General features: G+C 41.7%; 2 protein-coding genes and 1 long non-coding RNA gene across 6 annotated transcripts; 1 reads left to right on the top strand and 2 right to left on the bottom strand.

Annotated features, from left to right (window-relative positions):
* Positions 1–2,024: 2,024 nt before the first annotated feature.
* On the bottom strand, positions 2,025–5,073 carry LOC118501163. The gene is made up of 3 exons (XR_004903768.1): positions 4,793–5,073; positions 4,021–4,082; positions 2,025–2,451 (listed from the first exon to the last, which is right to left on the bottom strand). It is a non-coding gene; the product is annotated as an uncharacterized LOC118501163 (long non-coding RNA).
* A 101-nt stretch (positions 5,074–5,174) lies between these two features.
* Positions 5,175–22,151, top strand: C6H2orf49 (chromosome 6 C2orf49 homolog). Of its 3 annotated transcripts, XM_028515196.2 has the most exons (5): positions 5,175–5,327; positions 7,281–7,447; positions 11,720–12,095; positions 13,555–13,629; positions 21,707–22,151. In XM_028515196.2, the coding sequence occupies exons 1-4, from the start codon at positions 5,229–5,231 to the stop codon at positions 13,609–13,611; spliced, it is 699 nt and encodes a 232-aa protein (XP_028370997.1). In that variant the 5' UTR covers positions 5,175–5,228; the 3' UTR covers positions 13,612–13,629; positions 21,707–22,151. The 3 variants fall into 3 exon arrangements, with proteins under 3 accessions (XP_028370997.1, XP_028370996.1, XP_035884234.1); XM_028515195.2 differs by lacking the exon at positions 21,707–22,151 and having other exon boundaries at positions 13,555–16,837; XM_036028341.1 differs by lacking the exons at positions 5,175–5,327; positions 21,707–22,151 and adding an exon at positions 5,402–5,762 and having other exon boundaries at positions 13,555–13,618.
* FHL2 (four and a half LIM domains 2) lies at positions 18,302–90,557 on the bottom strand. Of its 2 annotated transcripts, none has more exons than XM_036028340.1 (6): positions 90,493–90,557; positions 51,181–51,360; positions 40,079–40,253; positions 30,273–30,442; positions 27,246–27,432; positions 18,302–22,780 (listed from the first exon to the last, which is right to left on the bottom strand). In XM_036028340.1, the coding sequence occupies exons 2-6, from the start codon at positions 51,334–51,336 to the stop codon at positions 22,629–22,631; spliced, it is 840 nt and encodes a 279-aa protein (XP_035884233.1). In that variant the 5' UTR covers positions 51,337–51,360; positions 90,493–90,557; the 3' UTR covers positions 18,302–22,628. The 2 variants fall into 2 exon arrangements, with proteins under 2 accessions (XP_035884233.1, XP_028370995.1); XM_028515194.2 differs by lacking the exon at positions 90,493–90,557 and adding an exon at positions 60,971–61,170.
* Positions 90,558–109,107: the final 18,550 nt, after the last annotated feature.

Genomic DNA, 109,107 nt, shown 5'->3' with positions numbered 1-109,107 from the left:
ATTGATTGAATAGTTTATGGAACATTTGTGTTCTGTCTTAAAAGTGTGTATTAACAAAAAAAGAGGAAAAAAGATAATTCAGAAATAATTATTTCCTTTATGAAAGGCTTTACCATAGAATTCTTAAAATGGCAAGCTCCACATGTGTACACTGTCCCTTCTGGAAACATCTCTTCTTCCTGGAACTATCTGAGAAGTCTATTTAACGTACGACAGGAACCTATATATAAACAATTATTCCATACTTGGAAAATATCTGCATCAGGGCTAATTCTAAATTCCTCATGTTGTTTCAAGTGATTACACTTGAGAAGAAATATCAGTCATGTTTTTTCAAAGGAATGTTTAATTAACTTCTTTCATTGATATTTATTAAATATCCCTTGGGTCCATACTAAACACATTGAGTATTTTATAGAATGTGAAAAAGATGTGTTCTAGTAGGTTATTTAAGATTAAGAGTTGAACAGAGACAACTGAATGCTTTTAATAGTTGCCATCTACTCTCAAAACATAATCTCCTCACACATACATTTAAGGTTCCTCACTGGCTGTAAGCTCTTAAGGATGAGTGTGTCTATCAAGTTTTGTTGTGTCTATCTGCACAAAGGAAACACTTAACCAATATTTAAAATTCCTGATACTCAAAATTAATAAATTAGGCTATCTTTAAAAGAGTCTTTTATGCTAAGATTTGGTTACTCTATAAACTCTCTTGTTAAAAATACACATCTAGCTTGGATGTCAGTTTAGAATATGAGATTAAGCAAATAAGGTTACATTTATGATTTTTTTAGCAAACATGGCTTACTAGAAGCCATGTTTTAAGAGTTTTTATATGCTTTAGCTCATTTAATAATATATACACATATTCATATACTTGTAATCTAGATTCAGTAGAATAAACTTTTCAACTGTTCTTCAATCAACTATTTCTTGAGCAGCTCCTATGTGCCAGGTGCTATGGCTGAGGTTGCTGGGTATACTGAAATGAGCACACTGCCCCTGTCCTTGAGCCACTTAATTTAGTTCAAAGATTTGTAAAGTATGATCAGTAATGGGCAGTACCAAAATCACCTTGGAAGTTGTTACAAATGCAAATTCCTGTGCTCCTATCCAAACCTACTGAGTCAGGAACTTGGGGGTGAGGAGGGGTGGAACCCAGCACAATGTTTTTTACAAGCTGTCCAGATGACTCTAATACTCACTGAGTTTTGAGAATCACTGATTTAGTGGGATATGTTAGAAGAAATACCCTCCTAACCATATCCTAAGGTAAAATATAATATGCTCCTGAGGTCTAATGACAGGAGAGGTCAGTTAGGAAGTGCCTGAGGACCTGGAAAGGTTTAGTGATATTCATTCATCACACACTTACTGTTCTTACACTGTGTACAGGCACTATGCTAGGTGCTGAGAACACAGAGGTGTAAGACACTGAAGCAGCTCATTAAACAAGTGTCCTGATATAGGCTTTACAAGAAAGCCAGTAGGTAGTTTAAGCATGTAAATGCATCTTTATGGACAGATTGTAAAAGGAATGAGAAATTACAATAACAAACATAATCATTAATCATTATTATAGTACTGAAGGTAGTTATTTAAAACTCAAAGTAGAATTGTTGTCTTAAATAGCTAAAAACACAGATCCAAAACATGAAGTGTGAAGTGTTTTTTAAATTGTTACATTCATGTTGAAACTCTTTGATTTATGCTCAGGTATATTTTTGACAATAATAAAATATTTGTGACAAACATCTTAAATATTACACTATGGACAAGAAATCAACATCCAAAGTTCTCAGTATATATTTCACTTATGATTCATTCAATAAATGTTTATTGAGTACCTACTAAGTGCAAGCCCTTACTGTGTACGCCAGTGATGAGATGTGAGATAAGAAGCAAATGTATGGCCCCTGATACCAGGCAAGGCAGTTGGTTGGTTTCCCTCAGCTTTGTTCTCGTCAACAATAAGCACCAAATAAAAATGTTAATGATTAAAACCCCATGATCTTTGAGGGGAAAACTCTCATTATCCTGAACTTAAAAATTTATGATCACTATATAATACAGATAATACTGCAGCAGAAGTAAACTTCAGCCTATGAACTCAAAAGTGTAACAAATAGATTTTTTTTCCTGTAACTGAGCTGTATTTCTACTTTAAGGCCCCCCTTGGCAGCAATAAGAATAATCTTATCAATGGAGGCCTGCCTCCTTCCTTTGGGCTGTGTCTAGAATAGGGAGTTTCTGAAGTGTGAAGGTGAGGATAAGTAGAAGATGACAGATCTTTGCATCACTGGTCCCCATAAGGATTCTAAGATGCTCTTCGTCCACCCTGGTGTTGGTTTTCAGTCTTGTTCCTCCAATCACGGTAACTGGCATGGCTTGAGGGTCTGTGGCTTCCTTGCTCTGCAATCTGGCAGTAAACTTGGTAAGTTGGCCCTGCTGCCTAGACATATTTGAAACATCATCTCAGAATTTGTTAGAAATGCCAGTTCTCCCCCACCCCAAGTTCCTACCTCAGAAACACTGATTAAAACAGTCAGCAGACTATAATACTCTGAGGCTGCACTCTCCAAGGCTCTACCCAGAATGGAGTGGGGGCAGGCATTCCCAGTCTCCCCTTCCTTTGGAGAGGGGGTGGGGGTTTTGGTATTACAATCTCATTCTACTTCTTCCTGTCTGAAATCTAATTTTTTCTGCCTCAGATGCCATTCCCTCTACCCTGATATTTTAGCATCAGAGATGCCCAGAATTATCTGAATGGATTTAGTTTTAAGCACGGAAGTACTTTTAGTTTTAACCTGGGAAGTTCTAAGAGAAAACCAAAGCACGGGTCTTATCTGCCACGAAACATTTTTGCTGGTAAAGAGCTTGGGGTTTCAAGCTAGGTGACTGGTCCAGAAAACCACAGCAAGAAACTCTAACTATTTTCAGACTCTTAACCTCAAGTTCGTTTTTTCCCCCCACCTCCACCACCATCCTGCCACTTCTGTCCTTTAATAAGTCAATAGGCTACAACAAATCTCCAGGTAAAGGCAACAGTGGAGGCACTGTTCATACTTTAGCTCCCATCTCACAATATTATGAGGTGGTGTTGTTTTCCATTCACAGGTGAGGAAGCTAAAGCAGGTTTGTAACAGTGGGGAACAGTAACTCACTCCACCATTCTTTTGACACTGTTTCTGTAGATGCCGACACTAATATACAGCTTGTAAATAGATAGCATATTTGTATAAGAGTCCTAGGACCTAACTTCAAAAGATACAGATTCCAAACTTCAAGCATCCTAGCTCTGGGAGATTTGCTGACTTTCATCCATGGAGCCAGGATGACTAAACCAAGAAGATGCACATGGGACCATCACTTACCCTATCGGAATGGACCGTGCTGGTCTGCAGAGAATTTTTCAATTCCCTCCCTTGATCTTTGTTCTGCTTCCCCTCTCCCTTGTTATAAAAATTTGTCTGCAGAGACGTGATGATGGGCTTTGAGACAATAGTCCCCATCTTCCAGGTTGCTGGCACCTAAAAATAAACCACTTTCCTCTACATAAGCACCCATCTCTCTCTGTCAAGTACTGGCTTTCAAAGCAGCAGACAGCAGGAGCTGCATTTGGTTACAGGTTGACATGAAGTATTTCTCAGTACCAGCTGCCAGTTATTAAGCACCCACTCTGTGTCGAGTGTGTTATATAATCTTCACTCCTTTGAAAATTCTTCACAGGTGTTAGCAGAGCCTTCCTTTGATAAGGCTGAGGCTGAGACTTGAGTAACTCACCCAAAGTCTCAGTGCAGCAGTATAGACCTCTGAACTGAGGTCTGACTTCCAAGGCTCCTTGCAGCTGCTTTTGTCACTAAAACAATGTATGTGCCTTTTGGTGAAGGAAATAGGGATAATACCAGCCACGTTAATTTAATTATTGTCATGAAAATCAGATTTTAGATACGGAATACCATGATGCCAATGCCACAAAGTTAATACACTTAACGCCAAATTAGGACATCCAAATACCTGCCTCAGCTCAGTTCTGAAAGTCCAGCAAGTCATTAATCTTCAGATGTGCTTCCTCAGCACTAAAATGAAAGAACAGGACTGAGTAACCTTTAAGTTTCTGCCCTGCTCTCAAATTCAACTTCTGGATAAAGCATCATATACATATATAATTAAGAAAAATTGTAAAACACCTTTCAACTTTATCTTGTCTTTTTGATTTAGTATCTCATCAAGGTTTACCTTTTGTCATCCTCCTATGTTCACATTTTTGAAGACACTACAATAATTTCCAATGAAATGATACATGATAGAAGATGCAAATCACAAGCCTTTAGGACTGCAAGTTTCAGTTATAAACAGACAAAATATTTTGGGATGTATATCTTCTCCAAAAAGATGAAAGAATAGAAAAAGATTTTCAGTAATTAGATCAAATCTACTAGATTTTTTTAAATAAAATTACTTCATTGTAGTTACAAATGCGAAGAAAATATACTTGAAAGTCAGTCTTGCTACGTCCTCAAAATTGCTACATGCCTCAGTAGCCTCATCTGAAAAGATAAGCATTCTAGAACTCTGTATTTCATTGGGCTGTTCTGAGGAATGAAATAATCTATATAAAATGCAGGTTCTGGCACACAGTAAATGTCTAACAAACATATGGACGTTGTCACCGCCATTCCGTCATTTATTTTCACACGTGAGCAGGTTCAGAGTATTAGTTTCAGGTAACTAATGCCTGAGTGCCTACAACGTGCTAGGGACCGGGAATTAAAGTCCGGGGCCTTACAGAAAATTAAAGGAGGATTAGGAAGCAAACGATGAACAGGTTAAACAAAGAAAACGTAGCCAGTTTCAGAGGTGACAAACCCGCGTAACTATGTCGGTATTCCCTGCGTCTTGCTCCCGAGACTGTTCTCAGAAGCCCTTTTGGACGTCACAGGAAGCGCGACCAGTCGTCGCCAGTCCCGTGAACTATGCTTTCTCCGCTATTCCTGCCAGGCGTGAAATGCCACCAGTTTACTCGACTTAAACCCTTTCCTTTCTTCCAGCCGAGGAAGTGTGCCAGGAGAGCCAGCCCAGCCAACCCCTAGGCGTGCGTGGAGGAGCGCACACGCGGCTCACCTAGTGTGACGACACAATTGAGTCCTCGCCCAAAAGTCACTTCCGGAACGCTTCCTTCGCAGAGCTTTGTGGGTAGCCGCCGGGGTTTCCTGGCGACGACGATGGCGGGGGAGGTGGGCGGCCGCAGCTGCACGAATTCGGAGTTGCTGCTGCACCCGGAGCTGCTGTCCCAGGAGTTCCTTCTCCTCACGCTGGAGCAGGTCGGGCCGCCTGGGCGGGTGGGTCTGGTTGGAAGAGGTGCTTGGGTCGGAGTCACTCCACGTCTCTCCTAGAGGCAGACACACCCGCCGCCGACGCTCCTCCCGCCGGGTTTGTGTGACGGGTCCTCCCGACTGACCTAGTCCCCCCACGCCCCCATCCGGAAAAGAGACGTCCGTAGCTTATCAGGAATTCCTGGGAATTAGGGTCATCTTTTTGGGTTGTGGATGGCTCGCAAAGAGGAGTCTAGGAGATCCCAGTCTAGCGGCCTGCATGTAAGCAAGGGCCTGAGGAAGAGAGGGACTGGGGAAGAATCCAAGAAGAACGGAAATGAAGGGTAGTCAGCGGGAACTGTTAGGGCTGCAAAGCATCGGAGAAATCCTCCATTTTGTACACTCTCACCTTGATTAAAGATGAGGAAACTGAGTCCCAGAGAGGTGAAGTGCCTTAGTTAAGGCCACACCATCGGTAAATGCGGTAACTGATGTGGCCCGGAGGAGAATTCTGGGTTCCGGGCTCTCAGTGTAGCGTTTGCACTTTTTCAGCTAATGTGGTCTCTGATAGTAGATGAAATAGAAGACAAAAACTGATAAATTTTGTTTAAAGTGGTAGAGAATTACTGAACGTTTCCTTGGGGTTTTATGTAGCACGTTTTGGTTTTCTTGTGTTTTCCTTTAACTACTGTACTCTAATTTTATCAAGCTCCACTGCTAAGTCGTTTATTTTAGTATGTCAGTTACCTTTCACTTGTGTTTCTCAAACTTTTTAGGTACATCAGAGTCACCCAGGGCTTCTTAAAACACATATTGCTGGGCTCCATCCCCAGACTGTACCATTCATTAGGTCTGGGGTGTGTCCTGAAAATCTGCATTTTTAACAAGTTCTTACTGCTAGTTCAGGTACCACAGTTTGAGCACCTCTGCCCTTGAGCAGTGCTTCCCAAACTAACCTGCCAATGAATTCTTTGGGAACGTTGTCTAAGAGAACCTCCAGGGTTTCCATATATCTCTGAGTGAGTACAGGGTGAAAATTGATAATACAGGATCATCTAGTATAAGAGAGAAACGTCGTAAAATTTGTGCTTTTCAGTTTTGAAAGGGGAAAAAAGGAGTGGGGGGAGTTTAGCAGACAACATAGGTTGTTTTCTCAGTTCAGGTAAACACAAAGGTTTCCAAGCCTCTGAGAACTGCAGTTGTGGACCCATGATCTTATTTCCATCCTCATTTTCCTTAATAAATAAATCCAAACTCTGTATCCATAGCCAGTCCTCTGCCTCATACTGTAGTTTTCCATAATGTTGAGAACAGAGTGGAAAATGAGGGAGAATGAGTTGATTTAGATGGGGAGAGCCAGGCAATGACTGGAAGCTACTGAAGCCAAGAAGGGCAGGTTTTAATGAAATACTGTTATCAGTACCATCAAGTGTGAGGCGACTGCAGTTTCCGTGTGCAGGGCCATTTGAAATCTTGGTATTTGTCTTCAATTTAAGAAGTGGTATTAAAGATACATGGGAAATAGTATACAAGGTGAGGCCTCCCATCCCTAGTCTGATTGTGGTAGTAGCACTGATAACATTTTTTGACAGACTGTAGTCATCATTGTTCGTTTTCTTTGTCCAGTTTTCCCAGGCAGTCACCCAATTTTCAGTTCCATTCATAGACTAGGATGATGCCAGTGCTCTTATTGCCTGGTATGTTGGCTGAACGCTTGTGGAGGCAGTCCTTGTCACACTGACCATTGTCTTTATGATGAGGCCGAACCTAATATTTACAGAGCTTAATCCATTTATAATAATACTACCTTTTCAGTGTTATATAGGACCTTAAGCATGTGCTAATTGTGACAATGGTTTTATAATTTGTTATTTAGGCAGCAGTGTTTTGCCCTGTTAGGTAGGTATTTGATTAGTTGTTAAGGATGTTGTTTTGAAATTACTTTTGTTTCCTTTTCCACAGAAGAACATAGCTGTTGAAAATGACATAAGAATAAACAAAGATAATCTTACTGACCTTTATGTTCAGCATGCAATACCATTGCCTCAGAGAGATTTGCCAAAGAATAGATGGGGGAAAATGATGGAAAAGAAAAGAGAACAACATGAGCTAAAAAATGAGACTAAAAGGTACTTATCAGTGTTTCTTGTTTTTATCTTCTATAATGAAATAATTTTGTTTTTATTTTTCTCCCCCAGGTAAATTTAGGTTAAAAAAATTTCATTTATTCAACAACTATTTATTGGGCACCAGGTACTGTATGTATACCATGAATAAAACTGACAAAAATCCCTGCTCGTATTTTAATTGGAAAAAAACATAATATAAAAGTTAACTAAAGTGTATGGTATGTTACATGGTGACAGATGCTAAGGAGAAAAGAAAGCAGTGAGAGTGATTATTATTTTAGGTAAAGTGGCCAGGAACAACCTCACTGAGAAATGTCACTTCAGTAGAGAGACCTAGAAAGTAGAGAGCAAGCCACTGTAGCATTCCATGCAGAATATAAGAATTGGGGTCAGGAGTATGCTCATCATACCACCAACAACAAAGAGCCCACCAGGGCTACAGTGGGGAGACCCAAAGGGAGAGTAGGAGGAAGAGGTTAATTAAGGGTAAAAGGAGATTGTCAGATCATGTAGAGCTTTGTAAGTCATTGTGAGAACTTTGGTTTTACTGTTGAAATGAGTAGACACTGGAGGATTTTGAGCAGAATGATGACACCATCTGATGTACATTTTAACAACATCATGCTGGCTGCTGTGCTGAGAAGTGATTTAAGGTGAGGGAGGGGAACAGGGAAACCAATTACAGTAATCCAAACAGTAGTTGGTGGTGACTTTGACTGAGGTAGTAGTGGACTTGGTAAGAAGTGGTTGGGGTTTGGGTGTATTTTAGAGGTAGAGCTAACAACATATGCTGAATTGTGAGGAAAATAATGGAGTTAAGTAAAACTCTAAGGCCTTTGAATAATATAAAAATGAAGACACTCATTTATAGCTTCAGGGATACTTTAAAATTTTTTAATTCAGAAAATTGCTCATAAAACAATAAGCAAATGAATTTCCCCTTTAAAGTTACACTTGACTGATCAGTGTGGTTGGTTGGTTAATGAGGAAAAAGTATGCAGAGACCTTTATGTTGGTTAGTGATTTCTTTTCCTGGGTCTCTTTTATTGCAAGTGGTGCTGTAGATTAATTACTGAATTTCCTTTTAGAGCCTTCTGTTTGTAAGGTACTGCCCTCTGCAGTGTGCTAGAGACAGTGGAAGAAGATGGAGTGAAGGAGAAAGCTAATTCTGAGATGGTTCCTGGTTTTAATCTCTAGTTACAAAGAAGGAAGGGAAACTCTTGATTGGTAGGGAGATTATTCCCCAAGGAGTAGAGTAGTTGAAGAATGCAACATGTATGCTCAGAGTCTTTTGGAAAGTAAATAAATGTACAGTCTCACTTTTGAACACTGATGCGGACCCCACAGTCCAAGTCATTATGGATGAAATATGAGATAGATTCACACGGACTGCCGAGTCCTGTGGAGAAAAAGGGACAGCATAGCTTTTCCCTCTCAAGGGGAGCAAAAGCCTTGGCCCTTGCTCCAATGAGCTTTTAGTTATTGTCTTACTAGGCATGTTACAAGAAGATCCTACTAACTATGCACAGGCTTGCTTTAGGTGGTTACCTTATGCAGAAAACAAAGGAGAGGATGCTGGTAATCACATCATGGGAGAGAGATATTTGCAAATGAAAAGGCAAAACCAGTTAAACTCATCTTTGGAAGGTTTAGCATGGTTTTTAGGAAGTTGCTTTGCTGTAAATGTCCTCAATTCAGGGTGAGGGAGTTTTAGCAAAAAGCAAGACTCATGGCAGCCTAGGTAACATTGCAGGCCTGATTCCCCACGGGAAAACCTATCTGTGGCCGTGGGTTCTGTGCATCTGTGAGTGCGAGCTGGGCCCACACCATGTAGAGCGGCCTCCCACAGAACACATTCAGTTCAGATTGAGCATTATTTTAGCTTGATGGTTGCATGATGGTACAGTGTTCATTTCATAAATCTATGGATTATGCTGTGCGTATCATTAATTTACTTACGAAAGTATTTTCCTTTTTTATCTACACATTCAGGTACATTGTCCTAAGCAGAGCTTTTAATTCTGTTATACTTGACTTAATATAACAATCCCTTTTATTAGGTCTCTCAGTGTCATTTTGGAAAGGATCTTTGGCTCTATTCTTAAAAATCACAACTCAATTCTTATATCAGCATTGAAGCTGGAAGGATCTAAGAGATCATCAGGTGTTGTTGAATTGCTCATTATTTTATCTCTGAAGGAACTGAGCTCTGGAGAAATGCTGTGACATAGCACACAGAGCTAGGACCAGATCTTTATTCAAACTCGAATGTACCTCTTGAATCTTAAGATTGAACTCGCACACACCGATGCGTCCTACTCACAGTCTTTCTGTTTCCCTTTTGCAATGGCAGTGCGTGTATAGTGAGCTTACTTTTCTTCTACCAAATGATTGTAAGTGGTGACCCAAGAATTGGTGAGTTTAGCCAGTCACCTGGCATCTGGTTAAAAGGCAGATTCTGAATTTTTTACAAGGTCCCAAGGTGCTGCTAGTGCTGCTGGTCTCTGGACCACACTTGGAGTAGAAAGGCTGGAGAACTCCTTTTGAGTTCTTCTGACATATTTGATTAAAAGGTTTTTATCATAAATCTTTTGTTCGACTTGAGGTATAATGAGTAATGAACAAATGAATGCTTTTATTATGTTTACGATTAAGAGTAGAAATTAGATTTTCTGAAGCTAGATCTGAAGACTTGCTAAATTTTAAAATTAAAATTTTACAAATGTTAGTTTAAAAAATGCCAGTCTAATTAAAAAATGGGCAGAGGACCTAAACAGACACCTCTCCCTAGAAGACATACAAACGGCTCTCAAATAAATGAAAAGAGGCTCGACTTCACTTAATTTGTGTTAAGGAAATGCAAATCAAAACCATGAGATACCACCTCACACCTGTTAGAATGGCTATTATCAACAAGACAGGTAATAACAAGTGTTGAAGAGGTTGTGAAGAAAAAGGATCCCTCATTCACTGCTGGTGGGAATGTAAACTGGTGCAGCCACTATGGAAAACAGTATGGCAGTTTTTCAAAAATACTAAAAATAGAGTTACCATATGACCCAGCAATCCCTCTTCTAGGTATCTACCTAAAAAACTTGACAGCATTTATTCACAAAGATATATACACACCTGTGTTAATTGCAGCATTATTCATGGTAGCCAAGACATGGAGACAACCAAAGTGCCCTTTGATAAGGGATTGGATAAAGATGATGTACATATATGCTAAGGAATACTACTCAGCCATAAGAAAAGATGAAATACTGCCATTTGTGACAACTTGGATGGATCTTGAGAATATCATTCTAACGAAATAAGTCAGGCAGAAAAAGCTAAGAATTATATGATATCACTCATATGGGATATAAAGCTGAAACTCAGAGACACAAGCAGACAAACAGTATGGTGACTACCTGAGAGAAGTGGGTAGGGGGTCAAATACATGGTGATGAGGGATGGTTTGACTTAGGGTGGTAGGAGTATACAGACCAGGTGTCATTGTGATGTACGCTTCAAACCTATATGACCTTGTTAAACGGTGTCACCTCAATTAATTTGGGGTGTTTTTTTTTTAAGGAAAACGTTTTGGTTTCAGAGACCTTACTGAATAGAGTAGAATGCTCTGTATCATTGTATATAGACTGCCACTATGGTAGTCTTGTTATAGTTTTATTTTTTAATAAGCATCTGTCAGTGCTGCAGGCCTTATACTAAATTCTGGGGGTTACGTATTAAACAGAAGTTGTCATGATCTGTATCTTCCCGTGGCCTTTGTGGACCGCAGCAGGTGTCATTAAGTCTTTATGTACGTGGGAAGGACAGCAGACTTGGGAGGAACAGTGAATACACTGTGGAGGTCAGAGAGCAGCTTGAGGGGAATGGGTGGCTTCCAGAGCCTGATTCTGGAATCACAGGCTAGCAAGGTCTCAGTCAGTCTTGGAATAATTTTGTAATTTATTATGCTTTCTAAGTAATAATATGTGATCAAAATAGCCTCATCAGTAAGATGGTGATTTTTAAAAAATATTTTTTTTTTAGTTTCTAGGAAATTCTGTTTTAAATTCTAGGGTTAGTTGGTAGATTGGTGTTTTAAAAATAATGTTCTTGTGCATACAGTAAAGCTATCTTTAAATTTCACCTCAATAAGTAAAGCACTAGAAAATTATTAGATTCCTTTATCAATAAGTTTTTTGGTCATTGTTTTAACTTTATATTTTAGTAACTGCTTTGGCATTCCAGATGGTATTTTTCACTGTGTCTCTTTGATTTCAGGAGTAGTGCTATAGATGTGTTAAAGAAAAGACCCCTCATTGTGTTTGATGGAAGTTCAACAAGTACAAGCATAAAAGTGAAAAAGACAGACAATGGAGATAATGATCGACTCAAGGCACCCCCTCAGGCAAACTTTACCAGTAATGCCTTTCGAAAATTATCAAATTCCTCTTCAAGTGTTTCACCCCTAATCTTGTCTTCCAATTTGCCTATGAACAATAAAACGGAACACAATAATAATGACACTAAACAGAACCATGACTTAACCCACAGGAAAAGTCCTTTGGGCCCTGTGAGGTTGCCGCCTTTTTCCCCAGTGGGGACTACTCCTGTGAAGTTAAAGAGAGCTGCACCTAGAGAAGAAGCCGAGGCCATGGTGAGTGTGGGGTGGTTTTCATGCTACTCCTAGAGATGGGAGTGATATCTCTGGGCAGTTAGCTGTGCTACAAACTGTTCTTTAATCCTTACATGGTATGTCTTATTTTTACATCTCATTTTTTCTGTGTTTGAATCCTGAAATATTGAAATCCATGATGATAAACTAATGCTCTTTTAAAAGTACAGGGTTTTTTTTCCTGCTTAAAATGTATAGAGAGAGAAAAAGTCTCTTAGGCACTCAAACTAGATTTTTCTCATTTGTATTTTTTCAGTATCTTAGAACTAAAATACATATTCTTTCTTTAGCAAGACTCAGCGTGTTTAGTAAAATTTGTGCAGGATCACACATTTAAGTGGCATTGTAAAGCTTGGTATTTGTTTTGCGCTTTCTTAGAACCACACTGGGGTCTTTAGGATTTACCACTTACCTCCCCTGCCTCTGAAATATTTCTACCTTAGAGGTATAGAGGATGTTTAGGGGAATCTACTGTGTTGTGTTCTACTATGTTAAGCATTTGGATGCTTGGATTTTACGTGCTGGCAAATTTGATATAGTTAAATGTTTAGAATTTAATTGAGACTATATAAACATCTAGCAGTTTTATAAACTATTCCTTGTCTAAGTCCTTTCAGACTGCTACAACAAAAAGTACCACTGTCTGGATGGCTCAAACAACAAACATTTATTTTCTATACTCCTGGAGCCTGGGAAGTCCAAAGTCAAAGCAGTGGCAGATTCAGTGTATGGTGAGGACTTGCTTCCTAGTTCTTAGCTGTCTCTCACTGTGTCCTCACCTGGCAGAAGGAGCCAGGGAACCCTCTGGGGGCTGTTTTATTAGAGCACTAATCCCATTCATGAGGGCTTCACCCACAGGATCTAATCACCCCAAAGGCAGATTGCTTATTAACCCAGAAACCCTGGACAAGTTTTAAAAAATTATCTAAGCTTCTGTTTTTCTCATCTGTGAAATAGGATAAACTATAGTGTCTACATCCTAGGATTGCTGAAAGGATTTAAAGGATATAAGAACTTAGGGTTGGTCTGATACACAGTAGCTTTCTTTTTCCAGGATCTAATATTTTAGAATGTTTGAACTACCCTGAGGTTTGATCCCTTTGACATACAATAGGAAGATAACAAAGCCAAAGTATATACTACAGGAATGTGGTATATATTTATATAATCTCATTTTTAGATGTTTATATAATCTCAATTGAATGTTTGATCCCCTCAAAAGTAGAATGTTGAAACCTAACCCCCAATGTGATATTTGGAGGTGGTGATTAGACCACAGCTAGAAAAATGTTAGCTAATCTCCTAAAATCTCCCTACCTGATGGCAGCAGAGATCTACCATTTGTATATTATTATTCAACCTTGGTGATTTAAAATGTTCACTTCAGTTATTCTCTGACCTTTTTGTAAATATAAGCTGATTTCTGTTCATGTCTTTTCAGAATAACCTGAAGCCCCCAGAAGCAAAAAGGAAGATACAACACGTTACATGGCCATGAAGAAAAATTTCCAAAAATGTAAATATAACTGTAACTGTAATTTTCAAACAAATTCTCATATATTGACAGTATTTGAAGAGATCTTTGTTGTTTTTTTTTGAAGTTTTCTTAAGAGTTTTAAAATTAGGTTCAGAAAAATAGTCTTTCCTTTCCCTCTCTCCTTGCCTGCCTTCCTTCTTTAAAAAAAAAAAAAAAAAAGAAAGAAATTTGCCTTTTATTCCCTGATTAGGAAATAATTTTTTTAAAGATTTTATTTATGTATTTTTAGAGAAATGGAGGGACAAAGAGAGGGAGAGAAACATCAGCATGTGGTTGTTTCTCCCACGCTCCCACCTGGGGACCTGGCCCACAACCCAGGCATGTGCCATGACTGGGCATCAAACCAGTAACCCTTTGGTTTGCAGGCCAGCACTCAATCCACTGAGCCACACCAGCCAGGGCAGGAAAGAATTTCTTTGTAAATGAGTGACTTAATATAAATCATTCATATTGAGTCAAATTAGTAAGCTTACAAGTCTGGTATAAAGCATCTGATGAATTTTAGGAATTATTCTCATTAGTCTGTTTCAATGTTTGGAAAACTTTGAGATTTTTTAAAAGCTCAAATATTTCAGAAGTTAACAACTTTTGTTTCCTTTCCCAAGCAAAGGAATATAACAGTTCATCACAGCATTTTAGTAAGTACTGCCAAATTCATCCTCGAGATTCACCAACAAAGGCATATTTGTAGTGTTTCCAATAAACTACTCAGAATATACAAATAAAACTGCTGTTCTTTAAGTGCTTGCTATTGCTCCTTTCCTTAAAGCCAGGACAGAATTGATTTCTTATGGGCTGACTAATCACAGTCACCCTAGATCCATGCTTAGAACATTCTTGTCATGTAGCAGCCCTGCCTCCTCCTCTTCATAAGCAGTGAGCTCACACTGAATTCACGCATCTCTCCCTCCTAGGATCTCAATGAGGCTGACTTTAAAAATCTTCAGGTGTAGCAATCATGTTAGAGGTCGTACCTGTTGGCAGAAAGTTTAGTGAACAGGAGGAAGGGAGTAGAATTGTAGAATTTAAGAGAGCCCAGGAAGTATGGCATTGAAGGGGGAAAATTCAATGTGATCCAGAATAGGCAAGGAGAGGGGGAGGAGAAGGTACTGCAGTCAGAAGTCAGTGCAGTGACAGTAGAGAAGTGTGGGCCACCGGTTGGTGGGGGTCCTTGCTGGTGTAACATGGACAACTTTCCAGGGCTGTCAGACATACCTAGTAAGGTTTTGTGATGTGTTAAAGTGGTATTCCAACTGTGTACTTGAAGTCATTGGGAAAATAGGGTTAAACCTTCTATTTGTGAATTGTAGTGTCCACTTTTCTGCTGTGTGTTTCTAACCAAGTGCAAGAATACTTAATACTTTTTCCTTTGGGGTTTATCTTTTTAATACTTTTTGAGCAGTCTCATTTCTATTTATATTTGTTAAAACAAGCATTTTAGTTCAGCTATTGAATAGCCTTACAAAAAATTAATTCAGCCTGGCAGGTAGTATAAAATTTTAACTGCAGTTTTCCGTCATTCTGCCTTTATCTAGACTCTAAGTCTGTACACATAAAAACAAAATGGATACATACTAAGTGTTACATAGATTGCTAAAGTTACGGTAAATTGTTAAACACAGTTATCTGCAGGGCTGATTTACGTAATGTTGTTGAAGGACAAGTGTATTCCTGTATATAACTATGTGAAGGGAAATTTTGAAAAGTGTAGATTTTAGGATAGAGTGACAAATTATATTTTATATTCAGTTGTCCCTTTTGCTTTCATCTGCTTTTCTCTTAGTTAAGAGAGAATTGACTCTTTGACAGTTTTAAGTCAGTAGAAACTTATTTTTAGTTACTCAAAATTAATTTTTAATTTGTATATTTAACTTACAAAGTAGGTTGGTGATAACAGCTGAACTGTATAACATTGTTGCTTCAAATTGAAGTTTATATTATGAACATTCAGAATCAATGCTCATACAGCAGCATATTCTTGAGCTATTTTGAGTTTGAAATGTAAAGAACTAAACAATATACTATATATTACATATACCAACATCCTAGAGCACTGTGCCTCTCAAGGTGCAGAGAAACAGCTTGTCTTCAGTGTCTTTCTCCACATACTGAATGAAGCCTGCTGAATGATGGGGATCTGAAGCAGAAGTGTTGGGAGCTCATATATGGAAGTGTTGCTTTGGTGAGCTTTGAAGTTGAGGAGGACTTGATTTGAATGGCTAACAACTTCAAAATCCTTTTTACTTACTAACATGGGTTACTACTGTTGCTCTTGATTCATTATTCCAATAAACCCTGTTTTCCTTATTACTGGGGTAGGAATGTGAATGGCACTCATCCGTGAGTGGCTTCTGAGGTGCAATTACAAGCACTTTATCACTTCCTGCCGTTGGCAGGCGGTTTTTTTTCTTCCCTTCCCTCTTTGTCCCTTGTTTTCCTTTTTCTTGTCCTCCTTTCCCATATTTTCACATGCTTTGCTTTCATCTCCTTCCTCCTACAGATCCTAAGCTTCAAGCTTAGGTTTGTGCAAGTCATAGTTTGGTTCTGCTCATTCACTGGGGGTAAAGATAGGCTGACCCCCAGTCCTCTTACATTTGAGGGATCATAGACTGCTTGCTGCATGAGTTCTGGAGAGTCTCAAAGCTGTGCAGCACCAAGGCACGAAATTGCTTCCCAATGGCTACAAAGGCTGTGCAGTTTTACAAAATAGCTTTGTTAATGTAGACAAGTACCCAGGCACTTTGGAAAGTTGCTCCAACTACTACTATGAGCCCGTAATATTTTTGCTAGTATTAGAGTTCTTTAGAATTGTAATTATTATTTGAAATAACATTTTGGTTGACTTAAGTTTCAGAGATGATACTAAACCTAATGGAAAGACTCATTAAATAGCAATGACCTTTTAAAACTTACATTAAGTGAAACTGCCAGTAGATTAAATAACATGTATGTAAGAGCTTCCTCTATTCACTACTGTGCAACTTCAGTGATTTTTAGAGGCTACAAAATGGTCGAAATGTTTTTAAGTGTGCTCTTTTATTAAATGCTTGTGCAGGTTTTGTAATTCAGTACAGAAAGTTTAACCTTGTAATGTACACTTTTTTTGTATGTGAAAAGTCTTTTAAGTAGCCGTATCCTTATTTAAATAAACTGAATAAAATTATTGAGTTGGTCTGGCATTCGTAAAGAAAAAATAAAATGGAAAAATACTCTGTAATGACTTGATCTCTTTTTATGTGAGTAAACTATATTGAAAGATGTCATTTTTTTACAGTAAAACCTTCTGTGCCTGGATTGATTGTGCTCAGGTGTGGTTCCAATAGTCCATCCAGTCTTGGGGCCTCTGCTTTAGAGGGGAGCTTGGCCAGAGTAACCTGGTGTTCAGGACCCCCTGGGGGGGGCACATTGACACATTGACTGCCACTACGCTTGAAGGGGTGGAAACATGTCCCTGAACCTCAACCCTTGTAAGCTTTCCTAACTGGTGAGAAACCAGAGATTCAGTTGAGGGCTTATTTGTGTTTGGGTGATCTTGAGAGTTCATTTCTAGGCTGGTATCTTAATGTTGGATAGTGAAGCTCTAAATTAACTAACTTGGAAAAGCCTCAGGTAAGCTCTACCTTGAACTTAAAAAATAGATCCTTGATTTTTTTGTCTAGACAGAAGAGACGGAAAAAAATCTTATTTCCATTTAGGTATTTACTAAAGTGTTTTTGTACTAACTGAAGTGCTCTGCTCTGTCAGTTGTTATAATACTTGGTTGTCTTCTATATTGTGGTAGGAGAAAATGAAGGTGTGAATTAAGATCCTGCTCCTAAAGAGAAGACAGGCAAGTGAACAATGAATAATGGATGATTGTAATGAGAGAAAGAAAATCAAGCCTAATCATGGAATAGGGATGGGGAAGGTAGGATGAGAAACTACTTTAAATGTAATGGTTGGGAAAGACTTCTTTGAAAATTTTAAGGAGCAACAGCTATAGAAAGCTTTTAGGAAACGCATCCTACATGTGGTAGATGGTGATCAAACAAGTGCTTCTGCTGTCACTCTTGGACACCTGCTGCAGACATGAGAAGAAAAAGCTTGCTAGAAAAATACGTCCCAGCTGACAACATCCACCCCAGTCTAGCTGTAGGTGACCAACTGCATGCAAGTCCAGGGCAGACCAGCCCAGATGGCTGACTCACAGAATCATCATGACAGAATAGGGGTTGTATTAAGCTACTAAGTGTTGGGGATGATTTGCTACTCAGCACTAGATAACAGACATCAGACTAGACAGTGAAGTGAAAACCCTCTTTTAATAGGTTTTTAGAACAGAAAGACTTGGTGGGACTCAAAACATGAAACTAAATGGGGAAAGTAGTATAAAATAAAGCCAAAGGTAGGCAGAAGCCAGATTATGGAGAATCTTAGGTAAGCCATGTTAGGGACTTTGTATTTGGTTCCAAGAGAAATGGGAAGCTGTCAGCAGTATTCAGACTTAATAAAGCATTCAGTTGAATCAAAAGAGAGAAATGACTAGTTAATTAAGTGTGTAATAGCACTAAACATTTTTTACCTCTAGTAAAATTAAGTAGGTGTCTTGTTTTTTAGCCTTTGGCTAAGTAGTTTGAACTAAAATATTTTTCATTTTATTTTTCTATTATAAATTATTTATATTTCTTTGACTAATAATTATACCTTAGGAGACTGGAAAATATAAGTCATGATGAAAGATAGTTTTATAACTATAAAAACACCAAAACAAGTTAAGCAATCTGTTATATTTATTCTGCCCTGCTACATAATTTTCAAAAATAAACTTTTAAAATATAAACCTATATTTAGGTTTGTAGAAATACTACCAAGGTGGTGTAGAGTTTCCTTACACTGCACACCCAGTTTTCCCCATTACTAATTTCTATTAATATGATACCTTTGTTGAAATGAATCAATACTGATATGTTATTGTTATAGAAAGTCTATAACTTTATTCAGCTTTTCTTAGTTTTTACCTAAGGTCCTTTTTCTGTTCCAGAATACCACCTTACCTTGTCTTCATAATAATTCAGTGGACTCATTTGGACTGTGACATTTTCTCAGACTTTTCTTAAATTTCTTATAATCTTAACAGTTTTGGAGCATTTTGGTTAGTTTTTTTGTAGAGTGACCCTCAACTACTTTCCATCACCCTATCCCGGAAGTGTTCTCTACTATAGAGATACCCTTCCTCTGTGCTCTTAAAACATATCTCAATAAAACACACCCCACTATAAAAAAGACAAAAGCACCGAAGAGTTGACAGACAAAAATCTAGGGACCACAAGAACTGAGCACAGTAGGCCATGTTGTTTGATGTGCTATTGAACACAATGTGTTGTGAAGGAGAAAAGACAGCCCCACAACCCACAAGATAGGAAACCTAGTAGCCATGACTCCAAAGAGCACCTGTATCACATGAAGTAGGTGAATTAGAAGTAAACCTGCCTTGCTGAGTGGAGGGAAGAGCAAAAGAAAAGAAAACAGGAAAATATAAAGGAAGAATAGGAAAGGGAAAGAAGGGACAAAGTTGGGTGGAAGCTGGAAGCAATGAAGCAGGCCCTCATACAGATTTTACACCCTCCAGGATGGCAAACGGAACACAGGAGGTGACCTGGAAGTAGTGTTAGCCTGGTGGTGCTCCAGGCCAATGGCAGAAGCAATGGAACTCCTCTCTGCAGGAAGACATGGCTCTGAAGCCTCGGGAAATGCCCACCGATAATTTTATAAAGGCAGCGACTAGCACAAGTCAGAATTACCTAGGCATACAGGAAACAATACCAAGTATGAGATTCAGCAGAAACATCAGGTGTGAGAGACTGACACCCAAAGCTTTCATGTATTAGAATAATCAAGTAAAGATCAAGCAAGTTTGCTTGCCATGTTTAAGGAAAAAAAGACCAGCTTTACAGTAACTGTCCAGTATAGGAAACCATAAGAAGTGTAACACATTTTTATTTTTATTGACATAAAATACTGTAGAATTTAAAATAGACAACTCAGTGAATTTACATATGTACGTGAATGTGTGTGTGTGTGTGTGTGTGTTGTCATCACTACCCAGATTGTAACACAGCAAGGTTGGCAAACTTGGTAGATAAATGGGCATGACTTTTTTTCCAATACAGCTGTCTAAAGGAAAGCAGACAGTGGGCAGGATGTAGCCCAAGAGACAGTTTGCTAACCCTAGTACAGAGCATGCCCAGCATTCTAGACAGTTCCCTCCTGTCCCTTCTGACACAGAGAAGTAACCAGTATTCTGACTTCCCTCTCCATAGTAGAGTATTACCTGCTAACATTTGTTCACTTTATGTTTTATTTCACAGTTTAATAAAAGTTCTTGTTCATAAAATGGCTTATCATAGCACTGTGTTATTTATATCCAGAGCATCTGTTTAATGTCATGATTCCCAGCTGGTCGAGGAAAGGGTGGCACTGGGGTGGAGGCCCAGGCAGGCTTTGTGTGTCTACATCCAGACTCCCCTGAGGTGGGTGAGGGGTTGCCAATCTCAGTTCATTACTTTCAGGAATTTTCCCTTTATTTTTGGCTTTTCAGCATTTTGATATGTCTGGGTACAGAAATCTGCATTTTTCCTTGTTTGAGTTTGTGAAGTTGCTTGGATAATGTTTTTCATAAAATTTAGGCAAGTTTTCAGCCATTAACTCTTAAAACATTTGTTTTGTCCCTTTTCTCTCTTCTGGTATTCCCATTTTGTATATGTTGGTACATTTAATGTTGGCTCACATTTCTTTGAGGCTCTGATCATTTCTAATTCTGTTTTTGTTTTTCAGATTTTATGATCTTTACTGATCTGCCTGCAGGTTCACTGATTTTTCTTATTATATGTTCCATTCATTCTTTAAACATGGTTTCCTTTATGTCTTTGAACATGCTTATAATATATGTTCAGCCACGTCAGAGGTTCTGCTTAAGCACTTTGAGCTAATAAGACTTCTGATCTTTGCCAGTGATCTTATGGCTTGGAGAATGCTTTCAAGTCTGCTCCATGTCCACTCCTATTGCTCCTGCGTGGGTGCAACCCAGTCCATGCCTGTTAAGTCTTCTGGATGCCCCAGGGATAAGTGGGATCCCATGAGGGCTCTTGTTAGCTCTTTCTTCCGTTTTTCTGTTAAACTACTGACTAGTCTGCCATTTAGCTTTTTACTACTAGTATCATGGAGCTACCAGCCCCCTCTTAATTACTTGCCGCCAACTGTTGTTTTTGACAAGTTGGGTAATTGAAAGTTGGGTTCATCTAGTGCAGGGGTGTCAAACTCACTTCACTGGGGGCCACATCAGCCTCATGGTTGCCTTCAAAGGGCAGAATGTAATTTTAGGACTGTATAAATGTAACTACTCCTTATAAGTTAAGTGAGAGTTCGGCACTACCGCCAGGTAGAAACAAAGTGCCGGGTCGGATAAAACAAGGTGGAAGGCCGGATTCGGCCCATGGGCCGTATGTTTGACACCTGTGGTCTAGTGCATCTGGTTTTAATAAGGAACAAGTAAGATGTTCCATGATGTAATTTGGAAAGTTTCCACTTCATTTCTTTTTGGAATTATGCCATTTGTATTTTGAAAAGCACATCTGCAATAATGCTTTCACTTTGGTATTATGAAGTAGAAGATGGCAAAACAGCTAAAAAAGGCAAAGCCTCCAGCTAATTGTAACTCTGGGAGGCCTGTCTCAGACCTGATCAAACATTTCTCACAGTGGTAGCACTCAGCTTAAGAAACTTGAGGTGTGCCTGATTGGCGTGGATGGAACTTGATTTCCACCAGGTTTTTCTGTTGCATAGCACATCATTTTACAATACTGTATTATCTTAGAAAATTAAGGACCAAAGTTTAATATTGTTACTATTCCAAAAAGAGAAACATGCAATGCCCTATCTCATAAATTGGTTCAGTGCTTGCAATTGTATAGTCTGCTTTCAAAGATGATTTTGCAGACTTCTGCCAAACTAGGAGCTCAGAGTGTTATCTTTATAGCAGTTATTCTGTCTTTTTTTCTCTTTTTTACTTTCTTTTCAGAAACACTTACTGAAAGGCTTCCAGTATGCCCCAAGTTGCTCAGGTGTTGAGAATATACTGATGAACAAGATGTCACCTCTGGCCTCAAGGAGCTTGTGTCCTTTTGCAGTCCTGCACTTTATGGAAGAGAAGGCAGGTCAGTGCGAGATCCATGACTATGGGAAAGCTCCGAGCTCTGTCTGGTGACTCCAACATTGCCTTCATTGTCACCAGCCTGTATGCTGGAGCTTCTGCAAATGGATCAAGTGCAGACTGTTGAATTCCAAGAGAGAGAGAGTTTGGGAAAGGGGAACAAAGAAAAGATAGCAAGGAAGAGGTCATAGTGCTGACCAAAGCTTTTAAATAAAAGGTGTGATGCAGTTTTGGTTAACACTGACCCAGCTCACGAGAATAGCATGTCAGACAGTGATCAGTAGAACATGCAATAAAGTGTTGTTTATATGTAGCACCTTAATGTTTAATCATTACTTCACACGCTGTGCCTGGATAACTTTATTATTAGCCATATAATCTTGCTGCAGGCATTACACAACAGGATGTTACATGGTCATAAATATCAGTTTTTCATTACCTTATGTAGTTTGGAAAACTTTCAAGTTTGTGACATGTTAATGCACTTAAAAATTAAATACACAGTGAAAAAAGATACATTTATATAAAGATATTCAAGAGGATTTTGTACTTGGATTTTGCTTGATTATAAAAATTCAAAACCATTTTTCCACCTAACGTTTCCATAAGGGTTTTCTCCTTCCCCAGGAATGAACTACTAATATAAAGGATTTTAACAAACGTGAGTATCATTGAGAAGCACAAGAGGAAACTCTTGGTGTGGCTGGTGGGAACCAGAACACAATGTTGCCTGGTTGAGAAAGAAAATATATAAATCTGTGTGTGTTGCAAGCAGTAATTTGTGTTGACCTCAGATGTCTTTCCCGCAGTCGGGGCACAGGATGTCATCCCTTTCTGTGAGGAAGCCTCGGCCCACCAGTGAGAGGGAACACTTCTTGCAGTTAAAGCAGTCGTTATGCCACTGCCGTTCCTCAAAGGAGATGTACTTTGTGCCGCCAAGTCCTATTAACAGAGACAAAATAACATCAAATGAAGAGGGAAAGGGGGAGCATTGCTAGTTATACTCAGCACTGGGACTGAAAAAGGAATACTGGTTTGATCCATTTCAAATTTGGATTTCTGGGTGCTGGGATCCATGTAAAAATCAGACACTATACACAGCCTTGAGGAGCTCAGAAACATCAGAAGAAGCAGATCTATAAACTGGCTCCCGAACTATATGATAATACTATAATTATAAAGAGCCCATTGCATGTGTTTCTTTTTCCCACCAGAATGAAACTCACTGAGACAGGGAGCTGATTTCTCCCATTCCTTTACCGCATGCCTCTTGTTGGCACTGTTTTGTGATTTAATGAATGAAGTGTTAAAAGGGAGGTTGAAGAGGAAAATGCTAATATTTTCTGTAATGTCCAGGAAAGACCTCACAAAAGAAATGTGTGGGTGTGGGAGCAGGGTATGGACTTTCTTGCAGAGGGGCCATCATGAGACTAGCTACAGAAGCGTGAAGTAAGGCAGTTGGAGCTGGGTAAGAGTCAGAGGTCTAGTGAGACTGGTAGAAGATGGAGCTGTTAAGAGGCAAGAGCAGCTTATGAAGATGTGTGGGCTGCAGAGACAACTATCTTAAACCTTAAAAAAAATTAGGGATGCATTTCAATTTGGGTGCTTGACTCATTTCATAGCTGCTGCTACTACTCAAATGTTTAAGGTACATTGGCCGCTTATTACAATATAGTTGTGGTTCATACTGCCACTGAGCCCTCTGAAATCAAATGAAGTCAAATTCAAGATTATCTTAGTGGTGGGATAGATTTTGATGAAATTTTGATCATGAGTTCCAATTACAAAGAATTCTTTCCAGAAGTAATGGTTCAATCTACCATTTTAAAAACAAAATAGCCACACTGACTACTCCATTTGTAATAGTTTGAGCTCTCAGACTAGTATGAGAGAAGTCTGTAATTCATCAAACAGTTAGTTTGGTGAGACTGACATTAGGCATTCAATCTTTTTACATGGGGGAGACCTGAGGCCTTAGAGCTTATCCTCCCTCAGCTAGATAGTGACAGGGTTGGGACTTGAATGCAAGTTTTTGTGCTCATGGTAATACCACACCATCTCTGCTACACTAGCAATGCTTCTCAACTCTTTTCCTAATATAGCACTAAAAGACGAGTGACAATATTGACTGCCTCTAACCCTAGACTTGCAAGGGCTATGAAAGGCCTACAGATCAGAGCCCATGCCCTAGCCCTGAGGAAGAACAAAACTAGTGATTTGGGCCAGAGGGTCTCAAACTTTTCTGCATATTTGAAGCTTTTAAAGCTTCTAGATCATCCTGGCTGGTGTGGCTCACTTAGTTGAACATCATCCCACAGAGTGAAAGGTCACTGGTTTGATTCCCCGCCAGGCACATGCCTGGGTTGTGGGCCGGTCCCTGGTTGGGGGACATGCAAGAGGCATCCGATTGATGTTTCTCTCCCTCTCTTTCTCCCTCCCTTCCCCTCTAAATAAATAAATAAATAAATAAAACCTTCAAAGTTCCAGATCATGGCCAATTAAGTCATGACCCAGTCAGCACTAATTTTTAAAGCTCCCCAGGTGTTTTGAATGTGCAGCCAAATTTGAAAACCAGTGGGTTTATGCAACACTTTAACTTAGGGGAGGGATTGCAGAACAGCTAGAAGATACACAACCCATATCTTGCTTTATTGCACTTGACTATGCTTCACAGATGTGTTTTTTGTAAATTGAAGGCTAGACCCTTCACCAGCAAAAAGATTACAGGTTACTTTATTGCGATACTCGCTTTATTGTGGCGGTCTAGACTGAACCTGCAATATGCCCAAGGTATGCCTGTACTTGTTTTTCTTTCCATCACTCTGAGTTAACTGGAAAGCCCAAAAGCAGCTAGGAAGTCCCCCAGCCTTTCTACCATTCCATGTTTCTCCTTTCTCTGATAAGTCCTGCTCCACTGTAGATCTGGGACAAGGAGGAGCATTGGGAGGGAGATGATGGGAAGGATGTTAGTGATGGGAGCCATACGGGCAGCCGTCCCAGGTTGCAAGCCTCCTTTTAGAAGGCCCACTATTTTTTTGAAGTGATAGCAAAGGAGGCAAGTGATAGGTATGAGATCCAAAGACAGGCCCAGGGGAACGAGTCCTGCTAAGGGCAAGATGTATGTACAGTAAATTCTCATTATTTGAGATAGGTCTGTTCTATAAAGTCACTGTGAACAATGGCTTAGCATATATTGAACTCCTGCGCCTATGAGAAATACAGGGTGAGGTTCCTAAGAGCCTCCGGTCACAACATTTCCATCTTCAGTACTTGGCCTCTCTTTATGTCTATTTCTGTGTAAAGACCTGTATTGAACATATATCGTTGACTCATTAACATTGAACTTACAGTCACCAGCACTGTAACTCAAGCCTGAAGGAAGATCATTTAACACACAAGGTGGCACCTCAGAGCCTTCCTGGGCTCAGAAACAGACAGCGCTATCCTTTGGGGCCATTTTAAGCAATGAAAATGTCAACAAAAAGCACAAAAAATGGAAAAAACATGGCACTAAACAGACCATAAAAAGGACCCTTGTTTCCAACATGAGTTGAAACAAGAAGGTAAGAGTGTTGCCTTGTTGCACCTTGACTGGGAAATGTTCTCATCAGATGATGCAAATTTTCACCATTACCTGTGCATGTCTGCAAATGAGCATGAAAGCGTCATAGGTTTTGATATTGGAGTCACAAATACATGTTGGTGAGTAGGTAAATTTTCAAATACGAACTCTGAATAGTGAGGATTGACTGAATTAAGCATCACTGCACAGAAAAAATTGGAAAACATCAATTCTTATTTATCTACAATCACTTAAATTTTTAAAAAGTACTAAGTAAGGATCTATTAGAAATTTAATCTAGACTCAATCTCACACATTTGGGAATCTAGCTGAAAGTACATTTTAGCTGCAATTTCAAAATTCCTCGGTAGGACCTTGAGCATTAGCCTCTGTATTTCAGACAATTAACTCTCCTCTTTTAGAGTAAAGATTTCATTCCATTTTTCTAGTGCTTTTTTTTCCAGTGCTACAATCGTAATAACCACAATTAACACACATACCTGATATTTTACATTTAAAAATGCTTTGATGTAGATTATATTGCTTTATAAACCCTAATTTCATAACATTTACTTCTACAGAAGTTCTTGCAAAACAGTATTAAAGATTAATACATTAGAGCAATAGACTTCATTTTTCTCTCCAAATGCTGCCAAGGGGAATCTGGTGTATGAATTATTGCAATTGTGTGTCTTAATATAGAATAAATGCTGTGCTTCTCTTCTGTATCATTTCAATGGGTATATGAGCTCTGGAATACATATGAGATGAGAATTATTCTAGTGACCTGGGATTTTTCTATATCAGGTGAGTTAGCTGCGTTTGGAGAACTCAATTCTAGACCTAAGTAAGGGAACAGAAAATCAAACAAGTACAGAGAGAGTATGAAATGTGAATCCACACAAGAACACTACTCAGCCAGGCCCTGTGTTTATATTGCATGTATCTGCCACCTGCTCTGGGCAGGGATCAACTGAATCATGGAGCTGGGAACCCCACCTCATGGAACTTCTCCAGCACCATTGCAAAGTCTCCCACTCTTCCCTCCCAGCCTCATCACTGGTTTGTGTGGCAATACGTAGGGCACTTGTAGAAGACTGTAGTCTGACCAGCCATCTGTTCCCCGTACTGAATTTCTCAGCATACTTCATAGTTTAGTCCAATGCCCAGTCTGCCAGCTAACCCTATTTGGGGATCTCACTTTGCCCAGCCCTTTGGGGGATATAAAGAACTACCTAGAATGTTGCCCTCTGCCCTCAGACAGCCATGGCCTTGTGGTAGAAAAGTCCCTCCAAGATGCTTGGAGCACCTTTAGGAACCCAGTACAGCTGCTAACCCTGAAAATTCCAGTTTCATTGTGCTTATATGGTTGTCATATACTCACAGATGCAGTTTTAGAGATAATACAACCGAAAGCAGAATAATAAACCTCTCGAGAATGGGTCATTCATATGGTTTTCAGTGATCAGGTGAGTTAGAGGGGAAGCCATTATCTATTGAATTGTCCAGTGTAACAAGGGGAAGAAAGCAGGAAGAAAAAAAGTCAGCTCAGAACCTTTGAGACCTAGAGAATCCAGGTACGTAGGCAGACCTCATTTTATTGTAATTCACTTTATTGCACTTCATAGATGTTGGACTTTTACAAATTTGAGGCAAGACCCTCCACCAGCAAAGAATATACATCTCACTTTATTACAGGGTGTCGGGAACTGAACCCAGAATATCTCCAAGGTGTGCCTGTGTACTTCACATGCTAGAGTCTTACACCTTGCGCAACCTTCAAATGGCTACGTGATGGAGAGATGAGGGTTATGAACCCAAGTGGGGGCTCCCGGAGATACTCACCACTGATGGGGTTGGTGCACCCAGCACACTTCTTGGCATAAAGGTCGCAGAAGCAGTTCAGGCAGTAGGCAAACTCGTCCCGGGATGTGAAACGCTGCCCAGACAGTGGCTTCCTGCAGGCTGTGCACACAAAGCACTCCTTGTGCCAGGGCTGCTCCCGGTAGGTGACCCCCCCAGTGGTGATGGGCTGGAGGAGGCAAGAGGGCAAAGGTCAGTTTCTCAAGGCAGAGTGGCCTCTAGCATTCTTCCTTAGCCTCCACTATTGCCATCAGTGGTGCAAGATCCTCATCCAGAAAACATCCAGCTCTGGTTAAAAGTCACTGAGAAACTGCTTCACAGACTTCATAATCACCCCTCTATTGCCCCTTCCACTGCTGCAGACCCTGGCATTCCTGCTTGCAATACAGGGACTAGGACATTACCCTCGGCCCCTCAGAGAGATGCTAGGACTCAAAGGTGCAATGTCATGGGAAGAAGCATTGGTTTCTCGCTGGGGAGGAGGTGATGCCATGAGGGTAAAGACCACACAGCCTGCATCAAGGAGACATTTTAATCCTAACCCTGCTCCTGACAGCCCTGGGCCTGTGGCCTCATCGTCTGTAAAGATCCCTGTGCAACTTGGTCTATTCATTAGTTGTGGACAAGGTTAAAAGACACTGTGGGATTGGGCCTGCTGATGCTGTAGGGAAGGACAGGCATCTTGGAAGGTTGGGAAAAAGTAAGCCCACAGCCTGCCTTCTCATTCTGTCCTACAGTCTAGAACTTTTGCCAGAAGCCCAATATACCAAAACTGGTCATTGATATCTCAATTTGCTCTATTTTCCTTTTTATATTGTTGCATTTTTCCAATGTTGCACTCATTGGAAAACAGATGAAGATAGAACTGAGTACAGTATGCCAGGAGGCTGGTGGGTCTCAGCTTGACAGAGCAATGGCGATGGGAGATGGGATGGAGACACTCATATCAGCACTTTTGGGCAGTGCATTTTTTCAACACTGTGGTATCATCTGGTGCCTCCTCTAATCCTTACATAAAGACAGATATTCCTGCTGTTTTGCAGATGAGTACATTGAGACCCAGAGAAATTAATGACAAAGGAGGAACTGGAGTTCTGGACTTCCCTCTATCCTGTACTCTTTTTATTAAACTATAAACCATTAAAAATTATCCTGTCAGTATTTCCCTAAGGAATGGAATTTATACAAAATATGTTGGGTGGCAAGGTATCTACATGGCTACAGAAGGCATTTATTTGTAAGATGTTTCCTTCATTTACAATACACTCCCTTGCCTCACTCCATCCAGATTCCAGGTCCCCTCGCCTACCCACGCCCCCATCACTCAGCTAACTCAGATGTCTTGGCATAGGTGGTGCTTAGAGAATATTCCCTAAACACAACCCTGGCCCCTCACTCCTCAGATTACTTCAGGTCCTCCTGATGTACACACTGTTACAACTGTTCTTTTCCAAAGCATACTTGTCAACAGTACTTGAATGTTCAACATTATAGTGCATATCCACTCAGACTCTGTCCGTCTTCTCCACCATCAGATGGTGGGAGGAATGGCTGCTTCTGGCATGAATGCTGGTGTGTGTACTGAGTATCACCTACACACACAGGTATGCAGCCCAGAAGATGTGCCTTTATTTCCCTAACTAAATAGCACAGTAAGGTGGGGAAAAACACAGAGAAAGGAGAGCAACTAAAATGAACTTTCCTTGGGTCTAATAAGAAAAACAAAACCAAAAAGGATTGAACAGACAATAGGATTCCTAATATAAACACAACAGTGAGATTCCATCTAAGGTGTAAGGAATAACTACTATATAAATAGCATGATCATGACAGAAGAATAGGGAGAAATGGAATTCAAAATAGTAGTAAAGAAAAATGGAAATGAGTGTCCTGACCAGTGAGGCCCAGTTGGCTGAGCATCATCTTACAAACTATAAGGTCTCCAGTTTGATTTCCAGTCAGGGCACATCCCTGGGCTTTTGGACCTGTCCTGGGCTGGGGCATGGGTATGAGGGGCAACTGATTGATGTTTCTCTCACACATCAGTTTCTCTCCTTCTCTTCCCTCTCTAGAAATAAATGAAATCTTAAAAAATCCTTTTAAAAATGGAAATGAGAGAAGGAAATGAAAGGCTGAAGAAAATTAGCAACACTCTTCCCTTTGAAAAGGTGCACACAGGTGGGGCATTCCAGCCAAGGCTCACCCAAGACGGGACAGTATAGGACAGGGCCCAGGACAAAGCCTTGCAGTAGGGCTGCCCATCCACAGTCTGAAGGCGAGGAAGGGCCCCCGCTGGAGAGACAGGAAAAACGCACAGGCAATAGAAGGGGCAGGAGCCAAACAAGTTGCACAAAGTTCTACAACTGGCACTGTTAGCCATGGGAGTGAACAGCTCAGGAGTGCTCTGACCTATGTGTGTAAGAGGACACACTGTGGCAAACTCAGCTAGAGCCTGAAAAGCACAGATTTTGGTATGAACAGGGTCAGCTGGAGAGAGATGGCTTTCTACAGGGGCAGGGTTCCTTTGCTTCCTCTAACCTAACAGAGCCGTGACAGACACAGCACAGGACTGGCTCGGTAAGTGTAATTAATGATGTACCCCACCCACATCATTCTCCCACCCTTCTTCTCACTAAGTTGAGCAACTGGCTTCTAGTGTCTTCAAGGAGAGCAGTATAACAAAGGCAGCTTTGGCATAGTAAGTTCTCCTTTTCTTTAATATCAACTCGTAAGTGAGCAAATGTTTGGAAATGTTCCAGAAGAAGGAAGGGGTAAAGGACTTTTTTTATCTCAGATCACAATAGTGCTCATGTCTGAAAAGCCTAGAACACGGGTCCAATGGCAAAATGTACAGAAGTACATTAGAGCTGTGGAACATGGAGCGAAAGAGGCATAACTTTCATGGTGTTCAGGCGTCACAGCTATCATCTCTTTCGGAAGGGGCAAGCTGACAGGGGCCACAGAGCTAAGCTGACTCAATTGTGCAAGGTCCAGGGAAGAAGTAGGTACCTTTTTGCAATGAACACATTGCAAGGCATACTGTTTCTCATAGCAGGGCACACAGAAATTCTGCCCATCCTTGGGGATAAAGCTCTTGGTTCCAATTGGCTGCTGACAGCGATGGCAGATGAAGCAGGTCTCATGCCAGTTGCTGCTTTTGTACTCCATCTTGCGGGTCCCTGTGGTGAGAGATGGGAAAAACAGAGTGGCTGTGAAAATGACTGCCTCGGGGTGTAGCAGTCTGCACTGGAACCTGCCACCATCCAACTTTGTGACCACAGTGAGTCACTTCACTTTCAAAGGCTCCCCTCTAAATGAGAATAATTTCTGTGTTGTAGATAGCAGGGACTTGGTCCAGTGCTACACACACACACACACACACACACACACACACACACACGGCATATACAAGGCCCATGGGCAAAATCCGGCCCTCCACCTTGTTTTATCTGGCCTGGAACTTTGTTACTACTGGGCAGCAGCACGGAGCTCTTGCTTAACTGTTAAGGAGTAGTTACATTTATACAGTCCTAACATTACATTCAGTCCTTTGAAGGCAACTCTGAAGCTGATGTTGCCCCCGGTGAAAATGAGTTTGACACCCCTGCTAGAACAACATCTGTACATGCTCAACATATTTGTATGCACATAACATGAAAAAGAATATTTGTTTTTCTCTCAGCATTGCAAAGTATAAAGAGCAATCTGGCATAGCTCAGACTAAACCTTGCAGAACGTGAATTTTGGAGCAGAGGGACCTGTTAACAAACACCCCACTTCTTCTCAGTGGGATGGAAACTGTTGGGTGTGAAGGAATCTAGTGTCTCCAGCCTGATTCAGCGAGGAGCCTCTCCATCACTCACTTCATGCAGCTGTGGTGCAAACTCAGCTGTGATGGACCTCAGTGCTTTCACGTGCTATATCAGTGCTACCATTAACATCCACACACGCCACTTGTATCTCCCGTTTACTGATTTTCCACTCTTATCACATGTTTCCTTTTCAGTAACTATTAAGTAACTATTATCATCTGATATGTTTACATAATTTCTTCAAGTAGATTAAGATAGAGAACCAAAATGTTTTTTGGTTCACTCTGAAATCTGATTCACAGCAAATGTTCAATACTTGTTGATTGATGTTTTTCCCATACTTTACAAGAAAAAGTGTATATATTTATTGAAAGACATGGTTCAGGACAGACATGTATGTGAGCACCCTTGGTATGAAGCAGAAGTATTGAAGGATTTGGGGGGAAAAGAAGCATAATGGGTGAGGGAGCAGAAATGGCTAGGCACCAGCACCCGACACACAGCCTGAGGGCCGAACCTAGACTGCAGCCCATTTGATAACTGAACTTTTATTGGAACATAGCTACACCCATTACTCCCACCTGCTACAGCTGCTTCCACACCACAGTGGCAGCATTAGGTAGCTGTGACAGAGGCTGCATGGCCTACAAAGCCTACAATATTTATCAGGTTCTTTATGGAAACATTTTGCCAACCCCTGGGCTCACAAAAAGGATGCTGCTTTCTAAGAACTTCAACTCAAGGTCAGGAACAAAGCTGTGAGGCTGAGGGCAGGAACCTGGTGGCAGCACTCTGAGATAGGTCAGGCAGCACAATGCAGGCATCTATAGTCTTTAAGTAAAAAGCAGCAACAACAAACAAACAAACAAAAACACAGGCTAAGGGCTGTATTTTAGCTGGTTGGAAAGTTGGTGAGATGTACATGACTCAAATAATTAGAATATGCACTGGGAATCACTATGTCATTTTTGGGTCACTCTCTCAGCTTCTACATGTACTTCCAAGATCAGACATTTGAATACCACCTGCCATAAAGTAATAAAAAACTCAGGGAATTCTTGAGGGAGGGGTGGGACACAGGGATCTTCAAAGCCTATGGAATTCAATCATGGGTGATGAGTCCTGAAACAAGGAAAATTGTAGTAAGCAGTTGAATTTTAGGTAAAAATGATGGAAGGATTTTAATGTAAATTCTAGAACGATTTACTTCAGTCTCCATGTGGTGGGGGCAGAGGTTATTTTCTTCATGTATAGCTTCTTCACTGGATTTTTAAAAATAAATTTCATTGATTTTGCTATTATAGTTGTCCCAATTTTTTTCTTCCCTTTATCCTCTTCCTCCCTGTACTCCCTACTTACTTCATGTCCATGGGTTGTACATTTAAGTTTTTGGCTTCTCCATTTCCCATACTATTCTTAACTTCCCCCTGTCTATTTTGTGCCTACCATTTATGCTTCTTATTCCCTGTACCTTTCCTCCCATTATCTCCTGTCCACCTCCCGGCTAGTAACCCTTCATGGGATCTCCACTTCTGTGATTCTGTTCCTGTTCTAGTTGTTGACTTAGTTTTTGTTTTTTAGGTTTGGTTGTTGATAGTTGTGAGTTTATTGTCATTTTACTGTTCATAGTTTTTGATATTCTTCTATTTCTTAGATAAGTCCCTTTAACATTTCATATAATAAAGACTTGGTGACGATGAACTCCTTTAACTTAACCTTATCTGAGAAGCACTTTATCTGCCCTTCCATTCTAAATGATAGCTTTGCTGTATAGAGTAATCTTGGATGTAGGTCCTTGCCTTTCATGACTTGGAATACTTCTTTCCAGTCTTTTCTTGCCTGTAAGGTTTCTTTTGAGAAATCAGCCGATAGTCTTATGGGAACTCCTTCGTAGGTAACTCTCTCCTTTTCTCTTGATGTTTTTAAGATTCTCTCATCTTTAATCATGGGCAACTTAATTATTATGTGTCTTGGTGTGTTCCTCCTTGGGTCCAACTTCTCTGGGACTCTCTGGGCTTTGAGACAAAGAAATATGGGCCAAATGAAAGAACAGAGCAAAACTTCGGAAAAAGAACTAAGCAATGAGGAGATCGACAACTTATAAGATGCAGAGTTCAAAACACTGGTAATCAGGATGCTCACAGAACTCGTTGAGCTCAGTCACAAAATTAAGGAAGAAACGAAGGTTATACAAAGTGAAATAAAGCAAAATATACAGGTAATCAATAGTGAAGGGAAGGAAACCGAGGCTCAGATCAATAATTTGGAACAAAAGGAAGAAACAAACATCCAACCAGAACAGAATGAAGAAGTAAGAATTCAAAAAGTGAGGAGAGGTTTAGGAACCTCTGGGACAACTTTAAACACTCCAACATCCGAATCATAAGGGTGCCAGAAGGAGAAGAGGAAGTGCAAGAAATTGAAAACTTATCTGAACAAATAATGAAGGAAAACAGCCCTAATCTGGTGAAGGAAATAGACTTCCAGAAAGTCCAGGAAGCCCAGAGAGTCTTCACTTGCTCTCTTAATATATGAGCTTCCCTCTGATCAAGCAGCCCAAGGGGTTGGCCAATGAATATAGGACTCCAAGCAAGACCACATAAGTACACTCTTGGTGTCTTCTGAAATAAGTCTTACTATATCAACACCAGTGCTCAGGAAGCTGTCCTGTCCCTAGTTGGGAATCCATTGGGCACTTCCAGCCCAAAGGGAGTCATGGGTGCACATCTGAGAGGTGCTATTTACACAGACCTGCAAAAGTATTGTGAAACATTGCAAGCAGGTGGCAGCAAAGTTCCTTCTTCTAAAGGAATCTGCATATCAGACAATTCTCCAGAAGGAAGGAATGTCTTTTTTGGATTCAAATACGCAAGTGATGAAGCAGAAGTTTGGTGAAAGATTAGTAATGGTGTGAGCCTTCTCAGAGGCTGTGGTGCTTCTGCAAGAAATCTCTGCAAACGGCCTCAGCATTTTGTAGATGAGAGCTGGTAAACCCTTGCACTGTTATGTGTCACACAACCCTGGCTTCCTGACTACATCAAGAACTGACTTTTGTTAAGGTGTGAGCCCAGAGGTGACTTTTTAAATTTAGAACACACCTCTTGTCCTACCTATCTAAATTCAAAAGTACACCAATACTCTCTGTACTGCTATTCATCTTGATTTGGTTGTAGCACTTTAAAAAAAATCAAACCAAAGCAAGGAAGCCAAGTGCTATGATGACACAGTGCTTGCCTTTTTCTTTTTTTGTTTTTGCACACACCAGGCTTTTTCCACACCCTGTGTTTGGTGTCCAGACCATGTCCAGAAGTGATCCCTTTTGACTTCTCCTTTTATTGAAGTCCTGTTCATCCTTCAAGACTGCTGAAGTGTGATTCCCAAGCATCCCTTTCCCGACTCCCCTGCTCTTAGCATGTTTCTCTACCACAGCAGGTTTTGGATAGGTTTCTCCAACAGTCACATATAAAAATTTCTAACAGACCACAGCAAGATGCATATCACTGAGGCTGGAGAAGGGGTACTCTTAGAGAATGTTCTGAGCCCTCCCCTGCTTCAGCCTACCAGAATCATGAAATGTCTTAGAAATTGCAAAAATTTTAGTAAAATTTCACAGCCTATATTCTAAGATATACTTATGCTTGACTTCACCTAAAATGCCAGTTATTTAATGTTTTGCTTCCTGATCTCGAAACTATGCTGTTGTTCTGGGAAGTTGTACCTTTTATCCCCTGCACCCTGGTCCACTCCTGTAGAGCAGCAATGGCTGGACATCCCTGTGGTCTGACTGTCAGACTCCCCAAGGACACAGTCCTGGAGGGCAGGGCCTAATTCTTGTTCAGGGTTCCATGTCTTTAGCTGACTCTGTCCTAAGTCTTCACACGGTCAACACCTTCTGCTCACTCAAATCCAAGCCTAAGTGTTATTGCCTTGGACTACCCCATCTAAAGCAGCCCGCATGTCCTCTGCTTAGGTGAGCCCTTCCCCTCACCTACATCACTCCAAGCACTGTCCTCACTTGGTCAGAGCATCTGGGCACAGGGCACCAGGCTGTGTGCACTCACTGAATACAAAGCAAACATCTCCAGGCTGTGGAGCTGAAGCAAATGCTCAGCCACCTTGTTTCCTGAACCCACAGACAATAGTGAGTGAGATGTCCTCAGCATAGAGAAAACTGACAACTGGACACCTTCACCTCTCCCTACCTGCACCCTTCAGTGAAGTGCACCCCCTCCCCCACTGCTGTCCCTGCCTCAGGGAGCCTTGGTCCCCCATGAACTCATGATGTCCTTGGCTGCTTGGCTTCAGTTGTGGCATGTAATATGAGGTGGAGCTGTCCAGCTGCAGAGACACTGTGCAGGACAAACAGGACCCTGTGAGCAGGGGCAGGCCCATGCATTGTGCCTGCTTGGTCTTCGGCAGCTATGGTCCCATTGTGATTACCACACATCATTTCCTGCCGTAGGGCCCACAGCCTGGAAGGCTGTGCCCCAGCTTCCCTATTCCTCAATAGGAGAGACTTGGACCAAATAATGTTTGATTTTTATTTACTATCTGAACATGAATTTTTTCTCTCCCCGCTAAACACCATGAGAAATGGGAGGTGTGATGGTTAATTTTACATGTCAACTTGTCTGGGCTGTGATGCCCAGCTGTATGATTGTGCACCAGTCTAATGTTACTGTGAAGGTGCTTTACAGATGTGATTAACTCTTAAATCAGTGAACTTTGAATAAAGTGAATGATTTGCCAAATGTGGGTGGGCCTCATCTAATCAGTCAGGGGCCTTACGAGCAAAGCCTGAGGTTTTCCCAAGTAGAAGAAGTTCTTCTCAAGACTGCAAGTGAAAAGCCCTGCCCGAGTGCCCAGGCTGCTGCTCTAAGACATTCAGACTCAAGGCTGAAACATCAGCTGTGACCTGAGTCTGCAGTCCGTACCTCTGTGCTGTGGGCTTCAGGCATGCCAGCCCCTCAGCTGTGTGAGCCAATTCCTCACTACAAATCTCTCTCTCTCTCTGTTTCTCTAGAAAGAAATTCAAATACCCAGGAAACGTTTATTTTTTATGTCATGATTGGTGCTAAGGGTTAAAGTCTTGAATGGCCTGTTGACTCTACTCTGAACTAATTTCTAAGAATCACTGTGGACATACTTCTGAGATTCGGGTCTTCTCCTCCCACCTCATTAGAAAGGGAAATGGAATCTCAATGAGGGGCAGTGACATCAGCTCTCCCCTCAGTCAGTCTGGTTCTGACTGAGAACCAGAACCATAAAATAGGAGACTAGAAACCAAGCTCTGCCATGTTCTAACCTTTCTCTGAGGACTGGGAGTACAGGTGAGGGAGAGGCCAGACAGTGGGAACAACAAAATCAGACTGGCTCAAATCTGTGGCCTGTGTACCACTCAGCAAAGATGTGAACAAGTGTGGGAGGTGTCAGAGGAGTTGCTGGAGGAAGAGGCCAAGTCACTAAAGGAAATGTACTCTTGAAGGAGGCACAGAAGGAAAAACTTCATAAAGTCACATCTGCCAGACTGCTTTGAATTTAAAGTAACTCAGCCTGTCACTTTAAATTCAGGCTGAAGGTGGGGAGTTGAGGGTTAGGGTGGGGAGGAGACCAAGGTCTAAACAACTGTAAGAGGCTGAAGTCACACAGCTGCTGAGGATCACAGCGAGGACACAGGCCTCCTGACCCTGCATCCGTTGGGCGTGCATGGACGCCGGGCTGTCTCACTGGAGATACACCAGCACCGCTGCTCTGCACTCCTGCTAGCGAGGCTGTGTATGCCCAGCACTGTGAAGGTTTATCTTGCATGTCCTCTGTTTTCCCACCTTCAGAATTAACCACTGCTACCACAGTAGAAGGAGTTAGTAATACCCATACTCATAATTCCTGATCGGCCTTTCTCTTGACCCGGTCCAGAAGGCTGCTCAGACCACAGAGCAGCAGGGACAGCACTGGGCAATGAGATCCTAATCCTGGCTCAGCCACTAACTGTAGCCTGGGGTGGCCATTTAACTTTCTAGTTTCTTTGCTGGTGAGCTGACACAGGTGAATTTGAAGGTCATATAAGCTTAAAGTTGTCAGTGCTTTTACAATTTCATGCTGTGTGATTTAACAAAGTTCTCATTCAAAGTGCTTGAGCTGGGACATTCCTTAACACCTGCACAATGCCCTATTGCCAAATGAACCATGAACTCCCTTCTTGAAGACACCAGCTGTTCCCATGGGCTCCATGGACACCTCTGCAGATGCCAGCTTGGCCTGTGCAGTTCCCCTGAGTCCTAGGAGCTCCGGGTGACCCACACAGCCTGGCACTTCATCCTTTGGGTCTCCCCTCCCCTGTCCCCAAAAGACTCCTATCCTGACCTGGTCCCCCAGGTAGGGCAATGAAGGGGAGGAATTGGAGAAGCAGAGAGGTTGCAGGGTTTACTAGCAAAAGGTCAGAGCACTCACTGCTGAGGAAGGACAAACAAATATACACACAAACAAATCCAGAATGTGAACAGAGGGGATAAAGAAGGCAGGACCAGCCAGCTAGGAGAGGACTCTGGGGAGTGGGTGAATGTGGGAGCAGTGATGGAGATGGAAAAAGGATTTAAAGGTGTCCACTCTGAGTCACTCGTGGAACCTTCCCTGAGCTCTGATCATGAAAACCTAGTAAAGATTTAAGTTGCTTTTTAATTAATTCTTTGGTTCTTATTGTGCTAGGACTGTTGTGTCTCTATATGTAACTCTCTGTGGACAAGATAGCAAGTCATCCTGCTTTTATACAGGTTTTAGTTCAAATTTCTACCATTACCGCATTTGGGCCCTTTGGTTCCAACATGTACAACGTCAACATAATTTTGTAAAAGTCTTCCGACCCATTCTTTCCACCACCGGAAGCTGCCACAGTGGCTCCAGCAGGGCTGTGAGGACCTTGCTCTGGGTTTTTGTTCCTCGTGATAGAATGTCACAGTTATTTTTAAGATGTATTGACCAGAGAAATGAAGTAGCAATAGAAACCATCTGACTGAAGGCCTAATTATGCCCTTGCCTTTTTTAAAAAGTTATGATTTCTTATCCAATATATCTTCTTAAAATAACACTTCCTGCGTTTCAGTCTCTTGCTCAGAACTCTTCAGTATCTTCATTGCCAAAAACAAAGCAAACAAAAAATAAAACAAGAACTCCAGAGCTTGGCAATTAGTCTTCCACTGAAGAGTTGAGAGTCTAACTCTAAATTATCTCTACAGCCTTCATTCTCTTCATATAGTGTGACTGCAGCTACGGTATGAAATATGATTACTCAGCAGACCGCCTTGGTTTTTAAAAATTAGCATTCAATCTATTGACATAACACACTCAAAACCATCAACTTCAGTTCACATGACACATCTATTATTGAATTCGTGAGTATGGTGAATTTTAAAAATCACTTCTAAGGGGCCTTTGTCTTTGGTTCTGTTTATTAATGTAGTGAACTAAACTCCTTTAAAACTACTTTTGAAAATTTAACATATTTGATATCCCTTTAAAGTACCTCAACTAACCAACTGAACCTCAAGTTCTTAAGTAACTATTAATGAAATGAATTAAACTTACAAATATGGGGAGGCATAAGATATCTTAAATGTCAAAACAGTTTATCAATCAAGAAATTTTCTGTTGACAATCATAAGCCTAGCACTGGCCAGGCAGCTCAGCTGGCGAAAGAGTTGCTCTGGTGTGCCAAGGCTGCACAGACACACGGCTGCACATTCCAGGTTGGAACACATACCAATGAATGCATCAATAAGTAGAACAGAAAAGATCAATCCCTCTCTCTCTCTCTTCCTCTCTTTCTAAAAAATAATAAATCAATAAACAAATAAGAATCACAAGCTTAATTTACTCTTTAGACCAACTTTTTTTAACTCCATACTTACTTCACCAGATTATTTCACATAACATTATTAGTATGGGTTAGATTCTCTTAATATGTCTGCCCTTAATTATAAACCTTCCTAGAGCTAAAGGATGCTCACCCACCAAAGAAACAGTCTTGAGGATGGACAACTTCCCAAGCACTCTGAGGCTTGGTGCTCCAAGCCGGATTCAATAGTAGCTCCGTCAGTGCCCTCCTGATGGGGACCTCGGGGCTGTTGGGCCCCAGTACCAAGTTGCATTCCCTCAAGTTCTCTGCTTCCTCACGCAGGCCATCTGCACGCAGACCAGTCTGCTGCCCACTGACTGCGTTCCAGGGGTCTAGTTACTGCTCCATCCTCTTCTGCTCTCCGGAGGTCACATGTCATGAAGATATTCAAGGGACAGAGTTCTCTCCTGGCTTTATGTAGCTCTCTGGGAGGGATGCCAGATTACAGGTCCCAAATGGGACAGATACTAAAAAATTAGCTATGTTCTTATTTGCTAAATCTGGCAAGTCTACTTCCCAGCCACAATTGGCTGGTTGTGCAGAGCACACCGCTGATTATATGTGGCTGATGAGCCAACTTCAGCAATGCCTGCACATTTCTCTCAGTTGTCCAGGATCCAAATCTTCGGCCCCTCTCACAGGAGTTACTCTCCTCACCCTCATTTCTGTGTGCCTAACCAGAATTTATTTTTAAAATTTCATGTATATTTGTTCACTCTATTTTTAAAAATGAAACATTCCTCTCTTCTGCAAAAAACAAAACAAAACAAACTACTTCCCTCCTATACAAGAAGAGACATAGTCCCATCCTCCCCCTTTAACAGACAAGTCACCTTATTACTGTCCTTGGCACCCAACCCAGCTGCAGTCAAGTCTGGGTTGATCTAGAAGGGAGTGTACATCAGACTAGAATGTAGACTCCACATGGCAGAGGACCGGTGATGCCTCTCCACTCATTACTCCATGAACACCTAGCTGTTCGCCCTGGGTCCGGCGCCAAGAGGACACAAAGCATTTGCTTAAATAATCACATGAGTCCAGATTCAGTGATAGAGGGGAAGGAAAAGGAAGCATGCTTTGCAGTATCCTAGGGAGAAGGGACTGTTCCTGACCTGGCATGATGGTCTTCTTGCACTCCTGGCACTTGGAAGAGTACTCGTGGGAGTAGCAGTCTGTGCAGAGTAGCTGGTCCTCCTTGGCAGCGAAGGGCTTGTCCACCAGCGAGCTCTTGCACCGTGAGCAATGGAAACAGGCCTCATGCCAGTGTCGGTCCTTATAGGACAAGTCCTGCAGACCCAGACACATGAGACTGTCAGAGGGCAGAAGGACTCAGGGCTGCCCTGCCTGAGCACTGTAGTGGGGCATGGTGCAAACTTGCAACATAAACAGGGAGTACAGAGGGGCTGAGGCCTCTGGGCATTCCTGGACTGTGATCTTCACCTAATGCTGAAATGAGTAGGGTTGGGATGCTTTTCTCTCACTACATTTGGAGCAATCACTTACACAGGGGTGGGTGTGTATGTGAGGGGGATTTCCATCAGGTATCATCTACAAGGAAGAAACAGAAAACATGAAAGTCATCAACGCTTCTTACTTGACAGTCATTTGGATCTGTAGGAGTTTTTGGACCATGAGGGAGCTTTGCAAAACCAGCCATGGCAGCAGGATCACTGTGATGACCATCAGGAGAGGGAAGCCCTGGGTGGAGGGAAATTCAGGAAAGGAGACCCAGTGTAGGGCCCTGGTTTCTCCTGGTGGCAAGTGAGTCAGGAGACTTCACATGGCATACCACCAACTGAGTGTGGAAGCTCCTCGGTGGGCAGTGAGCTGGGCAGAGGGCTGGAGAGGGAATTCCAGGCAGAAAAAGGCATGTGCATGGATGGGGGGCAAGAGGGGGTTGTTTGGTGGAGGGGGGTGTTGGGCCCATTCATCTCTATGAATGCACTTGGCTGACAGAAGGGATGTGCCCTGTGCAGCTCCCTCTCATGCCAGTCCTGTCCCAGGCTTGCTTTTCACGACTCCTGGGAGTAGATCCTGGCGATGCAAGACATTAAGGAATAAAAATGAGACAAGGATAGAATCTCCTCAGTGCAGGACTTCATGGACTGGTTTCTGTGTGGCTGATCCTGTGCTGAGTCTCAGCAGCCCTGGTATCGGGGACGCCCCGAGTTGGACACTGTGTCTTGGAGGACCACAGAGAGCACACTGAAATACCTGTTCCTCTTTGTCCTTTGTGAATCCAAATTGAGGGGTGTATGAGCTGGGGGCAGAGGACTGTCCTGTCTCTTGAATTTCTAGCTTTAATAATTTTCACAAAGTTTGAGAAAAAAATCATCTGCACTTTACTGGTTATTCTGACAAATGAAATAAGGTAGACACTATATTAATTTGTGTTAATGACTATATGCAGTCTCATTACAAACTGCAAAGTCCATACTTCCCTCCTTCCAAAAGAATTCATTACTTTTCTCTTTCTGGGATACCAGGAACGATGATCATGACCATATTGTGAGGTCAAGACTGTGCCACCCTGCAAGGTAAATATTATTACTGATGCTCAGAGAAGTTCACTTACTTGTCACAGCCATGCAGTTGGCATGTCACTGAGCCAGGGTTCAAGCACGAGTCCTTCTGATTCAAAAGATATTTCCAGTGAGCATACCAGGTAAAATCCCAGTAGACTCTGTGTTGCTCTTTGCTTTCAAAAACAACCCTTAGCAAGAGCTGTGTATATCCACTGAAAAAAATCGGAAACACTATCATGTTCATAGCCAAATGAACGCAATTTAGCACTGCCTTGGTTTAGACTCTGAATGAAGTAGAACAAACCCTTTATAGCCCTGTCCAGTACAAACAGGAATAGCCTAATTTAAGAAGAGCTGGAGTTTTGATCAAGCTGTCACTGTTGTCAAGCTGACTGTGGAATAAATGTCTTTAAAAATTTTTGGAATGGAAAACAGTATGGCAGTTCCTCAAAGAATTAAAAATAGAACTACCATATGATCCAGCAACCTCACTGCTGGATGCACGCCCACAGGAATGAAAGCAGGAGTCTACAGGCTGTGTTCACAGTAGCGTTATTCACAACAACCAAAGTGGGAGCCGCCCAACTGTCTCCTGATGGGTGAACGGATAAACAAAATGTACAAACCTACACTGCACTGTTACTTGGGAAAGAAAGGAAATTCTGAAACATGCTACACCGTGGGTGCACCTTAGTCCCTACACAAAAAGACAACTACTGCATGATTCCACTTACATGAGATCCTTAAAGCAGCCAGATTCGTAGGGACAGAAGGCAGAGTGGTGGTGGCTGCCAGGGGCAGGGGGCAGAGGGAAGGAAGAGTCATTGTTTAATGGGTACAGTTGCCGTTTGGGAAGATGAACAGTTCTGGAGATCTGCTGCCCAACAATGTGAGTGTACTTAACATTGCAGAAATGTACACTTTAAAAGGGTTAAGATGGCACATTTTACATTATATGCATTTTACCACAAAAATTAAATATTAAGTTTTGATTGTTACGTAGCAGGTGAAAAACACTTTTTCAGATGGTAGCTGGGTTCTGTCTGTGCAAACCAGTCACCTCATAAAGTCTTGCTACTGTGGAAAAGCTGCAAAATGTTCTCCGGGTTCCATGAATCACCGCCCACCTTCAATGAGACACACAGAGGGGCGGTGAGGGGAGAAGACAGTCAGAGGCCTACTCTCTGGAAGGTGGTTTAGTATTGCCCAGGGAGTCAGCAGCACAGTTGGGGGCTACAAGCCGTTAGTGAGAAGTGAAGGGCAGATCCATTTTTAGTTTTCTGAGGAAGTTCCATACTGCTTTCCATAGTGATTATACCAGTCTGCAGTCCCACCAACAGTGCACTAGGGAACCCTTTTCTCCACAACCTCTCCAACACTTGTTGTTTGTTGCTTTGTTTATGATGGCCATTCTGACTGGTGTGAAGTGGTATCTCATTGTGGTTTTAATTGGGACTCTATCCTAAGAATACTAAAACACCAATCCAAAAGAACCTATGCATCCCAATGTTCATAGCACCACAATTTACAATAGCTAGATGCTGGAAGCAACCAAGATGCCCATCAGTAAATGAATGGATCAAAAAACTATGGTACATTTATACAATGGAATTCTATGCAGCAGAAAGAAAGAAGGAGCTCCTACCCTTTGCAACAGCTTGGATGGAGCTGGAAAACATTATGCTAAGTGAAACAAGCCAGGCAGTGAAAGACAAATACCATATGATCTCACCTTTAACAGGAACCTAAACAACAAAACAAAGAAACAAGCAAAATATAACCAAAGACACTGAAATAGAGGACAGGCTGACAGTGCCCACAGAAGAGAGTAGAGGGAATTTCAGGGGACAGTGGGAAGGGTTCATGGGAACAAACTTAAAGGACACATGGTCAAAAACTAAGGGGAGGGTGGTAATGGGAGGGAAGTGGGGAGGGGTGAGAGGGGGGGGCTGGATTGGGAGTAAAAAGGAGAAAACTGTATTTGAACAATGATTAAAATAAAATTTAAAAAAGAAGAAGTGAAGGAAAAGGAAATACGAGGTTAAGGACATTTGCCTGATGGAGCTGACCTTAAGAAAAACTGAGAGAAAAACCTCCCCAGAGGGCATTGTGAGAGCAAAGCTATTATCACAGTCTCTGCCCTGGTTAGTGAGTCCCCAGATGAGGAAAGAGCATCAGATTGGTGCATGTGACTGAACAGTCACAATAAAGCTAATTTTAAACTGTTCACATAATTCAAAAGCACTGCAGAAATCCATCTTTTCTATGGTCAGCATTTCTTGCATGAAAACACAATAGCTACTGTTTAAGGCTGATTTGCTGACATAGACATTTGACACTAGGAAGTGTCCCCCTAAATTTGGGTACTAATGACAAATCCTTACTATATTGTAAGCATCCATGCAAGACTTCCATACTTCTAAAGGCCATGCTTCCTGTGCTCACTCGTGCTCTCTTGGTCTCCAGTTTCCCAGGGAACTGCTGCCTTCCTCAAAATGACCTGATTTACTAAACCCAAGAGGGGTACAGCCATCTCTGCTTGGCTTCAGCTTGAGAAGCTGACTTGCGCTTCAGGCTGGCGGAAAGCAAATGCCTGGAAGTGCTTCCCATCCTGCCCTCCCCCTTCCCAAGATGCTTTTCCAGTTGACCAGTGTTGGGTTTTTGAGGCATTCCTTTCCCAGGGCCACTGCAACGCACCTGCACAATGCCCGTGCGCACACACACACACACACACACACCTCTTTCTGCATTTACACAAAACAGTTCCTGAATTGTTCATTCAAGGATGTTGGATAGTCTTCAAAACATTCTGACAAAATATTTCCTCTGAAAAATGAACATCGAACTATGACCATGCTCTTAAATTCCATGATATGCAATAAATAAAAATAATCTTTAAATAAGCTTGCATCACTGTTGGTGGTGGGTCCTCAGTAGGAATATGACAGGCTCACCCCTCTTCCAGCTGCAGACACTGGTCAACTTCCCAGGCCCACAACATCTGAGTGGCTGCTGCAAGCAGGCAAGGGTGCAGCCCTGTCACACACTCCGCATCTGCTGTAACATGAGTGCTCCCTGGAGGCCATGGCAGGTGTCTAAAACACCTGATGTATTTCATTCTACTGCCTGAACTCAAGGCTCCAGATTCTGGCTACAAAGATTGAATAAGTTAATGCATTATTACATGTAAAGCATTTTAACACATAACAGTTATACAGGAAGGCAGATACACCAGTCATATATAACTTGGCTTACTGTAATTCCTCAATTAACATTAGTATTATCTTTTATTCAGATCATAGCTACTGACGAAAATAGTTGCCTCAAACCATCGCTGGCTGAAATTACATGTACTCACAAAAATAGTAACATGGATTAGAATTTCCTGCACCTTAAATCTCCCATGCTAATAACTATGACTCCACTTTCATATAATGCTTTTTAACTTCCTCAGCTCTTTTAAATCTAAAATTCTTTTTCTTAATCCCTTTTTATATACTTTGAGCCATACAATACCCTATGACATAAGGTTTTATTCTTCTTTTATACATGAGCAAATTTACATTAATGATGTTAAAAAACCATGAACTACCTTTTCTACAACATTCAGCCTTCAATGATCTAACAGAACCAGGTGCATATTTTTCTCATAGTCTTCGCCTGGCATGGCAGCATCTTTACAAGCTGGTCCTAACCTGTCTGCCCAGCCTTGACCTCTGATGTACTGCCCCTTCACCCCTCCATGACCTTGCCCAGGCTGGCACTTGCCTTGGAAGGCCCTTCCCCCTCCTCTTTCCCAACAAGCAAAAACCCCTCTGCTGTGAGGCCTGGCTCAAATACCACATGCTCTGTGAAGGGGCCCCAGCCCAAAGCAACAGAGGCTGAAGGGAAGTGCTGCACCACTCTTAGCTAATACAGCACTCTGAAGACCCAATGTAGTACACCTCCTTCAACATCATTATCTGGTCAGTGACACTCTCAGATTTCTCTGTGATTCTCCTTCATAGGCTCTCAATTTGTGCTCTTTTTAGAAGGCTTAAGTTAATAAATACATGTCACAGCCTCCTCCTGACTTATTTCTTAAGTGTACAACATGTAGGAGGTGAGAAAAGACTTCATGGCAAGAGTAAATACCACCAGCTTTGTCTTTTCAGGGTAGGCAGAGGCTTCTGGCCAACACAACATTTTCTGTGGCATCTCACTGCAAGGCAAGATTTTAGGTATATGATTCCCCACAGCTGACAGGTAGACTGGAAATACCACAGAAAGGCCAAGAGGCTAGGTGAACTGAGTAGACTCATGTGCCTGAACTGAACTTCAGATCACACTCTGAAGGTTTATTTGTAGACACAGTGGCCCTTTTGCTCTGTAGTGTTCTCAGCTCCACAGAGAGTTTTACTTTTGGTTCTGACTGAGATGATCTCGTCTGGTCTTGTCAATACTGTTACATATGGAGCACACTGTGAGATCCCCAAAAGTGAGTGCAATAGAAATATTACTTTGATGCTGGAGGTCTGAGGTTAAGAAGTGCAGATTTTCTGACAGACTTCCAAAACTTAAAAATTTACAAATGTCCTGGTTTTAAAATCTTCCAGAGAAAGGGGGCAGAAAGAAGAAGAAGAAGAAGAAGAAGAAAAAGAAGAAGAAGAAGAAGAAGAAGAAGGAGGAGGAGAAGAAGGAGAAGAAGGGAAAAGGAGAAGGAGAAGGAGGAGAAGGAGAAGAGGGAGAAGAAGAAGAAATGAATCTTTTATATACCTCAGAAAAAATACCAAGAGTAATCTTGCACTCACAGAAATGTCATAAGTTGCAGTAAAATGATAATAAACAGTGTAAGATTGGGCCCAAAGGCTTCCTGTCAGATTTTATATTTTTCCATTTCAGAAACATTCCTAATATGGAAGTGCTTGTGGTTTGGCCCTGAATGTGCCCTTCTTGAGACATTAAGAGCTGAGCCATGGGGCAAAGTGTCCTGAGGGACCCTCAACTTCTCAGCTCACTGCAGGCAGCTTTGGGTGGCAGGGTGGCTGCACTCTGAAGCTGGCATGGTGCTGGCACCCACTCCTCCCTCACACACTGGTCCACCTGGACTGGCAGACACTCAGCTACTGATTTCCCAAAGCAACTACTCCTCACACCCACAAGATTCTACTTTATAAACGGATCCTCAGTATCAGCCATGCTCAGAGCTTTGCAAAGAGGACCTAGGCTTTCAGATTGTCAGGTTATCAGGTTTTCAATGGCATACTCTTTCAGGCCCTGAAAGGTCCAGAGGAACAGATGATGGCAGAAACAAAGGCCCTCCCTCTGTGGAACACTGTTCCATCTACGTTAACAGTCAGCTCCTCTGAGATAAGCAACCCTGTTTTCAGACATAGGAACCAAGGCTTGTAGGGGGTAAGTCTGGCTGAAGTCCCACCTCAGTGGGCACAATGTCACTGCCGAGTACTGTGTACCTTGGTGGGCATGCCTTGCAGGTGACCCTTGGTTTTCATGGACTGAGAGGTCCTTATATAACCCATCTGGTCACCTTTGTTCCCAATTCTGAGGATCCTGCTTTACTTGATTTCCTTCAGATTTTTCTCTTATAAGAGGGTGTCCAAATAACTATAAATACTTTTAGTGTCCATTACAATCTCCGTGGATAAATTACACAAAACCTCTAAAAAAGGTGATTCACTCACTAAGCACTGAAAAATCACCTCAACAAATAAAAGGAGTCAGGATGGTGGCCTGGACTGTGGGAATGTATCTGGCAGAGTTGCTCTTCCCGAAGAACAGCCAGAGAGGCCCAGCAGGGGAGGCCTGTTTCCTGGTGGAGGGCAGCAAGGATGGTTTTCTCAGTCTGACCTTACGCTCCCTAAGCCTTGGTCAGAAATCCTCTTAAAGTGTAACAAAGCCGTCTAGAGTTAACCTGGACATGTTAAAAAAACTTAGTCTCCTGTTTCATTCTCCTGGCTGCTTTCCACCAGAAGACCTCAGAAGTCTTCTGTCCTTTACGAACTGTCCAAATGAGAAACTTTTATAGTTTAATGGATACATTCATGCCAATCTGATCGTCAATTCAATGTTCCCATTTAACTAACTAGGAAGCTGGAAAGAGTGTTCTAGAAACAAATTGAGTATCATTTCTGCAGCACAGTCATTGCCATCTGAGGAGCCCCAGGAGAAAGGCGGGAGCCTTTTACTCAGGTCACTGATAGAAGCAAGGCAGACAGCTCTGACTCTCAGGACTGACCACTAGTCCAATCCACACCTGACCAGATGTCCCTTCTGAGGCCGCACAGGGCAGGCAGCAGGCAGCTCATGGGTCAGGAGCCACCCCACCTGCATTTTACCTCTAACTCTAGTGCCTCCCAACCCTGTAACCCAGCAAGACCCTAACCTCTCTCAGCCTCAGTGGGTTCTCCATAAGATGCAATGAAGAAAGTCCCTATCTATGCAGTGTTATGGGAAGTCTAGATAGGGCATCCATGGGTCAGGCGGCCTATTTGACTTCATGACCCTGCTTGCACAGACATGGGAAATTCAAAGTTTGAGCTGGGTATATGGCCTAGAGTTTGTTAAAATCACTGATTTGATACATGCATGGTACTTACACTTCTCTCTGGAGCTATTGACAAGCCTGTCTTTTCTTTAATTTCTTGAATTTTTGAAGTCTAAAACATAGGTAGATAAACCCATCCACAAAAAAATCTATAACCAGGCTAAAAACATTTTTTTTGCTAGTATCCACAAGAACAGCATAATATTGGAGGATCATAACATTTTATTTATATTACCTGTTCTCAAATAATCCTTTGACCACAAAAATAAATGTTTTTTACCCTTTGAGATCTCAGCATTTCTTCAGAGTAACTAAATAGAAGTAAATAATATCACTGAGTGACTGCAGAGAGCTGATATTCAAACACGTGGAATCTACCTACAGCGACAGGTCCTGAAGTCTTATCTATCTTATTCAGAAGGCAGTCAATACCCACAAGATTAGACTATATCCCAAAGGCTGGCCAATATTTTATTTTATTTATTTTTACTCCTCACATGAGGATTTTTATTATTAGTGATTTTAGAAAGAGAAGAAGAGAGTGAGAGAGAGACATTAATGTGTGAGAGAAACATCGATCAATTGTCTCCTGTTCATGCCCTCACCAGGGATCGAACCACAACTTTTTGGTGTATGGGATGATGCCCCAACGAACTGAGCCACCCGGCCAGGGCACAGGCTTGCCAATATTTAAAAATTATACATACGCCCATGTCCTTCAGAGAGAAAGTTAAGTGAGCCCATGGGACCTACGCTATTTTAAGAAAAGAGGATGCCCACCAGATCTGCCAGCTCAGCTGCTCCCTTGAGTGGCCTGCCTTTGACCTGACTTCCTGAAGTAACAAATTTTTTTCCACCATTGCTTTCTCCACAAAGTCATCTACATAATTATTTCTGAAAATCAAGAAAGCCATAACAAATATTCAAAAGCACTAAATGGCAAGATCTAACTTCAAGTCAACATCTCTTTTTCTTCTAAACTGTAGAAAATCACATGGCACAACTCCACATATAACAAACCACTAATCTGGGTTGAAAAGTTCAGCATGATTAACTCTTGACTTTGCAGCAGTCATGTTGATTTTGGCCACATTTGGAGGATTCCTGTGTTTGCTCATAAAGTATGTGCTGAAGGATAACGAGGTCCAAGTGTCTTTCCACTAAATCATGTTGGAGAAATGGTAAGTGATTTTTGTTTTGTTTTTACATTAGTCACCAGTCAAGGATGACTAGTCCCAAATATTCAAAATGTTTCCTTTAAACTGGAGTTGTTCTTTGTCAGAATAATAGCTGGACCTCATGCCTAATTCTTGCTCAGGTAAAACTTTTATAAAATAATTTTTTCTCTGTCTATTAGTTCTTCTTTGAACAAGACATTTAGTTTTTATAATGAAAACTGATAAAGAGAGAGGGCAAAGCTTCCAAGAGGTATGTGTAGGGAATGTGTTAGGGAAAGAACAGGGAAGTAGTTGAAAGGAAAGTGGAAGTTTGAAGTTCATAAGTGATACCATCAGCTGCCGTTTATGGCATGCAGGGCTATGTATCTGCATACCATAACCTGATGAGGTAGGCACCTTTGTTTCACCTCCATCTTAGAAATGTGAAAACAGGCACAGAGGAGTCAAGTAGTTGGCCCAGGTTCACACAGCTAGTGAGCCACAGAGCCAGACTAGAACCAGGTAGTATGGCATCCGGGCTGTTATGCTTGGCCTAGTCAATAAACAAAGAGGAACTAAGAATGCCCATTGGGCACAGGAAGATATCCTCAGAAAGAGCTGGAGATAAACAGGTATTCAACTTCTAGACTAGCAAGATCAGCTACTTTCTGCTCATCATGGCCAGACTGCTGAGCTGTTTAAAGTTTACATAAAATAACCTCTGAGTTTCATTTCTTTGACACTTGGCATGCCATTCCCATTCTGAAGCCAAAAGATACACAGCTCAGTTTGGCTTCCATAGGCCCATGTTGCACAGCCTTTGTCTCTGTTCAGGACAAAGGCCTCTTTCCATATAAGACAGAAATTATTTTTCAATTGTCACTAAATACCTAGCAACAGAAACTGATGGTGCGTCCCGTAGCTTACTGCCTTTCCTAGGAATGATATGATAAAATAAAGAACTGTAAGAAATGTGCATTGGATATGTTAGAATTGTCAATCAGTCAGCAATTATGTATTGATATTTGTAACAACAGAGGAGAGTGACAAAATCCCAAAAGAGGACAAAGGAATGAAAGCAGAAAAAAGTGACATGCCATAAATTGCCTTAAAGTCCATTAATCTGGGAATTCCTTTGGAGATTTCGAACTCCATTTTGTACCAAATCTGTGGCTCTCAGGATGACAATCACCTACTGTTTGTCACGTGTGTTTCAGCAGCTGTCTTGCAGGTAAAGATATCTGCAAACTTAGAGACATGGACGGACTTCCAGTGGCATCCTTCAGTGGTCCAGTTTGGACTAAAGATATGCTGAGAAATATAGGCCAGGATTCCCAACACCCAACCCCAGGCAGTCAGCGCAAATGACTGGTGGCCTCAGTTGAACCTGCTGGGCCATCCACAGCAGGAAAGCTGGGAATTCCTATGTGTGCATCTTTCCCCTTGAAAATGAAACAACACAAATCTTGACCTCCTGACACTAAGAGAAAAGAACCCCTTATATGCCAATAACTTTCCTGCTTTGATGTGCCCATCTATCTGGGCATCAGCTCTGGATCACTCATGTGCACATTTCTTCCTCAAATATTTATCAAGCAGCATCTGCTCCTCCTGAGTCAGCACAGAGCAAACAGGAGCAAGAGAACGTGGCCCTCAGGTAGCTGCAGCACTGGGAGCTGGAGTGGGTGTGAGATAGGGACATGAGTAACTAGAATGTAAGAACTGTACTTAGGACACTAAGCACAAACTTCCTGGGAAAGCAAGTGCTATGGAATCAGGAGTAGTCAGAGACCAACAGAGAGGAGGGAAGAGCTCAATAATACTTATGGAAGGGTCCAAGCCCATCAGAGTGGGGGAACCAAGAGATGGAATCAATAGGTGATGAAGAGCAGGACTTCAGCATGATCACACAGAGAGGCCTGTGGTTCTTGGGGACTAAGAGGGACTCAGGAGATATAGGGCACTACTCAGGGAAGGCATGGGGGTACCTTGCAGTCGCAGCCAATGGGCTTCCTGCACTCCTCACATGTGCTGGCATAAAGGGCCTCGAAGCAGGCCAGGCAGTAGGGGCTTTCCTCTCTCAGGATGTACTTCTTCCCAAAAAGAGATTCTTCACAATGGTGGCAGTCAAAGCGTTCAGTCATTTTGACACCTGATTTTTCAACAGCCTGTTGAAAAGATGAGAAAATACATGTCCCAGTGAGCACACTGTGAATGCCATGCATGCTGATGCATTAGCTGTCCTGCCATCTGTCAGTATCATCCCTAGCCAAGGGGTGGTTCTCTCTGGGTAAAGAGTTGAAACTCACCCTTGCCACAGTCATAATTTTTAATCCTTTCTCAAAAAATTAGTTGGGGGCAGTTTTGTGTTTGACTAGATTCTATGGTTTTAAAAAAGTTCCAAATTTAATTGTGTCAGAAAAAGGTACCTCAGTTTTGGATACAAGAGCTGACATCAGAGCCCTCACACATGTGCTTCAAATGTGCCACTGGGCCTGTGTCTTTCCCTTCTCCCTCTCCCAAACTAGAAAAGCATGGCTAGAAACAATAGGTTCAATCTTTCTTTTTTTAATTTAATTTTATTTTTTATTGTATTTCTTTCCACTACCATTTATATGTTCATTTCTACAAAGAGTTTCTATGAGTTCCCCTTTATGGATTCATAAATTTGAACAGTAAGAAACAGCAGTGGCACAACCCTTGGCCTTGACATGGCATTGGGAAGCACAATCTCCTCTTGCAAAAGAAAAAGTGCCATACGTTCCTCAGGCAACTCATTTTTCCCAGATGAAAAGATCATCCTTCCACTGCCTGAGTATCCAGAAAGCAGGCCACAGGGAAAGGCCAGCTTCCAAGAACAGGGATTAGTACAGAGCAGGAAAGCCATGGCCTCTCCCGGCAGTACCTCACAGTTTTCAAAAAGGAAAAGGAATGCATCTCCATGCCAGCCACGGCACATATTTCCAGGGTGAACATAGAGTGTGCATGAGCAGAGGGGGTGGGGTGGGAATGGAGGGCCACAAGAGGAGGTTTTTACCTTTCTCATCCTCTTGTGCCATTCCCATACACGTGTTAGAACTCTTCCAGAATGTAAGAGTCTTCTGTGGAAATACTTGGTATGGAGAAACACCTCCAGGACATTAAAAACACAGAGTTGATATTTTTCTGGAATATATTCTCAGGTGGCAATATTTCATTTGTGAAAAATAAGAAGTTTTAGAAATTGTTAAATATGTGGACTGGCTGACTGTAACTCTGAGTAATGTTTCATGAACTCGAATTAAACTTGATTCAATTTTCCATCATTTCAAACCATTTAAGGATGAAATTTCAGAATAATACCCTATGATGCAAATAAAGTATTGTTGCTTGGTTCATGATAACAGCAAATTTGATACTGTTTATTAATTTTGTACTGTTATATATACAAGATCTTGACAAGTGTAAGCAAACAAATGAACAATGTTCAAGCATCCAGACTTGGTTATTTCCACGTTTACAGAATAGTTATTTTTCAAGAGTATTAAACATGCAGCTGGACACATGTAGCAAGATCCAGCCTTCAAAATCTCTTTTCTTGGAGCTAAAGAAAACATTGTGTGGACATTCTTGTGATAAGATCACAAGATGGGGCTCTTAAGCATTTGCATTATTATTCTGAGACCCAAAGTATAAATATTATTCATAGTGAAGCCATTGCACTTTGTGGCAGCTATGTTGGCAGAAGACTCAATGCTTTCCTGTAATTCCTCAGTTATTGGCCTTGAAAGTGGCCTGCCTTCCTTCCTTCCTTCCTTCCTTCCTTCCTTCCTTCCTTCCTTCTTTGGTGCTGTGAGCAGTATATGAACCTGCATGGGGAGACCTCACTGGACATTTATTTCATTGCAGTTCAACAGTATCCTTCCAACATATATATTTTTCCCAATAAAGACTGCCATTTATCTGTGGAACCAGAGGTCTATGGCCCATTCTGTTCACACAAACATAAGAATAATGACTTGAGAATCTGAAGTAAAAACAATGAAAGAAGACAGAACGATAAATTGTGGGATTTTAAAACCTGGAAACAACTCCCAGGATTTTCCATGACAACTACTTCACTTTATGGATGGAAAAACTGGAGCCCAGGAACAATATTGAGAAAAGAGGATTCACATGAGTTTTCACATGACTAACTACCGATCTAAATTGTAAGGTGGTTCCATGTGGGTTTGGACAAGCACAGGCCCTGCTTGGAAAAAGAAATACCACTAATCTATCTAGAGTACCATGTTTATGTTCTCAAGCCAGTGAAAGGGGTGAACCTTCTTTCTTCCAAGGCAATGGCTATGATGTTTCTATTCCTGGTGACTATTTGCTTACCTTCTCCAACTGCACTGGACCAGGAGAGAAATAATTGAAGGGAGTCAACTCTGGGCACAAGGAAGGGGGCTCCACATCTGCTCAAAATGTGACTGAGGCTGTCCCAAGATAACATCATCGTCACTGATTCTGACTCCCAGTAGGAATAGTGAGGCTGCAGCCTGCTCAGAAACTCCAACTGACACGAGGCACTTGGCCCAGTGGTTCAGGTCCCCTGTCTGTAGATTTTTTTCCTGACAATGGTGGATCTCTCTCCCTCCTGGCTCATTATCTTCTCTAAGAAGTTACTACAATTTCAATGATTACAAGAACACTTGTGCTTAAACCAACAGGTGAGGTGTAAGGTGAGCACCCATCATTAATTAGGAACAGGGCAGGATACACTTTATCTGAGAAGGTCCTCTTATAGATTTTCAGAAAATTCTACAAAGCACAAACTCTAAGAGTCAAAAGTAAGTGGCCCATAAGCTAATGAAAAAACTAAGGGTTTCCCTTTTGTCACAAAGTGTTTAAAACCAGTTCTCCCTTAATCAAATGCTACCAAATAAAATATTTTGCATATTTTAAAATTACACTATCAATCTTAAGCTTCTTTTTAATAAAGAAATTTATCTATAGCCCTACATTAGAAGCCCCTTGTAACTTTCCATTTAAAAATATTTTAAAATTTTATTCATTGATTTTAGAGAGAGAGAGAAGAGAGAGGAAGGAGAGGAGAGAGAAAGAGAGAGAAACATTGATTTGTTGTTTGACTTATTTATGATTTATTGGTTGATTCTTGTATATGCCATGATGGGGGATCAAACATCAAACTTGCAACCTTGGCATATTGGGATGACACTCTTAACCAACTGAGCTACCCAGCCAGGGTAACTTTCCACTTTTAAATCTCATAAAAAAACCTGAGTGTTCATTAATTCAAGAAGCATCAGTTGAGCTGGAACTGGGTTTCAGAAGCTATTCAAAGTGCTAGAAGTACAAAGATGAATAAGACTCGGGCCCTCACTGAAGAAACTTGTAGTCTGGTGAAGAAAGCAGATATGTATCAGACTATAAGTCTCCCTGCTCTGGACAGTGATGGAGAGATGTACAGGGCATTATGGGCATGCAGGGGAGGAGCCCCTCCCTGTGTTGGAAAAAGCTAGCCAGCTGATACTGCAGGCCAGGAGACAGAGTGAGCAAGGCATGGAGATAAGAAACAGGGAAGGGTGAGTAGACACCCCAAGAAGATGAGAATGAGTGGGATTAGTTAAAAGTAGCAATGATGAAGCTGAGAAGATAGTCAAAGGCCCAGAAAAGGAGGGTCTGTGACCTTGACCACAAACACGAATGTGTCTGTGGGCAACAGGTTTTAGTATATTAGCTCCCGAAAGCCTGTAGTGAGTGTGAAGGGGACACAGGAAGGCTCCACTGAGAGTTCGCTGTGTGGAAGCCCGGCATTGCTGTGTAGGGCTGGGGGAGACAGACTGAGGGGCAATGACTCTTTGAAAATATTTTCAGTGTATCAGAGTCCACTTCTGAATTGTTTCTTCAGATAAAAATCAGACATCTTGGTTCTGAAAGGGCTGTAATGACCTAGCTGGATATAATCACTGTTTGGCCTCCCTCCCTCCTGGCCATCACCCAGAACACAGAAATGCTGACATGAATAAGCAACAGCAAGCAAGAAGCCACCCAAACAAAGGTTGTGACTGCTGACTTGTTAGTTCATTGAATCAAGTCCAAATTACTATGCCCTGGAGTTCTCATCCCTTATGAGAGTTAAATCATTCTCTGATGTCTTTTCCCCTTGGGCTCTGAACAAGCAGTGTCTTTGAGAAAGCTGGACCTTAGGGAACAGGTTTGGCTCTAGGCCAAACTAACTGCACAGGGGCTGGCAGTCCCATGGCCTGGAGAGCTCTCTGATCCCAGTCTCTGTCAGCTTAGTCAGTGTTCAGTCAGATGCAAGAATAACGGTTCAGAGAGCAAAGGGACAAAGATGCACCAGGCCCACCTCCTAAGAAATAATTACTGTTTAAAAATCTACAGCTTCTAAATGCGGGTGATTTTTTTCTCAGATTTGAAAACTGTAAAACAAAGTTTGAGAGGGAAAGTGTCAGAGCTAGGAAGAGAGAAAAGAAACATGAAGAAGAAGGGAAAGGAAACATAAAAAGACAATAAAGGAAGTAGAGAGAGGTGGTAAGGAGGTGAAGGAAGAGAGGCAAGGACATTGAGAGCCAGGGCGCTTGTCCATGTGTTTTGATCAGAAAGATTTCCTGAGACTCAAAGAAGGGGCGCTAGCATGGTGGGTTTCAGGAGCTTGCCCTATCCTTCCAGCCTGGGAAACCTATTTTGGCTACCTTGATCCAACTTGGCCAGGTTCACAAAAAAAAAGACTCAGTTAAGCCTCCTTTCCAATGCTCTTTTTCTTTAACTACCTACTTTGGTCTAACCCCAAAGATGCCACTTCCTTCCGCCTCTTCCAAACCCAAGTGTTTTTCTCTATCAGCTGTGATTTAGGAGACTCCTCTAACAGTCAATTCCTAAAGAGAAACCTGTGAATTTTCCCAAACCCTGCCCCCAATATGAGAAGCTTCAGGAAGTCAGTCCTGACAAAGCCATGGCCATCTTTAAATGCCATCAGGGACCCAGGTAGGAAATTCCATCGTTTATCAACAATCAACCAGAGCTTTTTAGAGAGACCTAAGAAAATCAGTCTGTTGCATGAGGGCCTTTTTTAGACATGCATTTAGGAATGCAATGCTTTCATGACACTGCATGACACTGCGCGACTGTCTGTGTCCAAAGCTTAAGTGCTGCGAAGGTGGGCACTGTGTATCATTGTGGCCCTGATGATGACAGACACAGGGTCAGGTGTTTCATAAATCCTCCTAGAATGAGTGAACAAATGAATGGATGAATGAATGAATACAAATATCCCAGAGGACAAACACATGGGCAAAAATCAATAATAAAAATGAGGACTGTCTTTAGAGAATAATCTACTTGCACAGCAAACCAATGTAATGTGCTTTGGAATCTGATGCTATTGAACTTTCTAATGTAGTAGATCCTAAGCTTCATTCTTCCTCTTCCATCACTGGTATCTTTCCCTCTTCCAGATAAACGCTGCTTCCACAGCAGGGAGAACTTTCCTCTTTATGTTTGGACTCTAAATCCTTGTGAACACACAGCTAGCTGCACAGTCCAGGATGAGGCCTGGTCATGTCAAGAAGTAAAAGCCAGCAAGGAGACAATTCCAAGCCTGTCTGCTCAGAAGGTGCTAGGCCACCTGACATAGGCTCCTGGTATCAGTGAAGGGTCCTGGGCCTTCTGCAGACACAATGTGCCCAGAAAGCAAAGATTGTCACCCCAACATTCTTCATTAGTCTAGCTGAACTCTTTCTTTTAAATAAAAATTCTGGAGAAAGAGAGAGGGGGGCCAGTTTAAGAGGTGTTGCTATTTTTAAAAATATAACAATGTACCTAGAATTCTCTTGAAATTGATTTTTAGATTGTTGGTAAAGTGTAAGAATGACTATGCCTGCAGCAATATGATATATCTACAGATCAACTGAATGAACCTTTACTGAGTACATCTATGAACAGGGGTCAGGAATGTTCTACAATTTGGTATGTAAAACAGTAACTTGCCAAAAAAAATCTTGGTTTGTCTCTGATAAAGAAATGTTTTGCATGAGAGATAATGCTTGAATAAGGTAACTGCTATCCTCCACATAAACTTTTGAACATGGAATAATGAAAAGAAATGGGAGATTAATAAATGTCAAGTTTATGACCTTAAGTCTCTAGATGCACAAATAGTGATACTTGTTTTGATGCCCTACAAACTTTTAAATTCCATCAATAAGAATGTATGAATGGACCATGATTTTCCATGTACTGTCTTAAGTACTAGGAGACTGAGATAAGACATATAATTTCTGAAAGAGTTCTAGTCCAGTTCTAATCCCAAAGAATTTAAATCACCTCTAAGATACTATCTTTTAATTTAATCACAAAACATGTCAGTTCAGTCAATGCTGGACAAACATAATTATGCAGGCTAGAATGGTGGGCTGTCTCAGGTTCATAAATCATCTCAGTGTTGGAGGGTGAAGGGGAGACCCACCCTACTGCTCCACCACCGCCTTCCTGGGAACATGGGAGCAAATTATTTATGTGTTCACTCTTTCACAGACTCCTCCAGTCTCCCGAAGGCAACTTGTTGTTTATGCTACACTCAATCTGCCTGGTCTTCCACCTGTTATGACCCCCTACTGGCCTTTTCATTTGGCAACTCCGACTTTCATGAAAGACTAGCCTCCTCATTCTGCCCCCTGCTGCTTCATGGTGTTTCACCAGCACACTGTACAGGATCCTGTCACGACCACTTGCACGTGTCCTGCTGCTCTGCATGGAGTGGCTAAGCCTTATTTGTTCCAAGGCTGTATCATCAGATATAGACCAGTTTATTTTCTTTCTGACTAAAAACCTAAATATTTACAGACTTCAAGGATGCTCTCTGACATGAATTTTATTAACCTACAGAAACGAGACAGCTGTTCCTCTTACTGGGCACAGATGTCACTTGCCTCACTTGGTACCATAGCCTAAAGGGAATCTTTAAGTGACAGACTAAATCAGGCCAGTAAAGGTATGGATTACAAAGGCTGAGGGCAAGTGTGATAACATGTGATGTCCAAGTTCAGGCCAAGTGTGAGAATCACCCATGAGAACTGGACTAATGGTGGGGAAAACAAATGCTGCCCCAGGCCTCTCATTAGATCTTCAAGAGGACAAACATATTTATAGCAAAAGGAAAATGAAGACCACCAGTAGCAAAGGTGTGATGGAATCTTACAAAAGTGAGGCTGAGAACAGAATCAGTAGGAGAATAAATATATATATATATGAATCTGAAAGCCTGAGAACCAGGAACACTGATGGCATAAATCCTAGTGCAAAACCCAGCAGGCTCAAGAGCTGATGTTTCAGTCCAAGGCCGAAGGCTGAGAACGACCCAGCTAGGCAGTCAGGCTGGTGGAGTTCCCTCTTGCCCAGCCTTAATGTTATATTCAGGTCTTCAACTGATTGGATGGGGCCCACCCACAATGACAAGGACAATTTGCTTTATTCAGTCTATTGATTGAAATGCTCATCAATGGTAGAAACACCCTCACAGACACACAGAGAAATTACGTGTCTGGGCACCCCATGGACCAGTCAAGTTGACATACAATTAACCATCACAGGGGCTACAGTCTGAATCCATAATTTAAAACAACAGCCCATTCACATGACCACCCCAAAATCATGTAGCCAGCTTGGCCTCTTGGAAGAGCAGACTCTTGGGCACTTGAGAAGAGCCCATGTATTTTGTTCATGGTGGTCATTTTGAGGAAGTAGCCTCTCAGTAGAATTCCACATGATAAATGAGCTTTGTAAAATTCTTTTAATAAAACTACAGGAAGTATCCAGTATTTCTTTTTGTGTACCAAGCGCAAGGAACTTTGTATCTCATGGCACCTGAATCAGAAAGAAACTTTTCTACTCCAGCCCCCCCTTCCTGACAAATAAATGAGTCAGCCTGAGTCCCAGCGGCTGGGCAACTGATCCTTAGTGCTAGCAGGACTAGAACACAGGCCTCCTGAGGCCCACTTTAGTTTTTTCAATATCCTAATGGGCATTTTACTTTGCAAGTGAGATTTCTTTCAGTACTGGAAGTGACTTAACAAGCAATCTTGGGTCACAGTGTGCAGTGGAATATTCAGGTGGGTTCTCAGTAGTTCAGTGGTTAGAACTCAGGCTCTGGAGTTAAGCTGTCTGGGGTCTGATCTCAAGTGCACCATTTAAGGCTGGAAAACCTTCAGCAAAAGTTACTTTATTCTCTCTCTGCTTCAGTTTATCTGTAAAGATGAGGACAATATCAAGTATGTATACACTGCTTATGATCTGTAGACTTGATTACAACCCTGCAAGAAAGTCACTATCATATCTGTTTTCCAGCTGAGGAAACTGAGGCATGGAGAGATTCGGTGACTTAGCTGAGGTTGCACTGTTTGTGGATGAGGGACCAGAACATGAACTCCAGCAGCCTAGCTCCAGTGAATGCACGCCCACTGTCAGTCACACCTGCCTTCTGGCACATTTGTGTGTACTAAATGACATTGTGGACATGATTGCCCCAAACATTGCCCAGTCCTCAGTATGCCAAATTAGCCCTTATCAACAGGCTGCTGAGTGAAAGCATTTTAAAGTACCACAGATTAATAAACACTGTGGAAACCCAATTGTATACCTTCATTGATAGCCCTTAAAAATTTAGGGTGAGCCAAATCTGGAAAACACGGTGAAAAACATTTTATATAATGTACAATGTAATGTTCTTCATTAAGTTTGGTTTTATGGAAGTTCAATTGTCCAACCAGAAGTTCCTGTACCTCTAAGACTTGCCTCAGTGTTTTTGGTCTAAATCCCCCTCAGGATAGCGAACTCCTCCCTCTAACACATTACTGCAAAGCCCATGTCAGCAGACGCAGTGCCAAAGGTGACAAAAAGATCTGTCCATGTGTTTTGAACAGTCTCCTGAGTATAAGCCCATACTGTGATTCATGTCCCAATGTAGGTAAATGCAAGGGAGTGCAGCCGCTGGAAGGCAGCTGTGCGCCTTTCTTTCAGCCTCGGCTCTGCTCCTTGGGATGGAAACCCATGTTGGGGTGTGAAAGTAAGTATGATTGCTCTTCATTTAAAATGGGAAACAATATTTAACAATCTCTGTCGGCAATGTCAGGTATGCTAAAATATCACACAAGTGCAACTTAAGATGAGATTTTTTTTCGTTTAAAGTAGCCCATTTTGTTAAATGCAGTGCTTAATTTTTTAATTTTCGCACGAGTTAATGCATGAGGTCACACCAAAAGCTCCACTTCTTTCTACTGAGAAGGGTTCCGACATCCTGCACAGACAGAGGAGGGCCAGACTCAAGGTCTTCGGGGTGGGGGAAGAATCACCTCCCCAAGCTGGGACCCTTGCCTTGCCTTTGCCGGGTATCCCTCGTGGGTGGCACAGGCCCTGCTGGCCACCCAGCGATGACCCATTTGGCCTGCACACGCCTGCAGGCCTCCCTCCAAGGATGAGGCGGGGGTCCCTCTGGCCTACTGTACGCTCCCTCCACCACGAGGCCTCCCCACCGCGGTTCAGCTTCCTTCTTCCCGAATCTCCTCGAACTGCACACCTCCCCTGTCCCCGGGTCTTCTCCACCGCGGGGACCCCTATCCCCGGATTTCCCCCAACCGCTCGACTGCCCTGTCCCGGGGTCTCTCCCAAGGCTTGCCACCTCTGTCTCTCGATCTCTCCCACGCCTTGGCTTCCCTGTCCCCATGCTATGCGGGTGGCGCCCGTCTCCCTCCCCGTGGCTGGGATGGTGGCACTCACCACGCAGCGGGCAGGCGCTCGAGGACACGGCGGGACAGAGGTCCGGGGTGGCGAAGGCAGCTGCTCCAGGATGCCGCTCCGCAGCCTGCTGAGTGGAGCGCTGCCTCCAGCCCTGGCGAACCCCTCGTGTCATTTGACCATATAAGGAGAAAGACGCACGCCTCCGAGACGCCGGAGGCGCGGGCTCGGCGCTCTGGCCACGGGTGCCGGGGCGCTGCGGCTAGCGCCCTCGCCCACCTGGTCGCCGCGCCCCGCCAGCCCGCGCCTGCCTCGCGCACGGATTTGGACTCTTTGTTGGTTTGGCTTTTCCCTTGTTCCATCGGGGTCTATACCTCACTGGGTGACGCGCAGTTTCCCCCCTGTAGTTGGCTCGCAGTGTTGAGCGTGGGGCGAGGGCCTCAGGACGCCGAGGCGGCGACCTAAGGACCCTCCGGGCAAAGAGGCAGGAATCTGCGCGGTTCTCGGAAAGAGAAGGAGGCCGAAGGCTGAGAAGACACGGCGAGAGGTGTGAGGGATGGAAAAGGGCCAGTTAAACCTGGGCCCGGGGCGGGGGGGTGGGGGGTCGGGAGGATACGTGGGAAATGTATTTGCACGGTGGGTTTTTGTCCATCTTGCACTGCAGACCCATCTCTGCCACGAAATAAATCCAGCTGATGGCCCACAGTGATAATGCCACGTTCTTTGTTCCGCGCTAGAGAAGGAACAGGAGAAGGTGCAATCCCCAACAGTCCACGGGCGAGGAGGCTCTCTAAACGTTCTGTTGTCCTCTCTGGGCGAGGGAAACAAAAGCCAGGTGGAGGGCCTCGCAAAACCCAGGCCCTCTGCCTGACACACAAACCCACACACCATAGGGCAGTGGTAGGAGAGGGGACACAGGCTGAGCCCCGTGCCTGGGAAAGGGAGCATCTGGAAAGAAATGTTTGTTCTTAAGTAGGTGGCTAGCTGCCGGCCGTGCTTAGGCACAGGTAGAAGGTGAGCCTGATAGCCAGTGAAGGCATAATAGAAATACTGTCAGCAGACACATTATGTTTAACATTCAGTGGACCTCAGAGAAAGAAAAACTACTCGATTGTTCTCTCTTGGTTGACAGTAGCTAGAGATTTTTCAGAGGCTCCCCAATGGGTCTCCAGGCAATCACAGAACTTGAGAGCCACCATATTAGCTTCCCTTGCTGAGCACTAGCTCTTTGTGGTATCTTATTTGATCCTCGTCCTTTTGAGGCACAGGGTTTTATGCCGAGAACCACATCAGAGAGATTTGCGCAGAGCCTAGGGCAATCATTATGCCAGTTGAGATTTGAACCAGAATCTGTCAGATGGCAAAAGCATGCAAGGATCTCACAGGACATGAAATGCCCCTCACCCTATGGGTCACTCCAGTATCCTGCAGAGGGCTAAGACATAAACTCAGACAGAACTGGATGTGGGGAATCCAGCCTTCCCTCCCTCTTCCTTTCCTGAACCCCTCAGCTTCTCACCAAGATGAGAAGTGTGGTCTTCTAATCTGATTTCCTACTGAAAATCAAGGCAGGCCAGTATCTTGAAAATTCAGAGCAAAGTGTGTGTAGAAAAGCTTTTCTCTCTGACAATATCTAGATTTGTTGTCTGTATAGCTGAAAATTACAAGATGATCTAATTCTCAAATGATGAGTCTAAAAAAGTTTTAAAATTATTGAAAAATTTTCTGCACTTCTTTCAGCTAACTTTATTTTATTTCATTTTCTCAGTTTTGTTTTTAATTCATTCATTTTCATTTTATTTTTAATATAACTAGAAGATATAACTATCTTCTAATAGCTGTTTTAACTGTGCCATACAGATTCTGACATGTTGTATTTTCTTTATTATTATTTTAAGAAATTCTGCAATTTAATTTTGTATTTCACTTTTGACTCAAAGGATAGAAAAACATATTAAATGAACTTATGAGGATGTAATTAACAAAATCCAGACTGTGGAAGCAAATTTATCCAGTTTCCACAACAATGTCATAGAAGAATAAAAGGAGGAGAGAGGTGGAGGTGGAAACCAAAAGATAAAAAAGCCTAACCTACTGCAGTGAATGGGTGGACCTAAAAACAGACTATTTAAAAAATTAATTTTCATGAAACAATCTGGCATTAATAAATTAATAAACTACTATTAATTTATTTTCAGTGTGATAATGCAGTTACACTCATTGTTAAAGTCCTTACTTTGCAGAAGTACTGCCATATTAATCAATGAAGTAATATTGTCTGGGGTTACTTCAAAATAATTTGAGTTGCAGGGGATGGGTGGGATACACACTCAGAAACACACATACACGCACACTATACACACACACACACATACTATTTTTATATACACTATATATACATAAAATTGTATCTGCCATGGATTAATGGTAACCATGAAGCTGGGTGACAGGTATGTGGGGTTCATTATACTAGTTTAGCTCCTTTTGTAAGGCTTAGAAAATCCCATAATGACCATTTAAAAAATTATAAATACACATACCATTTGCCCTTAACCCAGCATTTCCCCTCACAGGAAATTATCTTACAGATTGGCTTGTTCCTGTGTAAATTGACATTCACATGAGAGGAGTCACCATGGAATTGTTTATAAATAATAGTAAAATACTGGACCATGTTATATGTTCATTAACAGGGCCTAGTTAAATATCATATGGTACATTTTAAAATTATTTATGTGCATCTTTTAAAAAGAATGAGGTAGCTACATTGATGGATTTGACATGATCTTCAAGATGTAGCAACAAGAAGCATAGAACACTTCGTAGGTAGTGAGCAACTGTTTGTGCTAACAATGAAAGAAAGGAAACGAAGAAGACAATATGTACATTCAGTGTGGTTGCCTCTGGGGGGATGTTGGGACTGAGAGTATTGAGTGAAAGCAAGATTAATTTTTATTATATACCCTTTGTTTTCTTTAAATTTTGAGTTATGTAAATGTATTATCCATTCAAAAAATTAAAAAATATTTTTTAAATTAACACGTTTCTTCTTTAGGAAAAATATGAAAAAAAATGTTCAACTGAATTTATAGAAAGTCAGTAGGAGGTTTGTTAGAAGTAGAGGAAAGAAGAATGCAGTTCTGGGCTTAATGCCATGTATTTTTCTGAACAATTTTTTTAAAAAGATTTTATTTATTTATTTTTAGATAGAGGGGAAGGGAAAGAGAAAGAGAGGGAGAGAAATGTCAATGTGTGGTTGCCTCTTGCATTCCCCTACTGGGGACCTGGCCCGTGCATGTGCCCTGACCAGGAATCAAACTGGCAGCCCTGTGGTTTGCAGGCCAGTACTCCATCCACTGAGGCACACCAGCCAGAGCTTTTCTGAACAATTTTAATCAAAGGACAAACTATTAAAAAAATAAAACTTTACAGAATATTCTGGTAAAATGTATCTTGAAAAGTTATCTTGTACAGCATTGTATTTCCCAGACCTATAGCATGGCACATGGTATGTACTTCATAACTATAGATAATGAATAGATGAATTGCAGAAGGTTTGTTTGAAATCTAACAAGTCACTCATTTTGTAAGCGATTACAGTACTGTGTGACAGATAGAATATTATAGAAAATATAACACAGTCTAAGGCATTACAGTTTGATCTCTGGGATCAGGACTGGATTTGAATCCCTATACTTACCTATGACTAGTTCTGTGGCCTGGGGAAACCCCAAGACCCTTAGTCTGCTCATACAAAAAAGTGAACTAAAAACCTATATACTGCCAAATTTTGGGGAAGATCCTTTCACATAATGCATAAAAAACACTTTGCACATAGTAGGCCCTCAGTTATTTGATGATAAAGAACAGATGAATCCAGAATAAGAAGGAAGCACGAAGGTGGTTAAAAGGTACAAACTTCCAGTTATAAGATCAATTAGAACTGGGGATATAATATACAGCATAGTGACTGAAGTTAATACCATATTGTATGTTTGAAAGTTGTTGAGAGAGTAGATCTCAAAAATTCTCATCATAAAAAAAAATTGTAACTATGTGTGGTGATGGATGTTAACTAGATTTACAGTAGTGATCACTTTGTAATGTATACCAGTATTGAATCATGATGTTGTATACCTGAAACTAATGTAATGTTGTATGTCAATTATGTATACCTCAATTTAAAAAAGAAAACATACCTAGTTCTCATTAAAAGTGAGCATTAGGTTTAGGTGCTATTCTAAATATAAAAGGTTGCCTTTTTGAGGTAAAAATTCTCTGCTACAGATATTATAAAAGGCTAATTCATGGAAAAAATTAAGAAATTGTATTTTTCTGGGAAAGGGATCAAGTGGCAACTCTGATAGGTTATTCAAGATCTTCTGTTTATTTCAGTTCTCTTGTAATTCTTTCACCAACCAACATAACCCTAACTTCTTCCTCTCTTGCTATGGAGGTTTCAGGGAGAAGCATATCTAGGAAGGGAGGAAAGAAAGGGAAGAATTTATGGTGTGGGCCAGTGGTTCTCAAAGTGTGGTCTGGGACCAACCACAGCAGGATCACCAGGAAACTTGCTAGAAGTAAATATTCTTGGGCCAAGCTCTGTTTCAACAAGCCCTGCAGGTAATTCTGATGACTGACAGTGCTTCTGGGTAAAATGCCCTGGAGGAATTCCAACTGGACTCAGTAATTTACCTGAAACCCTAGGAGATGTCCCTTTCTATGGGGGTAGGGAATGGGAACAGAGGTAGATCGAACATAGACAAGACTCAGGAACTCTAAATCCAATAGCAAGCATTACTCACTCTGTCAGATACAAAATTTACAAGACAAAAAGTTCCAGCCTGTGTCTCAGTGATACAAATGCTGAAACTTAATTGTCTCCACAGAGAGGCCCAGAGGAAGGCAGAGCTTCCAGAATGGCCAGGGACTGCAAGCCAGATGGTGGGTAATCAGGTGGACCAGGGAGGCCGGTGAACCAAGACCCACAGCACTGGCTCTAGGAGACCTGACCATCACCAGGAAGAAAGAGAAACCTGTGAAAACACAGGATTGGGGAAGCAGGGTATGGTCAGACTTCCCTACCTTAGTTACCACTTCAATGAAGATTTTTAGAGCACTTTTATTCCACTGACAATGGGGTTTCTCACAGGCAGTTCCACCCACTCAAACCCTGGGCAGGAAACTAGTGGATGATTTGCCCCTGATTCAGAGGTAATCATTCTTAATTGTCTCAGATGGTTGGAGGGTGATTGTCTCAGATCATAACAACTTGTGGTCAAAGGGTGAATTCTCCCCACGCTCCCTGTAGGGGAGTGGAGTCAGAAGGCAGGACTTTGGGGGCTTCCCCACGACACAGCACCAGACCCCAGTGTGGTGGCTCAGACACTTGGACTCACCTTTCCTGAAAGTACTAGCTTCCTGAACAAAGCAGGAAAACCTCTATGGAAGATGACTCTGAAGGCAGGATGGTCACCTGCCTGTGCCAACTACCTTGGTCTGGTTATAGCTACATTCTAGTAGGACCCAGATGTTGGTCCATTGCCTGTTAGATTTTCAGGAAAAAATTAGCCCTCTACAACAGCACACTCTTTTCCTTCCCTTTTCTCCTTGGCCATGCTCTGGTTAGGAGGTAAAATGCTTGGCTCTTCCTTAAGACACAAAGTTTCCGAATCTCATTTCTTCACTCTTTTTTTTTTCACAGACTGATTTAATGGATGCAAAGTGTCAGTGTTTGAAGTCTGAAAATATGCCTGACTCTGAGCCAAATCCACAAACGACTCCCTGAGTCTGAGTTTGCCATCATTGGTTAATCTTTTTTTTTTTCCATTGGTTAATCTTATTTGTAGCACTTCATACAAGTTTCCATGTGGCTTTGATAACTCATTAAGAAAGTTTCTCATTGGGGGCTTAATGACCAATAAAATGAAACCATTCACATTGCAGTTGCAGTCAGTTGTGGGTCAGTAAATGATGCTGGACAGTTTCAAATGAAAATTATTTATAATGTGGACCCAGAAGGCTTGCTTCTTATTTGAGATCATTTGTCTCTGATTTCAGTCCTTTTCTTCTGTAATCCATTCAATTCTCTGCTTGCCAGCAGTTTTTTCCCTTTTATCAGCGATACCAAAATCCATTTAAAAGAAGTGGTACTAGGACTTTTGGTTAAGATGGTGGCATAAGCAGACATGGTTTGCCACTTCATACAACCACTTCAAAATTACAACTAAAATATAAAATAACTATCACACAGAGTAGCCAGAAATCAAGTTGAATGGAAATCTGACAACTATGGAATTGAAGAAACCACATCCATCCAGACTTGTAGAAGAGGCACAGATGTGGAAAGGGCTGGTCCCTCACCCACATGTGGTGTATAAAAATTTAGGAGAGATATCTTGGGAGCGAGGAGTCCCAGCTCCACACCAGGCCCCCAAGCCTAGAGTTCCAGTGCTAGGAAAATAAGTCCCCACAACTTCTGGCTGTAAAAACCAGTGGGCATTGAGTCCGTGGAAGAAACTTCTGGAGCCCCAAGCAGTTCCTCTTAAAGAACCCACACATGGACTCACCTATTCATGCTCACTCCCACTGAGCTCCAGCACTAGGGTGGCAGCCTGAAGGGCACCAGTGGAGTAGAGGGAGGAACTGAAATATTTGGCATTAAGGCAAGGAGAAGCCATTGTCCCTTTCCTAAACCCTCCTCCCACAGAGCTGGCAAGCTGGTGCCATATCTGAAACTCCATCAACCTGGCTAACACTGTTTGACCTGCCTTGGAGATCCTGAGAAAGTTAGCCGCATCAAATTTATGGGCCACCCAAGCTTCTTTTCCATGTGAATGGCCAGTCTTGACTCATGCTTCAGAACTTCCTAAATCCTCTCAAACAAGCAAGAGCTGGCCTCAGTGACTCCCAGGCCTGGCACTAGCAGTAGCCAGCCTAGGTTCACAGATTGGCTTTGTTGAGAATCTCCAAGCCCAGCACAAGTAGCAGCCATCTCAGATTGCTTTATAGTTCAGGCAGGGTGGTCCTGGGCAAAACACAGGTGGGGGCTGACCTTGGCCTGCACCACCTAAGAAACCCTAGGGCCAGCTTACCCAGTGGATAGCTGCAGACTACATCAGAGCACTACCACTCTGATCCTGAACAGCTGATCCTCCAAGGAGTATGGAGGTTTCTGATAAGTCACAGACAATCCTTGCAGCTGACTGGCCTGAGTAAATCCCTCTCGATCTTCCAACAGCAACCAAGGCTTAGCTATAAGAGAAAGGTATACTCAGCCCATATGAAGGGCACATCTTGAGCACACAACCCAGGTGTTAGGGGTGGCTGTGCCACTAGATCCTACAGGACACCTACTACATTAGGCCACACTACCAAGACAGGGAGTCATGGAAGCTCTACCTAATACATAGAAACAAACACAGGGATGCTGCCAAAACAAGAAGACAAAGAAACATGGCTCAAATGAAAGAACAGATCAAAACTTTAGAAAAAGTGCTAAACAAAATGGAGATAATCAATCTATCAGATGCAGAATTCAAAACACCGGTCATAAGGTGCTTAAGGACCTTAGTGAGGACCTCAACAACATAAAAAAGATCCAGTCAGAAACAAAGGGTACACTAATTGAAATAAAGAACAATTTACAGGGAAACAACAGTAGAGTGGATGAAGCCAAAAATCAAATCAATGACATGGAACATAAGGAAGCAAAAAACAAACTATCAGAACAACAAGAAGAAACAAGAATAAAAAAATAAGGATAGTGTAACCAGCCTCTGGGACAACTTCAAGTGTTCCAACATTCACATCATAAGGGTGCCAGAAGGAGAAGAGAAAGAACAAGAAATGGGAAATCTATTTGAAAGAAAAAATAATGAAAGAAAACTTCCCTAATTTTTGGTGAAGGAAATAGACATGCAAGTCCAGGAACCACAAGACAGTGGATGCAAAGAGGTCCACTCCAGGACACATCATAATTAAAATGCCAAAAGTTGAAGATAAAGAGAGAATCTGAAAGCACTAGGAGAAGAGCAGTTAGTTACCTACAAAGGAGTTCCCATAAGACTGTCAGCTGATTTCTCAAAAGAAAACTTTGCAGGCTACAAAGGACTGGCAAGAAATATTCAAAATCAAGAAAATCAGGGACCTATAGCCAAGATTACTCTACCAACCAAAGACATCATTTAGAATCAAAGGGCAGATAAAGAGCTCCCCAGAAAAGAAAAAACTAAAGGAATTCATCATCACCAGACCATTATTATATGAAAGGTTAAAGGGACTTTTTTAGGAAAAAGATCAAGACTATGAACAATAAAATGGAAAAAAAAATACATACCTATCAACAATTGAATCTAAAAAAACAAATTAAGCAAACCAGAAGAACAGAGACAGAATTATGGATACAGAGAGTGTTTTGATGGTTGCCAGATAGGAGGGGGCTGTAGGAGAATAGGTGAAGAGGTTAAGTCATTAAGTACAATTAGGTAGTTGCAGAAGAGCCATGGGGATGTAAAGTACAGTATAGGAAATGGAATAGCTAAGAACTTATATGCATGACCCATGGACATGAACAATGGTGAGAGGATTGACTGAGGGAGTGGGGGGATGCTTGGTGGAGGGTGGCAAAAAGGGAAAAATGAGGACAACTGTAATAGCATAATCAATGAAATATAATTTAAAAAATAATATAAGTAGAAGTGTTCTAAGGTCTGTGCAAACCTATCAGAATTTCATTTCAAATGAAACATATTTGTGCCCCTAAAATACTTGAAGCTTTTTTTTTCTTTCAGTCTTTTTTTTTCCAATTAGAAGAGAAGGTTATCTAAAGCTCCTTTACATGTGGACTCTGACAATTCTTCCTGGCATCTAGAAATAGAGGCTTTTCATTCCTCACTTATTTTTCAGAATGTTGATTTTAAACCACACTGAAATCTAGATGTTTTTATTGAATTAAGTTTATGAGTCAATACTTTAAAATCATAAGCTCTTTTTCCCCTGCCACTAAAGTCCCTTTGTACTATTTCTCCTTTGATTGGGGTCAATAACAGGAAAACCACTGGCCTAGCTAGGAAGAGCCAGGGAGCCATCCGCAGAGAGCAGGCTTGAGCTTGGGCTCAGGATGCCCTATGGAGGAGTATGTGTGCCCTAGGTAACAAACACCCTTAAATTTTGTGTGTGTCCCCATCTCCCCTGTGAAGCAAAGAATATACCACCTCTCTTGTTACCTTAAAGGGTTGTTTCAAATTATTTAACTTTTCTCAAGTCATTTTTATGGCTAATAAATAATTGAACATTTTCTAGAATATCTCCTGTGGCTGATTCTTCACCATGGTGTGGATTGATGTGAGATAAAAAGCTGTATTATATGTTGCTTTATGTTCTTCTGAATAACAAGGAGAATCTTCCACCTGTTTCAGAAACTGCTTTAACATTGGACCTAAGAGTCATGAAAAAGCTTTCTGGGACAGCCAAAACCTTCTTTTTACATCATTGCAATGGTAATTGTTGAAACACCAGGAAAAGATTTTCTGAGATAACTGACCTTCAGCTTATACTTGCCATACTAACCCCCCTGCCACTCACACATATGTTTTAAAATTCTGAGCCATGCTAACTGATGATGTTTTTGGAAATTTCTGTGCAGTGAGAGATGTTGAGCAATTACTCTGTAACAGTCCCAGATTAGCTGTGAGCTTCCCCGCAGGGATACAGGGAGCTCCAGTGGCAAATGACCATCAGATACCTGAAAACGTTCATCTAGATGTTCTTAAATTTGAGACATCTTTTCTTTTTTCCTTCTCTTTTGCCTTTATTTCAACAATTTGAAATTATATTTTCATCTTGCTGATGGCCTTACTGTAACCTAGTTCCCTGGCTTTGTTAACATTGTATGAACTCAGTTCTCACTCTCATCGCTTAGTGTAGGGTGTCCATTTCCCTGTGTCTCGATTGGTTCCTTGAATTTCCAGGTCATATTAAAAGTAGACGAAGGACATGCTTGAGAAGTGAGTATGTTTGAAAAGTTATCAGGTCAGGAGAGCAGGGACTGTGATCCTAAGCTAAGCAGTCATTGAGACCTTCTGGCTCATTCTTTTTGCTCCTATATCCTCTACCTGCAGCCAGAGTGAAAGGGGTATGAGGAGGAAGATTCCTTTTTTCATTGTGCTCTGCTAGCAAGTTTCTCCATATTCTTTAAAGCCTGGATAAAGTGTCTTCCCTAGAAAGGCTATGCAGGGAACTGATCGATAGCCTCATTTTTTATCATTCCATACTGTCTCATCCTTCCCTTCTTTACAACAACAGGAGTGAGACCCCTTATGGGCAAGGATTGAGACCTTAATTTCTATATTCTCTGCAATTTATAACTTGGTCAATATTTACTGAATTAGATTCCAATTTTTTAAAAATGCCTAATATAAGGTAGCCAATATAGGGTAGCCATACAAGGGCTCATTTTGGGCTTCCCTGAATTAAAAAAAAAAAAATCCCAGCCCATTGCCAATTGGGCAGTTCAGTTCTGGGCTTTGCATTGAGACACAGCTAGCAAATAACTTGAATTAAAGTAAGGCAGAAGGGCCTGTCCTTCCAGATGGCGTCAGAGGTTAAGAAGCTGAAAATAGGGCCAGAGGGGTCAGCATGGGGAAGTTCTTGGGATACTGCTTCTATCTCCAAGATCAAGGTCTTCATAAAGTGGGGTATGCTTCCCTTGACCTGCTCCTGCTGCTGCATTTTTCCTGGGCCTTACTCAACAGCTAAGACTAGGGCTCATTGAGTGACTTCCTTGAAGTCTACAGTCTTCATTTTTAGCAACTGAATGTGGTGTTCATGTCCTTAAACAATGCTTGGGCATGTTTGATTTTCTATCAAATGCTTTTAAAAAGTCCTGTATCCCACAGAAATTCGTAAAAGTTCTCTCCTCCACGGTGTCATGAGCATGTGTTATGGGCCATTTGTGGAGCAGGTCTACTTGCTGTTGCCTATTTAGTGACAACAACCTTGCATAGTTTGGAAGAGGGGTTCCCCCACCCTTGAAGCTGCTTCTGATAAACAGTCTCTGCAGAGATGAGCCCAGACAGAAGCATATAGCTTATCTGCCTCCAACTGTACCTGTTTTAAGGTGAAATCACTCAGAAAAATAAAACAAAAACTTCTCTATTTCCTTCATTCACTCAGACTGTTGATATATAAACATTTCCAAAGGTAGACCCAATGAGTAAGCTTGCCTTTTTTTTTTTTGATTGTTGGCATCTACACTCATGGAGATGACTGCGGGGTTTTCCAAACCATGTAGTCCTGATTTTGACTTAGCCATCAGCAGGCCATCTTAGAATATTTCCCAACCAAGACTGGAACCAGTCCTTCCACTTACAAGAAGTACACCTTCACACAGCCAGCTGGGCTTGCAGGGAGAATTCTGTTGTTTTGGACAGGCCTCCTTTGCTCATGTGCGAGGGGCACACACAGAGAGAGATCAGTGTCTTCACAACCCTGATTAGAATGAGGAGTTTAGAGAAGCAATCATTCATCAGAAGCAATATTTCTTTGTAAAAAAAATATTACAAAGAATTTTTCCTTTCTTTTTTTCTTTTGACTGCTGGTATGTTGACTTTTTTTTTTTGTATAGAAAGGTGAGATGGGTGTGGATTTAGACTAAGAGTCTTGGAAGATTTAGTTCTTCCCTTTTTGTTTGAAACTGTAGGAGGAGAGGTGGTTTAAGAGGAACTTCCCATGCAACACGGTGTCCATGGTGGGAGGGTGATGGGGGAGGGGCACCTGGGAGAGCCTCTGGCAGTCCCAGGTCAGGACACCTTCCTACAGTGATAGGAAAGGCTGAGGTGTGGTAGGCTGAGGGGTGCTGAGCCAGGGTGGTGAAAGTCTATGTACAACAAGTTTTGGGGACATAGAGAGGTGCCATGCAGGCCTGCTGTAAAGAATGTCCCACAGAGAACAAGAGAAGACTGTCTGCAGGAAAAACAGGAAAGGAGAAGATGGTGAGAGGAAGAAAAAGGAAGCTTCCATTTGGTAAATAAGTGAGGAGGCCGTACTTGGCTAGTTACCTTATATGGGCAAATAAAGCGCTGGATACTATTCACCTAGAAGTCAGGGATGGTTTTAGAGAAAAACCTGAAATTACCCCAAAACTCTCCCAACTTAGTTTCAGCCATGTCAAGACAGGCCATGATATGATAACTGAGCAAGTCAGGAAAGTAGGGTTGATATTGTAACCAAGCAAACAAGGAAAGTAGGGTAAGTGTAGAGGGTATATGCAAGCTTAGTAGATCAGCCCCCAAGTTAATAGCAAATTTTACATTTTTGTTTAATAACATTGCTAATTGTATTGTAATTGTGCTTAGGACCAACCTTCTGGTCTACTGTTATGAAGAGTACTGCATATGATGTGTATAACATTATCATTTAAATGCTTATCAAGGTACTTGGTCCCAGAAAGAAGAGGCAGAGGTAACATAAATCCATCCTGGAACCATCTCCAGTTCATCCCTGACTTCCCTGGAGTCCCAGAGCTGCTAGTGTGGATCAGATAGGAAAAGCTCGTGCTGTGTTAGTAACAAGCCGCATCCTGGCCCAGCCTTCCCCAGGGCCTGAACTAGGAGAACAAGCCGACTTCTGCCTGCTTCTTACTTCGAGGGCCTTCAGCAGAGTTAACCAGAACAAAGAGGCATTCCAGAGGGCAAGGAATACCAGGTGCCTTGACCCAGTTTTTAGACTTGGATAGGGATCCCGAGATTACTATCTACACCCTGGCAAAGCTGGAAGCAGAGGCTGTGATTTGGGAGGCAAGACCCAGCATCCTCCAACGCTCACACCAAGGGTGGAATGCAGTAGAGCAGGGCTGTGCATATGACTTTTTCCTCCACAAAAAAAGCAGCTTACCAGCTGGAAGAAGATCTGGCAAGTCTGAAACCCAGGCTAGTTTTATTGGCAACTGCTTCACCTACTAGAAGCCTGGCTTCTCTGTCTCTTTTCATGGTCCTGAAAATGACCAGGCGTGTGCCCTGATAAGAAAAATAAACCCAAATAGCTGCAAAATGAATTATTTTCTCTTCTCTATGTCTGGCGGGGTCAGGCTGGTCTCTTGGCAGAGAGAAGATTAAGGCACGAGCCCAGGTCAGGTGCCACAGCCTACTTTAACTGAGCATTTCTGCTAGAGGTTCTCTGAATGTCAGTAAGCTACTTGTCAGCAGATTTATTAGGGCAATGCCTTTGAAGTCTATTTTGACTGCCAATCTCTGGTAAATGTGTCATATATTACACTGCAAGTTGTTGGTGGTGTCTAAACCAACATTTCAGATGGTCTTACTCAGACCAGAAGGATTTCTTGGCACAGGCAACCAGAGGGAAGTGTATGATATGCACATCTTGTATGAGCTTGCATTTTTATTGTGCTGGCGACCAGAGGGGTCCACATAGGTGGAAAGAAATGCAGCAAGACTGCAATGAGAAGGAGTGAAATGAGTAACTTCTCTATCAGAGAGAAGTTAACAGCACTACTAGGCCAAATGCAGGTGGCGGCAATGAGGCTGTGAGCATGGAGAAAAGTTATGTGATAAAAATATGCTTAGTTACTTTAAGAAGATATGCACTGCCTGTTAAACAAACCTCAGGTAAGATTCCAGGGGTCTAGTACATAAAAGGTTTTTATTTTAAGATTTCAAGTTCTATTTCATCACTTGCAAAATGTTCACCATTTTGGCTTTGAACCAAATCCTCATGAAACTTAAGGGAGGGGAACAGTAATACAAACCAACATGAAAGAATTCCAAATGGGCCTCTGTGGGCATGTGTGTGTGGTACTCATTTGGGTAATGAGACTTGTTCATTTTTATCTCAGTTAATAAAGCTGATCCTAAAAAGACAGACTGACACCCACTATATTTGAAACTGTAGACAAAAATTAAAGGATATTAACATAATTTCCCAGTATTATTTTTGAGTTAAACTTTCAAAATGTAACTTTTGAAAATAAAAACAAATGATAACTTTAGAAAGAGTATTACCAAAGATCAATCCTGTCACATTTAAAGTGAACTTTTAAAGAAAACAAAGTATAATATACAACATTTTTTCTGCATTAATTACTTTCGAGCCCAAGTTAACAGCCCTTGTTTCTTATTCCTGGTTATAGTTAGAATTCTTTTCCCCTAATCACCCCAAATCCTAATCTTTAAAATAAACAATTTGTAAAAGATCCTGAAACTCAGAGCTATTTTGACAATAAAAGCTCATCTGACATCCTTCTCATAGCAATTGGATTGAAGATGGTGGGCAGGAAGAAATGATCAGTCAGAAACTTCCTGTTTGCTGAGTGATTCATCCTCACAATGCCACAAAAATAAAGAAATGTCAGCCCATTCCTTCCAGAGTTTAAAGTCCAGTGCGACTGGGAGGAAGGGAGCCAGCTGGCTAAAGGTGAGAGCCCAGTAAGATCTGGTCAGGGTTCAGTTCTGGAAGGTATATCCCACTCTGAGTATATTTACTCATATATCCAAAAGAATTGAAAGCAGAGTCTCAAAGAAATATTTGCACTTACATGTTCATAGCAACATTTTTCACAATACCCAAGAAGTGAAAGCAACTCAAGTGTCCATCAAAGGGTGAATGAACACAACGTGGTCTATACATACAACATAATATTATTCAGTTTCAAGAAAGGAGGGAATTCTGACACTTGCTACAACATGGATTAACCTTGAGGATGTTATACTAAGTAAAATAAGTCACAAAAAGGCAAATACTGTATGATTCCACTTACATGACGCACTCAGGGTAGTCAAATTCATAGAAACAAAGTAGAGTGGTAGCTGCCAGGGGGTGGGGGAGGAGGGAATGGAGAGTTAGTGTTCAATGGGCACAGGGTTTCAGTTCTGCAGTATGAAAATCCTCTGGAGACCTGCTGCCTAACAGTGGTGGAAACAGGGAAACAGGACAGGGAAGGAGAGAAAGCTAAGCAAGGAAATGGTTTCAGGTCAAATCCCAGCCTCAGTCCATGCATATATTTGACATTACTGAAATGTACATTTAAAAGTGATTAAGATGGTAAAACAACAACAACAAAGATATGGAAAGTGTATGTGTAGAAAGTGATGGTAGCAAAGGAAAGCACTTAGCCAGACCCGAGGGTCTGTCATGTTTAATTTTATGTGCCCAGATGTTTGGTCAAACATTATTTGGGGCATTTTTTCAAGGGTGTTTCTGGATGTGATTGTCATATGAATTGGTAACTGAGTAAAGCAGATTACCCTCCCTAAAGAAGGTGGATCCATCTGATCAATTGCAGGCCTGAACAGAACAAAACACCGACCCTCCCTGGAGTGAAAAAGAGTTCTTTCTGTCTGACTACCTGCAAGCTGGGACATCAGTTTTTTTTCCTGCTTTTGGACTTGAAATACAACATTTAATTTTTAGGTATCTAGCTTGCTGACTCACCCTAAAGGTATTGGGACTTCTCAGTCTATGTAATAACAGAAGCCAATTCCTTATAATAAATCAATTTCTCTCATATACACACACACCATTAGTTTTGTTTCTCTAGAGAAACTCTAACTAATACAAGGTCCTATGAAGGCTTTTCTTGGAAGAGATATCATCTGGCCTGAGCCTTGACAGAAACATAAAGAGGTGGCCAATTGGAGAGCATTAATGGGACACAGAGGCCCTTGTGACACGTCAAGGCCTGTGTCAAGTCTTGCACACAGTTCAGCATTACCAGAGCCAGACATGAGGCTGAGAGGAGGTGGGACCAAACCATAGAAAACCTTACATGACACACTAAGGAGCTTTCTCCTATAGGCCAGCATCTCCCACTCAGGTCTGCAGGTAGCATGTGTAAGAGGTACCTCACACATGACACATACAAGCTAACACTCAAGATTAAGGTCAGATAGGGCTGGTAATTCCCAAGTTAAACACATTAACAGGTATCTTTACTACAGGACTTTTCAGAGCCTTTAATGAGCCAGTGGGCAGCATGAATCTTCAGGAGAGGATGTTGAGCTTTAACACAGACTCCATCCCCCTGTCTAATTCTGATACCTGTGAAGATGGGAATGGAGGCCACTTCCATAAAGTACAGCTAGGAGACTGGGAGTCATTGAGAGAGCGTAGGCAGGAGACTGACATGGTTCGTTCTTTGATTTTGATAGATGACTTTGACTCAAGTATAGAAATCTACTAGGGGCTCATTTAGGAGCATAGGAGATTCTGCCAGTGCTCTTTCACTGTCTCTGTGTCGAGTGCCTTTAGGCTATTGGAGCTGTGTCACTTCTAGTCCTGGGGTGCCCTTGACAATCACTGGCAGATGTGGGGAAGTGGCAGTGCAGTTCCCTTCCTTAGTCAGGTCAAACCCGTCAGCAGGGTCTGGCTGAGGCTGGGACTTGTCCTGGAATCATGTTCTTGCTGATCTTCCTCCCCTCCCCACTGCCTACTGGGGCACTTCCTCAATAAAACCCAGACCTCACTTTTGGGAAACCCAAGGACAAGAGGCTGCTGCCTTGGTCCTTTCAAAGGAAGGTAGATTAGGAATGAGGGCAGTAGTAGTAGGAGTAGGAGCCATTCAAGAATATTAAATACATAAAATCAGTAAAAATTATGATAGATGATTGGATCCTGAGGATGCATCCAAGATAATTTCTTTGGCTTAGATAAATGACAGGTACCATCATCAGGAAAATAGAAAAAACAAGTTTGTGGTACAGGATGATTTCAGTTTTGACCTATTGAAACTGAAGTGGTTTCAGGAAGACCATCCAAATAGAAAAATTTCCCAAGCTTGTATGAACAAGCTGCAGGATGTTAGAGTTGGTGATATGGCTATAAGCATTCACTAGCCAAATGGCAGCTTAAAAACAACAAAAACCAATAGAGTGGGTAAGTAACCTAAGGGGGATGTGGATTGTGAGGGCTGGGTCAAAGGTCAAGTTCCAGGAGCCTTTGAAGTTTAAGTGGTAGGTAGAGGAGAAAGCACCCATGTAGACCAGGGATCCGGGAACCAGGAGAGAGAGAGTGGATATCAATGACTAAAATAATTCAAGGAGTAGTGGCCAATAGTGTTGAATGAGGTAGGGGCTGCTAAGTGCAGCTTTTCAAATGATTGCAAATTGTAGCTCAACTTTTAATTATTTGAGAGCCACTTGAAGATTTCAGAAGCATATTTCATAAACAATAACCCTTTACAAATATAATTATCTGCATTTTAGAGGAGAGAAGATTGTGGTACAAAGAGAGGGTACTTGGTGGATCACTCAGATGAGTCCACCACATTGCTAGAGCAGGAAGGCTGTGTATCTTTGCATCTTGCCTGTCTGATGAAAAGATACCGGCTTCCTCTCTGACGGTATAATGGCCATACCATTTCATCACCCTTTGGGGGTGCCTATCCACAGTGGACACAGTGTATTGCCATCTACATTTGTCAAGGTGCTCTGGGCTTTTGGAAACACGGGTTCTGTATTCTCATAAGGAAGAGGTAAGAGAGAAATACTCAGCCTCCTGAAAGGCAATGTGCTTTTTGGCTCAGCCCCTTACCATCATCCCAGCCCCACCCAAAATATCCATATGCATTTTTGATGTAGAAAAGCAATTGCTTAGTCTAAGTTACTTTAACCAAGAGGCAGAGCTTCATAAGTCAAGTCAAAAATAACCAAAGCAGAATGAAAAACACATGGTAAAGAATGGAAACAGCAAATCTATTAAAATACCTATACAGTTGGCTTTATCACTCCTTCCAGACTGCCTGCTTAGTGTGGCTCCCTTCTGCTCAGCACCAGGGTCCCCTCTTTTCCCTCCCACTAGCCAGTGGTCATAAAAGGCAGCCTTTGATGTGGGGGTAACCAGTTAACCACCCTCAGACCTTCTGTGAATTACAGGAAGAGGCTGCTGCAGAGACCCTAATACAATGAGGAAGGAGCCAGACCCTCGGGCTGTGAGATATTTTACCTGTTTTTTGGCACATAAGTGGGGTGAATTAGAACAGGCGCACACAAACAATCTGTACTTGTACACTGAGGAACAGACAGTGCTGGGCGGTGGATGTGCAGAAGAGGTTTGGGGTTCCTAATAATTAGCCACGTTGCTTTCTAGCTTCTCAGAGTTCTGCTCACAGAACCCTTTCACTCTTTGGTGAACCTCACAGGTTTTTGTTTTGTTTTGATCTTTTACTTTTCCCATGAAGACTTATGTCTATAAAACTGATCAGGTAGGAAACCACTTCATTGCCTCCAGCCCAAAGGATCAAACTAGGCCATCTGCAGAGAAGGATGTCTGAGCAGCCCATGGGAGTGAGTAAGCTGCCCTTGGCCCTGTGAGGATCCAGGCAAAAATAAAAAAGGACCAGAAAGTATGGCCACAGCTGTGGATCGCCAGCTCTGATGATGGCCCACACCAGGAAAGATGTTTTTACACAAGCCTTCCTGTGGTGCTGGAAAAATATTATTATGAAATAATGCTTATCCTTACTATGGGAGACATATTCTGTTCTCTTTTATTCTATTTTTTCTATTCTAGTGTATTTTATTTTATTGTTAAAAATATGCAGATTTCAATCCACTAAATGGTTTTCTTGGCTCACACAGAGCTATGAAACTGGTCTCTAGTTTGAGAAACTTGCATTTAGGCCAGATTCAGGCCAGAGGAAAGCTTTTTGTGAACTCATGGTTTCCTGTAGAGTGACAGCAGAGAAGAAAGTCACCTCAATTTAGGAAAATGTCATAAAAGAAAATCAAGCTACAAGGTGAGGCCTTGAAACTCAAATCATAATCTCTTGAAGAAAGAAACACATTTGATTTTAACATACTGGCCGGTATAAGGAGGTCACAGCCTAGTTGTATGTTATAGGAAATCCTACTTCAGGGTTTTTTATCTTCCTTGTGGAAGGAATAAAAATGTCTGAGGTGGCATGAAGCTTATGAGAATTGAAAAATCCCTCTAAATGTTTTTCCATCCAAGGCAGCTCCACAGGGGCCCTTGGTGCCTATAAAACAAGGAGCTGTGGGGCCCAGTGACTGGACCCTCCTGCAGCCCTCAGATCTGCCCATTTCTACCTGTTGACTCAGCATACTTATTGAAAGCATTCTCTTTGCTTCTCAAACTGTCCCAGTTTTGACCATAAATTCTATGGTTACCCTAAGTGTGGATAATCGAAGAAAATATGTATAGGGCATACAATCTGTATTATTATTATTATTATCATCATCATTTTGTCACAAAAACACACAGTTCATATGTTTATTTACTAATTTCTAACACTGAAATAGACCCCAGAAAGGGTTGGAATAATGCGACTGGATACCTGCCCTTGAAACTCATGATCATGCCACATGCCTGGTTCCTGTGGTGCAGGGGCCCCTCCAAGTTAACCCCAGTCCCTCCACCTGGAACACTGAGCCCTTTCACATGCTTCCCACCCTGGTGGCTCCTGAGCCATCCCCAAGTCAGAAGAGGGTATTCATGTATATATAGGGGCAACCTGATGCCACTCAAGATGAGGTCTGACATGGCTCAACTGCCACAGATTTGGGAATCAGGGGCCTTGCTGAGCTGTGGACTCCTTCTAATCCCCCCCAGTCTTCCTGGCTCCAGAACTGCCGTCAGACCCTGTCCAGCCCCTGAGAGCCGGGAATCATCCTAGGTGCCAGCATGACTTGGACACCCACAGCACACTACCCTCCATGGCTGATATGTGGCTTCAGTGTCCAGTCTCTTTGATCCTGGTGCATCAGGTTGCCCTGCTGTTGGCTGGCATTTCCCCAGCCTCCCATCACTGTCACCTGTGCTGCTGGGCCCTGAATATGTCACTGGAGCACCCTGAGCAAAGTCACCCAGCCTGTCCTGGTGCCCCTTGGGTGTTAATGGGCTCTTCTCCACCTGCTGTGTTACTGTGGGGCATCCTGGTGCTGGGACTGCCCTGGGATGTGACTTGGCCCCCCTCCCCAGGCACCTCCCCACCGTGAGCAGCGTGGCCTCCAAACAGGTCATTACCACTTTGCAACCTACTTTTATGGAATATTTATGGTTTCTTGAAAGTAAATACTATGGGTGAGGATAAAGGGAGACTGAATATTTTAAAACTTGGCTCATTAAGATAAGGTGCTTTGTAGAGTTAACTGTGACTCTTTGGCATCCTGTGCATTGTAGGGCACAAGGGGACAAATCGTCCAGTTTAGTGTCATATAAAATCCAAACTGAGATCCAAGCTTTTCATCCTCCCCTCATTATAACCAAGGAAAAAAGATCTGTGAAACACAAAAGGCTGTAGTGTGTGCTAAGTAGTGCAGTGGGCAGGAGATTATGATAGGGCTAATCCCATGTCTGCTTCTCAGTGACTGGGAGGCAGAATAATGGCTTCCCAAAGCTCATCCCCAGAAATAGTAAGAGAATTTTGCAGGTGATTATACTATGGGTCTCGATTAGGGAGATTATCCTGGATCATCCAGGTGGGCCCCACGGAATCACAAGTGTCCTTATACTGGAAAGAGGAGGCAGGAGAGTCAGAGTCAGATTTGAAAATGTTAACTCTGGCTTAGAAAGTGGAGGAAAGGGCCATGAACCAAAGGATGTAGGAGGCCTCTAGAGGCTGGGAAAAGCCAAAAACCAATTCTTTCCCAAAGGAACCAGCTTTGCTGTCACAGACTTTAGCCCAGTGACACCATTTCAGACTTCTGACCTCCAGAACTGTAAGACAAATTTGTGTTGCTTTCAGACAACAGACTGGGATAGTTTGTTATAGCAGCAATGGGAAACTAATATGGCAACTGCAACTACATCTCCTTAGTTAAGGATACTTTTCTGGATTTTCCTTTGTTACCTCATCTGTAACCAGGAATGCTAATAGTGCCTATGTCATATAGTTGTTGTGCAGACAGGACAACGTGAAGCAAACCCACGGCACGCTTTATGGCACATGGCATGTGCTCCTCAATGAATGGTAGCTATTAGTGTTTTTACTGCCTTGTTGGGTCCTTAAAAGTGCCTTAAGAGGTTCTTGTCATTATCCTCTTTAAAGAGGAGGCTCTGGGAAGGTGATTTCTTGCCTGGGCACATTGTATGTGGCAGAGCTGGGATCCAAGCCCAAACGACCCTATTCCTAGGTTTCACTTGTCCCTTAAAACAAAATGAAAAAGTAGTGAAAGTTTTGAAATGAGGTTTAAGTATGGACAGGGGAACATTAGACTTGGATCCTGATAAGACTACTTTGTGATAGATGCTGATATATGAATTACGGTGAAAAGCTGTAAAGAATTTGAGCCTTCATTTTCAACAAACACTTATTTAGGACCTAGTTTGTGCCACTCACTGTTGTAAGTCCTGGGGACATGTCAGTGAACAAAATAGCGAGCCTCTGCTGCAACTGGAGCTCTCATGTTATTCAGGGACACACAAACACTGATACATATGTAGCTGTGAGTGTGGATAATGTGAGGCAAGTGTTTTGAACAGAAGTAGATTAGGGTAAGGAGCTAGACAGTAATTTTAGCTGGGGTGGGTGTATTTCAGATACGGTGTGAATGAAGGAGGGAGGAAGGTGTGTGATTTTCTTGTCAGGGAGCTCACTCATACCAGCAAGTGAAAATACCCTGGAGCAGGGCAGTGTGACTGGAAGAGCATCCTAGGTGGAGAGGGAGAAAGGGAGGAGATGAGATCAGAGTCCCAGGGCCTGGGTCAGTGTAGGACTCTGTAGGTTATGTAGCACTGAGATTGTGTTTTAATTTGGGGTGCCATTGGAGAGTTATGAGCAGGTGAGAGACATGATCTAATTTGTTATGAAAATGATAACAAATTTTAAAAAGAGACTTGTGGTTGAGCTGAGCTCACGTTGACCTGTGGAGCTGCCCAGCTGCTCCAGCTGGCAGAGGTTTGCTGCAGCTGCCTAGGAAACAGTGAAGTACTGTACACAAAAGTAGAAACAGCTCTGGGCCGGGTGCCAGGATCCTGCCAAGCTGACCCCCAGCCAGACTGGAGGGTTTTCTACTGCTGCTGCTTAACAGTGGTAGAAGGCTCTATCAATTCCTCTGCAGAAATTTCATTACTTAGATGATGTTGAACTTGTCACTGTGAATTCCAAGCCTCCTGACTTGTTGAGAACTCTGTTTTGATTAAAAGGACCTCACTCTGCCCTCCTCACTGTCCTCAGAGTTTTTCCATCTGAGAGTATTTAAGACATGGGACTGTGGTTGTAAATGTTTCTCCCCTCACTTGGATAGTTGCTGGTGCTGCTTAATTTGAGTGCCAACAAATTTGCACCTGTTTATAGGATTTTTTCATTTTCAGTTTATAGGACTAGAGAGAAAGGTGCCTAAAAGGGGTTTGTCTCCCCTACTTTTAAAATTTCTTCACTTTCTTCCATTCCCCTCTCTAAAAATAAATAAATAAAATCTATAAAACAATAAAACTTCTTCACTTTCATTGTTGCATGCACTTTATGATTTCTTTACTGAATGTAACTGATTTAAAGTTTTACTGGCCCCTGTCTTTTGCTTTAAGGATTGGGAGACATACTGTTTGGTTCATAATTCAGTGTGATTAAAGTTAAGGTTTTGAAAGAAGGAGGTTATTCTCCCTAACCTGTATTTTTTTGTTATTTACTAAATTAAGTTAAAAGAACAAAATGGTGTTGTTTCCTAATGGTTAATTAAGAGATTCAGAACAAAATTGGAGAGCTTTTGAAAAAGGAAGCTTACACCATTGAGAATTTACTCAGCATCTCCAACCTCTTTCCTACCCCCCAACCAAACACACAGATTCACACACACAACTCACACTGCATCCTCCCACCCACACTCACAGATATGTGCCACATACTCAGCCCCACACACTCACACACAGACTTTGGTGAATAAAAACTTCCAAGTCAGAGGATTTATTCCTCAGAGATACATTATCATGAAATATTAGGGTTTATTGCAACAGGTTTGAAACCATTCTGTCCTTGTGCTGTATATCAAAGGGTAGGGAGTGGATTTCAAACCTGTTCGAGTCAGCATTGCAGAGGAACAGGACTAGTAACAAGGGACACTTCTGGCTCCTTTCTTTGGATCTTAATACTTCCTATGCCTGAGTTAAAGACAACAATTTAGTAGATATTTACAGGCAGCTGTTGTGTGCAAAACACTGTGGTAGCTATTGGGGTATAACTAAGCAGGTGAACAGCCTTCCCATGTTCTCAAGAAGGTACTGGAAATAAAGGGAGAATTTTTTTAGAAGGGGGGTAATTTAAAAGCCCTCACTCATTTTTAAGGTGAGATCCTGTTTTTATGATGGAGACTTTCCTAATAGTCTCTGGTCAGATGCCTGTCACTGCTGGCAGTGCACTGCCTGGGTTCATACCTGAGCTCCCCCACCTCCTGGCTCTGAGCCCCTTTACTCCTCAGCACCTCAGGGTCCTCATACATCGACGAGGAGCCCAGAGAGTTCCTCACAGAGCTGCTTCTCGGGTCACCGTGTGTGGGCACATGTGCACATGGTATGCACTCCAGTGCCAGCTTCTACGACCTCCCTAACTCAGAGCTTCATTTTATTTTAAATTTAGAATTCAAATAAGTACTAGTTCAGATTCTTTAAAGAGAAGATTTTTTCTTTTTCAGACTGGGGAGCAGGAGCAGGAGACCTCTTTATTCCTCTTACAAAGTGTTGGTTTTTAGAAATGTCTCAAAAAGAACAAAGAAAAGTAGCCATTGTCCCCAGTGGTTGTTCCTGCTCCCCAACACATATTTAGCACACTGTCTTGTACACACAGGACACACCTTTCACCTGGCAGGACAAATCCTATTCATTTCCAAGTCCATATTGTTCACATCCTTCCCCACCTGTCCTGGCCTTTTATTTTTTTACTTCCTTTAGGGTCACTACCTTTCTCTATGTAAAATTTACCCCAAGCATGTTTTACCTAGTCAAGTAATATTCCTATCAGGTTATTACACACCATTCCTATAGCACCTGTGCATTCAAACCACACTGTTCACTGCATATGGCTTTAACATTGATCTCATGTTATTCTAATGTCACTAGATTATGAAATCCTTGAAGCCAGACCATATTTAAAAAAAATTTTTTAAATTCTCACCTGAGGACATTTTTTCATTGCTTTATCGTGAGAGATGAAAGGGGAGAGAAAAATATCACTGTGAGAAAGAAATATCCATTGATTGCATCCTATACACACCCTGACCAGGATTGTGAGTGCCCAGATCGGGGATGGAACCACAACTTAAGTATAAGCCCTGACTGGGAATGGAACCCATAACCTTTTGGTTACAGGAGGATGCTTCAACCACCTGAGCCTCACCAGCCATGGCCAGACTGTATTTTTAACTTGGTTGCAACTTCCATAGGGGATAACACTTCTAAACCTGTTTTCTTATCTGAAAACAGGAATAATAATACTAGTAATATTTATAGGGTGGTTGTGAGCATTTAGCTAGTACATAGTTGTTGGATATAGTGATCATTTAATAAATTTTAGCTACTATTTTTTTAAATCTTCTTCTGAGGACATATTTTCATTGCTATTTTAGAGACAGAGGAAGGAAGACAGAGAAACATCAATTTAAAAGAGAAGCATTGATTGCTTGCTGCTCATATGTGTTTGGACCAGGAATGGATAGAGTAATCTTGGATGTAGGTCCTTGCCTTTCATGACTTGGAATACTTCTTTCCTGCCCTTTCTTGCCTGCAAGATTTCTTTTGAGAAATCAGCTAATAGTCTTATGGGCACTTTTTTGTAGGTAACTGTCTCCTTTTCTCTTTCTGTTTTTAAGATTCATTTCTTATATTTAATCTTGGGTAATGTAATTATGATATGCCTTGGTTTGTGCTTCCTTCAGTCCAACTTCTTTGGGACTCTCTGAGCTTCCTGGACTTCCTGGAAGTCTATTTCCTTTGCCAGATTGGAGAAGTTCTCCTTCGTTATTTGTTCAAATAAGTTTTCAATTTCTTGCTCTTCCTCTTCTCCTTCTAGCACCCCTATGATTTGGATGTTGGAATGTTTAAAGTTGTCCCGGAGGTTCTTAAGTCTCTCCTCACATATATTTTTTTTAATTCTTGCTTCTTCATTCTGTTCTTGTTGAATATTTATTTTTTCCTTCTGGTCCAAACTGTTGTTTTGAGTCTTGGTTTCCTTCCTGTCATTGTTGGTTTGCTGTACATTTTCCTTTATTTCACTTTGCATAGCCTTCATTTTTTCCTCTATTTTGTGACCATACTCAACCAATTCTGTGAGCATCCTGATCTCCAGGGTTTTGAACTGTGCATCTGATAGGTTGGCTATCTCTTCATTGCTTAGTTGTATTTTTTCTGAAGCTTTGATCTGTTCTTTCATTTGGGCCTTTTTTTTTTGCCTCAGCACCCCTGTTACATAGTAAGTGGCAGAGCCTTAGCTGTTCACCAGGGCAGGGCAATCACATCACTGTGTAGTGACACTGTATGTGGGGGAGGGGTCTGAGAGGGAACAATGGCACTTGCTCTGCTGTCTGCTGGCTTTCAGTCACTTTCCCCACTACTCACAATTGAATCGGGCCCTTCTGGTGCTGATGCCAGATGGGTGGGTTTTGTACATTCTAGGACCCTGTGGGTCTCTCCAACGAACTCTGCTATGAGGCTGGGAGTTTCTCCCAGTGCTGCCTCAACCCCTACAGGTGTTTCAGTCAGAGGCTTTGAGGCTTTATTTCCCCTGTGCTGGAACCCTGGGTTGTGTGGTCTGTCTCACTCCCCAGTTGTTCTTCCTAGTTTATCTGCATGCAAATGTGGGACCACACAGTCTTCAAGCTACCACCTTGCCCACCCCGGTCCTCTAGCAACTGCCTTACCAGGAGTCCTCTCTACCCGGCTGCCCGTCTCTGCCCCTCCTACTGTTCTGGATGAATGTTTCTTCTTTAACTCCTTGTTTGTTGGACTCCCATACAATTAAATTTTCTGTCAGTTCTGGTTGTTTTTTTGTTTTTAAATTTGTTGTTGTCCTACTTTCGGTTGTGTGAGGAGGCCCAGTATGTCTATCTATACCTCCATCTTGGCCGGAAGTCCTGGGCAATTGCACCTTTTATCATTTTAGTTATTACACATAATATGTTGCCATAGAACCCTTTGTGCCTCCATGGTAGTTATTTTATCTTCCTACAAAGCAATGGATAAGAGAGAAGTAGAATAATCAATATCATGTATTTTTCTATTTTGAATTCATGTTAAACCATGGACTGACATTTTGAAATTAGTCTAGATTGATCAGCACAGACTTTAGCCCAGGTGGAAGGTGCTCTTAACATGAAAATAGTCAGTCCCCTGTTCCTTCAGATGCCTCTGCCCCCTTCATGCAGATCCAGCAGAAGACTCACTTCTTAAAATCCAAAATGAAATTCTTGCATTTTCTCTTTAAAATCTAATTACACAGCTTTCTTAATAAAACACACGGGGCATATTTCATCTGTTTTTGTCTTGGTGTGGCTTTATTTCTATTTAACATTTTGGTGTTATTTTTTAATTTCTCTACTTTCTATATAAATTTATCTTTTAAATTCAAACAAAGCTTCAAATTGTAAAATTGTCCTCAGAGTTCAAATTAATTTTATTTTTATAAACTTACACTTAAAATAAATGATACTTATGAAAGCCATCTGTTAAATACCAAATCACTCACACCTTATGTTAGTTTCTTTCTATTTTTCATCCTTATTTTTAGTATGTCAGAGCCCAAATGATGAAGGGATGACAAATCAATATTGATGAAGATCAGTAAGATAAATGGGGAGCATACAGACCAAAGCACAAGGTGGTCGAGTCTTTTTACTGTTCAGTAGGTAGCATTGATAATGTAGAAATCATACTTCAGATCATACTTCAGATCATACTTCAAAACAAGTTATATTGCGACAAAAATTACTTATCTAAATCTCAGTTTATGCTTTTTACTTCCCATGTATTTGACTGTTATGGATATTTCAGTATTCAGACTAAATAAAGTAAGTCATGGTGTCATAAAGGGACAACCAATATTCAGCAAGAGTTAAAATGCACAGTAAAAGTACATTGACTATAAATTGAACAAAAAATGATAACCAAATAACTTGTATTTATATATGCGTATCTATATGTACATATACATTCCTTAATTATAATTTCTATTTCTTTCATAATTTGTTATTTTAGGGTTCATCTTAAAGTACATCAATGTGCAACATAGTAGGAATATTTTCCCTCTCTTTTAAAGCTAGTATTAACATAATAGTTGGTCTTACAATCAAGGACCTCTTAGAATAATTAAGATAAACAATAAAATGCTGAGTACTGTCTTCTCTCTGCTAGTCTATTTTCTATGGTGAACACATGTCTGTATACTAAGAAAAAGAACAAAGGAAAATAAACACTATGAATATAATTTCACCTCTTTCTTTGATGGTGTTACAAAGAAGACAACAAACCGCACATGAAAGTGCTTAGGCTAAGCCCCATGTCACCAAACTGAGACTTAATTACAGTTCACTTCTCCCAGAAATGGAGCCTTAAATCAGTCAATCAGGAAACACCTGACCAGTACAAGTGAGGCAATGTGCCTCATGGACTCCCCACCATCCCCTAAGGAAAGTGACCTTGTAATAATCAACCCACTTCTTTGCCCAGTATAATTTTCTTATCCTACTCCCTTATGCCTATAAAAGTCTTTCATTTTGCACAGCTACTTGAAGCCCTTTTCTTTCTGATAGATTGGATGCTGACTGATTCATGAATCGGTGAGTAAAGTCAATAGGATCTTTCAAATTTACTCAGTGATTTTGTTTTTTAACAGTGAGGCGAGAGCGAGGATGGTTTAAACTTAGAGTTTTTTGGCTATCTATTTTAAATGTGAAATATTTTACAGACCCAGTAGAAAGTGTGTGGGTTCCCGTTAAGAGTTGTGGGGCTAAAAAGAGAGGTCTACCCTCCAAGATCTGGAATCAATGGAGGACTCTGGAAACATCAACGGGACAAATGAAGTCTAAATGTGGAAAATGTGCTCAAAGACCGGTGGTAGGTGAGCAGCCAGGGATGCTCCCTGGGGAAGCATGGAATTTTTTGTGGAAGTCGTTCACCCAAATGTTTTCTTAATGTTAGAAAAAACCCTCCAAACTATAATCATTAAACACTTTCATAAGGTAGGATTGATCTCAAAATGTAATAGACTTGACACAGAACATCTCGTTATGAACCTAGAAGTAAGATAAAGTGAAATAACATTCCTCAACAAAACAAATAAAACAGCAAACCTATGACAATAGAGCAAATACATGACAATTTTTTTAGATCAGACTTGATAAAGTGTCTTGCGTGGAGTCTGGCTAGCAGATGTTTATATGTATATGATACCTATTGTTATATATTGAGATGGCCAAAAAGTTCTTTGGGTTTTTTTCTGTGTGATACCCCTAGTAGCACTTGGTTGTTTTTGACTTCATTTGAAATGACTTTGTTAGATTGTATTGAGACTGCTGTCATATCAGCATACATTTTAAAAAAACTTATCAAAATTGGTGAATTTTTGTGTAGTCATTTTAATATTGAAGGTGGAAGAAAATACACAACATTTTTGGCATATTATGCTTTATTATTTCAAGAAAGGTAAAAACACAACTGAAATGCAAAAAAAATTGTGCAGTGTATGGAGAAGGTGTGGGACTGATTGAATGTGTAAAAAGTGGTTTGTGAGGTTTCATGCTGGAGATTTCTCACTGGATGAGGCTTCCTGGTCAGGTAGACCAGCTGAAGTTGATAGTGATCAAATTGAGATATTAATTGAGAACAATTGACATTATACCATGCTCTTGGAGCTAGCCAACATACTCAAATTATTCAGATCAATAAAGTTATTGGAAAATGTGTCTTTTATTTTATGGAAAAAACTAAACAAACTTTTTGGTCAACCCAATATATCATTCCATCAGTATTAACATTATTTATGCCATTGGCTCAAGCATTACTGAATACTGTGAATTTCACATATATTCTGCTTTAGAAGTTAGTAAAACATTAATGCATTCACTTTTTAAAACACATAACAGCTATCTGTACTTTCGAACCATCAGCTGTAATAAGTCTTCTTGTATAAACATAGTTTCCTAGCATAATCAGACTCATCAGTAACTTGCCTTTTCACCACAGGGTCTCAGGAAATCCTGCCAGGGAGAAAAATCTCCAGAGCACTGTGGTTTTCCCCTATCCAATGTTTATTTTTAATGTTTTTCTTTTTCTGTCCTCACTGAAAAAAAAGCTGTGTGGTGTTCAAAACTCAATGTAAATTCTGATTCCCACTCAAAGAGGGTAAGGTGAGCCAGGGCCCGCCCATATTTTTTGTATGCCTGCAGGCCCCTGCTGTAGCTCTAGGAGGGCAGGTACTGTTCTTCCCTGAAGATTGTGGGGCAGGGGTTGTGTCGCTGCCACCTGGGTCTCTACTAGGGCCTGCCAGGGGACCGAGTCAGAGGGTCCCTCCCAGGGCATGAAGCTTGCACAGCTGGTGTGAAAGCCAGGCAGACACAGGGAAGGAGGATGGCAAGGGAGAGGCAGGAGGAAGAGAAAACTGAGGCCCTTACCTGTCTGTCTTCTGCTCCAGCCTGACCATAGGGGACAGTGTCGGTGCAGGGCTAACCACTCTGCTGGGTTACCGCAACTGTGTGTGCAGCTGCTGCCAGCTGCTCAATCTGCCAGCAGGGCTATAAATAAGGCACGTCCAGAGCACAGGAGATAAGAAGTCAGCCCCTTGCTCCCACCTGCCTTGTAAGGTATGCAGATGGGGAGGGGACACCAGCTCTGCATTCAGCCTGCCTGTCTCAAGGACATCCCAGGGCTTGCACATATTCCAACCATCCAAAGGGCAATCACAGAACCAGGGAGAAATCTCACATTGCCAGACAAATGGCAGAGCCTCCAGGCAGGCTGCCTACAGCAAGTCCTTCAGATTAGGTGGCTGGCACCGAGGCACAGAAGCAGAAGGAAAGTAGTCCCAGACCATCCAGCACCTCTGGGGGGTGATAGGGATTTTCAGCACTGCCTCTTGGAAACAGCAGGCTGATCCTGTCCCCCTGACTCCAGATTCATTTGCTTGGGTGAAAAAGATTCTAGAGGAGTTGAAGGGATTGGTTTAATAAACTCTGGGCCTACAGGAAACCAGAAGTGGAATGCATTTACAGAAATTCCTCTCTCCCATCTCATAAATGCTTATGAGGGCTTCTTGAGCCATAAACCATTTTCTTTATAGAATTAAAACAGAGAAATCTTACTAAAGCCTTTTAAAACCACATTCTTGAAGAGGAGAGAAAAGCCTGATTTGGGGGAGCAACAAGCCCTAATCACTCTTATATTTCTTATTTATCAAATTTTTTATTTCTGAAAGTCGTCTCCTTGGTGGTGGAGGTGGGATGGGGAGGATGACCAGGGCCAGGCAATCTAGAGGACTATTTGGCAATGGCTGTTTGCATTATCACAGCAGTTCCACGTCCAGGAATTTATCCTAAGGAAAAAATCTTGGATGTGGGCAGAGATATAGCTAAAGGGGCCTTTCTTGTAGCTTTTTAAATAATTGGGCAAAGTTAGAAATCATCTAAATATCTAACAACGGGAACAGGTTAAGTAAGGAATAGTATAGCCATAAAGGAAACACTGAAACCTTTAGAGACATCCTAGAAGAATATTTAACAACATGGAGACAATATTATAATATATTGGTAATAAAAAAGCAGGTCACTCTATGGGGAAAATGGTGCTTAATAATAAGTTACTGTACCCCATAGTCCATAAATATACTTTGAAAGGATTTGTGCAAATGTGAAAATGTGGTCATGCCGGGATGATAGGATTTAGGCTGATTTTGTTTTCTTCTTTGGCTACATGTAATCTCTAAATTATTTACAACGATCTTGTATTTCTTTTATAATAAGAACATTAATTTCATTTAGAATCTAGGTTTCCAAGAGTTAGAACAGAGCTTTCTGTGTTTCTGTATTAATGAACCCAAATTTGTTTTAGGATTACAAAATTTCTTAGGGTCTTTCCAATCTTTGGAAAGACCTACATAAGGGTCAGCAGCTTTTTTCATGCCAGTACCATCAACATAATGTAGCAATGTCAACAGAGTCCCTGAGTGCCTCTGTCAAGGTCAAGGTCAGTCAAGGAGAGAGAGTGAGAAAGAGAAAGGGAGAAAAGGAGAGAAAGGGAGAAGAAAGAAAGAAAGAAAGGAAGGAAGGAAGGAAGGAAGGAAGGAAGGAAGGAAGGAAGGAAGGAAGGAAGGAAGGAAGGAAGGAAGGAAGGAAGGAAGGGAGAAAGAAAGAAAGAAAGAAAGAAAGAAAGAAAGAAAGAAAGAAAGAAAGAAATAAAGAAAGAAAGAAAGAAAGAAAGAAAGAAAGAAAGAAAGAAAGAAGAAAAGAAAAGAACCATGAAGAGAAAAAAAGGAGAATCAAAATAAGGAAGTTTATGAATAGGGATGATAGAACATGACCATAGCTCCAAATCACCATTACCTGACCTAACACATCCTAATTCATGTTGTGACCAGCTTATAACGAAAGCACTTACTTAAAAGCTATGTGTGTTCTAAAGATGAGCTCCTTTTGTATTGTTTTTTATTTAACTAATGACCTTCAAACCTGACTGTATAATAGAGAGCACATTTTATAGGCTGTGTAATCGGAAGAGGGACTTCCTCCCCCTGGGCCTCCAGGGCTGCTGGTACAAGGGCCCCCAATCCTCTGCCTCTCTTTTGCAGCAGAAACTAGAGTGGGTTGCCTCCTCTATGAAGAGGGCTTGGTCTAAGGCCTGGGGTAGTTTCAAAGCTTTTGGGTTGAGCTACTATTACAGGAGTGGGACTCTAGAACAGATACCACTTAGGGGCAGAGCCTGGAGGCTGAGGCTAAGCAGCTTTCTGGACTGTTATTTGGAACTTTCAGAGCCAAAGCCTTTCTTGGATGGTCCCCCTCAAGCCTGCCTAACCACCTACCTCAGATTTCAGCTATCTTACAGACATGTGCTCTTTAAATACCTGCTGAGAAGGGGTGACTCTAGCCTCATGTCAGCCCCTGTGCATGGGGTGGGGTTTCCCTGAACCAGGAAAGATCAGTATAAGGAAAGGCTGAATGGAGACTCTCCTTGGAGGAAGCTGGGACTGGGCAAAGAAGTGGGCTGTTCACATAATACGTGGCCACTATGAGGTCCAGTGTAAGGGCATACTAGCCTGGGGGCTCTTTCTTGAGCTCCAGGAACAGCTCTCAGAAGCATCCCTGGGTGATCCCTTTCTCCACACCAACTCCCAACCACTGCTTGCACACAGTGTGGGGGATGGATACATGTGAGGGACTCTGCCTGCTGACTGCTACCCCTGGAGCGGATACATTCGAGCAGGAGTGGCACCTGCTTTGGGGGGCTGTGACCCAGGATTCTGGGCTATGGTCAGGACTGGGTGTGCCTGGGAGAAGACTAAATGTGGCTGTGGCATTTGCCTCTCTTCTGCACTATCACAGAGGAATAGGCAGGCAGGCATTTCTTGGTCTAGCTTCCAAAAACTCAGAGACCAAAACTGAAGGACATACTGGTCTGGAACAAACATCTTGATTTTATTCAACAATTATGTTTCAAGCCCCTACTAGGAACCAGAAACTGGCCAGCGCAGGATAGCAAGATATGGGGACTCCCAGCTGGCCCATGAGCTTCAGGAGTTCATCTCTGGCTGCCTGGATAAGGACATTCCACCATTGCCAGCACTTCAGCAATTCAGGCCTGTGCTTGTAGGCATTTTGTTCATGAGGTTATGAAACCTACTTGTTCATTCATCAGTACTATTCATTCTTTTTTAAAAAAATAAATATTTATTAAACTTCTCCCATGTGCCAAGCATTGTGGCTAGATCCTGGCCCCTGAGGCTTGAGCAAACTAGAAGAAACCTCAACTCAATGAGCTTACAGTCTATTGTGTGCTATAGTCACACATCATGTGAGCAGGAGCCTCTTACCTTGAACCTGGCACATCTTTCTCTCCTGGTCACTGTAAATGCCATTTACTGCTGGGCTACCATGGTCATCTTTTTGTGTGGTTACTGTCATCAGTGCTCCTTTCTCTAGGGTAGGCAGCCTTAATCTTTCTGTGAACCTGGCTCTGTACTTGTGGAACCTGCCAGAGGTGAGTTGTAAGTGGGATGGGTGCCTCCCCAGCCACTTGAGTGCAACACGGCCCTGTTGTAAGTCTGGCTCAGGGAGTGTGTGTTTCTCATCTGCCACCAGGACCAGCAAGGCCCACCTAGCCAGGTGCCTGCAGAACAGCCTTTTCTTCCTCACCCTCCCTGGAGTCGGAAGGCACAGGGGGCTACTGCACCTATCCCTACATGGAGGGAACTAGTCTCTTCTACCCCAGACAGATTTCTTTTGTTTGATTTGTAGATTCCATGACAGGTGAAGACGAGCTGGCTGGGGAGCCAGAAAAGAACAAGCAGACAGCAGGAGAACTCTCTGAGAGAACAGTTTCAGAGAGGAGAGTTGTGGAACAGCATCAACTCTTGTAGGCCAATGGCCCTAGCCAGGTAGCTCAGTTAGTTCGAGTGTTATTCTCATTTGCCAAGATTATGGGTTCAATCTCTCGTCAGGGCACATACAAGAAGCAACCAATGAACGCATAAATAAGTGGAACAACAAATCAATGTCCCTCTCTCTCTGTTTCTGTAAAAAAATCAGTAGAATAAAATAAAACCCACTCTTGTAGTACAAAGTGAGAATGAAGAACAGCCCTGTTTTCCACTGGAAAGTCCTCAGGGCTGAAGCCCTGTGTGTCAGGGGTGCACAGGAGGACTGGGTTATAAAGTGTGCCTCCCACTGAAAGTCTGTCCACAGAAGCCTGGAGGACGAGTCCACATTTGCTACCATGTCCTCATTTTCAAATGAATGCCTTTCGTGGTCTAACTACTCCATTTACTGACATCTCTACATAAACATTCCTTTTGCACTTCCCATAACAATAAACAGGCAAAAACGGTTGCATAAACATCCAATAGTGTAAATATGTCTGTGAAGAGGTCTGGAAAGTTTCAATCTGAAAAACAGCATCACCATTTGTTGGTGTGACAGAATCCAGGCATCTCTTCTGTTCTGAACTTGGCTTATGCTGAACTAGTTTGGGTTATCACACTTACAGGAAGAAAGCAAGTGAGTGCCAAAGACTGGGGAGAGCTTTGCTCAGTTAAGATCCCCTGGATCCAACACATCACTTTGCAAGTCACATGCCAAAGATACACAAATGCGACACCACAGTATGCCAACAGGTACACATCATTCCTTGTGCTCCAGGTACTATGCTCTCTGATTCTCTCTTCCTTAAATCCCTAGCAAATCTTCTGTTACAATCTTCATCCTCACCAATTCTATTACTGATAACACCTAAAGCTAGTTGTATACAAGTAGATCAAAATGTCTGGTCAAAGGGAGGAAACTAACTGGTGGCACATCAAACCTCAATTAAAAACTGAGGGAAAATTTGGAAGGACTGTGCCTTCCTAGTCCCTGAGTTTATACGTGAAACCATTTCCAGATACATCCCCTCTGTGCTTGAGTTAATGAATGGGCTGTAGGCAAGACTGATTCTAGAACCATTTACACTTAACTGTGTGGTGGGGCTATTGGAGGTGCTAGGATTCCTGGAATGAAAGGGCCTGAGGGCCTCTCTGTTTGTTCCTTTTCCTTCCTCCTTGCTCCCTTCCCAGGTGACTGATGTTGTTACAGGGTGCAGCCAAGAGGGGGGGGACCCCAAATGGGCATTTGAAATGGGGTCCAGAACTCAAGGTGTCCAGGAGATTTAAAGATGTCTTCACCCCTTCCCCCATAGGTGTGAGTTGGGGGAAGGGGCACACAAAGCAAGAACATGCAGGGCAGCTTTGCAGCTAATCCATGGCGTGGTCATTTAGCACACCTATAGCCTTTGGCTGGTCACTTAGATATGCTAAATAGCTATGGCCATGCTCTAGGCCAAGGGGATGGGAAGGGACCTCCGCCCAAAGATGTGACTGGGGGGCAGGTCCCCCGAGTTACAGCGCCTGTGTGGGAGCTCGGAGAAGATTGGCTCCATGACATGGGGTCACAACTGCCCAGGCCCACGATGGTGACCAGAAAAGCTGGAAAGGACAGCAGAGTTCTGGCATGTGAGGCCGATTGTAGCAGGAGTCGGAAATGGGGCTGCAGAGGAAGATTGGTGCGGGGATTTAAACCCAGACACGGCAGCCATTGAGAGGAGAAGCACATGGTTTTGGCTGAGTTGGGACTCCTGTGGCCCTGGGAGAGAGGACCGCGTGCCTTTGCCAGAGTGGGGACCCCCGCAGCTTTAGAAGGGGGAACCACCACCTGGTTTTAGCAGAGATCCCGGCAACACAGCTGAGGGTGCCAGGAACCCAGGGAGGTCTCCCAGTCAAGACAGATTACTGACTGGGAATAACCAGAGGACTGCCTGAGCCATGGACTTCTATTTCTTTTCCTGAAATACGGTACTCTGGACTGGGCAAAGGGGGAAGGAAGGAAAGACTGTGTCTGTTTGTGGGTGCTTTAAGGGACTTTAGGATTTTTGATGAAGACATTAGGTCACTACTTTAAGTGTGTATAGCATTAAATAAACATTTTCTTTTCACGAATCTCTGGCATTGAGAGACATCTTTCCTATAGATGGCGGACATAACGGACCTGGGGGCTTCTTTCAGTAATAGTATATCATCCTAAGGTTCCCCTTGTTGTGCTCTGTAACAGTGTGAATGAGCACAAAGGAACTCTCTGTTCTCTGGCTTCCTGGTTGGGTTTAGCCAGTGGAACGAACCGGCAAGAGATCAGATGGCAGGAGTGTGACCCTCCCTGCAGGACAGCTGCAGGTTGGCTGTATCTCTCCATGGGAGGCCACAGTGCCATTTGGGGCCCCTCCCCAAACTCTTGGAACAGTTTCTTTTCCTTGACCCTAAGGGCTAGGGATGCAGTGACTTTCCATAGTTGCCAGGTCAAGGGTCCTGCACTGTTCCTTATTGCTTTTCCTAACTGCTGCCCACTCCTTTGTAAATAGTTCCTGTGTTAAATCTGTCCTCTATTTACCTTAGCTGGGTGTGGCATCTCTTTCTTGCCTTCATTGACTGAGAGTGAAAAGCCTGAATATCTTCTGAAGCAGTTACAGACAGAGAACTAGTCCAATGCCCTGCTGTAACAGGGTACAGCCAAGAGGGGGACCCCAAATAGGGATTTGGAATGGGGTCCAGAACTCAAAGTGTTCAGAAAATATTAGGATGTCCTCACCATCCCCCACCACAGGTATGGGTTGGGGGAAGGGACAAATGGAGCAGGGCCTTTGAGAGCTGTTTTGCATAGCAACAGCTTTGCAGCTAACCTCTGCTGTGGTCATTTAACACATCTATAACCTTTAACTGGTTACATAGATATGTTAAATAGCTGTGGCCATGCTCTGAGACAGGGGAATGGAAGTAATTTCCCCACCCAGACATAAATGGGGGGCAGGTCCCCCAAGTTACAGCGCCTGCATGGGAGCTTGGAGAGGATTGGGTCCATGACATGGGGCCACACCTGCCCAGACTCACGATGGCAGCCCACTAAAGCTGGAAAGATATGAGTGCTGGCAGGTGTAACTGATTGTAGGAGGAGTCGGAAATGGGGCTGCAGAGGAAGATTGGTGCAGGGATTTAAACCCAGACTCCACAGCCATTGAGAGGAGAACCATGAGGCTTTGGCAGAGTAGAGACTCCAGCAGCCCTGAGAGAGAGAATCACCATGCGGCTTTAGCAGAGAACCACCACTCGGCTTTGGCAGAATGGTGACCCCCCCTCCTTGCAGCCATTGAGGGAGGAGAACCATGTGGCTTTGCCAGAGTGGGGACCCCCACAGCTTTAGAAGGGGGAACCACCACCCAGCTTTAGCAGAGATCCCAGCGACACAGCTGATGGTGCCGGGAACTGAGGGAGGCCTACCAGCTGAGACGGATTACTGGGAAGAACCAGGGGCTGCCTGAGCCACGGACTTCTATTTCTTTTCCTGAGATACGTTACCCCAGACTGGGCAAAGGGGGAAGGAAGGACTCTGTGTGTTTGCGGGTGTTTTAAGGGACTTTGATGAAGACATTAGGTTGCTACTTTACATTTGTATAGTATTAAATAAACATTTCCTTTTCATTTCACAAATCTCTGACATTGAGAGACGTCTTTCCTCTGGCAGCAGACATAATGAACCTGGGGGGTTCCTTTCAGGTAATAGTATATCGTCCCAGGTCCCCCCCTTATTGCTCTGTAACACTGCCCTAGCCCTCACCCCATGGGGCTGTGAATGAAAGGGAGAGTGTGAATTCTGTAATGGATGGGTACCTCTGTGCTGCTGCCACCACGTGGCCAGGAGTTTGCCTTAGATGATGGGATTGTCTAGCACCCACTGCATGGGGCACATAAGCCTTCAGATTCTGGTGCAGCCAAGGTGGCAGGGGGAATCCCAATAACACCAAGAGGGGAATTTCCTACCATGCTGGTGGAGTGGGTGTCCATTATCCTAGTTGAGTTGTTTTAAGGGAAATAAAGCAATATTTCCCACATACCTGTGTTTCTAGACTGAGATACACACAGGCTTTAATAACTATACCTGCCGTTTACTGAGCTCTTAGGATATGTGAGGCACTATTGAGGGTGTTAACTACAGAAGCATGTTCTTAAATGACATGTGTCTGTCCTTTCCCTCAGTGGTGATGTAGAACACACAATGATGGTTATGATAAAATAATAATGCCATTATTATACAGTTACACCATTCTTCATCTGTTTGTTCTTCTTCCAACAGAGGTGGAGGTGAGGAAACCTCTAAGCTGTGAGAGTCTGACAGTCCGAAGGCAAATCCAGCTTATCCCCAAGGAGAGAGAGAGATAGCAAGAGACTACCCATGTAGCTGGAACCGCCTGTTTTCCTGAGTGCCTGTTGCTATGCTCAGGGACTAACATCCTAAAGCCAGGCTAATGATAAGCTGGAAAGCACAGCTGGGAGAGACAGTAGACCTTCAGTCAACTTACTCTTTAGCAGGTAGATACTCTTTTCCCCACTCAGCAAGTCTACACTTCAGTTCTGCTTATTCTTCTGTTCATAAAAATTGAAACTAAAGAGCACAAAGAAAAAGGGGAAAATAACCACTCATTTCCTATTTCTTGAATTATCAGGTGAGATGCATCGTTCATTCCATTCCTAGATGACTAAAGTGTTTATTGATCTGCTCTGATTGCCATGACAGTGAGAGACAGACTTTCCCCTCTCTCACCTTAAGTCCATCCAGCTATGCCAGTCTAGACTAACCTAATCAGGCCTTGTCTCCCTTAGAATCCAACATAACATCACTTTATTGCAAAACAATCTTGTAAGGCAAAACTGTGTTGAGTTGCTCAAAGTGTAGCCCTTATGACTCATAATGTACTTGCAAAAGTACACTAATTTAAAATGTCCTAAATGCTTAGACTTATGGATACAAGTTCAGGAGAAAAACCACAAGGTAAATATAATTTTTAATGTGGTAAAGTACACACAATGTAAATTTTACCATTTAAACTATTTTAAATCGACAGGTTGGTGGCATTAAGTACATTCACATTGTTGTACAACCATCACCACCATCCATCTCCAGAACTTTCCATCTTTCCAAGCTGAAAATTTTTACCCATTAGACAGTTGTGGGAGAGGAAGAAACTTTCCTCCACTTTCCTTCTATGTTCTTTCTACTGGTCTAGTAATTAAACTGATATGAGACAGATAACAAGAGAAAAATAACCAAATTTAATTACATGTGTACATATGGACACCTCACATAATAAGAGTCAGAGACCTCACATACATGACAGTTTCAGAGACAGAAAGTTAAAATGAGGTATTTGTGACATCCTGAGCTAAGGATGAGGTAAGAGGCCTGGGGGCTTCAGTGGAGACAAAGGTCATTACAGGAGTTATTTGCTCAGTAATCAGAAATCTGCTGTGCTCCCGTAGACAGGTCAGAAAAGATATCTCATCTCTGGTGATAAGTCTCATCATGGGCAAGACCCTTAATTTAAATTCTTCTAGGTAGTTAAGAGAAGAGTCAAAGTTTTTCCTGAGCCTGCAGGGTCTCAGTTGCCTTCAGCTCAAAATAACCCACATGCCAAAGTAGCATATCCTGGGGAAGCCTGTTCTGACCCCTTCCCAGTAACTGCCCAAGCCTTCCTCTCTTCAGTCTTGGCAACCACCATTCTACCTTCTTTCTCTATGAATTTAACTCGTCTAGGGACCTCATGTAAGTAGAATCACACAGTTTGTCCTTTTGTGACTGGCTAAAGGGAACAAAACTTTTTCCTTTATACTCTCACAACATTTCACTTCTGACATTAAATGTCTTTTTTTTCCCCCTCACACCAACAAATTCTCCAGTCTCTGTGGATACCAACTGGGTGTCCCACAATTCAATTAAGTTCTGACTCTACCCACTTGAAGTTAGCATCAGAACCACAGATTAAGGGCTCAGCCCCACAAGACTGCCCCTACTTTTAGGTGCCAATCACAAGTCTGGGTCTCTTCTGACGTCTGGCTACAATCAGAGGTTCCCACAATCCCCTTCGTGGGTTCTATAATTTGCTTACATTTGCCTGTTTTTTTTTTTAAGACTACAACTCACACCCTAGCCAGGTGACTCAGTTGGTTGGAGTGTCATCCTCTACACCAAAAGGTTGAGGGTTTGAATCCCAGTCAGGGCACATATCTACATTGTAGGTTCAACCCCCAGTTGGGGCACATACAGGAGACAACCAATTGATGTTTCTCTCACATCAATGTTTCTCTCTCTTACTCTCTGAAATCAATAAACATACCCTCAGGTGAGGGTTAAAAATTAATAGTAAAATAAAAAATAAAGACTACAACTCAGAAACAGCCAGATGAAAGAGGTGCATTGGGCAAACTATGTGGTGTCTCAGGCAGCAGCTGTGAATCTTGCCATGGTTCCAATATCTGTTAGGTGACCTCAGCTTTTGGACCCATAACTCTTCTCCCCACTGAGACCAGCAGTGGCTTCCCATCTTCCAGTTCTCTCATTAAATTCTCTTTGTTAAAATTACTTGAAGTAGATTTTATTTTCCTTTTTAGGCATCCTAAGTGGTCCACAGATTTTATGTTAATTAAAGCCTCATTATAAACCAATATCTAAACAAGTGAACTAAAAATGTATCCCAATCCTCTGAATCAAACTAATTTATCTTTTCTTGTTTAAGTGAGTTCTGTGTCCTCCAAGACCAAGACAGAGATGATTTGAGGAAGTAAGTTCCTTACTTAGCCTTAATCAGGGTATAGGACTATGTAGAGGGAACTAGCAACATGTGTCCCAAATCAGGGAATAGGGTGCTTTGACAGCTAGAATATAGGAGAGCCCAGACTATGAGGGATAACAGTGAAGAGGATAGACAAAGTATGGTGATTACCAGAGGTAAAGGGGGGTGGGGACGTAGGGAGGGAGAAAGGGGGATAAATGGTGACAGAAGACTTGACTTGGGGTGGTGAACACACAATACAGTGTACAGATGATGTGTTACAGAACTGTATCTCTGAATATATAATTTTATTATCCAATGTCATCCTAATAAATTCAATAAAAAGAAGAAACTAGAGAGCAGAATTCCTCATATATCTTTATCATGACCATCCACAGGTATATAATTCAGCCTTATTCTATCCACCAGTAATGTGCTTTGAGAGTTTCATTCATTCATTCATATCATTCATTCATTCAACAAATACTTACAGGTTGCCTTTTAAGTGAAAGGCGCTATGTTATTATACATAACCCTAGGTATTCATTTTTCACAGTGGCTTTTCATTACCTTGAATACCTCTACTAAATACCTCTACCTAAAAATACCTCTACTTCTGCTATATTATGGAGAAATTTCCAGATGAAATTCATGTTTAGTAATTCATGTCTGACCCTCTATTTGACTTTCAGTCACCTCATTTTATCTTTAGACACTTGTTAGGTTTGTGTCATAGAATTAAAATTTGGGCCTAGTAAAATTTGGAAACTCATTTAATTTATATGAAATTATTAAGAAAGAAACAAACAAGAAAATACCCCACCAGCAGCTTGAAGCTCAGGGCAGCCAGTCCCAGGAGGGGCCAACTGTTCCAAATGCTGTTGCTGACCTCAGCTTGGGCTCAACGTGTGTGCACAATTCAAGAAATGTGGACCCGAGTGAAAAAGAAGTCTTGGAAGCACAGCCACAACAGCTGTTTCTGTGACAACTAATGTTTATTTTCTGTAATTATGTCAAAGTCACTCCTGGCAACTAATTTGTAATTCAAGCCCTGGCACTGCCCTGGCCAAGTGCTGATGGACAGCTTCTATAACTACAGTGAGAGTGATAAGCTGATGTTGATCTGCTTAGCACTATGGAAAGAATTTAGGAATAAGAGTGGACACTGGTGCAGGAGACAAAGAGTAGGGTGGTAATACATTACCAAGTAAAACACACAGAACGTCAGAGTTTGGAAGCTGGATGTCCAGCTAATTGTCAGATGTTGAAATTCATCCAATGCATTTTCATAATCATGAGATAAGGAAAGACATAAAAGACTGAAACCATAAAAAAAAAATTGAATTGGGCTACATAAATACTATGTACAAAGGTCAAAAGGCAAACAAACTGTAGGAAAAATTTATGACATATGTCAGAGTATTAATATCCCTAATATAGTTTGTATAAATTAACATGAGAAGGTTAACAATCCAATAGAAGAGGAGGTCAAGTAGGTAAGACTGGTCATTTATCTAGCACAGTGAGTTTCAACTGGTGTGCTGCAGCACACTGGTGTGCAACAAGAATTTTTAAAACATGCAGTACCTGACTCTTTAGTCAGAGGCATCAACCTCTTTTCCCTTAGATTGTCAAATAAAAAATGACAAGAGCCAACACAACCATAACCACCCAGTGCGAATGAACCAAAATTATACCTTGTGTTTTTTTTTCAGATCAGGAAAAATTACAATATACTCTTTGGTGTGCTGCAGAATTTTAGTAATTAGTTTATGTGTGCCGTGAGATAAAAGCGATTGAAAATCACTGATCTAGCAGCATCCAGAAAAGAGGTAAATGACCTAATTAAAATGTGACAATGTCACAAGCAATAAAAGAAAGGCATTTAGAAACAAAATTGAGATGTCATTTTTTTCAGTCCTATTGGCAATGATTAACAGTTGGCATTGGTCAATGTTGATGTGCCAGAATCAACTGGCTACTCTCATGTACAGTGTATGGGCAAACAGTAGAAATTAGGTAGGATTTCTGGAGGACAGTTTAACATGTTTGTTAAAATTTAAAATCATCATGCCATTTGATATAAAAATTCCATTTTTAGAACTCTGTTTTAAGAAAATGGTTGATAATTGTGAGAAGATATAGATGGAAGGATTTTCATCATAGACTTACTGATGGCAGAAAAAAATGGGAACCACCTGAATGCTTATCTATAAAGTTTTACTCAAATGAAATCACTGTACATCCAAACAATGCAACACTTTGCACACAGTTCAATCATAAAGATGAAACACAGCTATATTGACTGAATAAAATGTCTGCAACACATATTAAATTTAAAAAGCATGTTACTATGTAAAATAGCACGGAGAGAAGGATACCATTGGTGTAAAATGGCATACTCTTTGCTGTGTGTTTATACCTATATTATGCAGAGAGCTGTTTAGAAGTATATTCAGTGGAATATAAACATTAGAACCAGTGGGTTTTTCTGTGGGTGGTGGGAAATTGGGTAGTTATTATTTTATGCTTTAGATTTTCCTGAATTATTATTATTTATAATGAACACATATAATTTTTAATCAGAAAAATGAGAAGTTATTTTCAATAAAATAATAACTTTTCATAGAAATTCAATAGCTGAACTAGAACTCAAACTCCACCTCCTGGATTCTCTGTCCAATCTTTTCCCCACATTGTTGTAGGGCTGTTTTATCATCCATCGGCAATGCAAAACCTTAGGTTTGTCTGTGGGTGGTTCAAATGATGAGTGGCAAGGAATACTCTGTTAGAGAGTTCTCGAACTTTCAGGGTGAAAATAAAAATGTTCCTTGGTTCCTCTTTTATCAGTTTATGGAGAATTTCTCCATCCTCTTCCAAACACCATCATGTCAACAATGACAACAATGACAAAAGTGTATGCTACCTTAGTTTAATATTCTACTTTAGGAGAAGCACCAAGATAAATAATTGAATAGGATAGCCCTTCTTCTTGAAATTAGCCCCAAACAGTTACAATCATATTGCAAAGCTTATGCATGTATGAAATGCTCACATTTTTAAAACTTCATATGTCTTTTGAACCTGTTTACATCTGCAGCCTCTAGCATTCTTTTATTTTTAAAAATTGATTTGAGAGAGAGAGAGGAAAGGAGGGAGGGAGATAGGAAGGGAGGGAGAGAGAGAGAAACATTGATGTGAGAAACATCAGTCGGTAGCCTCCAGTGCATGTCCCGACTGGGGATCAAACCTGCAATTTTTTGTTCTATGGGATGATGCTCCAACCAGCTGAAGCACCCAGCCAAGGCCACCATTCTTTTTTTTTTTCTTTTTAAAATTTTATTTGCAATTACAGTTTATATTCAATATTATTTTGTATTAGCTTCATGTGTACACTACAGTGTACAGTGTACAATATGTGATTGTGGTTAGACAATCACATATTTTACAAAGTGTTCCCCCCTCCAATATTTCCTATACCCACCTGGCACGATATATAACACTCTTTGATATTATGTAGCTTTTTCTCAGTTTATGACAGGCTGTACAAAGCAGTATTTTCTTGTATTTGTCCTAACCTCACTTATTTCATACTTTAGGTAAGAGAGCTCTTCAGGGTTTAAATTTCAGTCTTTGTTTACCAACAGCATGCACACTTGTAGAGTACCCAGGAATGCCCAGGAATTAAGTGTGAACCCTTTCCTAAGTGTGTTGTTGGCACACAGAGAAAGGGAGCATTTTGATGAGGATCAGTTTGCACACACCTGGAAGCCAAGTGATCCTGGCAAGAAAATCTATTGCTGGAGTGTCCCCAGAATCATCCAGCTGGACTTAATTGAAGAACTATTTTATATTAGCTCAGACATGAGCAGGGGAAGAATAAACCAATCAGTCAGCCGGATTATTTTAAAAAAGGGTAAAGATTATATTCAGGTGTTTGAATATATTAGATGCACAGAAAAGTTCCAATCAAATTACCTATTAAAAGGAGCAAAGGACCATCAGGAGACAGACCTGACTGAATGTTTCAGGTATTTTTGTCAAAGTCTGTATATTTGATAATACATCTTATTTTCCTAATTATTCTTTTTAGATTCTTAAGGGACATCATGAAAGGTGAAAAGGGGTTGACATATGTTGACAAAGATCTGTATAACTGTATATGAAAACAGTGAATTTGATTGTTTAGGTGCATAGCTCTTGAGTAATTTTAACATTTTTAGCAGAATTTTGAAATTAAACAGAGACAGTATTCAGCTTTTAGTATTCAGTATTTATAGCATGAGCTCTAAAGGAGATTTTTATTTCAAGTAAACATATACAAATTGTTTATGTTCTGCTAGGCAGTCCAGCCCAATTGGAGGGAAAGTAACCAGTTTTAAGAGGGTGGCAGGCATATTGCAAATAAGTTTTTGCAATGTATTCAGAGCATGGAAACCAATTTAGTTAACACTATGAAACAATTAGATACAAAAATCCTAGAATGGCATTTGGTTAGAGAAAAGTAGGACAGAAAGCATCAGGAGTCTGAAAGCAATGGAGTCTTGAGGCAGGGCATGCAAAGGCTTCAGGGCATTCCAGGTTAGGCATGTCCTGATTTAAATGTATAACTCTATCAGAAGTCCTATAAAACACCATGCAATCATGCTTGTATGCAGCTTGAAGGACTACTCATAGGCCTCAGCATCAGAATTTGAATGAACAAGTCCAAGACTGTGGCAGCTTTGGAGGATGGTGAACTCACCCCCTGCTTCTACGAGCAAACTCAAAAATGTGCAAATGTAGAAAGCAATTACACCTGCAAGTCCACTGCGGGCTGAATGGACAGCTTCTGAAAAACATACAAGAGAAACGGACTGAATAGAGAAGGCTGGGGAGGTAAGGGAGCCCCCTGGGAGCTGTGGGAACTCTCCAGGCCAGAGGAGCTAGTGAAGACCATGGTTTAGATTCCAAACCATTTCCATAGGGAAGATAGGAACTCTATTGCAGTGCTTTGGCCTACCTGCAAGATCAGGGACTCAAATCATTGCCTGAAGCCTTTTTCCTCAAAGAGAGCAAGCAAGAGCAATCATGTATCACCACAGATACCTGGCCTCTATTCCAGACTGGAGTGGAGTCCACTGTCTAAATTCAGTATGCCAGTGACCCAGGTGCTGTAAGTGCCTTCCCAACTCCAAACAGCTTCCCCAAACTACCTGGCACATAAAACCTACACAGAAGTCAGTTTTACATAAGACCACTTTCTGTACAACAAACAAGAAAGACACTGTAAAGAGAAGACTGGAGTGGCGGAAGCTCCCTGGGGACTGTGAGAATTCTCCAGCATTGGAAGTGCTGGTGAGTATCATTGATTATGTCTCCCCCAATCCATACAGTAGGTAGGGGTTCTATCCAGGTACTCTGGCCTACCTGAAAGGTCACTGCAGCAAGTTCCTGAACACATCACCTGAGATCATTTTAGCTTTGAGCAAACGTAGCAAGCAGGATCAACAGGGCATTACTACATGCACCTGGCCTCGTCACCTAGTGCCACTACAGCCTGGTAGGCAAGTGTCCCCATCTCCCTAATCACCCATTTGGCTCCTACAGGCCTGCCGAAATGACCCAGCACACACAGTTTACAGACAGGATCCTTCTATATAAGGTGACTTTTTCAAGGCTAGGAGAGAGAGTTATTTTGTCAAATTCATAAAAACAAACATAGAAAGTCAAACACAATGAAAAGATAGAAGAATATCTCTCAAATAAAGGAACAAGGAAATTCCCAGGAAAAATAAACTCTAAGGAAAAGGATACAGACAATTTGCCTGATTAAGAATTCAAAGAAATGGTCATAGGAATGCTCTTTAAACTTGGGAGTGGAAAAGGAGAACTTAGGGACAACTTCAACAAAGAGTGAGAAATTATACTAAAGAACAAAGCAGTCCTGAAGAATATAATAACTGAACTAAAAGATACATTGGACAAAATTAACAGCAGATTAACTAATATAGAAGTACAAATCAGCAACCTAGAAGACAGAATAGTGGCAATGAACCAATGAGAAGAACAAAAAAATAAAAATAAAAAATATGAGGATAGTTTAAGGGACCTTTTGGAAAATATCAAGAGCTCATACATTTGTATTACAGGGATCCCAGAAAGAGAAGAAAGAGAGAAAGGAACAGAAACTTTATCTAAAGAAAATTAACTTTTAGTAGTATTAAGCCTTTTAATAGGTACCTGAGGACACACTTCTGTCTGAAGTTGTGACTATTCATAGCCTAGTCCCCTTTCCTGCAATTATAGTTTTCCTTTTACCATTTATGCTTCAAGACTCAATATAAATATTCCCACATTGTTTTACACCTATCTTTTTTCCTGAACTTTGTGAAATTTTCTTTTCTTAAATCCCTGAATTATCAAGGCAAAGTTAACTACTGCTTCTTCTGTATTATCACTATCTCTTGTAAAAATATTTGGTAGTATGGACATTTTAATGATATTAATTCTTCCAATCCATGAACACGGTATACGTTTCCATTTGTTTGTGTCTTCCTTGATTTCTCTCCTCAGTGTTATGTAGTTTTCTGAATACAGGTCTTTTACCTCTTTGGTTAGGTTTATTCCTAGGTATTTTATTTTTCTTTTTGCTATTTCAAATGGAATTTTTTTTCTTGATTTCTGCTTCTGCTGTTTCATTGTTGGTGTACAGAAATGCCTTTGATTTCTGGATATTGACTTTGTATCCCGCTGTTTTACCAAATTCATTTATTAGGTCAAGCAGTTTTTTGGTGGAGTCTATAGGATTTTCTATGTACACTATCATGTCATCTGCGAACAGTGACAGTTTTGTTTCCTCCTTTCCGATTTGGATTCCTTTTATTTCTTTTTCTTGTCTGATTGCTGTGGCTAGAACTTGCAGTACTATATTGAATACAAGTGGTGAAAGTGGACATCCTTGTCTTGTTCCTGTTCTTAGTGGAAAAGATTTTAATTTTTGCCCATTGAGTATAATGTTGGCTGTAGGTTTCTCATATATAGCCTTTATTATGTTGAGGAATGCTCCCTCTATTCCCACTTTACTGAGTGTTTTTATCATAAATGGGTGCTGTACCTTATCAAATGCTTTTTCTGCATCTATTGATATGATCATGTGGTTTTTGTCTTTGCTTTTGTTTATGTGATGTATTACACATTCAATGCAATACCTATTAAAGTACCAATGGCATATTTCACAGACATAGAACAAACACTTCAACAATTTATATGGAACCATAAACGACCCCGAATAGCTGCTGCAATTTTGAGAAAGAAGGGTAAAGTAGGAGGAATCACAATACCTGACACTAAACTATACTACAAGGCCACTGTAATCAAAACAGCCTGGTACTGGCATAAAAACAGGCACATAGACCAATGGAACAGAACAGAGAGCCCACAAATAAACTCAAGCCTCTACGGTCAATTAATATTTGACAAAGGAAGCAGCAACATAAAATGGAGTAAAAATAGCCTCTTCAACAAATGGTGTTGGGAGAACTGAACAGCTACGTGCAAAAAAATGAAACTCGAGCACCAACTTACACCTTATACAAAAATAGATTCAAGGTGGATAAAAGACTTAAATATAAAACGTGACACCATTAAAGTCCTAGAAGAGAACGTAGGTAGGAAAATCTCAGATATTTTATGCAGAAACTTTTTCACTGACTTGTCTCCTAGAGCAAGGGACATAAAGGAAAGAATAAACAAATGGGATCTCATCAAAATTAAAAGCTTTTGCACAGCTAAGGAAAATAGTATCAAAATAAAAAGAGAACCAACTGTATGGGAAAACATATTTGCCAATGATACCTCAGACAAGGGTTAATCTCCAAAATATATAAAGAACTTACATGACTCCACTCTAAGAAGAC

This window comes from Phyllostomus discolor, chromosome 6 (assembly GCF_004126475.2).
Source record: "Phyllostomus discolor isolate MPI-MPIP mPhyDis1 chromosome 6, mPhyDis1.pri.v3, whole genome shotgun sequence".
NCBI classification, from domain to species: Eukaryota; Metazoa; Chordata; class Mammalia; order Chiroptera; family Phyllostomidae; genus Phyllostomus; species Phyllostomus discolor.
Note: the sequence above shows the minus strand (reverse complement) of the source record. Positions and strands in the feature narration are given on the sequence as shown.

Bases quoted from the DNA above. Each gene is read 5' to 3' on its own strand.
- FHL2 (XM_036028340.1), bottom strand. From the start codon at position 51,336: ATGACTGAACGCTTTGACTGCCACCATTGTGAAGAATCTCTTTTTGGG. The intron at 40,254-51,180 runs GTACCCCCATGC...CTGGGTCTGCAG, and splicing joins CCATTGGCTGCGACTGCAAG to GACTTGTCCTATAAGGACCG. The intron at 27,433-30,272 runs GTACCTACTTCT...TGCCTCCTCCAG, and splicing joins AATGTGTTCATTGCAAAAAG to CCCATCACCACTGGGGGGGT.
- C6H2orf49 (XM_028515196.2), top strand. From the start codon at position 5,229: ATGGCGGGGGAGGTGGGCGGCCGCAGCTGCACGAATTCGGAGTTGCTG. The intron at 7,448-11,719 runs GTACTTATCAGT...CTTTGATTTCAG, and splicing joins CTAAAAAATGAGACTAAAAG to GAGTAGTGCTATAGATGTGT. The intron at 12,096-13,554 runs GTGAGTGTGGGG...ATGTCTTTTCAG, and splicing joins GAGAAGAAGCCGAGGCCATG to AATAACCTGAAGCCCCCAGA.